This window comes from Zalophus californianus, chromosome 9, assembly GCF_009762305.2.
Source record: "Zalophus californianus isolate mZalCal1 chromosome 9, mZalCal1.pri.v2, whole genome shotgun sequence".
NCBI classification, from domain to species: Eukaryota; Metazoa; Chordata; class Mammalia; order Carnivora; family Otariidae; genus Zalophus; species Zalophus californianus.
In genome coordinates, this window is record NC_045603.1 from 70,709,429 (window position 1) to 70,853,607 (window position 144,179).

Genomic DNA, 144,179 nt, shown 5'->3' on the forward strand with positions numbered 1-144,179 from the left:
CGCTGATAGTTACTGAAGGAGAAGCAAAATGGCTCAGCAGGCTAATCAGAAGGTTCTGGACAAGTGAGTCTGAAAGCTGTGCTATCAATTGCGTATAGTGACCCAGTGCGTCGTCTGCGTCGTAGGAGTACCATGGACTTGAACAGGTCAGTGGACCCCTCTGCCTCAGTTTCTTAGTTGGTGAAGCTGGAAAACACATGCAGTTCAGACCTACATAGCCTTCTGCTCATCTCAACAACCCAGTGGCACCAAATTCCACTTTGATCATGTAGAAGCAAAAAGGGACACTTTGCCCTGCTTCCAGGATGATTAAGCACTTCATATGGGACAGTCAGATAAGAACTGTAACTCTGACATAAACCCAAAATAACAAGGTCACCCTGACTGGGCTTGATCCCCACACACAAAAACCTTGACTGTTTCCTGTAAACCATTTTATACCTGATATTTTCTAGGCTGGTATCTCAAGATACATCATGACCATTGGAATATAAATAATCACGCAAGAAAGCAACTGTTTTTCCCTCATGAATAGACTAATGTAAACTTGATTATCTGGGTAATTTTGCAGTTTTAAATTTAATACTTTGGCCAGCCAGTTCTTCTGAAGACTGACTCTCTTCCCTTTTGGAAAACAAATGCTTCTTTCTCTGTCTTCCCTTGACGATCACCTCAAAAGCCTTTGTACAAGATGGCTAATCTAATCATCTCTTGTTATTTATCCAGTCAAATGCAAATGCCTTTGGCTGATATGTCACAGCTTCTGAAATCCAACCTTGAACTCTCTCTCCCCGTTTATGTCACATCGTTCCCTCACATGAATCCTATGGCAGCCCGGTAGACCATGATGCCTGGATTTTCTCCTCTGCACCCTTGTTCATGCCACACTTTCCAACTGCCAGCTCCTCCACACATCCCGTTATCCATGCCAATTATATCCATCCCTCCAGGCACAGCCTAGGCCCTGTGTTATCCCTGACACCTCCCTTTTCCTTCTCTCAACTCATTGTGCCACGCAGCACTTCATCTTTTGTCGCTAGGTGAAGTGTTTGCATTAACAGTTTGTGCCTGTGTACCCCATCTCTTTAGCTAGATGGTAAACTTCAATCCTTAAGTAAAATAGGCTTTTCTAATGCGAGTCTGATACTCCAGCTGGGGCTTGAAAGCAGTACTGTACTGTTTGCTTCTCACATAATTGCGATTGCATTATTGAGATGTGGTACAAATTGGGCGTATGTATAAACTGCTTTTAATAATTCTATGCCAAACCCCACTTTCCAACTTTCTACCAACACCTGGGGCAGATCCCATAACTTTCTAGTCACTTTCTGTTATTAAAACAGTCTATTCCATAAGTTATAGGCTTCGAATGCAGATCTGATTCAAAACCCTCTCCCAGGACCAAGCACACTTGTTATCCGCTGTCTTCTATCTAGAGGATGGGGAAAGGGTTCCGGGGAAGGACACTTCTCTTCCCTGAGTGATTGCAATCTTCTCCTTCTTGCTTTTCTGGGATGCTGATGGCAGATGATGCCCTCCTAGCAGAGTGTAAGTGCTGGCTTTCTGGTGGGACGCCCCACTGCTGAGTTCCCTGGTGGGATCTCTGGTCTCAAATCAGCCTCTCCCCTTGACCTCCTTTTGCTACTGGAGATGGCCCCTTGGGTGCTGTCTGGTCTGATGACTCCAGACCAGATACTTCCTGTGCTTCCACCGGAGCAGAAAAGTCCTGCTCTTCACACCGGGCAGGACGAGTGCTGACCCCATTCTCGCCCGTCTGTCAGCCCTGCTTCTTTTCTCATTTGGTCACCTTCCCCTGCTTAGGCCACTGGGGAGCAGATATGCAGGACTATTTTCTAAGCAGCTGTTAAGGGGGAATGAAATGGCAGTGGCCCTTATTTATACACACCTGCATTTTTAAAAATCTTGGGATGCCCTCCCCCCCACCCTTGGCTTATATACGTATAGTGAACAACTAGATATCAATTTTGTGAAGCTAAGAGAGGCTCTTTGTAAAAGTTATGCTTGATCAAAATTGTAAAACGAATAGCTGTTTCATTTCCAAATAAGGCAATTCTAATGAAAATCCGAGATCTTCTCAGGCATCTTATTATATTATAAAAAGTACAGGATTCTTCATTGTACTGAAGGAGAGACTAATCCAACAGTTTATTTTCTGTCCTAAACCTTTCTAAAATATATGATGTATGCATTTCATTGTATTAGAGACAGTTTGGGACACCTTCCTAAACTCCAGACATCCTTCAGACAATCCCATTATATTTTATAGTCACCCATTCCACCATAATTTTTTCAGTTTAGTTTTTATTTTCAATTAATTTTTTGTATGAGTGTTCTCCATCATCAGTGTAATTTTTCCCAGATTTTTACTTTTGGGTCTCTATATGCTTCTTTTGTGCACTCTAATTTTCTATTCTCTGTTATTTCTAATTGCTGTACTCTTGGAGGGTCTAATTTCTTGTTTTTGCTGACTTTTGCTCATGGTGGTTTGTTTTCTGGTGTGTTTTGTAATTTTGGATTGTGAGGTCATGTTTGCCTGAACTTTGCATGTTAATTTATTGTTTTGTTGCTTCCCAAACCAACCAGAGACTGAATTTGCATCCCAAATGCACGAGGGTAAACCAGTAGTCATAAATTTCAGGGGAGATTTTTATTTTTAAAAACACCCTGAATCTACGCCAAGGCAGACAAGTCTCCTTGGGTTTTCTCTTTGCTGGTGGACAGCCAGCCTTCTTTCTCACTGAGAGTGAATACTTTATGTGGGGCTTCAGGTCTAACACCCTATCTTTTTGCAAGCCCAAGGCCTTGTCTCCCAACCCCAGGTAGCCATTAAAACCCAAGCCTGTAGGTAATGGGAACTAGCAATCACCTTGAGGCTTTCGGTGTCTGTCTAGGTCACAGCTTGTTTTGTAGTCTTGGTCCTGGGGAATTTCCCTTAGTTTCCTCCCCACCCTCCCCTGCAACATGAAGCTTGAACTCACAGTCCTAAGATCAAGAGTCCTATAGTCTGCTGACTGAGTCAGCCAGGTGCCCACCTTACTTTTTTTTTTAATGGACTCAGTTTTGCATTAGAAAAAATGACTGTTATATTTGACCCAGTTTTTCTAAGTATCTTATAGGAGAATTTTTGAGGATTGCTAGCCTATTCTTTTAAATTTCAAATCCTACTTACTTGTATTACAGAATTTCCTTCATATCTTGTGCTGAAGCAGTATAAGAATAAAACCTACTATTTATTGATTGCCGTTTATGTGCCAAGTGCTTTATATCTGTGATCGCCATTTTGTAGTCATCTTTACTATATCATGGACTACTCTATATAAATAGAAACCTGTTACTCTCTGTCTACCTCTTGTGTGTATTCTGTATAGGAATGTGATATTGTGATTTATAACAAGAAATATATATTTAGTCTCTATCCTGTTGAGCTCCTAAAACCCTTGGAATTTCCTAAATAATGAGAACATTAAAGGTGTCTCTTATTATGTTATTGAGGTGACTTTTGGACTCCACCTAAGGATGAGTGCAAGCTGATTGCCAGGAGAACAAACCATATAATTAGAGGGTGGAAATTCTTTTCCTAACTCCCTTACCTCCTGGAAGGGGAGAAGAACCAGAGGTTCAATCAATCAATAATGGCCAGTGATTTAGTCAGTCATGCCTATGAAATGAAGCCACTAGAAAAACCCTAGAGGGCTCCTGGCTTGGTGAACACATGGAGATTTAGGAAGAGCTGCATGCCTGGAGTGAGCACAGGAGCTCTGCCCCCTACCCCATACCTTTCCCTATGCATTTCTTCTAACTGGCTATTCCTGAGTTATATTCATTTATAATAAACCAATAATCTAGTAAATGAAAAGTTTCTTTGAGTTCTGTGAGCCACTTTAGGAAGTTAATCAAGTTTAAGGAGGGGGTCTTTGGAACCCCCATAGCCGGTGACAGCACAGGTGACAACCTGGACTTGTGATTGGTGTTAGATGGGGGGTGGTGAGTCTTGTAGGACTGAAGTCTTGTTGGAACCTTTAACCTATGGAATCTGACGCTATCTCTGGGTAAATCATGCCAGAATTGAGTTGAATGATGGGACGCCCAGCAGGTGTTGGAATCCCCCCCCATCCATTGGAATTGGGTGCGGAATCTTAACTGGTGATCAGAAGTGGGATTAGAGTCAGAATATTAGAAGTGGTCATCATGATATGTAACTACTGTACTTGTCTCCTGTCTTAGTTTCCTGTTTCACTATAATATAAATTGCATAAGGATAGGGGACCATGCCTATCTTGTTCTTAGTTGAATTTCTAGTATCTATGTGACTAGCTCCTAGTGAGAACTTGATAAATATTTGCCATATAGATGAACATAATCTATGCTGTAGGTGCTATTGTGCTTATTTTCAGATGAGGGCCCGGGCCCACCGAAGTGAAGTGACTTGTCCAAGGTTATAGAGGTAGTAAGTGATGTGTGATAAAAGATCAGATGCTAAAGTCCATTTCCCCCTGCCATGTGGGAAGCTATTTCTTTCATTCGTTTCTGGGAAGCCAAGGTGAAGAGCTAAATTATGAAAGTGGTTTGATTAAATGATAACTGAAATATATTCTTCACATCATTAATTTCAAATTACACTTAATTTTAATACTGTTCAGTGATTTATATTGTATAGAATTAAGGCAATTTCATAGAGTCAGCATGTCAGAGTAAAATTTCCAAGCCCCATTGATTGTACTTGGTGCCTATTTTTGTTGTATTTCTGAAAAGTAGATAGCATTTATTTGGGAAAGTATGTTTTGGGTTCTCATCCCATTCAAGAGAAATATTAATAATTGTTGTGCTTTCTTTCTTCCCTCCTCAATTTTTTAAAATGTCTTGATATAAATGAGAAGTTTGGCACATTATTGTTTTTACTGAATCCATCATAAAAATCAGTTTATTATTATTTAAAAGAACCCACAAAAATCAGCAAGTTCAAAATGTCCTAATCTTAAAAGTCCTAAAGATTCTGAAATAGGCCAAGATTGCTTTGTGTTGACTAATCTACAACAGTTTTCATTAAGACTATATTTTGGCTGGAGAATATTTCCTGCAACAGAGGCTAAATTATTAAATTTGTGATCAAAGTCAATTGGGTATCACAAATAATATCCATAACTTAGAGAAAGTGTGTGTCAAAGATGAGATTCTCACAACAGAAGAGTAGATATTGTTTGCTGAGTAGAAAGGCCATTCTGGGGGTGCCTGGGTGGTGCAGTCAGTTAAGCATCTAACTCATTTTGGCTCAGGTGGTGATCTCAGGGTTGTGAGATTGAGCCCGACCTACTGCAGTGTGGAGTCCCCTTGGGACTCTCTGTCCCTCCCCCTGCACGTGCATGCACATGTGTGCGCTCTCCTTCTCTAAATAAATAAATAAATCTTAGAAAGAGAGAGAGAGAGAGAGAAAAGCCATTCTAGATCTTTTCAGGATAAATCTGTCTGTAACAAAATGTAGGTCACCACTACTGTGGTTCATTCGCAGCAGTGAATGTCTGAGTATAAAGACTTTGACCTATAGTGCCTTTTTCAGTTTAGTGCTATGAAAAAAGCAACTCCCATTGTCTAGAAAATGTTCTTATATTTTGGATAGTAAATTTTAAAATGTTTGTCTACAGGAGTTTATATTGTACAACTGGAAGCATGGAGGCTTGATTACTAGATGGGTTCCCATGGTGGCATGCACAGAGAACAGCTTTCCACTGGTTAGAGTAAGTGTATGGGTTTGCTTATGTTAGATTGTAAATCAGTGCTATTTTTTTTTAAAGATTTTATTTATTTATTTATTTGAGAGAGAGAATAAGAGAGAGAGAGAGCATGAAAGGGGGGAGTGTCAGAGGGAGAAGCAGACTCCCCGCTGAGCAGGAAGCCCTATGTGGGACTCGATCCCGGGACTCCAGGATCATGACCTGAGCCGAAGGCAGTCGCTTTAACCAACTGAGCCACCCAGGCACCTCAGTGCTATTTTTTTTATCTGAAAAATGGGAATAAAAGTATTTTGGAGATATAGTTTTTTTTTATATACAATGAATTGTAAAAGCTAGTATTTAGGAGAAATAACCTTTAAAAAATAGGACAGTTTGGAATGAAAGTATAATTTGAGTAAGCCTGTTAATTTCTACACACCTATGAATATAGACCATGATATTATTCTGAGTGCCTAGAAGGCAGGGACATCTCTTACTCATTTTTATCTTCTTCCTCCTACCACACCTAGTCAACAATGGACGGTCTTTGGAGACAACCACCCAAATGATAATGGACAAGCCTCTGCTTGAACATGTTTCAACACAGTAAATCCCCACCACGACAGTCAGACCATTTGAGTTTGGAGGGTTTAGGCAGAAACTTGTCCTTCTCTTGAGTGAACATGAACTTCCTCTAACCTCCCCCTGCTGGGTCTGCCCTCTGAGGCCTCACAGAACAAGTCTGATCCTTCTTCCCTGTCAAAAGCCCTTTAGACCTCCGAAGGCAAATACAATGACACAAGATTTAAATTGTGGTGTAGCAAGCACCACACCATAAAGTCAGATACTGACTTCTCCCTTTGAGGACCTAGATTTTGAAAACGTTTGTTTTATGGGTTACCCCTTTACTCAGTTGAATCAAATTAACCTTGTAGTCAGTAAAATCCCTATGTCTTTTTCACCTGCTCTTAAACATCTCCACCATGTCAAGTAGTTAGATTTTGAAATTTGCATTTATTCCTGTTAAATATCTTGTTTTATGTAGTCTGCCATTTTGGCTTACCAGAATCTTCCTGGATTCTTATTATGTTATCTAATATCACTGCTGATCCTCCAAAGCTCTTTTATGTCACTTCCAGACTCATTTCTCATTGCTCCCACTGTTATATACCCCTCATATATACAATCGGAATTTTAATTCTTGGAACAGACCATGCTTTATCTCAATTTGAGTCATTGAACTTACTGTTTTGTAATACTTTCCCTCTTTTTCCATCAGCTAACTTATTCTTCAAGGCTCAACCAAGATGTCACATTTTCTAGAACTTCTCCTATTACTGGGTAAGATGGTTCACCTCTGAGTTCCCTTAGTACTCAGTGGTTATGGTTAAATCCTAGCACTCACCAAGCTATATTATGATAGTCTATGTTCTCTTTCTTTTTTAAAGTTTTTATTTATTTGAGAGAGAGAGAGAGAGAGAGAGAGAGCACGAGCAGTGGGGAAAGAGGCAGAGGGAGAAGCAGACTTCCTGCGGAGCAGGGAGCCCGATTCGGGGCCCGATCCCAGGACCCTAAGATCATGACCTGAGCCGAAGGCAGACACTTAACCGACTGAGATACCCAGGCTCCCTGATAGTCTATAGTCTTGATTTCTATGAGATTCCTGAATTCAGGAACATATTTTTTTTCAACAGTTTGTCTCCAGTACCTAACACAATGCATGGCATGTAGTAGGTTTTTAGTATATATTTCTTGAAAAAATAATTAAATAAGTCAAGTGGCCTCACCAAAGTAGTAATAAGCAATTGTATAGAACCAAGGAAGTTACCCTATGATGTGCCTCATTAAACTGTGCTCCCTCAATCCATAATCTGTTTTTCAGGCTATGGTCATCACCACAGTGAGTGATTTTCAGCACATATCTCTTACCTCTTCATGTCTGCAAGGTCATCATAAAATATCATGAAACCCTGTCAAACGCCATCCTGAAATTCAGAAATATTATGCATGTGGCCTTCACCTGCCCTACCAGGCCCAGAAATGGAACATTTGTGTTGATCTTGAACTATATTGGTATTTAATTATTGTATCCAGATTTTCACTTATCTTTCCCTGCATTGCTTATAGAATGTTTTAATCTGATCTCAGTTTTCTATAGATTTTATATGTATTTTCAAAATATTTTTAGTAAATGTAGAATACTTGATTTTTTTTTACAAATATTAATTACATAATAGTATTTGAGGATCACTGATCCTTGTTTTTGACTCCACCTTACAACCCCATTTGTTAAAGTAAAACTAAAGTTTTATTTATAGCTTAAGGGAGTCTAGAGAAAGGGAATGAAACAATTAAGTTCACATTCGTTAGCACTTCCCTGCATTATTGCTTATTTTTCACAACACTGAAAAGTAGATGTTATTAATCCTGCCTTCTTTGAGGAAAGGAAGTCAGGAAGCAAGGAAGGGCCAGGATTGGGAATGGAATTCAGTTAGGCTTGGTTCTAAAGCAGAGAACCCTTGTGCGAATCTGATTAAAGCCACAGCCCCTATCCTAGCAGATGGACGCAGGCCACCCATCAGTTGGAGTTCTTGTTATAAGCTATAGCAGTGAATCTGATTTTGAAATAGGAAGGCTTCATGTTTTTAAGATATTGGTAGCTCACAGAATCACTGGGACAGCTGTAGAACCAGAAATGAGGTTTAGACAGCCAGGAAGAAATGCCCAAATCCACCCTATAGGAGAGTCTGCAGAGGAATCCACTGTTAGCACCACTTCTACTAAAGGCTAGAAACTACAGTTTGCACTATTTCTGGAATTCAGTGCTGTTGGAACCACTGTTGCCACCACATTTTTTTTTTTTTTCCTTTTTGGACTGGGTAAAGTGTGTTTATTTTCTTCTGTGTGTGTGTGTGTTTAAGGAAAAGGAGACAAATCGCGCTCCCTTCCAGCGTCCAACACCCGCGGGGCTTGGAGGGGGCGGAGCCAGGGCCCCCGCCTAAGAGAAAGTGTAGCAGTAGAAGGTAAAGGCATTGGCTGGGTAGTCCGTGCGGAGGAGGCGCCCCAGGTGCCCGCGGTGCCCTGCTCCTAGGCTGGCCCTGCCCAGGGCGGATAGGTGCTGTCCCTTCATTGAAGTGAAGCTACGGAAGGAGTTCAGAGCCTGGCTCTTCCAGTGCCGGTCATCGCCGAAAGGAAACCGTCCTTCTACAGCTCCCAGCTCTTGCACCCGGAGCTCGCAGGCAGGTCTGGGAGGCCAGTGTCTCCTGGGAACAACACCAGGTCAGTCTCAAGCAACAGGCGTCTGTCCAGCATCTCCCGGCCTTCTAGAAGGTATAGCTGGAGAGCGGAACTCCCTCCTGAGCACCTTCTGCGATTTTACAGCAAACCCCAGCAACCTGCATTTATCAAATACAGGTGGGTGAGGATCCTTAGTCCGTCGGGCACTGGGAAATAGTTGAACATGGCCTGTTTGATGTAGGTATTGTCATGAGGAGTTGCCTATAGGTTGTCAATGGAGTCAAACACAAGTGCCCCACCAACTTGGTTCTGTAGCAACAAGCATCCATACCTGTTGACATCACAGACACGGACCCATGTGGGTCAGCGCCATGTGAACATGGCAACAAGGCCTGACTCAGAGGCGCTTAACCTTACTACTTTTAGAGTTGATATCTAGTCCCTGGAGTGCCAGGGAGAGCACATGGATGGAGTAGAGGAGATCCTGTGATACTAGTAATTAAAAGGATATGCTTATTCATGTAAATGCAACTTTTTAATTGTCTAGGAGTTGAATTGTACTTCTGTCATTGACAATTGAAACCTGTGACTGAAATTCAAAAATAGCAATGTCCTATCTAAAAGTTTTGTGGGATATTTAAAAATATGGCATTTGAATTTATACATGAACTGAAAAACGGAAGCAAGTCCTGTCATAATTTGACAGGCATAATCACTCATCCTGTAATGCAAATAGTAACCTAATAGCGAGATGCTAATAGTGCCTTGGTGCAGGTGTTGCTAATTAGCTATTGGATTAGGCTGAATCGTATTCTCTTACCTATGTATGATGTTTGTGCAAAATGCAAATGTGAGCTGTAAGCTGAAATGTTTAAGTGTCAACGATAGCTCATGGATTGACCTTGAAACAATGAGAATTTTGAATTGGGCAATGATCAAAGCTTAATTGTAGCTTAGAACTCAGTCAGGTTCCTGGTTTATCTCCTGAAGGTCAAGGTTTGCCCTCAAACAGGAAGTTAAGTTAATCTGGGCTCTGGCCAGGTAACTAGGTGAGAAGACAGAAGTCATTTCTTACTTCCTCTTCCTATCCATTTCTAGCAGTTGGACTGCTCTGGGAGAAGTGGTAGCAATTACTAGTATAATTAGGGATCATTCGTTTGTTTATTCAGCAAATATTTATTGAATGCCTTCCATGTACCTGCACTCAGCAAGTGGTAGGAATAATATAAATATTTATTGGATGAAAAATAATCATTTGAAAGTTTGAAAAGCCGTCCATAAATGATTTGCAAACTTTGGTTTTATTCGTAGTGAGGAAATTATTTCTGTTTGTGTGATTGAAGTATGGAAGAGATAGTTTGTTTTTACTCTCCTATGTTTTTCAGCCTCTTTTCAGTCGGGAGGGAGAAAAAGCTAGTTCTGGCTAGTGAGCTCTGAGTTTACTTCCAGGCTGACGTCGTGGAAAGCCCAGAGATGGAGGATGGAGGCTGTATGTTCTGGATGATGCAGAGGATGGAGAACTGTGTGGAGCAGAAGCTTTTGCTGACTCCTGCAGGACATGTCACGTGAATCAGAAAGACTCTCTTGTGCTAAGAGAATTGGAGAGCTTTTTCTTACTTTAGTAAAGGGTTTGGGGCTTGTATTTTTTTTCCCCAAGATTTTATTTATTTATTTGACAGAGAGAGACACAGCGAGAGAGGGAACACAAGCAGGGGAAGTGGGAAGAAGTGGGGAGAAGCAGGCTCCCCACAGAAAGGGGAGCCCAATGTGGGGCTCGATCCCAGGATCCTGGGATCATGACCTGAGCCGAAGGCAGACGCTTAATGACTGAGCCACCCAGGCGCCCTCGGGGGTTGTATTTTAACACCATATTGCCTAGTCCGTCCCAACTAATGTAAGCACTGTTGTGTACTTTCTATTCTAGAGGATTTTGTTGTTGTGGCCTGTCTATTGTAACCACGGACTGTAGATAATTAACTGATCATTGCTAACAGATAGCTCGGATAAATTTTACTATCTCATATCACAGAATGTCAAGCAGCCTTTTAAAAGAATGTGCTAATATGGAATTAACTCTAAGATGTTGTTGTGAGAAGAAAGGAAGGTACAGAAGAGTGTTCACAGCTTCCAATTAGTATAAAAAAGAGAGGATCTATCTCTCTCTATTCATATATCTGCACACAGAAATGAACACATGTGGTCTTTTTATATACATAAAATTTAACCATTTTAAGTGTGCACTTTGGTGGTATTACGTATATTCACATTATTGTGCAACCATCACCACCATCCATCTCCAGGACTTTTTCATCTTCTCACATGGAAACCCATCGAACAATAACTCCCCATTTTCCCATTGTCCCAGCTCCTGGCAGCTGCCGTTTCACTTTCTGTCTCTGTGAGTTTGACTCCTCTACATACCTCATACATGTGGAGTCACATAGTATTTGTTTTTTTGCAATTGGCTTATTTCACTTGGCATAATGTCTTCAAGGTTCATCCGTGTTGTAGCAGGTGTCAGAATTTCCTTCCTTTTTAAGGCTGAATAAAACTTTCATTGTACATACATGTGACATTTTGTTTATCCATTCCTCTATTGATGAATACTTAGGTTGCTTCCAGCTTTTGGCTATTGTGAATAATGCTGCTCTGAACACGGGAGTACAAATATCTGTGCTTCCCTGCTTTAGTTTTTTGAGGTATATACTCACAAGTGCACTTGAGATTCTCTCAAATGGATTACCACTGGATTACAGGGTAGTTCTATGTTTAATTTCTTAAGCAACCTCCATGCTATTTTCTATAGCAGCTGCACCATTTTACGTTCCCAGCAGGGCACAAGGGTTCCAGTTTTTCCACATCATCATCACCAACACTTGTTCTTTCTGTTTCTTTGATGATAGCCATCCTAATGGGTGTAATGTAGCATCTCATCATGGCTTTGGTTTGCGTTTCTCTAGATTATAAGTTTAGAAGATTTAAAAGTTATAAATGATGATAGGAAATCTTCCCTGAGTATTTTATTAAGCTCTAGGATAACTTAATTTTTGTTATTGTCTAAGCTATTTTTCTGAAGATAAACCGAACCAAGTACTCAGAGTTTAAAAACGTACCTTTCCTTTTTCACCTTCTCCAGATGCAGAATAAATGGCTAGTATTTGAATAATATTCATTTGCAGTTTTGACCAACTAGCTTTTCACATTTTCCATAGCATTTTAGTGGTACTATCATGTAGTAGTTAAAAGTATAATTTCTAGAACCAGGCTGTTTGAGTTCAGAGCCTGAATCTGCCACTTATTAGCTGTGCGATTTTCGACAAGTTACTTAACCTTTCCATGCTTCAGTTTCTGTTTCTATAATATTGGTACCTAACTCAGAGGGGTGTCGTGAATACTAAACAAACAAATAAATGTAAATCATTTGGAACAATTCCTGGGACATAATAAATACTAAATGTACTGGTTATTATTATAGTTAAAATACCAGGAATCATTTGGTAATAGTACGGCATATGTTTGTATGTATTTGGAAAATACATTGACAGTTATTTAGATCGCAAGCAAGGGATTCATTATGGCTTCTGGAGGAGAGTCTATGGCTTTGAATACAAGGGTTTATCTGGTCTGTGTTAGTCAATAAAAAGTAGTTGAAAGTCACCTTTAGTACTTCTCTTAAAAGTAACTAATCTTTTGACACCATGGGGCCTTGAATCAATGGTTGCAGATCAATATTTTCTATATACAGTTATTGTTTCCTTTCACCTTACACACTGTGGGCTGAAAATCAACACACTATAGGCTGAGAAAATCAATGGGGTACATTTGTGGTTTAGGGAACACTGGATAGGAGACATATGTCCTTTTGGAAAACACATACAAAGGAAATTATGTAAGCACTTTCTCAGAGGACTCCTAAAGTAATTACTGGATGAATTTGTGATCCAACAGGTTTCTCCTCAATTACTGAGAGAGCACACCAATTCATTTACCTTGCAGTAAACAGGCTATCCCAATCGTCCAAATAAAGACACCAAGATTGTCCCTGTTAAAGTAATTGGCTCTGGTGGGCCCAAACTCAGAATTTACAAACTGCCTCTCATTTCTGGCCCATTTGGCCTTGATTCGCAGAGATGATCGACTGCTTTGAAATAAATCTTATTTTCAGCCGTCTCAAGGAAACGTGTCTGAATGGTTTGGAGGTTTCTGTGTTTCAGTGGAACCAGATGAGTTACTATCAAAAGCTAATTCACACTGTGAATTACATCTTTTTAACAACATGCACTCCCTCTCAGGGAATTAAGAAAGAATTTCCTTGGTTTTAAAGTCAGGACCTCAAGAGTGTTGGTTGGCTTTTGTATTGGGAGTTAGCTCTGCAATAGCAGCTTTCAAGAAATAAACACTCTTGTGTGGTTTGGATGGGGAGTGGAATTTAATGCTGTACCTTCTGAATCCCCAAATGCTGTTTACTGGATGGAGTCTGTGACAAGATAGGTACGCTGTGAGATTTTCTCAAATGGATTACCACTTCTTTCAAATAGGAGAAAGTCAAAGAAGAAGAATTTGTATTTGTATTTTTTGGAAAGTACTAGAATCTTCAAGATGGGCTGCTTATATTGTTACTTGCAAATTAGATTCACACAATTAGATAGAAACTCATCCCCCACTTCATTGTGCAGTTATTTCAAGCTTTGTCACATTCTAGCTAAGACATTGGGCAACTCATTCATTCAATCATTTATTCATTGTGCAAATACACTGTGTGCTGACAGGCAACTAGGTGCTGGAGATACAGAAGTGAAAAAAACAAAATCTGATCCCCTGTGGGTCTTATAATTTAGTTGGGGAAAGTGGAGTGTTCTAATCTACTCAGGCTGCCATTGCAAAATACCACAGACTGGGTGGCTTAAAAAAAAAAAACAAACAGATTTAGTTTTTGGAGCAAGATGGCGGAGGAGTAGGAGACCTGAATTTCGTCTGGTCTCAGGAATTCAACTGAATAGGGATCAAACCATACTGAACACCTACGAACTCAACAGGAGATCGAAGAAGAGGGTAGCAACAACTCTGAACAGAGAAGCGACCACTTACTGGAAGGTAGGACGTGCGGAGAAGTGAATCCGAGGCGATAGTCGGGAGGATAGACGGCGGGGGAGGGGGCCTCCGTCGGCCGCTTCTGGCAAGTGATAGAGCCGCGGAGCACAAAATCGGAACTTTTAGAAGCCGGCTCCACTGAGGGATGTCGCTCCAGTGGCTAAGCGGGGGGTGGAACCCTCGCGGGACAGTGTGGTCTCAGGACCCCTGGGGTCACAGAAAGACCGGGGGTGCCTGAGTGCAACAGAGCTCCCAGGTATCGGAGCGGGGAAGCCGGCTGCAGAGACGGAGCCGAGGCGCGGGCTCTCAGCTTGGGGTTGCCATAAACTGTGATCCGCGGCCCAGTCGGGCCACTGCTCCTCCAGCGGGGACCCAACAAGCGGCAGAGCTGGGGAGACTCCCCTTCCTCCCCCCCGGAGGAGTGGCGCCGGAGCGCACCGCAGGAATCTGCTGGGTTTGGAGACTCCACACGGGGTCGGGTGCCAGAGATAGAAGCTGCTCGGTCACAGGCCGGGTGAGCACGGAGTGCGGCCAGAGATCGGGGAGACGGGAGTGACTGCTTTTCTCTGGGGGCACACTGAGGAGCGGGGTCCCGAGTTCTCAGCTCCTCCAGGCGGAGATCGGGAGGCCACCATTTTCACCCTGGTCCTCCAAAGCTGTACCGAGAGCTTGCAGGGAACAAAAGCTCCCGAGAGCAAAGCCGAGCAGCTTGCTTAGCTCGGACTGACAAGGGCAGGGCAATTCTGCCTCCGGCAAAGACATTTGGGAACCACGGCAACAGGCCCCTCCCCCAGAAGATCAGCACAAACAGCCAGCAAGCCAAGACCAAGTTTACCGATCAAGGAGAATGGGAGAAATCCAGCACTAGGGGAATACTGCACATAGAATTCATGGCTTTTTTACCATGATTCATTAGTTTTTCAAAGTTATTTTTTAACTGTTTTTTTTTAATTTTTCTTTTTCCCTTTTTCAACATCTTATCAATCTCTTTTTTAAAAAAACATTTTTTTTTTCATTTTTAGAGTCATATTTTATCCCTTCATAGTAGTTACCCTTATTTTTGGCATATACATATATATGAGTTGTTCTCTCTTTAAAATTGTGAGATACAGTTTCTTCTAACAGATCAAAATATACCCTAAATCGTTAGTGTATGCCTTTGTTCTAGTCTCCTGCCTGATCACATTATCTCCCTTTTTTTTCTTCTTTTTTTTAATCTTCTTTCTTTTTTCAAACAACTTCGTATCTTTTCAATTCCTTTTATAAAATCTTTTATAATTTTCATCTTTACAGTCATCTTCCATCCCTTCATTGTATCAACCCTTATTTTGTACATATATAAGTCTTTCTTTCTTTAAAATTTTAGGAGGCACTTTTTTCTAACAGACCAAAATACGCCCCAAATCTAGTGTGTGGCACTGATCTATGCACTAGCCTGATCATATTTGATCATATTCTGTTTTTTTTGTATTGTTCTGTTTTTGTTTTTATCTTTTTCTTTTTCTTTTTTTTTTCTTTCGTTTTTCTTTCTTTCCCTTTCTTTTCCCCTGGTTTCAGGTCTTTTCTGATTTGTATAGAGTATATTTGCTGGGGACGTTGTTAACCTGTTAGGATTTTGTTCTCTCATTCATCTATTCTCCTCTGGACAAAATGACAAGATGAAAAAAAATCACCTCACTAAAAAGAACAAGAGGTAGTACCGTCAGCCAGGGACCTACTCAATACGGACATTAGTACGATGTCGGACCTAGAATTCAGAATCATGACTTTAAAGATACTAGCTGGGCTTGAAAAAAGCATGGAAGTTATTAGAGACACCCTTTCAGGAGAAATAAAAGAACTAAAATCTAACCAAGTCGAAATCAAAAAGGCTACTAATGAGGTGCAATAAAAAATGGGGGCACTAACTGCTAGGATAAATGAGGCAGAAGAGAGAATTAGCGATATAGAAGACCAAATGATGGAAAATAAAGAGGCTGAGAAAAAGAGAGAGAAACAACTACAGGATCACGAGGGCAGAATTCGAGAGATAAGCGTTACGATAAGATGAAACAACATTAGAATAATTGGGATCCCAGAAGAAGAAGAAAGAGAGAGAGGGGCAGAAGGTATATTGGAGCAAATAAGCGCAGAGAACTTCCCTAATGTGAGAAAGGAAACAGGCATCAAAATCCAGGAGGCACAGAGATCCCCTCTCAAAATCAATAAAAATAGGTCAACACCCCGACATCTAATAGTAAAACTTACGAGTCTCAGAGACAAAGAGAAAATCCTGAAAGCAGCTTGGGAGAAGAGATATGTAACCTACAATGGTAGAAAGATTAGATTGGCAACAGACCTATCCACAGAGACCTGGCAGGCCAGAAAGGACTGGCATGATAAATTCAGAGCACTAAACGAGAAAAATATGCGGCCAAGAATACTATATCCAGCTAGGCTGTCATTGAAAATAGAAGGAGAGATAAAAAGCTTCCAGGACAAACAAAAACTAAAGGAATTTGCAAACACGAAACCAGCCCTCCAAGAAATATTGAAAGGGGTCCTCTAAGCAAAGAGAGAGCCTAAAAGCAGCATAGACCAGAAAGGAACACAGACAATATACAGTAACAGTCACCTTACAGGCAATACAATTGCACTAAATTCATACCTTTCAATAGTTACCCTGAATGTAAATGGGCTCAATGCCCCAATCAAAAGACACAGGCTATCAGATTGGATTAAAAACAAGACCCATCGATATGCTGTCTGCAAGAGACTCATTTTAGATCCAAAGACACCCCCACATTGAAAGTGAGGGGGTGGAAAACCATTTACCATGCTAATGGACACCAAAAGAAAGCTGGGGTGGCAAACCTTATATCAGACAAATTAGATTTTAAAACAAAGACTGTAATAAGAGATGAAGGACACTATATCCTACTTAAAGGGTCTATCCAACAAGAACATCTAAAATTGTAAATATCTATGGTCCTAACATGGGAGCAGCCAATTATATAAGGCAATTAGTAACAAAAGCGAAGAAACACATTGACAACAATACAATAATAGTGGGGGACTTGACTGAAATGGACAGATCATCTAAGCAAAAGTTCAACAATAAAGACTTTATATAAAATAAATAAAGACTTTAAATGACACCCTGGACCAAATGGACTTCACAGACATATTCAGAACATTCCATCCCAAAGCAACGGAATACACATTCTTCTCTAGTGCCCATGGAACATTCTCCAGAATAGATCACATCCTACGTCACAAATCAGGTCTCAACCAGTACCAAAAGATTGGGATCATTCCCTGCCTATTTTCAGACCGCAATGCTTTGAAACTAGAACTCAATCACAAGAGGAAAGTCGGAAAGAACTCAAATACATGGAGGCTAAAGAGCATCCTACTAAAGAATGAATGGGTCAACCAGGAAATTAAAGAAGAATTAAAAAAAATTCATGGAAACCAATGAAAATGAAAACACAAGTGTTCAAAATCTTTGGGATATGGGGTGCCTGGGTGGCTCAGTTGGTTAAGCCACTGCCTTTGGCTCAGGTCATGATCCTGGAGTCCCGGGATTGAGTCCCGCATCGGGCTCCCTGCTCAGCAGGGAGTCTGCTTCTCCCTCTGACCCTCTTCCCTCTCGTGCTCTCTATCTCTCATTCTCTCTCTCTCAAAATAAACAAAATCTTTGGGATACAGCAAAGGCAGTCCTGAGAAGAAAGTATATAGCAATACAAGCCTTTCTCAAGAAACAAGAAAGGTCTCAAATACACAACCTAACCCTACACCTAAAGGAGCTGGAGAAAGAACAGCAAACAAAGCCTAAACCCAGCAGGAGAAGAGAAATCATAAAGATCAGAGCAGAAATCAATGAAATAGAAACCAAAAGAACAGTAGAACAGATCAACGAAACTAGGAGCTGGTTCTTTGAAAGAATTAACAAGATTGATAAACCCCTGGCCAGACTTATCAAAAAGAAAAGAGAAATGACCCAAATCAACAAAATCATGAATGAAAGAGGAGAGATCACAACCAACACCAAATAATACAAACATTTATAAGAACATATTATGAGCAACTCTATGCCAGCAAATTAGATAACCTGGAAGAAATGAATGCATTCCTAGAGATGTATCAACCACCAAAATTGAGCCAGGAAGAAATAGAAAACCTGAACAGACCTAGAACCACTAAGGAAATTGAAGCAGTCATTAAAAACCTCCCAACAAACAAAAGCCCAGGGCCAGATGGCTTCCCAGGGGAATGTCTGATAGATCAGACATTTAAAGAAGAATTAATACCTATTCTCCTGAAACTATTCCAAAAAATAGAAATGAAAGGAAAACTTCCAAACTCATTTTATGAGGCCAGCATTACCTTGATCCCAAAACCAGACAAAGACCCCATCAAAAAGGAGAATTACAGACCAATATCCCTGATGAATATGGATGCAAAAATTCTCACCAAAATACTAGCCAATAGGATCCAACAGTACATTAAAAGGATTATTCACCATGACCAAGTGGGATTTATCCCTGGGCTGCAAGGTTGGTTCAACATCCGCAAATCAATCAACGTAATACAATACATTAAGAAAAGAAAGAACAAGAATCATATGATCCTCTCAATAGATGCAGAGAAAGCATTTGACAAAGTACAGCATCCTTTCTTGATCAAAACTCTTCAGAGTATAGGGATAGAGGGTACATACCTCAATATCATAAAAGCCATCTATGAAAACCCTACAGCAAATATCATTCTCAATGGGGAAAAGCTGAGAGCTTTTCCCCTAAGGTCAGGAACGCGGCAGGGATGTCCACTCTCACCACTGCTATTCAACATACTATTAGAAGTCCTAGCCACAGCAATCAGACAACAAAAAGAAATCAAAGGCATCCAAATCGGCAAGGAGGAAGTCAAACTCTCACTCTTTGCAGATGATATGATACTTTATGTGGAAAACCCAAAAGACTCTACCCCAAAACTGCTAGAACTCATACAGGAATTCAGTAAAGTGGCAGGATATAAAACAATGCACAGAAATCAGTGGCATTCCTATACACCAACAACAAGACAGAAGAGAGACAAATTAAGGAGTTGATCCCATTTATAATTGCACCCAAAACCATAAGATACCTAGGAATAAATCTAACCAAAGAGGCAAAGGATTTGTACTCAGAAAACTATAAAATACTCATGAAAGAAATTGAAGAAGACACAAAGAAATGGAAAAACGTTCCATGCTCATGGATTGGAAGAACAAACATTGTGAAGATGTCAATGCTACCTAGAGCAATCTACACATTCAATGCAATCCCCATCAAAATACCATCCACTTTTTTCAAAGAAATGGAACAAATAATCCTAAAATTTGTATGGAACCAGAAGAGACCCCGAATAGCCAGAGGAATTTTGAAAAAGAAAAGCAAAGCTGGCGGCATCACAATTCCGGACTTCCAGCTCTATGACAAAGCTGTCATCATCAAGACAGTATGGTACTGGCACAAAAACAAACACATAGATCAATGGAACAGAATAGAGAGCCCAGAAATGGACCCTCAACTTTATGGTCAACTAATCTTTGACAAAGCAGGAAAGAATGTCCAATGGAAAAAAGACAGTCTCTTCCACAAATGGTGTTGGGAAAATTGGACAGCCACATGCGGAAGAATGAAACTGGACCATTTCCTTACACCACACACAAAAATAGACTCCAAATGGTTGAAAGACCTAAACGTGAGACAGGAGTCCATCAAAATCCTAAAGGAGAACACAGGTAGCAACCTCTTCGACCTCAGCCGCAGCAACTTCTTCCTAGAAGCATCGCCAAAGGCAAGGGAAGCAAGGGCAAAAATGAACTAATGGGATTTCATCAAGATAAAAAGCTTTTGCACAGCAAAAGAAACAGTCCACAAAACCAAAAGACAACCGACAGAATGGGAGAAAATATTTGCAAATGACCTATCAGATAAAGGGCTAGTATCCAAAATCTATAAAGAACTTATCAAACTCAACACCCAAAGAACAAATAATCCAATCAAGAAATGGGCAGAAGACATGAACAGACACTTTTCCAAAGAAGACATCCAAATGGCCAACAGACACATGAAAAAGTGCTCAGCATCGCTCGGCATCAGGGAAATCCAAATCAAAATCTCAGTGAGATACCACCTCACACCAGTCAGAATGGCTAAAATTAACATGTCAGGAAACGACAGATGTTGGTGGGGATGCGGAGAAAGGGGAACCCTCCTACACTGTTGGTGGGAATGCAAGCTGGTGCAGCCACTCTGGAAAACAGTACAGAGGTTCCTCAAACAGTCGAAAATAGAGCTACCATACAATCCAGCAATTGCAGTACAGGGTATCTACCACAAAGAAACAAATGTCGGGATCCGAAGGGGTATGTGCTCCCCAATGTTTATAGCAGCAATGTCCACCATAGCCAAACTGTGGAAAGAGCCAAGATATCCATTGGCAGATGAATGGATAAAGAAGAAGTGGTATATATACACATGGAATATTATGCAGCCATCAAAAGGAATGAGATCTTGCCGTTTGCAATGACGTGGATGGAACTGGAGGGTGTTATGCTGAGTGAAATAAGTCAGTCAGAGAAAGACATGTATCATATGACCTCACTGATATGAGGAATTCTTAATCTCGGGAAACAAACTGAGGGTTGCTGGAGTGGTGGGGGGCGGGAGGGATGGGGTGGCTGGGTGATAGACATTGGGTAGGGTATGTGCTATGGTTAGTCCTGTGAATTGTACAAGACTGTTGAATCACAGATCTGTACTTCTGAAACAAATAATGCAACATATGTTAAGAAAAAAGAAAAAGAAGAAGATAGCAGGAGGGGAAGAATGAAGGGGAGTAAGTCAGAGGGGGAGGCAAAGCATGAGAGACGATGGACTCTGAAAAACAAACTGAGGGTTCTAGAGAGGAGGAGAGTGGGGGGATGGGTTAGCCTGGAGATGGGTATTAAAGAGGGCACATTCTGCGTGGAGCACTGGGTGTTATGCACAAACAATGAATCATGGAAAACTACATCAAAAACTAATGATGTAATGTATGGTGATTAACATAACAATAAAAAATAAAATAAACAGATTTATTTTCTCACTGTTCTGGTTGCTGGGAAATTCAAGATCCAAGTATGGGCAGCTTTGGTTTCTGGTGAGGGTCCTCATTCTGGCTTGCTGATGGCCACTTTTCAGCAGTGTCCTCACATGGTGGAGAGAGAAAGACAGGAAGCAAGCTCTCTGGTATCTCTTCTTATAAAAGCATTAATCCCATCATGAGGTCCCACTGTCATAGTCTCATCTAACCCTGATTACCTCCCAAAGACCCTGTCTCCACGTATCTTCGTATAGGATTAGGGCTTCAACATATGAACCTTGGAGAGACATAAGTTATGTCCATGGTAGGGATATAGAATACTAAATAAATTCATGCTAGGTTGGATGGTGATACAAAGGGGTGTCCTGATGGGGTTGCTGTTTCATATGAGGAGGTTAGGGCAGTCTTCGCCATAACATTGTAAACTCTTGACTTCACTCTGAGCAAAATGGAGTCATTGTAGAATTCTGAGCAGAGGAGAGCTGTGATCTAATGTATATTTTAGATGGATCTCTCTGCCTCTGTTGTATTGGGAATAGACTCTGGGTGGGTTAGGAGACCACTGCAGACATCCAGCTGGGAGCTTGCACAGAATTACACAGGTAGAGATGATAACATGTAGACAGATTCTTGATCTACTTTGAGCATAGAGCTGGTAGGATTTGTTGATGCCCTGGATTTGCAATGAGAGGAACAGAAAAATCAAGGATGACTTTGTTGATATCAGCAACTGAAAACATAGAGTTGTTATTGAGATGGGGAAGCTGAGAGAAAAATTTTCTTGGGGGAATCAAGAGTTTGCTTTGGGTGATTAGATATGAAAGCAGAGACGTCAAGAGGACACTTGATTATATAAGTCAAGGGTTCAGGGGCAGGCTCTGAGCTGGGATCTATATTTGGGAATCATCAATAGAGATGTTATTTAAAGTCATGAGACAAGGATCAACAAGTAGGTCTCAGGACTGATCTCTGGGAGATGAAGATGAAGCATCATTTAACTGAGACTGAGAAGGAAAAAATAGGTAAAAGGTGATCGAAGGGAAAGTGTTATTTCAAAATCTAAGGGAAGAAAGTATTTTGAAAAGAAGAAAGTAGCCAACTGTGTCAAATGCTAAAGGTTTTAGTGGAGGAGAAATAGGGAAATTCTGTGTACTTGTCTGTTGCCAAGCTGGCACCATGCAAAGCTGGAACTACTTTTCTCAGAATCTTCTTCCCTGTACGGTGAGAGTTGGGCAAGAGAGAAACTTGCATGGAGATTTGGAAGGTGGGAGCAAAAGCCATCATTCAGAGGAGTCTTGGTGGCCACAAATGGTGGCTTTGCAGGTTTCTCTAGAGCGCCCCCTGCCAGTTTTGATGGCCAGCTGCAACAGTTTCTTAGGCTTCTCTGTGAGCTCCAGCTGCTTGTTTCTCCTCCACTGCTTTAGTTTAAGCCGAGGTTGTTGGTGACTGTTTTCCTTCTCTGCAGACTTTGATCCCTATGTTAAACTCCTGATTTTTTTTCTTTTTTTTTAAAGTTTGTTTGTTTATTTATTTATTTTTAATCTCTATACCCAACGTGGGGCTCGAATTCACAACCCCAAGATCAAGAGTCGCAGGCCCTTCCGACTGAGCCAACAGGTGCCCCTAAACTCCTGATTTCTTTCTTTCTTCATTTTTTAAAAAAAGATTTTATTTTTTTGACAGACAGAGCGCGCACAAGCAGGGGGAGCAGCAGAGGGAGAGGGAGAAGCAGGCTCCCTGCTGAGCAGGGAACCCGACGACGCTGGGCTCCATCCTAGGACCCTGGGATCATGACCTGAGCTGAAGGCAGATGCTTAACTGACTGAGCCAGCTGGGTGCCCCTAAACTCCTGATTTCTTAATACTTGCAGTGACTCTGTTCTCTGACCAAATCCAGACTGGTATGTCCTGCTTGGATCTTTATGGAGTCACTTCAAATATCTTAGATACGTCTTAGGACTAATTAAAAAGGCAGTGAAGCCCCTGAAGTCTTTTTGTAAATTCCTCTTTTATGTTGCTCCCCAAATTCTGAAATGGGTCAAGGAAGAACATTAATTAGGTAAGCCTGAGGGCTTCATATACAACAAATTCTGGTAAAGGCAGCGGTCTCTCTACCCTGGAGAATTCACTCATTTCCCTTTTCTCTAGTGCACTGGACATATATGTCAGTAATACAGTATGCCCCAGATTTGACTGTGAACGTCCCCTCACTGCTAAGTAAACCCACTGATTTCACAGAAGTTTCTCTTCTCGTTAACATTGCATTTTTCCCTATCAAAAAATTAAAGCACAGCCAACTTACGAAATCTTCCTTCTGTTGTGCCGACAAAGTGCAAAATATGGATTTCTTCCTTCCTTTTGTCTCCATAACAAAATTAAAGTCCCACAATATCTCCTTTATTTCACATTATTTTGTTCAGTCATAGAGAATTTTACTCAAAGACCTGGGAGGAGGTTGGTTACCTCTAGGTACTACGGGGTTCTCAGTCTTACATTAGATTTCTACTTGGTAACTCCAAAAAGGAAGTTTTTCATATGCTACAGTTTTCTAAAGACTCAAAGGTCATGGACACACAGGAACTTTGCATCATCCCCACATCCACAGAATTGAAAAAATACAAAAAAATCTGTAGACTAAACAAACTCAAGGTAACAGCTTATAATTTAAACACCTAGTTTCTTATTGGATCCCAAACAAAAGAAATGATCCAAGGATCTAATCATATTATATTCTAGACTCACATTCATCTTGTCAACCACAGACCATGATAGAAACTTAATATTTTGTGGGGAAGGAGGAAAACAGAGGAAATGGTAAAGAAACAATGAGGAAAGTATTTTGGCCTCAACATGGCCATGGCACCTGTTAAACTGTGTTAACTGGCCAGGATACAGAGCCTGTGAACTTAAAATTCAACTGGAAGAGAGATCCACACAAATGGTCACCTGCTGTACATGGTATTCTGTATCTTGCTTCTTTAAAACTGTAACTTCTTTAAAACTATAACATGGGTGGCTCAGTTGATTAAGCATCTACCTTCCGCTCAGGTCATGATCCCAGGGTTCTGGGATCAAGTCCCACATTGGGCTCCTTGCTCAGCTGGGAGTCTACTTCTCCCTCTCCCTCTGCCGCTCCCCTTGCTTGTGCTCTCTTGTTCTCTCTCTCTTTTTCTCTCAAATAAATAAAATCTTAAAAAATAAAACTATAACTTAGGGATTATTTGTTATAGAGATGCATTATTCTTTTGACAGCTGTATAGTATTCCATTTAAAAAAAATTTTATCTTATTATGTTATGTTAATCACCATACATTACATCATTAGTTTTTGATGTAGTGTTCCATGATTCATTGTTTGCATATAACACCCAGTGGTCCATGTAGTACGTGCCCTCTTTAATACCCATCACCAGGCTAACCCATCCCCCCACCCCCTCCCCTCTGGAACCCTCAGTTTGTTTCTCAGAGTCCATCGTCTCTCATGGTTTTTCTCCCCCTCCGATTCCCCCCCTTCATTTTTCCCTTCCTGCTATCTTCTTCTTTTTTTATTAACATATAATGTATTATTTGTTTCAGAGGTACAGTTCTGTGATTCAACAGTCTTGCACAATTCACAGCGCTCACCATAGCACATACCCTACCCAATGTCTATCACCCAGCCACCCCATCCCTCCCACCCCCCACCACTCTAGCAACCCTCAGTTTGTTTCCTGAGATTAAGAATTCCTCATATCAGTGGGGTCATATGATACATGTTTTTCTCTGATTGACTTATTTTGGTCAGCATAACACCCTCTAGTTCCATCTACACTGTTGCAAATAGCAAGATTTCGTTTTTTGATGGCTGCATAATATTCCATTGTATATATTAGTATTCCATTATATATATGTGCCATCATTTTTTTATTTTTTATTTTTATTTATTTTATTTTTTCAAGATTTTATTTATTTGACAGAGAGAGAGACAGCAAGAGAGGTAACACAAGCAGGGGGAATGGGAGAGGGAGAAGCAGGCCTTCTGCAGAGCAGGGAGCCCAATGCGGGGCTCGATCCCAGGACCCTGAGATCATGACCTGAGCCAAAGGCAGACGTTTAACGACTGAGCCACCTGGGCGCCTGTGCCATCATTTTTTTAACCAGTCCCTTACCAAGTGACATTTAGATTATTTTAAAATCTTTTTCTATGAAATACCGTGCACGACCTGTGTATCATTTAAGGTTCATTTAAAAAAAAACCCCAAATTTTTTGTGTATTTCAAAGGGAATTCAATATAGGAATCTGGTTGGAAAGGTCTTAGAAGGGTTGGAAGAGCAAAAAGAAGACGACTGAGAGGGGCCTGGAGAAAAGAGGAAGATGGCATGATCATCTGAGATAAGAAGCTGTAGTCCCTGGAGCAGGAATCTGCAGGGGCTGCTGCACCATTGGAGATACTGTTGCCGCTAATTGGTTCTGGACCTGCCGCAGCTGGGCACCTAGACCAGCCCCGAGAGAGCTGAAAAGGTGCTGTCTACGGTACTGACCTCAGAATTCTGCAGCCACCACCCTGCCAGAGCCAGCAGCAGAATGTTGGTCTTTTTACCCCAACCTTCCAATCACGCCCCAGAATCTCCTACTGGCAGAACCATATGGGAAGCCAGCTAGCAAGGGAGGCTGGAGAATGTAGTTTGCATAGTCCCAGTCTCAGTACAGAGCATAGCAGAGGTCGTGGGGGGGGGGGGTGCGGTGTGGAGGAGAGGATGACTAGCAGAGTGTACGCCTTGGAGTACTCACTACCCATAGAGGTTCTTCCAGCCGTATTTTGCCTTTTATGAGGGTATTGATAGGACAAGTGTGTCAAGTGGAATTGCCCAGCCAGTGGATACCCGTCTTTGAAAATCTGAAACATATAATCAAATTGCTGTCTCTAGAGTAATATTTGAGAGTGCCTATTTTTCCATACTCTTACCAAGTCTTGTATCTGCCCATTGGTAGAACTAGTCCATCTCTAAATCCGTATCGGTTATGCTCCAAAGCCTTTGTTCACAGCAAACAGTGTGCTTATCACCCCTAAAAAATCATTCTTTAAAAAAAATTATTTATGAGAGAGAGCGAGTGAGTGTGTTCATGTGTGAGTGAGCAGGGGGAGAGGCGGGGGGGGGGAAGATAGTACTTGAGCAGACAGACTCCCCACTGAGTGTGGAGCCTGACATGGGGCTCCATTCCAGGACCCTGAGATCGTGACCTGAGCTGAAATCACTGGCCGAAATCAAGAGTTGGCCACTCAACTGACTGAGCCACCTGGGTGCTCCCCTAAAAAAATCATTCTTAAAGATACTTGAAGTCTGCTTAATTAGAGACTCGTGGTTATGATATTAAATATACACCTGGAAGGGTTAAGGTTGTCTATCATTCATCCACACAGCCCTATAAATTCGTTCAGCAGCTTGCTGTCATAGAGGGAGGCAGGAAGATTTCCAAGGTATTCATAAACATTGTTGAAAGGTTCTGGGATAGGTTTCTGATGTGCGAGTGTGGGAGGCAGCAGTTCTCACAACAATAAGCAATTTTCCGACACTGCTGAGTGTCCTACAATTCTGCTCAGTTCTGACACTATCTCCTCGCTCCCAACTCTCTCAGAGCTGGATAGGAGGCTGGATGTCATCTAATCAAAACCCTTTATTATGTTGATGAAGAAAGAGGTCTGGAGAGGTGGTCAGAGACAGCAGAAGTGGGAGCAGAATCACAGAGCTGTACCTCTGAAACAAATAATACATTATATGTTAAAAAAAAGAAGATAATAGGAAAGGAAAAATGAAGGGGGGAAATCGGAGGGGGAGACGAACCATGAGAGACGATGGACTCTGAAAAACAAACTGAGGGTTCTAGAGGGGAGGGGGTGGGGGGATGGGTTAGCCTGGTGATGGGTATTAAGGAGGGCACGTTCTGCGTGGAGCACTGGGTGTTACACGCAAACAATGAATCATGGAACACTACATCAAAAACTAATGATGTAATGTATGGTGATTAACATAGCATAATGAAAAAAAAGAAAAAAAAAGAAGTGGGAGCAGAACAGGCTGGAGAGGACTGGACTCCCTGTAGATAGATAGAGCATGTGCCGTGCTTCGGGAACCAACATCATATGTTGGGGGGGGGATGAAATATGTAACAAAAGATATTTATGACTCATTATGGGAAAAATAAGGACTCTGTTGGATTTAGGTTATGACTTAGTATTGTTTTAATTTTTAATTACATACTGGTAAGGGGGTACCATTCGTTATTTCTGGCCTCTGTAGGTCCTGTTTCAGCCTGAAATATAGGTCTCTTGAGTCCTAGTTTTTTCTCCTCCTTCTCAACATGCTCTCTCTGTTTGAGTACTGCCAGACATTACACATACCAGAAACAGTGATGTTTCCTGTACTTCGGTGTTTATTTTGATTATAAATGAAATGAAACTGAAATACATGTATCATCTAGAATTTATTTAAAAGAAGATATCAGAATTCTTTAAAAAAAATCAGCAGGACTAAACACTTCATACAAGTCAAATATAAAAATTATAAACCTAGAAAACCTCAAGTAAAATATAAAATTATGAAATAAATAGGCATACATTATAAACTATTATTAACCAGAGAAATACATAAAATAATGCTTTACTGAAATGGTCTTTTTACAAGACCAAAACATTTAAATTAGTTATAACATGTAAGATCAAAAAGCTGATATAATTTAAGAAGTATCAACTTGGGGGCGCTTGGGTAGCTCAGTCAGTTAAGGGTCTGACTTTGATTTCGGCTCAGGTCATGATCTCAGGGTCTTGGGATCAAGCTCCGTGTTGGGCTACATGCTCAACGGGGAGTCTGCTTGAGATTCTCTGTCTCCCTCTCCCTCTCCCTTTGCCCCTTCCCCTGCTTGTGCTCTCTCTCTCAAATAAATAATCCTTTAAGAAAAAGAACCAACTTAAAAAAAATAAGGTCAATGGTAACACCATTCAGCTGCAAGCACATTTTTGTACAACTTTTTCCAGCTACGGACAAAAGTCTGACTCTATACATGTCAAGAAGTGCAGAAGCAAGCTAAATGCCAACTCCAGACGTTGACTTTTGACCCATTTATCTTCAAATAACCTCATCCCTTTAAGGAGTAATTTTTGAAAATTTTTGTACTTTTTTTTTTACAGTAACAATTTCCTTATTATGGTAGGCTGTACTATTTGTTTTGAAGAAAGCATTTCGGGTGTGTTGTTGACTTAGTTTCATCATGTAGAGAGTGATAGTGAGGAATCTTTGCCAATTTCAGTACGACATATTCATATTTCACTTGTTCAGAAAGTCTTTGAATTTCAATTAAGACTTATCCTCTCAGTGAACGCTTTGCCTTTGCTTATTGTGTCATTTATGAGCATGGCTTTGCCTAGACATAAAAGAAGGAACACAGATTTGTTTTGTGGTATACATTAAACAATGCAGGCATTGATTTTTGAATACATATAAGGAATTCAGAGTTCATATTTTTTCAAATACTAAAACAACAGTATCATCCAGAACTAAATATGTATCTCAGTACTTAAAAGAAACGTAGTATCCCAGAATACTGGAAATGGGGTCAGAAACACTAAGTATCAATGCCATTTTTAAAATTATTTTTTATTTTATTATTTATTATTTATTGGACAGAGAGAGACACAGAGAGAGGGAACACAAGCAGGGGGAGTGGGAGAGGGAGAAGCAGGCTTCCCACCGAGCAGGGAGCCCGATGCGGGGCTCGATCCCAGGACCCTGGGATCATGACCCGAGCGGAAGGCAGACGCTTAACGACTGAGCCACCCAGGCGCCCCTCAATGCCATTTTTTGATCCTTTCCTTTCTCCTTTTTGCCCTTCTGCTTCCTAGCCTTGCAATTCAGTTTGTAAAATAACACCGTGGTGTACCTGGCATTGTGAGTTACACAAACTCTCATGAGCTGGCTTGGGAACTTAACCACTTTTTATTTCTTTGAGGAAATACTTCCTTACTTTCAAACAAGTGTCTTAAAAATGGACTTTTGCAATGGAGCCTGTTTGTTAGTTGATGTGAGACGATGCTAATTTTATACATAGTTCTTATCTGTGTTACAACAAGAAAAATTTGACAGAGACTTAATTAGTAAACAAGGGTGAGACACTAAGTCTTCACACCTAAATTGATAGCCCTATTGGAAGCTTATTTGAATGGATGCATTCTGTGAAGTGATGGTGCTATTTTATAAAACTCATATAGCAAGCTAAAACATTTGTCCAACTTAATGTTGCATAAACATGACCTCAGTCATAAATAAACTTCTGTGCAGTTAAAAATTGCACTTACAAGGGATGTTATTCCCTAGTCACATCCCTGTTGGTCTATCTTTCCTGAAGTTTCTTAAGCGTTAAGGTGGATTGTATGAAATTATTTTAGGTGGAAATAGTCAAGTAGCAGCAATTTCTTATAGCTCAATCTATTATTTGTTTCATGAATATTGCTATTTCTAACATTCTTATTTTCTCCCAATATTTTGGAGAATATTTGTAATGAAAAACAAGCGTATTTTATTTATTGATATCACTCCTACCTCAAGTTATAGGAATAAAAGCTTCTAATTAATAATAATCAACTGTAGTCAGATGTTGGGAGGAGGGGCCAGAGGGAGCTGCCTCTGGGCATCTCTGTCTAGGTCTCTACAATGGTACCAATCCAGAATTTCAGGGATGGCTGTATGATAGGTAAGGGTTCGGACACTTTTGGGGCTGCCTTTGACATCCTGTTTACCATTTTCTTTCTGGTCATGACACACAAGCCCCAAATCATCCAAGTGAGAAAGCCAATATCTAGTCCTGAATGGGCTTATTCATTCATAGTTCAAAGCACCCCAGTGCCCCACTGTCAGCTCTGAAAATAGGCTTTATTAAAATAGAATGACCTGGGTGGCTCAGTCGTTGAGCGTCTGCCTTCGGCTCAGGTCATGGTCCCGGGGTCCTGGGATCGAGCCCCGCATTGGGCTCCCTGCTCCGCGGGAAGCCTGCTTCTCCCTCTCCCACTCCCCCTGCTTGTGTTCCTTCTCTCACTGTGTCTCTCTCTGTCAAATAAATAAATAAAATCTTTAAAAAAATATAGAATGACATAGGGAGACCAGTTCGGAAAGATCTGTAAATTTGGTGCAAAGTTTAAACGTTTTTAGGGAAGCAAGACTACTTTTGAATCAATTTCCTTAAATTCTAATATGTTGCTTTAAAGATATTTATTTTCACCACTCAAAAAGTATTGTTTGTTTTATAACATTGTTTGAATATGTTTTCCTCTTTAATAGTTTCCTTTATATTTGTGTAAGTATCAGCTGTGTGTATGGCATTCATCGGATGGCACTTAAAATGAATACAAAGGAAAGTATTGTAATTAAGGTTGGATGCTTTATTAAAAACTGCATGTCCTATGAAGTGCATGGAAATTAAAATTTTATATTAAATTAAATTATAATTTATATAAACATAAAATATTATAAACTAGATTTTAAACTTCAACTTTCATTTTTGTCTGAGACTCACACCTAGAATACCAGACAAAAATAAAAAATAAGAAAATTCATACTACAACAGACACATTTCTTGTCTTCCTTTATATGAGAGAAAATTGCATTAAAAAATGTAGTTACAGCCCCTTTGGAAGGAGCCCCTTTAGGACACAGTCGCAATTCCTCCGCAGCTCCGACTCTGCCCCGGAAGGACAGCAGATGGCGCTGCGCTTCCCCTTTTGTCTGCCTCCAGTGGTGGGACGGGAATCCAACTTTGGCAGAACTGAGCCGAAGATCGTAAACAGTGTATTCACAATGGGGTGAGCAATTGAAGCTACGCATTCAGCATCATAATTTACCTCACTTCATACCGATCTGTGCTCTGGAGGTCATAGTTTTTGTTGTTCGCTATCGGGGGGGGCCTCGTGTACCGGATTAACGGGGCTCCTTACCGCTAAGGGAAGGCGCTGCCTGTCGGGGAAAGGACGCGATTGCTGCTGCGGCAGAACTCACTCATTTTCAGCAGCATCCAACAAACACCAAGAAAAGGACGTTCTCTTCTTCCTCATAACCCCTTTTGAACTTATTAAGGGTCCCTTGGGGCTCAGTGGGGGACTGCAACGAAAATCTGTGACTTGGAACTTTGGGAGATTTGTGATGAAGAAGGTGAACTGCAGATATTCAGCCAAAACGACTTTCTGCCCATCCATACTATACAACCACAGTTGCATTCTGCGCTCACCAGCAATCTCTCTTTGGTCTTTGGGTTTCTGTTTTCTTCTTCCCGGTCTGTTACTTTAGCTGAATTTGCACTTGCTGACCTTGGCAAACAGATCTATTTAGCTTTATTGCCTTAAATAATTTAATAACATGCTTTTTGTGGGAAAGTGATGACAGTTCAGTATATTAATCATGTAATTTTCGGCTAGCTGAGCTCTTAGAGTTTATTTAACCCACTGGTTAAATAACAGTGATAAAGTGACACCTGGAAGTGTGCAGTGACTCGCCCAAGTACACAGAGATGCAGAGTAAGAGTTCTGACCCAGGTTTCATGACGAGTCGTCTCCTAACCCACTTTATGTTATGCTCTCTTGCATTTTAAAGCAGATTCAGATGAGAAATGTCGAGCTTAATTTATGTCACTGACCTGCGGATCATGGATGGATTTTGGCTGGTCTCATTCATCATACACAACCACACGTGCAAAGCCTCCCCCCGCGTTCCTGCCAGAATCAATGGCCTGGTACTCCTCGCTCCTTTTCCCTTCTGTTCATGCCTATGCCGGGCACTTGGCCCATTGTACTGGAGTTTGTCTGTAGTCTTCTCTAGACAATGAGGAGGTTGGGAACGGGCATTTCATCTCACTCATGTTTGTATCCCCTGTGCCTTGCATAGTGACCGACATCTCAGAAGGGTTCAGAAATGTCAGCTGAATGCATAAATGAAATTTTGTGGAGATTACCTTGAACATGGCAAACTGAGGTGCCATGGGAAGCTCTCCTTGGGCTCTGAACATATAGACATGATGGATTAAGTGTAAGAGAAACCTTTAGATGGATAGCTGAGCTTGAAAGCAAGAAAAGAAATCCTCAGGTGCCAAAAAGCCAGCAAAAACCCAAATTTAGAGTGCTGCCAAATGGGAACAGAACAGGACATGTTGGGGTGGCTGGAAAAGAGACATTTTCGACTAGATGAATATCAAGTGAGTTTATACCCAGGGACTCTTCCATGATAAGGAAACATTCACAGAGCTACCTTTTATATTCTAATGAAAAGCCCTGGCACCAGGGTGCAAAAACTTGCTTAATGATTATGTGTCCTGGGAACGCCTTTGGTGTGTCTCCAAGGAGCCACACAAGCTGCGTTGGCGTCACATGCGTAGGATGGTAAATGGTGTTAGAGACAATCAGGTCAGTCGGTATTGGATGAGAGCACTCCCAAGTCACTTTAAACAATTGAGGTCCATATAGGAAACAAAAGGAGAGCCACAAATTAGCCTACAGTCTGCCTAATAAACCAAATGTCTTATTCCAAACAAGGGTTGGTCTTATACCTCAAATATGTGTTTTAATGGAGGTTAAATGTTTAATGGATGTTTAATGGATGTCTGGTGTCTTAGTTTTTCCTCATTCATGTAGTGGGCAGAAATGTGCAGTCACAAAATAAGGTTTGCAAGAAATTTCATATTTCTTCATTTAAAAAAAAGTTAACACAAAATTTGGAAGCAACCAAGATGTCCTTCGATGAGTGAATGGATCAGTCTACTGTGGTACAGCCAGACAATGGAATATTATCCAGAACTAAAAAGAAATGGGCTATCAAGCCATGAAAAGACACGGAGGAAACTTAGATGCATATACTAAGTGAGAGAAGACAACCTGAGAAGGCTACATCTTGTATGATCCCAAATATATGGCATTCTGGAAAAAGGCAAAACTATGGTGGCAGTAAAAAGACCCGTGGTTGCCAGGGGGAGGGGGAGGCAGGTATGAGTAGGTGGTGAAGCACAGGGGATTTTTAGGGCAGTGAAAATTCATGTTATTATACATTTGTCCAAACCCAAGAATGTACAACACCAAGAATGAACCCTAACGTAAACTATGGACTGGGGTGATGATGGTGTGTCAATGTAGAGATTCGTCAGTTGTGACAAATGTAGCACTCTGGTGTGGGATGTTGATAATGGAGGAGACTGTGGGTATGTAGGGGCAGGGGATATATGAGAAATCTCTGTATCCTTTTCATAATTCTGTGAACCTTAAGCTGCTCCAAAAATTGTCTTAGTAAAAAAAAAAAAAAAAGCAACAACAACAACAACAGAAAGTTAACATACGTGTGACTGAGTGTTCATCTCCCAGGGAGAGCAAGAAACTTATTTACAGTCTTCACTGGGGCTCCTTCCAACTCCCTTGGGTTGTACAAGAGCTAGGGAGCTCAGTCATGCCTTGTTTTAGGGGGAGGACAATCCAGCCTTAGTCCAGCATGGTTACAGCTGACACCCACGCCACCTAAGCCTTTTGCCTTGGAGGTAGGCAGCTCTGTGGCTTCTGGACCAAGTTTGGTCACAAAAACCTTGCCCAGCTCTGAAAGCCCCACTCTCGGGGGACTGATCTTCATGAGTCTGCTTCTATCCCCTCCTTCCCTATAGCATAAATGCAGAGAGAAAAAACATAATGTAGTATTCAAAATATTATCTTGCCCCATCTGTAGGATGAGGACCACCACACCTCTCCTATCTCCCCCTTTCTCAGGGATGTTGACAGGATTGGGCAAGGTGTGGTCTGTGAAAGCATTTTCTCAACTACATGATGCTGGACAGTGGAGGTGCCACAGCTCTGAGGAAGGTAGTATGTGGGAGCCTGACATTGTCCCTCACTTGGATTTTTCTTCCAACATCTAATATATGGTTGTTTCCTTGGGTTGAGTACCAAATGAGCTAGTTGTGTTCATGTGTGTTTAGGGGTGGTGTTGTCCCAAAATGCACGCATTTATTTATTTGTTTGTTTGTTTAGAGAGGGAAGAGGGGGAGAGAGAGAATCTTAAGCAGGCTCCATGCCCAGTGCGGAGCCTGATGCGGGGCTCGATCTCATAACCCTGAGATCATGACCTGAACTGAAATCAAGATTCAGATGCTTAACAGTCTGAGCCACGCAGATGCCCCCAAAAATGCAAGCCTTTAAATCTCAGACTCACATTCAGTGAGTGAGATGCCCTCATTATGAAAGTATCTGAAAAGGGAGTCAAACTGAGTGAATAGTGTGGCCCTGTTTGAAATCATTTGCTCATTGCATGGTATGCTTGCCTTAAAAGTTTGGGTCAGGGATGTTGCCTACACTACTCAAGGGGTTCCCCCCTGACTTTTCCTTCTCTCTGTACTTTTCTCTTTTCTTCTGGATAATTGAATTCAAATTTCATGTGACTGTGCTGTGACTGATGGTAAGGAGAGAATCACACGATTTGAAATCAAAAGCCTTGGATCCAGGTTCTAGGTCTGCCCCTTACCTGGCATGTGATCTTGGCAAATCACTGAACTTTCAGCAGTGTCTTTTTTCTCCCTGGTAAGCTTTGGGCTAACATTGCTGATCTCATGGGGCTGCTGAAACACAGAAGTGGGGTCATACGTCTGGAGGCACACTGCGGATATGAACTGCTTGTCAGGAATGGTTGTTATGGCTGATTGTGTTTTTTGTGATTTTTTTTTTTTTTTTTGACTTGTATCCTTGATATCCTGTGACCACGGTACAACCACCAGTTTGTTAGATGTTCTTGTCCCTTACCCAAGAATGTTATGATCATCAAAACCATATTAGCTTTCAAGTCCATGAAAAAAGGCTTTTTCGAAAGTGAAAGTTCACATTTTTAGTTTCCTGCACTGGTTGGAGACCTTGTGAGGAGCAGGGTTTAGAGACCTATTTAAAGAGGCCTGGGCTCCCCCACCTGAGGAGGAGAGGTTTCCATGGAGGTCCGGGGAAGAGACTTCCCGGGGGCACACCTGGGCTGCGAGGCTCAAGGGCAGGGTTTTCTAGACGGAGCAGGACAGCGGTGTCTCTGGAGGTTCTCCTACTCCCTCATTGATTCTTTTCCCTGTTCGCCCATGAGACTGGTGTCATAGGACAGTCTTGAGCTGCTTCTAACTAGGTGCAAGTGATTTGGAGGAACCCTGCTCCCCAAAGCCTGGAGTGTGGATAACCGCAGAATGTATCATCCACACCTGGGTGTGCATGAGAGAGGGTGTCTTATTAATGATTATGCCAGGATTTGCACCCAGCAAAATGAGGCTGGGGGTCACCCTCCCTGGGGGTGTGGTTTAGGGAAGGTGCTCTCTTCTTTGATATCCTTTGTACTTCTTCTTTCCGAGGGATGGAGAAACTTGAAGAACTAAGATTGGGGGAAGAGGCCACGGAAGTCTCTCAGCCTGGGTTTTTGGGTCAGGGGTAGCAGGGTTAGGTGGCTTCATATAAGGCTTGCGGCAAGTACATAGATCAATCAATTAATCAATTAATGAAGCAATGAACATTTGACTGGCCTTGATTTCTGTCTTTCTCAGGGGCCCAGCTGGAGGCTGGCTGTGATAGAATGGGTATTAGAGGTACTCGTCTCCATTTCATTTATCACAAGTTGTCCTGGGGACCCAAAATGAGTAATAATTTCCATGCGCTAACATTTATCGAGCACTTAACAGCCACGTTTGCTAAGCGTTTTACATGGGTTATCTCAATTCAGATGGGTACCTCTCCAGAGAAGTTACTGTTGTGTCCATTTTGCAGTTGAGGAAGCTGAAGTTTAGACAGTAAGTTGCCAATCTCACATGGCCAGTAAGTGGCAGGTCTGGATTTGCATTTGGGGTCCGCCTACCCACAATACTGCTGATCTTACACGCCACCCTGAAGGAGTTTACTGCCCCAGAGAGAAGGTGAGCCATTCAGAACACTCTGCTGGAAAAAGCTGTGTGATAGAGACATATGTTGGAACAGGAGCATGGAACAGGGAGTAAGCGCCCTTGCTCAGAGGAGCTGAGAGACCGGCAGAGACATGACATTTGTAACCTCCTTCCCCTCTCTTTATTGACTTCTCCCCAGCTTCCCAAGAAACTGGCTTTCTCCCGTTTTCTACTTCAGCCTGACATTGTAATTAGGCTTCTCTGTGACTCCGTTCACCTCTCCTGAAAGGTGGGAACTGCTCCCGACTTGGTGTGTCTTCTGCTGCTTCTAGGTGCCTGGAAAGACGCAGAGCCTGATGGAATTAAAAAGCCAAGTGAAGGGAGACGTTTATTAAGACTGTTGGGTTCTGTGTGAAAATACCTTTACACCCTTGACTAGGAGTGCCTCCCCAGCTAATTTCCACTTCAACTCAGGACTGGAAATATGTTTTAAATGCTTCACCATTCTCCTAGTCTTAAATAAAAAAAAAAAAAAAAAGACACTTGCTACAGAAATGGGTCAACTTACAAAAATTTTCTGATAGCAAACATTTACATTGTTTTTTTAAAAATTTTTTTCAAGTAAGAGATGGGTCAGATTGATAAGGACAAATCTGTGTCCTAAGATGGCCCACCGAGCCAGTAAGGGAGGCCCAGCCTCTGCCCTGGGGCTCTTCCGGGTCCTTCTCCCTGCCCCGCTATGCGCACATGCCAAGAGTGCCCAGTATGCGGAAGGAGAAGTGTATAAATTACTCCCTTAGTACTCGAGGCTCAGACCTTTGGAGACCACTCTCTTCTGAGCCTGTCAGTGTCAAATAAACCTCCTATCCTCCAAGATCTCCAGGTACCGCTTGGTTCTTCAGTCGGACGATCCAGTCCAGGTTCCATAACAAGATCAGTGGAGGACAACTGCTACTTCCCATAGAAGCACATCGCCTAGGGTACTTGTTAAAAATGTAGGTACCTGCACACAATCCAGGAGCTATTAAATAAGAATGGTGTGTGTGTGTGTGTGTGTGTGTGTGTGTGTGTGTGTGTGTGTGTGTGTGAGACTCCAGGAATCCATATTTTAAAAAGATTTCAGGTGATTAAAAAAATGCCAACTAACGTTTGAGAGTCACTGTTTTAAATTAATTAGTCCAGCGATTCGATATTTAGGAAACCCATGATCTGCTATTCACTGCATGGCTTATAAGGACGTGGCCCCTCTGTTTTAAGGACTTCTATTTCCTCTAGAGCCATGTAGGGAGGGTGCATGGAGGAGGCAAGCTAGCTGTCCAACCATTCTGGAGTTCTGGAATCCCATGGCTGACCCTGGAGGTAGGAGGCTCTATAAGGAGGACCTAGGAAATAAGCTCCCTGGAAGAAATGCCGGAGAGGGGTGGCTGTGCCTGTCGGCTTGCGGAACGTTGGGAGGATACCTTCAGAGCAGCCGCAAAAGTGAATGTTGAGTGAATGAGCTGGGGAGCCAGGGAATTCGACGAGGGAGCCCAGATGGCTCTCCCGGGCCCTGGGCTGCAGTTGGCCAGATTGGTATTTGGTGCTGCCTAGCAAGTGTCTCCCAGTTCAGTGCCAGATGCCAGGGGGACCTCAAAATACCCGAGAGAGCCAGGGTCCCCCTCCTGTGGAGATTGGGGCTGCGCAAGACCCTTGCCTCGCTGTGGCGAGAGAGAAGCAGCTACCACAGTGGCACTGGGAAGCCATGGAGGGCCTGTGATTTGCATGTGTCCACAGGCATCGGTTCAGTTCAATGAGCTGATAAAATTGATTTTCTCACTGCATTGACTGGTTGTCATCCTGAATTGCTGAGGTGACTGCTGGTTCAGCGTCGTGCGGATATAGCCACAAACTCCAATGACTCGATCATATTAAAAAAAAAAGAAGAATTTTAGAAATGCTGTGTTTTCCCTTTGCCAGTTTCAGCCAATTTAAGAAAGTGATGAGTTTGCTAGGGAATAGATTGGGACGCCTGGCTGGCTCAGTTGGGAGAGCATGTGACTCTCGATCTCAGGGTCGTGAGTTCAAGCCCCACGCTGGGCAGGGAGCCTCCTTAAAAAATAAAATAAAATAAGACGACATTAAAGAACAAGAAATAGGTAAAGATCTCTTATTCAGGGGCACTGGTGAGCAGTCAATATTGGGTAATAGATAACTCAGCTGAACTTTACCCCAGTTTGACTTTGAGAATAGGATGCGCAAAAACTAAAGAAATTAGGTATGTTCTACTTTGCATTTGGTAGGTTAGCAGATTGCCATCTTTTCTATCTGCTGTAACTACCTTCAAATGTTGGGAGTCATCAGGCTATTAATTGAAGGTTGTCACCAAATTGTGAAGAGCCCTCAATGCTAATCAAGAGGATAGCTTTTCCACAAAGCATCATTTTTTGCCTGAATTTCTAGACACCATTTGCGGTTTTCAAAGTCTGTGTAGAAAACAAATATACTCTGCTTTCAAGTAGGATATGCATGGTGAGAACTCTCAAATGATATTAGTACCACTCGTATAGCATTAGTGAAATCCCCGTCATTAGGAAATGTTATTTTATATAAAAAAGTTGATAATAGGATACAAAGATGCTAATATGATTAGGTGATGAGCTGATAATGGGGATTTTTTCATATCAGTGATTTTCATTCGTCACCAGCAAAGCTGATCTCCCTAATATGATATGATATTATAATAAAACCCAGGCAGAGAGTCAGCAGTGAAATTTATGATGCAAAAGAAAAGTCAATAGCATTATAAATCTTAGAAACTGATTATATTTCAGCTGTCAATGTTCTTGGCTGGAAAATCTCCTTTAATTCCTGTGTCTTAGTCCTATTTACTTTGGTGATACCAAGCAGGGAAATGAAATAGATTTAAATCTTTATCTTAAGGATAACTTTAATGAGTGACAGTCAATTCCACATGGCCTGGTGGCCGCCGATCTGCCACCTTTGCCTGACTAACCTCCTATCCAATTAAGCATACATTTAAATGCAAGTAGTTGGCAGGGTGTTGTCAGCGGAATTTAATTCTATGAGAGATAAACCTAGTTTTCTCTGGTATCATGGTTTTAGGTAACAAATGGCTGCCTCAAGGTGGGGGACAATCATCTCAATATCATCAAAGGATTTCTGGCAGGCTTGTATCACCAATTACAGAAGGTAGGCCCCCTTCTATTCAATGAACATAGAGTCTGGCCAATGAGAATTTTTGGAAAAGGGCAAAAAGCCCTGAGATTCATTTGAGCCACCCAATCATCCAACTACAATCTCTTGAGTTTAAACAAAAATATATAAGCAATTCACATCAAAGTTGAGATTAGATGGCTGCCGAGGCTTTTGGGGTACTGGGGAGATTCTCTGAGGGACTCGGCAGTCCTAGAAAGTGGTTTCTTGTTGGGTGGCACTAACTAGAATGTGAAATGCACCACCAGGGATGTTGGATGATGGCGGTCCCTTCTAGCTTATAAATTAAGAAAGGGTAAGCATATAAAAGTTGCTTTCAACAGTACCACAAACACTGCAATATGTTGTGAAAATCTTGGTGGGAGTCTAAGTGGTCCTAATATATAACAACATCTAATACAGTGTGGAATGCAGAAGTAGGAAGATCTTTCTATCAGCCTTTTGTAAAAGTGTTATATTGGGGACACCAGGAGAGCTTTGTTAGAACCTTATTCTGCCCATCACATGCCAGGGCTGTGCCACCTAGAGAGAGGTCCTGCCCATTGAACTTTCAGAAATATCTTTGCCCTCAGAGTCTCCTAAATGCTTTATAGAGCAGATTCCATGGCTCACCTCATGTACCTAACTCTTGTTGGGTTCTGGTTCTGGGAGAGAAACCTCATGCATTATGCTTGCTGGACTGGTTCACTTCTTCATGAGATAGTCACTGGCATAGTTTAGAGCTAGAGAGCTCCCTTTCTTTCTTCCCATAAAATATTTAAGCGTAGCAAAATTTCCACTTTAAAATCTGTGTTGAGCTCTCAGTTTACCATGAAATTGCTGGGCTGTGCTTGGATTTGATCGGACTAAGCTTGGGTCAGAAGCTGTACTGTGCGGTTTTTCTACCCCAGGTGAGAAACAGTGGCTTAGAACAGGCAGTAAGGAAGACAGCCCCAAGGAACCTGGCACAATTCTTTTCGTGAACTTCCAATACTTCTGGGATTTGACCTTTGGCTTCTACTCAGTTTGTTTCCTGCCTTCCATTTATGTAATCTGCCTTTGTTAAAATAATTGCACAGGCTGGTTTCAGAAGTTCTTTTGGTTTCCAGTTATCTGCTCAGTGTTGGCCTGTGGCCTCTCCTGCTCCTGCTTTCCTTGGCTTGGGAATGCATCTCCCACTATGCACGCGGATACTGCTTTTAGCTCATTACGCGATAGAGCCCGCTTCTGACTTTTGGTCAGTTTTGTTCCAAGAAATGTGGCAAGTGAACCAGAACCAACCTCCCATGTAAGATTCATATGCAGGAGTTGGCTCTTGGCTTGTCAGGGGGTGGGCTTTTGAGAATTAAACAATTTTGATTGTAACAAGAGTACTTTTTCATTTTATCCTTTTTTTATCCTTTTCTTCTAGCAGCATCTTTCCCCTTAAGTTATATTTGACATTAATGCATCTTTTGCATAAACCAGTATTAAAATATGTCTTTCCAGGGAGTTTCTAGCTGTAGACACTTCCAGCTACAGCACAGGTATCAGGCATTGGCGCAATCACCCATTCAAATATAACATACGATGAAATGAGGGAAGGGCTGGGGGCCAGGGGAAGGGGCAAGAGAAGGAGACAGAGTTAGCTAGAGCAGTGCTTCCTGGCATTGCAGTAATGACAGAGCGAACTGTTTCTGAGTGTGAAACATCTGCTCTGCATTTTCCTGTGCAATCCTTGGAGCTACACGGTGAAGTCCTCCTCTATCACCCGTTTAGAGGTAGAGAAATTGAGGCCTCATGATTTTCTCAAGGCTCTGCAACCAGTAGGTAGAGGGATTTAAATTCAACCCTGTCTTACTGCAGAGCTTGAATTCTTAATCATCTTGATAGAGTCTACATTTTTATGAATTTATTGAAAAGATAATTAATGGCTACAATTTACCAATAATTCAATACGCCTTCAATTAATTTGTATTTTATCAATTACACATTGAAAGACACTGGAAAAATGGCAGTATTCCCTTCAAGAAGTAAAGTCTAATTGCCTTGCTCTTAAATTATGCTAGCCCTGTGAGTGGTTGGGCCAAGAGAATGAGGTGGAAATGACACTGGGTGGTTTCCAAGGCAAAGCCATTAGAATCTTGCTGCTTCCATCCAGTTTTTTGTCGTGCTCCCATTTTTGGGTGCTACCTTTTGCAGCCCGACCACCAAACCCTAAGAAACTCAGTCTCCATGTGGAGTCCACATGTGGGTGTTTTCATTGGTAGCCTCAGCTGAGCTCCTGGCCAAGACCCATTAAGAGGCAGTCATGTAAGTGAGCCCTCTGGGATGCTCCAGCCCAGTCAAGTCCCCAGATGACTGCAGCCATCCAGCACTCCAGCTGACACCATGCAGAGCAATGGAACCACCAGTCAACCCACAGAGTTACGGGAGAGAATACATTTGGTTTTAAGCTCCTACCTTTTGAGGTGGCAGAAACACACGTTCTTTGTGATGATGTGCTTTCTGGATTCTGCACATGGTGACTGATGGTGCTCATACTGGTTCAGGGATCCCTGGTATCAACTCTGTAGCTCTGTGAGGTCTTAGGCCCACTATTTGGGACCATAGAAGAGCTTTGTGGTAAGATTCCTACAGTGACATATCCCAAGCATGTTGGCTACCTCCATAACCATCCTAGTCCCAGACAGTATTCTTAACCGTCTCATAAGGGAAGAAAAATACCCATCAGGTGTCACGGAAAGTTGAGTGAAAATGCACCCACACATGTGTGCATGCACATACACAAACACACTATTTAGATGATCGCAAATGAACACTATATATCTGGGTAATATTTGAAAGAAATAGCCATTTGGGTTTCTCTCTTCGAAAGACAAGCTGCAGGCTAAATGATGCATCAGTAAAAGCCTTCTGCAGGCATTCTTAATAGCTCTGGTTTATATGCCTGTAATTCTCACATGGGATTTCAGAATGCAATAAACAAAGAACAAAGGAAAACCATTTTATGGTATTATTAAAATAGTGCATATAATTGCTGTCTGGTAATCAATATATTTTAAAAGATACTTGATTATAATGAGTGTTATATCTTAAATGTTTCTCTTCTGTCAACATTGGTTCACTTATAAAGAAAGTTTTAAAATTATTCTTTTAAAAGACATGACCTCAACCTTTAGGCTTGGTTATAGTCTTATGGTTATAATGATAGCCGTTTGTTGAACACCAGTGTGCCCTATGTCATGGTGAATCCTTATTCAACCTTGTGAGGTAATTATTACCTCCCCTTTATAGATGGGAAGACTGAGGTTTAGAGTGTGTAAATCACTTGCCCGAGATTGCTGAGTTAATGTATGCAGAGCTGGGATTTGAACCACATCTGTCTGATTCCAAAGCCGTCTACTCGTGCTGCCTTATGATGACTGCATCTTCTACTGCCCTGTTAAAAAGCTAATGATTCAAAAGGCAATTTGTAATAAGGAGCCAGACTGGAATGGAGGTTTTAAAAGCACTGCCTGCCCTTTCAGGTATAAAACATTTTGTTAGAAGCAATAACAGCATAATTACAGTAAATGTCTCCACCTTCCCTGTCGCCACTGCACATGGGTCTAGGTTACAAGTTTGAAATTTCACTGATTATTGGCGTATAATTGGCTTCATGTAGATGATAAATTTATTACTGATTGATTTTCATGACTTGGTCATATTTGAAATGTCAAAGTAGAAAATTGAATTGTCATATTATCGCATGTTCTCATTCAAGCACCAGATAAATATTACAAATGATGATTTTCCACTGAGTCCTATATAAAGAATTTATGGAATATTAATAATACTCTTACCCACAACCTTCATGCTTGGTGGATGACCCCAAACTGAAATCATGTTTGACTTTTGAGAAATAAACCTTAAGGATGATATGCTTTACCCACTTCTCTGCTGCCTACAGTTTTATAGTGTAACTATTCCTAAGGACAATGCTTGCCTCCCTTAGAGAGAATTGGACATTTATGACCTGCTTGACAATGCTTTTTTTTTTTTTTTTCCTTCATCCTTTGGCTACCCACCATGCTGTATGGCAGTCAGGATATCCTCTGAGGTGAAATCAGATCTTCAGAGAGAATGAAAGAGCTGTTCTGGGACAATCTAGGCTCAGTCCCCAATTCTCAACACTGAAGACCCTGACAGCTTTCAAAACTGCTGCTGTAAACTATCTGCAGAAGCCAGAGTTTGCTGGAAGCCTTCCCATTTCCTAACAGGCGTGACCTCCCTGCCTTTCACTGGGGCACTAGGGACCTCCTTTCAAAGAGCAGTTAAGGCAAGGAGTCTAGGAGGAAATCCTTTGAGATAATAGGCCAGGGTAACAGATCTCAGCCTATGGGACTCAAACATCTCTTGGCCCTTGAGATCCCCTTATTATGGGGATCTTCAAATTTCCCAGTGCACCAAGCATTGTCTGTAGCCTGAATAAACCATTGATTTTTAACTCCTTTTAGGTATATGAATGTAGATACTGCTGTGCTTAATAAAATAGAAGGTAATGTTAAGATAATACTGAATTTATGGTACCTTTCAACAATATGCACTTTTTTTTTTTTTAATTTAACTTATTTATTTGACAGAGAGAGACACAGCGAGAGTGGGAACACAAGCAGGGGGAGTGGGGGAGGGAGAAGCAGGCTTCCTGCCAAGCAGGGAGCCCGATGCGGGACTCGATCCCAGGACCCTGGGATCATGCCCTGAGCCGAAGGCAGATGCTTAACCGACTGAGCCACCCAGGCGCCCCAACAATATGCACTTTCTTAACAGATACTAAAAAATAATGTAATAGAGGATGCATGGATTTTTTTTTTCCCCTCAAATTATCTGGAGTTGTTGACTGGGCCAAGGAATCATTTTTTCAACCATAGTTGCTCTGGAGAGAGAGAGGGGTGGCTAAGAGAAGGCCGTTGCTGCTCACTGAATCCTGCTCGTTGATGAGGCAGTTAGGAAAACTTGTGTTCTAGTTTCTTTTGTTTTTATTTATTTAATATTTTTATGATCCCTTTGGCCAGACTGAATGTAGAAGCTTCCTAAATGCTCCAGGTCCACTCAGGACTCAGCTTAATCATTCTTTCAGATACCGAAATTTGTAGGTCTCCATGGCATAGGGCTTCAGTATTTTTCAAATCTTTATTTTGCTTTACATAGTAGGTGCTCAATAAATGTTCATTAATATTGATGAAGAAGTTGCTTCACTCTCAATACTCCGAATCATCATTGTTAATCAGTTTCGTATTCAGGGTGGTATCTCTGAAGTGAATAGAGTATGTCTAGGTTAGGAAGAAAGGGAAATCAATGCTTCATAAATGTTATTGAAAATGTCTTTTTTGGGTTCCTCCTTCCTAATCAGGAAAGAAACAAAATGTATTCTAATTTGAATTAGCCACCTGGCTCTTAGAAGTGGCTTCTTACAGACCTTGATTTAAATCTCTGGTACCCATTTTCCTTTCTGATACATCTGTGTGTCTGGAGTGGGAATGCCAAAAGGGCATGGATACTCTTTGACTCATAAATATGCAGCAAACATGAAACCCAGGAAATAAGTGTTTTGCAAACCACCTTTGTGTTCTGTACTTAATGTTTCTTCAGTTATTAGTACCATAGCTCAACTCGTTCCACAGTTGAGCCACATTATGGATAATTCAGCTTTGGTTAGCGAACTTAAGAGCCAATAAACGTTTATGTCTTGCTTTATGAGAAATGTCAGATACCTGGGCTGGTAACCAAATCTCCTTGGAGCTGGTACAACTCTTGCCTGACTCCAAAAGCCCTCTGGGTCAACCGGTAATTAGTACACAAATTTCATGCAGGATAGTGCAAGGCAATGTCCTCAAACATTAGTGAGCTTCAGAATCTGCCAGTGCAGAGTTAAACCCCACTTTCCTCAATTATGATTTGTTCCATTAGGGGTGGGGCCCAGGAGCCTACACACTAACCAACCGCCCTGGGTGATTGTGATGCCTGTATTCTGGTGTGAAGAGCTGCAGGTGAGGCAGAGAACTTGGGAACTGATGCTTGGGACCATGATTAGGATTTGGAGAGAAGGTAAGGCATCCGAGAGTGGGGTGATAGTGTGAGTAGAAGTAAGGAGAAGAGCAGTCCTTTAGACTTGCCTGAGTTACTTCATCTGTCTCATCCTCAGTCTCCTCATCTCTCATGGGATCTATCGCTAAGGGTTGGTGTGACGATGAAGTGAGAAAATGCAGTTAATGTGCTTGACATAGATTAGGGCCTTAATTGATATTAGCTTTTATTATGCATACATAAAAATGTTGTATTTAAATTTTCTTTCTCTGTAGTCACAGAATTTATATTTCGAGAATTTCTTTTTGTTTTGTCAGTTACCAAGTCTGAGAGGTTTTTTTTGTTCATGATAGTCACATGAGGAAGTAGGGAGGTACCCAGAGTCTGGTGAAAGTCAAAAGAATTCTTTGGGAAGGCCGTAAAGTATGTATTCTCCTGAAAAAAATAAGATAAAACTCCTGAAAATTTTCAGTTTTAACATATTTTGGAAAGAGCCAGGGCTGAGCTGGAGAAGGACCTGGGGCCACCATCAGAAAAGACTGACTCCAAGTTCTGGCTTTGCTACTTGCCTGCCATATATATATATATGTATGTATATGTGTGTGTATATATATATATGTATATGTGTATATATATATATATATATATAATATAAGTAACTTAGGACCCCTCTCTGTGCCTCAGTGTCCTCATTAATAGGTTGAGAGGATGCTAAGAGCTTGTTCATGTGGAGCACTGGACATGCTTTTGAGTGGAGTGTGGATATGCATGCAGGATGTGTATGGGTACGCATGTGTGTATGGTGTAGTGGCTCTGGGGCAGAATTGTCTGTGCTCGAAGCCCCCTCCCCTGCCCCCCCCCCCCCCCCCCGCCGTGTTACCACCTGCAACTGTGGGCTACTTATGCCACTTTTTCCGACCTCAGTTTCTTCCTCTATAAAGTAGGGATAATTAATATCAGGCCTACCTCAGTGGATATTATGCATGTATAAACAATACTTGTGAACTGTTTAAAAAAGCACCTGGCACCCCTGAGTGCTAGGCATATGTTGGCTATTATTATGCTGATATATTGCCAGTTTGGAAGCAAAACATTCCTTTTAGGGAAAAATCTTTCTTATTGGGAGGATTTTGGTTAGTTTCCAGTCCTCACTGAAGACATCCCTTATCATTCATTATTTCTCTGCCTGAATCTTTTTTTTTTCTCCCTGAGTGAGACTCTCCTCACTGTCCCCCCATATTCCTATTACGCTTACTGAGCGATTAATTCGTGCCAGCAAATAGCTCCTCTAGCACTGTCACAGTGAACCTTCATCACAACCACACAAAGTGTGCATTAACAGCTCTTCTTTAAGATAACTTGCTGAAGGTCACATATCTGGGAAGTGGCAATGACTGCTGCAGAGCACATACCCCTCACTTCTGTGTGTTACTGTCTCATACACCTTCACTCTCTGTACTGTTGTTCCTCCCTCTCCCACCCCACCCAACCTCAAGGCCTCCCCTTCTTTTCAAAAACTCGATTCTTTCTGTGATCCATGCTGACCTGTCGGCTTTGATTCGCTCTGGGTAGCTCTTATTTCCTCTGTTAGATTCCTATTTTTCTCTAATTGTCTCATCCAGGTGTGTGTCTAAGACTCTAAGTTCCTTGGCGAAAGGGTCTCTGACATCCCCAGCAGTATAGTTTTACGTCAGACAGAGGTAATTATTTGTTAAGTTGAATGTAGTGTACATGTGTATTAGTTTTAGTTTGCTACAGCTTCCACAACAGAATACTACAGACTGGGTGGCTTAAACAGCACACATTCGTTTTGTCAGAGTTTGGAGACTAGAAGTCCAAGATCAAGGTATAGACTAGTTTGGTTTCTTCTGAGGCTCTCTCCTGGGCTTGCAGCTGCCACCTTCTTGCTGTGTCCTCACATGGTCTTTCCTCTATGTATATGCATCCCTGATATTTCTCTGTATGTCCAAATTTTTCTCTTCTTATAATGAACTCCAGTTATATTGGATGCCCTAAAGGCTTCATTTTAACTCAATCACCTCTTTAGAAGGTTCTATGTCCAAATACAGTCACATTCAGGGGTCCTGGGTGTCAGTGCTTGAACATTTGAGTTTTGGGAGAACACAACTCAGCCCATAATAGCATATATCTTTTAAAATAACATACTGAATGTGAAATGCTGATAAAAATTTAGAATTTGTATAAATATGTCATATATGATATCTCATATCATATGAGATACATGTCTCTATGTATGAGAGATACATTGAGGATATCTCGTATGACACATTGAGATATCCTCAATGTAGCTCTTAGGTACGGAGATTTAATGAAAATTAATTTCAGAATTTACTAGGCTGATTACAAAAATTTCTAGGTGTCCAACAGATAAGCTGATGATAGCAATGTGGCCTGCCTCATCACAGCCCACTGGAGATTCTTAAATAACATTTATTTTATGCAATTAGCACACCTATTGTAGACCAATAAGGCCTAACCACCCACCCACATTGACTCCCTTCCTCCAGGTGTCACATCAGCAGGTGTGAATCAGATTAGTAATTTGTGATGGAAATGGATGTAATCAATTATGCAATTTTGAGCTGTCCAAATTTAATTCCATTAAGTTATATCATGAAACTGGTCCATCATAAAGTAGTGAAAATAAGATGGAAAGAAGCATGAATCAGGGCCTTTCACTGGGAAAGGCCCTGAGAGAGGTTATAAGAATATGGTCTTTTGTTTTCTTCAGACCTGAATATGAGTCCTAGGTCTGTCATGTAGTAGCTGTCGACTGTGGGCAAGTTTGTTAGCTTGATGAAGGCTCAGTTCCCTCACCTGTGAAGTGGGGCTAATAATGATCACTGCATGACTGTGTTGTGAGAATTAAATGAAATGATCAAAGGAGCAGCGTGAGAGCAAGGAAGGACCTTGTCTCTTTTCTTCATTGTTGTATCCCTTTGGTGTTTAGAACAAGGCTGGAAAATGGAGCATTATATTTTAATAAATAAATATTTAAACCAACATATGCAAATACATCAATATTTAAATAAATAAATAAACATCTATTTATTGAATTGATGAATGAAGAAATGAATTAATAAGAAAAAAACAAAGAACCCCCGCAGAGCAATAGTGATAATTTCCACAGACAAGGGCAGTGGTTCTAAGTCTGACTGCACATTAGAAGTACTTGAGCTTTTAGAAAACACTGGCGCAGGGGCCCATGCCCACGGAAGCCAATTTATTGGTTTGCATTCAGCCTCTAGCCCTGGGATTCTTTTTGCATTGCATGTGTCATCTTCTCATATTCTATTATGCAGTCTATGGCATTTATAATATGCTAAATATAATAATATGATCAGTTTTGCACTTGTTATTTATAGACTATCTCCTCCCTTGCTAGAGGGAGGAGCTTTGTGAGTACAGAGATTTTCTAAATTTTTTTTAATTTTATCTAAAAATTTTTTTAAAAAGATTTTTAAAATTTATTTTAGAGAGAGAGAGAGAGAGAGAGAGAGTGCGAGTGAGTGGAGGAGAAAGGATAGGGAGAGAATTCCAAGCAGACTCTGTACCTGGCACAGAGCCTGACACGGGGCTGGATCCCATGATTCTGAGGTCATGACATGAACTGAAAACAAAAGTTGGACCATCAACTGACTGAGCCACCAGGTGCTCCTGTAGAGATTTTTTTTTTAATGTTTTGTTCCTTGATGTATCCTAAGTGCTAAGGACATATTTGATAGAATAGTAGATATTCAATGATAAACTAATAAATGAATAAATGAATGACCAATGTATATTATCCAAATTATTTGGAGTTGCAGAAATTTATTATTATTATTTTTAAATTTTATTTATTTAATTGACAGAGAGAGACAGCGAGAGAGAGAACACAAGCGGGGGAGTGGGAGAGGGAGAAGCAGGCTTCCCGCGAGCAGGGAGCCCGATGTGGGGCTCGATCCCAGGACCTTGGGATCATGACCTGAGCTGAAGGCAGTCGCTTAACTAACTGAGCCACCCAGGTGCCCCTATTATTTTTTTTTAAGATTTTATTTATTTATTTTAGAGAAAGAGAGCTCAAGCTGGGGGAGGGGCAGAGGGAGAGAATTCCAAGCAGACTGTGTGCCCAGTGCAGAGCCTGACACAGGGCTTGATCTCATGACCCTGAAATCATAACCTGAGCCAAAATCAAGAGTCAGACACTCAAACAACTGAGCCACCCAGGCGCTGCTGAAGTTTATTTTTAAAAAGATATATCGTAACCACTTTTACTGCTCAGAAAGAGACATAACTCAATCAGTTGGTGGTAGGAGGTCAACTGGAAGGGTATATAATCAGAGCTGGTGGGTGCTGGAGAAAGGATCTCATACCTCCTGGGATGAGTTCTTGGCAGAGATTAGACAGTGGAAAACCCAGATAAGTTTGGGGGGAATTCCAGAGCAGGGGCACTTGTGCTTTGCTTTTGGGTGAAGCCTGAGAAAACGGAAAGCCTCTTAGACTCAGGACTCTGTACCAATTGAGTCCCAGTAGATTAAAAATGGTAGAGTGGTTTACTTAAATAGTGAAATGTTCACAGCCCACAATCATCAAGTTTCCTCATCTCTGAAGTAGTGTGGAAGAATAGAGAAATTTTTCTGTGTCCTTAGGAGGGATGCAGAGGTGGTTGAGAGTGGCCAGTAGACCTGAGAGGCCTGGTATCTAAGGAAGAAGGATGCAGGTGAAGCAGAATGGCCCTGATATTCAGAGAGCAGGATGGAGCCTGCATGGTTCATAGCAGCTGCAGTGTGGTTAGGGCCCTGAAGAGTAAAAACATCTGGCCAGATATATTAGTAGTAGACGCGTATGGCCAAGGAAGATGGAGATGGGGACAAGATGCTGTCTACCAATGGTACACGGTGGCTACTCAAGTCCCCATGATTGAAATAATCTCTGGGTAACAAAAATTAAAAGGAGAGGGTGAGAACTCTGAATTGATGGAGTTTTCCTGGAAGTGACTAGACAAAGTTTTCTGCTCCAGGTGAAATGGAGGTTTGAGAGCTGTAAGTTAAGTTGAATTATAGGGAAATAATTTTTAAAAAATTCTGGTTTTATACATCTGAGTTTTTTACTACAAAATTCATGCTCAACAGTAGCTATCTTTTTACCTTTTATCATTATTGTATACTTGACTCATGTCTGTGTTGTGTTCAGTGACTACATCAAGCAGTCTCCACAGCCTCGTTATCACCAATAGAACACTCACATACTCACATGGCTGACATGCATGGGTGGCTGATGATGTGGCCTAAATGAAAATTCCTGCCAGTATCTGGCCATGTGAGCTTCTTGGGTCTTAGGCAGATCTTACCCTTGTACGTAGTAGCCTCCAGATAACAGCTTGTTGGGTGGTCTTTGTGCTGTGTCTCAATTTCTCAATTTATGGAGTCTGTTTGATTTCTGTGGCCAACCCTTCCTCAAACTCCAGGATGGATTTGGAGGCTTTGGAGGCTTTAGGGAACCGAACTAGAGCCCAGATATAATTTCAGAAGGATAGTGAGCTGGTCTCTCATGCAAACACAGATCTGACCTGAAAATCTTTTGGTTGTTACAAGGTTCAACTCCTTAGACTGACATTTAGAGATCTACACATGCTCCTTTCTAAACATTCCCTCAAATGCACATGAAATTCTATTATTTTCTGTAAGTACCAGACTCTTCCAGCTGCCTCAGCTGTCTTTCATACCTGCTCCTTTGAGACCCTTCTATTCACTATTCAAGCCCCAGGTCCACCTCCTTTTTGAAAACTTTCCTAACTTCCCTGAGCCGTTAGTTAATTGCTTACTCTTTTGGGCTCCAGGAGTATTTGGTACACACTTTCTCTACAGCACTTTTCACATTGTTCTTTATTTTTGTATCTATTCCTCTACTAGTCTGTGAGTTATTCAAGGGGAAGGATTGACCATGTGTCTCATTTATTTTGAATTATTTCTTTTTTTTTGTTTTGTTTTTTTGAATTATTTCCAGTGTGCCCTGCATCCTCCTATGCAAGTGTGTGTGTGGTGTGTGTGTGTGTGTGTGTGCGTGTGTGTGTGTGTGTGTATAGATCTCCTGGGAATCACATAGCCCTAGAGTCTTTCTATGGAATATGATGTTATCAGGTCTGGTATTTTGAATTATCCTGAGCACAACCTCATTCCCTCCTGAGTCTCATCAAGGAAGCCTTGGTTCCTGAGAACCAAGTTTTTTCCAAAGTGTGGTTTCTAGTTCAACTACATCAACATCACCTGAGAATGTGTTAGAAATGCAGATTCTAACCAATCTGGTATAGAAGAAATGTAACTCAACATAATAAAGGCCATATATGACAAACTCACAGCTAACATCATACTCAGTGGTGAAATACTGAAAGCTTTTCCACTAAGATTAGGAATAAGACAAGGGTGCTTACTCTCACTACTCCTATCCGTCATAGTACTGGAAGTCCTAGCCAGAGCAATCAGGCAAGAAAAGAAATAAAAGGCATCCAAATGACAGGAAAAAGTAAAATTGTTTCTTCAGATGACATGCACAGAAAACCCTAAAGACTCCACCAGAAAACTGTTCAAACTAATAAATAAATTCAGTGAAGTTGCAGAATACAAAATCAATATAAAAAATCAGTTGAGTTTCTGTAACTAACAGCAAACTATCTGAAAAACAAATAAAGAGGAGGACCTGGTTGTTTCAGTCAGTAGAGCATGAGACTCTTGATCTGAGGGTTGTGAGTTCAAGCCCCACGTTGGGTGTGGAGACTACTTAAAAAAAATAAAAAAAAAAATCCTGTTCACAGCAGCATCCCAAACAATAAAATATGTAGGAATATATTTAATCAAGGAGACTGGAAGATCTGTACCCTGAAAACTATAAGGCACTGATGAAAATTACTGAAGACACAAATAAATGCTTTCTGTGTTCATGCTTTCATGTTCTAGATTGGAAGCATTCATATTGTTAAAATGTCCATAATGTCTAAAGCCATCTATAGATTCGGTGCAACCCCTATCAAAACTCCAATGACAGTTTTACAGAAATAAAAACAAATATATTAAAATTGGTATGGATTCACAAAAGACCCCAAATAGCCAATGCAATCTATTTTCCTTTTTATAACAGCCAGTGCTCCATGCAGTATGTGCCCTCTTTAATACCCATCACCAGGCTAACCCATCCCCCACCCCCCTCCCCTCTAGAACCCTCCGTTTGTTTCTCAGAGTCCATCGTCTCTCATGGTTCTTCTCCCCCTTTGATATCCCCCCCTTCATTTTTCCCTTCCTGCTATCTTCTTTTTTTTTTTTTTTAACATATAATGTATTATTTGTTTCAGAGGTACAGGTCTGTGATTCAACAGTCTCACACAATTCACAGCGCTCACCATAGCACATACCCTCCCCAATGTCTATCACCCAGCCACCCCATCCCTTCCACCCCCAACCACTCCAGCAAACCTCAGTTTCTTTCCTGATATTAAGAATTCCTCATATCAGTGAGGTCTTATGATACATGTCTCTCTCCGATTGACTTATTTTGCTCAGCATGGAACCCTCCAGTTCCATCCATGTCGTTGCAAACAGCAAAATTTCATTCCTTTTGATGGCTGCATAGTATTCCATTGTGTGTATGTGTGTATGTGTGTGTGTGTGTGTGTGTGTGTATACCACATCTTCTTTATCCATTCATCTGTCGATGGACATCTTGGCTCTTTCCATAGTTTGGCTATTGTGGACATTGTTGCTATAAACATCGGGGTGCACATACCCCTTTGGATCCCGACATTTGTATCTTTGTGGTAAATACCCAGTAGTGCAATTGCTGGGTCATAGGGTAGCTCTATTTTCAACTTTTTGAGGAACCTCCATACTCTTTTCCAGAGTGGCTGCACCAGCTTGCATTCCCACCAACAGTGTAGGAGGGTTCCCCTTTCTCCACATCCCCACCAACATCTGTCATTTCCTGACTTGTAATTTTAGCCATTCTGACTGGTGTGACGTGGTATCTCATTGAGGTTTTGATTTGGATTTCCCTGATGCTGAGTGATGTTGAGCATTTTCTCATGTGTCTGTTGGCCATTTGGATGTCTTCTTTGCAGAAATGTCTGTTCGTGTCTTCTGCCCATTTCTTGATTGGATCGTTTGTTCTTTGGGTGTTGAGTTCAGTAAGTTCTTTATAGATTTTGGATACTAGCCCTTTATCTGATAGGTCATTTGCAAATATCTTCTCCCATTCTGTCGGTTGTCTTTTGGTTTTGTTAACTGTTTCTTTTGCTGTGCAAAAGCTTTTTATCTTGATGAAATCCCAATAGTTCATTTTTGCTCTTGCTTCCCTTGCCTTTGGCGATGCTTCTAGGAAGAAGTTACTGTGGCTGAGGTCAGAGAGGTTCCTGCCTATGTTCTCCTTTAGGATTTTGATGGACTCCTGTCTCACATTTAGGTCTTTCAAGCATTTGGAGTCTATTTTTGTGTGTGGTGTAAGGAAATGGTCCAGTTTCATTCTTCTGCATGTGGCTGTCCAATTTTCCCAACACCATTTGTGGAAGAGACTGTCTTTTTTCCATTGGACATTCTTTCCTGCTTTGTCAAAGATTAGTTGACCATAGAGTTGAGGGTCCATTTTGGGTTCTCTATTCTGTTCCATTTATCTATGTGTCTGTTTTTGTGCCAGTACCATACTGTCTTGATGATGACAGCTTTGTCATAGAGCTGGAAGTCCGGAATTGTGATGCCGCCAGCTTTGCTTTTCTTTTTCAACATTCCTCTAGCTCTTCGGGGTCTTTTCTGGTTCCATACAAATTTTAGGATTATTTGTTCCATTTCTGTGAAAAAGTTGATGGTATTCTGATAGGGATTGCATTGAATGTGTAGATTGTTCTAGGTAGCATTAACATCTTCACAATTATTTGTTCTTCCAATCCATGAGCATGGAACGTATTGCCATTTCTTTGTGTCTTCCTCAGTTTCTTTCATGAGTATTTTATAGTTTTCTGAGTACAAATCCTTTGCCTCTTTGGTTAGATTTATTCCTAGGTATCTTATGGTTTTGGGTGCAATTGTAAATGGGATTGACTCCTTAATTTCTCTTTCTTCTGTCTTGTTCTTGTTGTATAGGAATGCCACTGATTTCTGTGCACTGATTTTATATCCTGCCACTTTATTGAATTCCTGTATGAGTTCTAGCAGTTTTGGGGTGGAGTCTTTTGGGTTTTCCACATAAATTATCATATCATCTGCAAAGGGTGAGAGTTTAACTTCTTCTTTGCCAATTTGGATGCCTTTGATTTCTTTTTGTTGTCTGATTGCTGTGGCTAGGACTTCTAATACTATGTTGAATAGCAGTGGTGATAGTGGACATCCCTGCTGCGTTCCTGACCTTAGGGGGAAAGCTCTCAGTTTTTCATAGATGGCTTTTATGATATTGAGGTATGTACGCTCTATCCCTATACTCTGAAGAGTTTTGATCAAGAAAGGATGCTGTACTTTGTCAAATGCTTTTTCTGCATCTATTGAGAGGATCATGTGGTTCTTGTTCTTTCTTTTATAAATGTATTGTATCACACTGATTGATTTGCAGATGTTGAACCAACCTTGCAGCCCAGGGATAAATCCCACTTGGTCATGGTGAATAATCCTTTTAATGTACTGTTGGATCCTATTGGCTAGTATTTTGGTGAGAATTTTTCCTTCCATGTTAATCAAGGATATTGGTCTCTAATTCTCCTTTTTGATGGGGTCTTTGTCTGGTTTGGGGATCAAGGTAATGGTGGCCTCATAAAATGAAGGAAGTTTTCCTTCCATTTCTATTTTTTGGAACAGTTTCAGATGAATAGGTATTAATTCTTCTTTAAACGTTTGGTAGAATTCCCCTGGGAAGCCATCTGGCCCTGGGCTTTTGTTTGTTGGGAGATTTTTGATGACTGCTTCAATTTCCTTAGTGGTTCTAGGTCTGTTCAGGTTTTCTATTTCTTCCTGGTTCAATTTTGGTAGTTGATACATCTCTAGGAATGCATCCATTTCTTCCAGGTTATCTAATTTGCTGGCATAGAGTTGCTCATAATATGTTCTTATAAATGTTTGTATTTCTTTGGTGTTGGTTGTGATCTCTCCTCTTTCATGATTTTATTTATTTGGGTCATATCTCTTTTCTTTTTGAGAAGTCTGTCCAGGGGTTTATCAATCTTGTTAATTCTTTCAAAGAACCAGCTCCTAGTTTCGTTGATCTGTTCTACTCTTCTTTTGGTTTCTATTTCATTGATTTCTGCTCTGATCTTTATTATTTCTCTTCTCCTGCTGGGTTTAGGCTTTATTTGCTGTTTTTTCTCTAGCTCCCTTAGGTGTAGGTTTAGGTTGTGCATTTGAGACCTTTCTTGTTTCTTGAGAAAGGCTTGTATTGCTATATACTTTCCTCTCAGGACTGCCTTTGCTGCATCCCAAAGATTTTGAACAGTTGTGTTTTCATTTTCATTGGTTTCCATGAATTTTTTTAATTCTTCTTTAATTTCCTGGTTGACCCATTCATTCTTTAGTAGGATGCTCTTTAGCCTCTATGTATTTGAGTTCTTTCCGATTTTCCTCTTGTGATTGAGTTCTAGTTTCAAAGCATTGTGGTCTGAAAATATGCAGGGAATAATCCCAATCTTTTGGTCCCGGTTGAGACCTGATTTGTGACGTAGGATGTAATCTATTCTGGAGAATGTTCCATGGGCACTAGAGAAGAATGTGTATTCCATTGCTTTGGGATGGAATGTTCTGAATATGTCTGTGAAGTCCATTTGGTCCAGGGTGTCATTTAAAGTCTTTATTTCCTTGTTGATCTTTTGCTTAGATGATCTGTCCATTTCAGTGAGGGCGTTGTTAAAGTCCCCCACTATTATTGTATTGTTGTCAATGTGTTTCTTTGCTTTTGTTATTAATTGCCCTATAAAATTGGCTGCTCCCATGTTAGGGGCATAGATTTTTACAATTGTTAGATCTTCTTGTTGGATAGACCCTTTAAGTAGGATATGGTGTCCTTCCTCATCTTTTATTACAGTCTTTGTTTTAAAATCTAATTTGTCTGTTATAAGGAGTGCCACCCCAGCTTTCTTTTGGTGTCCATTAGCATGGTAAATGGTTTTCCACCCCCTCACTTTTAATGTGGGGGTGTTTTTGGGTCTAAAATGAGTTTCTTGCAGACAGCATATTGATGGGTCTTGTTTTTTAATCCAATCTGATAGCCTGTGTCTTTTGCCTGGGGCATTAAGCCCATTTACATTCAGGGTAACTATTGAAAGATATGAATGTAGTGCCATTGTATTGCCTGTAAGGTGACTGTTACTGTATATTGTCTGTGTTCCTTTCTGTTCTATGCTGCTTTTAAGCTCTGTCTTTGCTTAGAGGACTCCTTTCAATATTTCTTGGAGGGCTGGTTTCGTGTTTGTAATTTCCTTTAGTTTTTGTTTGTCCTGGAACCTTTTTATCTCTCCTTCTATTTTCAGTGACAGCCTAGCTGGATATAGTATTCTTGGTTGCATATTTTTCTCGTTCAGTGCTCTGAATATATCATGCCAGTCCTTTCTGACCTGCCAGGTCTCTGTGGATAGGTGTGTTTCCAATCTAATGTTTCTACCATTATAGGTTACATATCTCTTCTCCCGAGCTGCTTTTAGGATTTTCTCTTTGTCTCTGAGACTCGTAAGTTTTACTATTAGATGTCGGGGTGTTGACCTATTTTTATTGATTTTGAGAGGGGTTCTCTGTGCCTCCTGGATTTTGATGCCTGTTTCCTTCCCCGCATTAGGGAAGTTCTCTGCGCTTATTTGCTCCAATATACCTTCTGCCCCTCTCTGTCTTTTTTCTTCTTCTGCGATCCCAATTATTCTATTGTTGTTTCGTCTTATCGTATCACTTATCTCTCGAATTCTGCCCTCATGATCCAGTAGTTGTTTATCTCTCTTTTTCTCAGCCTCTTTATTTTCCATCATTTGGTCTTCTATATCGCTGATTCTCTCTTCTGCCTCATTTATCCTAGCAGTTAGTGCCCCCATTTTTTATTGCCCCTCATTAATAGCCTTTTTTATTTCGACTTGGTTAGATTTTAGTTCTTTTATTTCTCCAGAAAGGGTTTCTCTAATAACTGCTGCTTGTTGGGTCCCTGTTGGAGGAGCAGTGGCCCGACTGTCACCGATAACCGTTTATGGCAACCCCGAGCTGAGAGCTTGCTCCTCGGCTCCGTCTCTGCACCCGGCTTCCCTGCTCCGATACCTGGGAGCTCTGCTGCACTCAGGCACCCCCGGTGTTTCTGTGACCCCGAGGATCGTGAGACCACACTGTCCCGTGAGGGTTCCAGCCCCCACTTAGCCACTGGAGTGACGTCCCTCAGTGGAGCCGACTTCTAAAATTTCTGATTTTGTGCTCCACGGCTCTAGCACTTGCCAGAAGCGGCCGACGTAGGCCCCCTCCCCCGCTGTCTATCTTCCCGAATATCACCTTAGATTCACTTCTCTGCATGTCCTACCTTCCAGAAAGTGGTCGCTTTTCTGTTCAGAGAGTTGTTGCTATTCTTTTCTTCAAGCTCCTGTTGAGTTTGTAGGTGTTCAGAATGGTTTGATACCTATCCAGCTGAATTCCTGAGACCAGATGAAATCCAGGTCTCCTACTCCTCCGCCATCTTGCTATGCCCACCCTTGACTTTGGTCTTTTAAATGATTTTTTGGATATCATGCCAAGAGTACCGGCAACAAAAGCAAAAATAAACAATGGGAGTATATCAAACCAAAAAGCTTCTGCACAGCAAAAGAAACAATCAACTAAATGTAAAGGCAACCTAGAATGGGAGGAAATATTTACAAATCATATTTCTGTTAAGAGATTAATATCCAAATTATATAAGGAACTCCTACAACTCAGTAACAAAAAAACAAGTAATTTGATTAAAAATTCTGTAAAGGACCCGAATGGACATTTCCAAAGAAGACATAGAAATGGCCAACAGGTACATGAAAAGATGTTCAACATCCCTCATCATCAGGGAAACGCAAATCAAAACTGCAGTGAGATGTCCCCTCACACCTGTTAGAATGGCTATCCTCAAAGTGACAAGAGGTAATAAATGCTCTCTAAGATGTGAAGAAAAAGGTACCCTGTGCTCTGTTGGGGGAAATGTAAATTGGTGCAGCCATTATAGAAAACAGTGTGGAGGTTCCTCAAGAAACTAAAAACAGAACTGACATAGTATCCAGTAATTCTACCTCTAGGTATGTATCTGAAGGAAACAAAATCACTCTCTCAAAAAGATAATGCCTTGAGGGCATTATGCTAAGTGAAACAAGTCAGACAGAGAAAGACAAATACTATATGATCTCACTTATATGTGGAATCTAAAGAAATGGAACTCATAGGAACAGAGAGCAGATTGTTAGTTGTCAGGGGTGGGGAATGTGGGAGGTTGGGAGAGGTAGGTGAAGGTGGTCATAGTGTAAACTTCCATTTAGAAGATTAATAAGTTCTGAAGATGTAACGTACAGCATGGTGACTATAGTTAACAATACTATATCGTATATTTGAAAGTTGCCAAGAGTGTGGATCTTAAAAGTTCTCATCACGCACACACACAAATGGGCAGCTATGTGAGATAATGCACGTGTTAACTAACCTTATTGTGGTAATTCCTTCGCAATATATATGTACCTCAAATCCTCACAACTAACACAATGGTGTGTGTCAATTATATAAGAAAGCTGGGGGAAAAGAAAATACAGATTCTCAGGTCCTACCACAGACCTCCTGAATAAGGAGCACCAGAGCAGGCCCTAGCAATCTGTGTTTTCAGGGGATTCAGTGCAGGTCAACCACTGCTTTCTACCCACTCTAGGGATCTCTGTAGTTACCAAGACAGGGAATTGGGGATTGGCGGCCAATGGAGTGGGGGGAAAGCTGAGTTGAGAGGATTGAACTTCACCCCACAGTGCCTTTCACTAAGATTGGACCTGGAGCAAAATCCCTATGGGATAATGTGAGTCACTCCTCTGTCCCCCACCTGTTGCTGTCCTGACAGATTTTCACATCTGAGCCTTTTGCTAAAATCAGAGCCCTCAGAGGAGGAAATCAAGAGCTATCGCATCTTGCCATGGATAAAATCATCCTGCTGCTTTGATGGATAAAGTGAGCTCCACATTCCATGAGAACTGGCAGGCTTCTGGGTGTTCTCCGTTGTCAAGGTAGTGCCCGCGGAAGACTCGGTGGGGGAGGCAGAGCAACTTGCTGCCCCAAGGGTATATGCTGTGGCACTCTTGACAGGCAGAAAGACAGGGAAGTGAATGTTTTAGTATTTTATAAATCATTTGGAGGAAATTATGTTTTATTTATGTTCATTTTTGAATGTATTTGAATTTTTATTACAGATATTTTTCAAAGATGCAAGCATTGAAGGCAATCCTGGGGGAACAGGCACCTCCAAAGGATATGGCAGGGGCCAACCTGATTGGCTGAGGGGGCGAGAATTATTCATATTTTAAAGAGCAGTCTGAAGTTGGCTTTCAAAGGGACCAAATCTGAATGAAACTCAAAAGTTTTAAATCGTGACTCCGAAGTACTTGGTTTGAAAAGGAAGATTTAGTGTGAGTGAATCACAGTGCCACCTAAGTGGTATTCAGATGGAGAAAACAGAAGGAAAAATTAAGATGAGTCTCAGTTAAATGGGCCGCAGTGTGGACCACATGGCCGGCTCCTTTTTCAGAATTCTTCTCTGTAAGAACTGAGCCTGCAGATGTATTCACTGAGCGTCCCTGGAACTCAGCTCAGTGGCACTGACTCTTTCAACTGCCTTCATTAGCAGTGCTGATCATCAGGGCTACTTCTGCAGTGGATTGACTGTGTGGCTATTGGCACCAACCAATGAAATGGGCCAATGTGACGGTATTGCACGTGTTATAAGGAAGACCACGTTTCACGTGGAGGTGTGATGGGGGTTCCCCTCCTCCTTGACCAGCAAAGGACTTGACGCTCTTGGAACTGAAATGAAAATGGGCATTCTAATTTTAAAATTTTCAGCTTGTGATTTTTGTCTTTATAAACAGAGGTATACACTCAGCTTTTGCAAGTGTTTAACTTAGGAACATAGTTTTTCTTTTCTATGATGGTATCAAGTTAGTCATGGGGAAAAATATATTCTCAATAATGAAGGTGACATTTTTGAGAGCCGGTTGTGACCAGCAGGAGTACGCTCTGAGGGGTTCGTTGTTTCTCGGCACCATCTCTGCTTTGGGGCTTCTCTGTTTCTTGAAAAGTCCCGTCAAGTTTCCCAGTTTGAAAACAAATATGTGATCCTCTGCAGGCTCTTCACTTAATAGACTCCTACCCACCATGTAGCATGTGTGCCTTGTAATTTCACTAAAGAGGTTTGTTAGATATAGTCTGGTAATAGGAGTGGCAGAGAGCGAGGAGAGAGATGAGCCTGCTGCCGAAGGCTCCATGGGTCCTCTCAGGGGACAGCAAGTTATCGCTTTGTTTTCAAATAATGCAGTTTGTAATAAGTTTTTGGATGTGTGTGAGCGGTAAATCGTTCTGAAAATTGAACTCAAGATACAATATCGTAAATCTCTTCCTTGGTGGTGGAATATTTATGGGGAGAGCAATATCATCAGTTATGTGGCTATGCTGTGTCTGACACCTGACGGAGTGGGACGCTATACTGACGATCCGTCACCCTATTAGACAAATCCTCTAGGTGAGCACGTGGGTGTGTGAGTTGGAGGGCTATTTTCAATGGAGATCGTCAGATGATCCCTTCATAAAATCAATGTGGAATGCATTTGTGGAACAGGTTAGGAGGTTTGGGGTGGTGCAGTGCTGGGAAGGGCAAGGAGACGCAGGCTGTCCGGTCCCTTCCTGGGGCAGCCTCCTCTCCCGGGTGCTTCGTAATTTGGTTCCCTAAATCAATGCTTGTTTGTTCTAGGAACTCACAATCCTATGAAAATGCACATTTCGTTAGGTTTGTTTTGGAAACTCATTATCGTCACTATAAATACCTCTGTGTGGAAAGTAATGAAATAAAGCCAAAAGAAATGGTGAAATCACAGCAGGCTGTGAGAGGTGAAGAATTGAAGCAACAGTAGGCAACATTGCCATGATTTTTCTTTCGAATAATTATCACAGTTATTCGAAAGAAAAAAAAATCTTAGAACCACTAATGGTTTTCAGACTTTTTTTTTTTCTGGTTAGTAGTGAAACATGTTTTTTTTTTCTTTTTTTAATTATATTTCATTATGTTATGTTAATCACCATACATTACATCATTAGTTTTTGATGTGTGTTCCATGATTCATTATTTGCGTATAACACCCAGTGCTCCATGCAGAACGTGCCCTCTTTAATACCCATCACCAGGCTAACCCACCCCCCACCCCCTCCCCTCTAGAACCCTCAGTTTGTTTTTCAGAGTCCATAGTCTCTCATGGTTCATCTCCCCCTCCGATTTCCCCCCTTTCATTCTTCTCTTCCTGCTGTCTTCTTTTTATTAACATGTAATGTATTATTCGTTTCAGAGGTACAGGTCTGTGATTCACCAGTCTTGCACAATTCACAGTGCTCACCATAGCACGTACCCTCCCCAATGTCTATCACCCAGCCACCCCATCCCTCCCACCCCCCACCACTCCAGCAACCTTCAGTTTCCTGAGAATAAGAATTCCTCATATCAGTGAGATCATATGGTACTTGTCTTTCTCTGTTTGACTTATTTCACTCAGCATAATACCCTTTAGTTCCATCCACGTTTTTGTAAATGGAAAGATTTCATTTTTTTGATGGCTGCATAATATTCCATTGTGTATATATACCACATCCTCTTTATCCATTCATCTGTCGATGGACATCTTGGCTCTTTCCGTAGTTTGGCTATTGTGGACATTGCTACTGTAAATATTGGGGTGCACGTACCCCTCTGGATCACTACATTTGTATCTTTGTGGCAAATACCTAGTAGTGCAACTGCTGGGTCATATGGTAGCTCCATTTTCAACTTTTTGAGGAACCTCCATACTCTTTTCCAGAGTGGCTGCACCAGCTTGCATTCCCACCAACAGTGTAGGAGGGTTCCCCTTTCTCCGCATCCCCGCCAATATCTGTCGTTTCCTGACTTGTTCATTTTAGCCATTCTGACTGGTGTGAGGTGGCATCTCATTGAGGTTTTGATTTGGATTTCCCTGATGCTGAGTGATGTTGAGCACTTTTTCATGTGTCTGTTGGCCATTTGGATGTCTTCTTTGGAAAAGTGTCTGTTCATGTCTTTTGCCCATTTCTTGATTGGATTATTTGGTCTTTGGGTGTTGAGTTTGGTAAGTTCTTTATAGATTTTGAAAACTAGCCCTTTATCTGATATGTCATTTGCAAATATCTTCTCCCATTCTGTTGTATGTCTTTTGGTTTTGTTGACTGTTTCCTTTGCTGTGCAAAAGCTTTTTATCTCGATGAAGTCCCAATAGTTCATTTTTGCCCTTGCTTCCCTTGGCTTTGGTGATGTTTCTAGGAAGAAGTTGCTGCAGCTGAGGTCGAAGAGGTTCCTGCCTGTGTTCTCCTCTAGGATTCTGAAGGATTCCTGTCTCACATTTAGGTCTGAAACATGTTTTCAAACAAAATCGATTTGCAGCCCCACTGTCTAACACAGATCAGAAGTTGAATTTGGGGAAATGATTCAAATCCCTGCTAGGCGCCCAAGGTACCTCCATCGCCCTAGGGTGGTGCTGTCCCAGCTCTTTAACTGTTGACCTGGTCGAATGGAGAGTGACTAGTCCAACGCTCTACATTCACAGATGAGGAAACCGAGCCCAGAAAAAGTCAACTGGCACAGAGAAGACAGGGACTCCATTCTTCTGTTACTGCACCAAACGACGTGACCTGGGCTCTCTGTACTCCTTACAGTGTTTTCTATATTCTTTCATAGTACTTATCCCCTACCTACCTGTGATATCATTTGTATTATTTCTTTGTGTTTATTGTCTGACTCTGCTGCTGCTCCCACCCACCCACCCAACCACTCTCTACTAGAATCTCAACTTCATGAGGGCAGGGATTTTTTTTTTTTTTTTGGTCTGTTTTGTTTATTGATGTATTCCCAACATCTAAAACAGTGCCTGATAGGCCGTAGGTACTCATATTTGCTGAGTGAATACATTTTATGAAGACTGATTACAGATTGAGATGGTCTCTATAAGCCATCCATGACCATCTCACTCACGACTGTATAAGTAGGTTTTACTGGGGAAAAGAACAGGCTCAACGCATCTGATTCCCTCAGCTGTGCTCTCCCCTCAAGTGAAAGGTAAGGGCCCTCTGAATCAACACTCTTCTATGGAAGCTGTGTAAGTTTTGCTTTCAGTAACATCTGCCTACTAAGGAGATGAAAACAGGCAGGAAAGGACCAGGTACAGGGTGCTTCATTCAGGTGTCCATGAACTTGGATGGGGAAAAGACTACATACTTATTTTAATTAACCTCTAGCTGAAATGTAGCATTTTCTTCAACTATCTATATAGATGACAAATCCCAAGAGACTTTGTCAGCAATGGAAATCACAGATGTTTTTCTTATCACATTATTGTGGTTGCAGATATAGCAAAATAATATTTTCACATATTACCATTTTAAAATTATGGTAGTTATCGCACCTATCTCTAGATTTTATTGTTTCATGCATTAATAAAGAATTACATAGATTACAATGTCACAAATTTATTAAAAATATTGGGCAACTATTATTTCAATATACTTTGCTCTCTTTGTAATACCATGTATTTTACTTTATGTCCTCAAAAACACTCTTAAAAGGAGTTCAGACTTCACCAGATTGCTAAGGATGTCTGGGGCATTGTCTGTGTCAAGAAAGAGAACCGTGGGGAGGCTGCTGGGTGTATCCAAAGAACGGGTCAAGACCAGACTCAAAACAAAAGGAGCCAGAATCTTGCTCCCCTCTGGGGAGTGTTCTGTAGGTACCAAGTCTGGTCTCTGCAAACTCAGTCCCACAAGGACGTGGGCAAACCCAGTACATTCTTTTAGTAATTAGGCTTTCCAGCCCATGAGAGATGGATCTTGAACCTCTCAATTGAGTGAAGCCCTCCTTGACTACTCTATCTGAAATTTCAACAACTCTCCTTCCATACATACTTCCTAGCCCTGTGTCCTGTTTAATTTTTACAGCTCTTTATCATATTTGATCCCCCCCCCCCACTACAAGGTAAGCTCCACGAGGATGGGGAATTTTGTGTTTTATTCATGCTGTGTCTTCTGTGGCTTGGTACGCAGATAGTAAGTAGACATAGATTGAGTCAATGGATGCATCTTGCCACTCTTATCTTGGAATATGTTGTATATATCTGTGGGGGACTCTAGCTACCTCCTGGCCTTCTAACTGGTCTTTCTTCTTAATATCATCCTGCTGTATCTCACACATTGAATGATTAGGTGAGTGCTTTTTGTTTTTTCAGCAACCTCAATTTCCTTCACTGGACTGGACACTGGGCCTAAATCACAGGCCACTGGGCTGGAGCCTTAATTCTTAATTTCACTAGTCAAGACTGACAAATAGAGGACATCTGGACCACCCCTTCTGCACTCATGGCAGACATGACCAATTTACTAAACACTGTTTTTTGCTGGTCTCAGACTTGGTGTCACAGTTGTTCCTCACCTACTGGTCAGAGAGCTATCATTCTTTTGAAGTTGTATACAGGCTTCACACTTTGGTTGAGTCCTGAACCAAATCCTACTTCTTGTACCTTCCAGCTGCTCTCTGGGATCCTGTTCCAATTTAAACTCACTCCTACAATCTTGATGCCTCCAGGAACCACTTGCCATAGTCTCTGTCTCCCTCATCAGGTCCAATTCATTCATTCCACAGACTCTGTTCTAGGTAATTCAGATCAGTGAACATTATGACAAACTTTCCTGCCCTTGTGGTGTTTATATTCGTGTGTGAGAGAGGAGCATTATATAACAAACATGACATAATTAAATTAGTAGTATTTTTGGGCATGAGAAAGGCTATGGAAAAAAACCTAGAGCAGGATTTAGAATGAGCTTTAGGATTTTCATTCCCCTGAAGGGGGGCAGTTTTGTTCTGTTGGCCCTGGTCCTGCTTGATCCTGCCTTCCTCTCCTTGTCTTATTTGCCTTGTTCTTCATCTTAGCCTGGTGCAGGGACAGGTTGGGGGGCACTATGACACTCACTGTAGATATTCCAAGGAGAGGCAGGGCAAAGCAGGTCAGGTCTGTGGGAAGCTCAGAAAGTAGCTTATGATATATATGGGGAAAGAAGTAGAAACAAAGCTGAAAATGTGTTAAAGACAAACTTTATTCTTGCCACAGTCTCTCCTACGGCTGGTTCTAGCAAAATCTGGTTAAAAATGGAAAATCTAACAAACCTTCATTCTTTTCCATCTTCTCTACTGAAGTGAGCTTCCTACTTTGAGGCTGTTGAAATTAGAATTAATTAAAATTAAATAATATTAAAAGTTCATTTCCTCAGTCTCACTAGCCACATTTCAAGTGCTCAATAGCCCTATGTGCTAGTGGTTACCACATTGGACAGTGCAGATAAAGACAATGTGCATCATCACAGAAAGTTCTACCGGACAGCCTTGCTCTGGACTGTGAGTGTGAGTGGGTCCAGAGCTGAGTAACAACACAAGTAGCTCAAAGCCTGAGGTTAACGAGAGTTGGGCTTAGAACCAGGATTGAGCTACAGGATGATATGGAGGCAGGAGCCTAGAAATGAGTCAGGTACTAAAAACCCAAGAAACCAAATGAGGTCAACCAGGAGGGCAGTAGGAGTAACAAGGATGAGCACAACTAGAAATGAGCTGGAGTAGAATCCATCTGGCTGGAATCCAGGGCTGTCTGTACACGGTCTGTGGGGAGGACATGAGTGGACAGACACTTAGTGACTTCCTTTTTAGTACTCTTCTGCCCCCAGGAACTAAGGCTTCTCACATCTCTACCCTCACCTTCCTCCTAGGCATCCAGCCATCCAGGCCAGACATCTTGGAATGATCTTCGCCTCTTTCTGAGCTCTTGGTCCTGCGCCTGACTTCCCACCTAATCCCTGTGCTTCCTTAGCAAGCACTCCTGTTGCTTTCACCTGAGTTCATTATTTTTCTCTCTCTGGACTAGTATATAAGCCACTTGGATCATCTCACTAGCAGTGGTCTCTTTCCAGCCTTTCTGATGCACTACTAAAAAATCAGATGTCTTAAACCACAGCTTTGATCCTTATCTGCTGCAGCCTTAACTTCAGTGGCCCCTCCTGCCTCCAAAATCAAGTCTCCAGCCTTTCTCCTGTCGTTTGAGACACTCTGTGACATGCCCCAATCTATCTTTCCAATGTTATCTCTCCTTACTCGCAAACTTGTGTCCTCTTTTACAGCCAAATGGGATGAATGATATCTCCTAAGCTTGTCTTGCCATTCCCTATCTTGATCTACTCGTGCTGTTCTTTCCACCTGGGATGTCTTCCTCTCCCCTTTTACCTTCACCTTGTGTATAAGCCAACTTTGCTTAAAGGGTCGTGTTACATTCCACCCCCACCCAATTTTTTCCTCATTTTCCCCTATGTTAAATGTTCTCCATTTACTTTTCCATCCTTCTCCGCTCTGCTCTGTGCCTTATGTCATTTGCCCTCTGGCTTCCTATGGGGTTTGGCCAATTGGACAAAATCCGAAGGCAAGAGAGAGAAGCCAGGGTATTTATTCCCCTGGCTCCCTTCCTGCATGACTGCAGTGGGCAGACACTGTGCTTCTTACTGAAGGCTGTGGCTCCAATCAGAGGCCCCTCTCTACAGCTTCCACCCTTTCAGGTCCTTTCAGGTCTGGGCGTGGTAGTGATGCTCTGCTATTGTTAACCTTGTGGAGCTCCACCATTTTGTTTGTCTCTCTTAATTTACCCCATACCTTTGTGAGTCGCTATTTCATGAAATGCTCCTTAATTATTCCTTTTGAATGTTCCATCTGTTTCCTACCAATGTCCTGACTGGTATGCCCCAAATTAGACACAACGACTCCTTCCTTTAAATCCCTTCTTTGCTAGGCACTTTCTGTAGTTTTGGATTTTCCCATTAAGACGAGAAGCACCGATTGAGCACTTACTGTCTATCAGTCACGATTCTGGATGCTGGGAATACAGTGATGGGCAATATATATAAAGCCCTTGCCACCCTGAACTAAAATAATAAAACTAGCATTTAATAAGTGTTGACTAAGTGGCAGATGCTTTTTAAAATTCTTTACATGCAGTAAGTCATTTAACCCACACAGCAACCTTATGATATATTTTACAAATGAGGAAATAGAACCTGAGAGAGATTAAGTAATTTGCTTGAGGTCACACAACCAGGAAGTTGCAGAGCTGGGATTCTAATCCAGGTGGTCTGACTCCAAAGATCATACTCTTTTTTCTTTTTTTAAAGATTTTATTTATTTATTTGAGTGCGCGCGAGAGAGACTGAACATGAGCAGGGGTGGGGTGGGGGAAGAGAGGGAGAAGCAGACTCAACCCCAGGACCCTGAGATCATCACCTCAGCCAAAGGCAGACACTTAAGAAACCAAGCCACCCAGGCACTCCTAAAGCTCACACTCTTAACCACATCACTGTACAATCTGTTACTAGCTTCGTGTCTTTTGCAATAACTGGTGCACAGCCAACACTCCACACATATTTATTGGGCTGATTTGAGTAGACAATCCCTGTAGGAAAGGAAGACACCCACGGGATTATGCTTTCTGTAGGCTCAACAAAATTTTGATTTCAATAGCTTTCAAGAATAATTTGGTTTTGTTTTATTTTGTATTATTTTCAAGTATTTATCTGCAGTAGCAGCTGGTAACAAATAGAGTCTCTTCCCCATTTAACTGGGCTTAATATCTGGTTGCATGGCTGGATCTTCATCACAAACAGAACTGTGTACTCTAACCCTGGGCGGGAGACAGCCTCTCTTGTGACACAGCAGTGCTCAATGGATATTATGTGCAGCAAATGTTTAGTTACAACAGAATAGCACCCAACTTGTAATCATTAATAGAAACCTATGTAAGAGTTCACCACAGCTGTGACTTCTTCTACTGGTGAATCATTCTGTTTGAAATATAATGTACTCAAAAAGCAGCAAAAACTGTAGTTAGAAATCACTGTAATGGCTTTCATGAAAGCTATCGCTAATTTAGGGCCCAATTAAAACTAGAAATCCAATTATTGCTGAATAACATAATTGCAAGAAAGTAACTTGAATTGCACGTATGTCAGTAATTAAGGAGGAAGCTTTAATAACAGAATATGTCTGAGCCATTACAAGGAGGGGCCAAAGAGTTTTAAGATCTGCTTCCTTTCTCCTTCAGGGTGGGTCAGAGCAAGAAATGTCCCAGCCCTTGGGTGCTGGCAGTCAGCTCTGAAACTTATAAACATGGTGTGCTTTTTATAGCCTAGCTCAGGAGGTCCCAGTGAGATAAATGCAGAATCTATGAGCAGGGTAATGTTGATATCTGAGTCCATGTCCTATGAACATCAAATACATTGTTAGTCCTGAAAAATTAAATAGTAGGAGGTACTGTTTGTTAAATACTACACTATAGAAAGCAGTTGGTGGTGTAAATATCAAATGCTATACCTTTACAGTTCAAGCTCAGATTTTGACCTTGTAATTCATTTTATAGAATTAATTCTGTTGCTTGCTATGGAGTGGCCAGGCTGCGGGTGGGGGGTGTGTGGCCTTGGAGAGCCACAGACTGGACACATCCAGCGTGTCAGCTATTAAGAGTGCTGCCCTGGGTAAGGAAGGGCATAGCTCTGGGGAATTCTCTCCATAGCCGTGGTTTGTAGAGGGTGCTAGCAACATCTTTGACAGGAGCCCAGGCAGCGATTTCATTTTATTGCAGAGGCTATTAGGTGGTATGAACTTTCATTGAAATATATTGGGCCACAGTTCTCAAGTTGTGTGCATCCGAATTACCTAAAGGGTTTGTTAAAATACAGATACTGGGCTCCACCCAAGTTTTGGAGTCAGTAGGTCTGGGGTGGGGCTTGAGAATCTGCATTTCTAATAGGTTCCCAGCGGATGCTGATGTTGGTCTGGGGACCATACTTTGAGAACAACTGCCAGTAGGGAAGGGAGGGTGCTAGGACCTGGCAGGACCAGGGTGAGGAGGACTGAGCAAAAAAGGAATAGCCTCCATCCCCAGTCATATGTTTTCAACCCTGCCTGAACAGTAGAACAATACAGGTGCCCAGGCCCCTGGGGTTCTGACTTCATTCAAAGTGACAGTGAAGTTGTGTCACTGTACTAGCTTCATAGGTCAAATTGGGTGGGGTCTGGTGACAATGGTGGAGCAGCTGGGTAATAATTAACATCATGTAGGACGGCTAATTTGGGAGAGCAGCATGGCTGGCAAGAACCAGGAAGGGGCACAGAGGCCATCAGTTTGGGGTTCAGGGTAGGCTCCAGGCCCACTGGGCATCAGGCAGACAAACAAGACAGAGTGTAAGAGTCATAGCAATAATAGCCATCATTTCTTGAGGTCCTACTCTACGCCAGGTGCTTTACTTGCTTTCTTTAATTCTTGAAGTAGCTCTATGCGCAAGGTGAGGAAGATGGTATCATCTCATTTCACTGAGAAAGAAATGAGAACTCTGAGAATTTACATACGTGATCCAAGGTGAAAGATGGTGAAGCTACAATTTGAACTCTGTCTGATCTGGAAGCCTGAACCTTCCCTGTGGATGAGCACCGATGGGCTCGCTTCTCCCCTTGGGTTTTGAGGCAGGTATCAGCCCAAGCGTTGGCAGGTCCTAGTGGGTGTTCACTGTTCATGGAGGCACAGGGGCAGGGTTCATGGGCATCTGTGGAACCTGCACAGCATGTATTCTTACTTTATAACTTATCACTACGTGGCTTTCGCCTCTAGTCGGTTCCTTAGCATCATTTCCTATGCCTCTGTCTCCTTCACCCCTAATCAGCAGCTATCTGTTAATGATTTTTATTCTTTGCTCTGTCTCTTTTATCTATCACCTCCTCCCCCTTTCTGCCTTTATTCTGCTTTGGTCTGGCACCATCTTTTGCAAAAAGCACTTCAGCTGCTGCACCTCTAGTCCCTCCATTGGCTGGTTCACCCCTCACACAGCCACCAGAATTATCTTCCTACACACAAGTTTGAGAATGTCATCTGCTTGTACAGAAAACTTTAGTGGATTTTTTCCCCTTCTAGAATAAAGAATTTTAAAAAATTTCAGGATGCAAATAACACGTAGTTATGGCTAATGGTAGCTATATTCACTAACTGGAAAAAAAAAAAGAAAACACAGCATTCAAACTTTTCTATTTTGTTTGGCTCTGCAGTGTCTGAAGCTACATGTATTAGAGGCTCTCCATCTGAGATGAAGGAAAGTTGTTGTCTACCTCCCACACAGGGTAGCCAAGGCCAATTATGAGAGTTTGCTTTTGTTAGTTTATGTCCTCCAAATCTGGCTGGTGGAGATTTCTATGAAACATTTCATTTTTGGGGGGAAAAGAAGAGTGTTAATGAAACATTTGCTGTATGCATTATTATTATCACTATTATCACTCTTGACAATGAGAGTGTATAAGAAACTGTTGCTCCTTTATCTTCAATATAGAGGGAATGGCTCATCCCTTTGACTCTTTTTTTTTTTTAAAGATTTTATTTATTTATTTGAGAGAGGGAGGGAGAAAGAGAGCTTGAGCACCTGAGCAGGGGGAGGGACAGAGAGGGAGGGAGAGGGATAAGCAGACTCCGCACTGAGTGTGAAGCCCTACACAGGTCTCAATCTCATGACCTTGAGATCATGATGCTGAGATCATGACCTGAGCCGAAATCATGAGTCGGTCACTCAACTGACTGAGCCACCCAGGCGCCTTCCCACCCTTGACTTTGATATACACATTTAAACTTACTTTTCCATAAGACTGAGTTTGAGCTAGAATATACCTCTAATAAATGATGAAAGTCATTTGTTAAAGACCATGTTCAGGAAGTTTCATTGGCCTGGTCCTTTCTAGAACTTCCCAGGAGAGAAGCACCAAGTCAGTCAGAGCTCTTCTAGCTCAGACATTCCTGGGGGCAGGAACGCCCATGTGGATTTCAGTGGGCTTTCATGCTGGGTAAGAGCCTCTCCAGCAGGGAGAGAAAACAGTTGCTGTTAATATCAAAAAAAAATGAAATCTCAGCTGATATTACCAAGCAGATATCAACAATGCAAGCCATTTTGACTGTTCAACCTACAAAAAACCTACTTGGAAGGCTTGTCCCTCAGATGTGGTCGGTTCTAGGTCATAGGTGGGAGTGCTTGGGAGGAAGAAAGACCTTTGGATAGGGATGAGAAAGCAGGAAGACAAATTCCTGAGTTTCTTTGCATTCAAAAGCAATAGCTGCTAAAGGAGCAGAATTTTCTGATGTTTCATAGTCTGTTCTAGGTTTTCCCCAGACTTTCCAATACCAGGGAGTTTTATTTTATTTTTTTTTAGAAATTGGCACCTCCTTCATGTACCTAATTTTTAAAATATTTTGTCTAAAAATGATTTTATTCAGTAATGACTAATATATGTATATTTTATTAATCAAACAACACATGGTTGTGAATCAGAATGTCTGATGAACTCGAGAGTTGATACAAACTTTCTGTTGTTGGCTTGTACAGATGTATTACTTAACTTTCACCAGACCTTCAGAAACATAAAAATATGTAAGGACCCCCATTTGTACCTTCCCAAATTGTAAGGAATCTAGGAAACCCTAGAATTGTTACTAGGTTATTTTGTAATCTTTCAAGATAGGAAGGAACCATCCCAAGGCATTAAAAAAGGTTAAGTGTACAATTTTGGGTATTACAAAGTTATGCCATGGACTTCTGCTGAATGCTGGTCAGAGACACACCAAAGATAACTGAATTATGAGCACTTAAAACTAATCTGTGCTGATCCGTCAGGAGAAATTTATGATTTCGTTTCTAGAAATAGGATAAAGAAATGAAATAAAGCCTAATTCTAGTGTGTAAATTAGGGAAATCAACCTCTTCCCAGTGTGGTCCTCAATAAACTGCCTTCTATTTGACATGCTCAAGAGCATGGTCTTCCCTTTAATTCACATTGTGAAATAATTGCCCTGGTGGAAATCAGAAACATGCAATGTAATGTATTAGTTTTACTCAGTGATTCTTGAGAGGTGATACCTCAATTAACCAATCCTTAGGGAAAGAGGCGGCATTGAAAAAAAAATGCTCCAATCTCATCTTCCTAAAGCCAGCCAGGCAGGACCGCCTGCCAGTGCAAGAAAAAAACACCTCTGGGCAGAGTGGCTCTCAGTCTTGCTTGGATGGAGACAAACAGGGCCACTCTTAGGCAAATTTATAAAATATTTCCAAGTTCTCTGTTTCTTCACGTTCCATTTTCCGTTACCTCTTAACAGATTGCCCCCTCCTGACTTACGGAATCCCATCTCCTCTTTTTTTTCCTTCTCCTCCATCAGAAACTGGTTTTGTAGCATTTATGTTTATCATTTAATACATGGAATGTTAATTTAATGCAGATGAATTTTAATGAATGTGGCAAATCAACCAGGCCTTTGAATTCAAGCCTTTTACTAGCCTTGAGAATCCCGGGATTCAGAACTTCTCACCGTGGTACCCCCAGCATCGAGCTCCGTACCTGGCAGGCAGATAACAATCTGCTGTTGAATGAATAATGAAAGACTTGGTTCTCTCTCACTTGAAGGGATTCAGGCTGACAGGGTAAGAGAGGGGAAGGCTTGAGAGGGCTGGGCAAGTTAGGAGGCTTACGGGAGTAGGTCCACTCTGAGAATGAACGGTCAGCTTTGCCACAGTGTCTGACAGGTATGTCAGGAAAAAGTGGCTTTCTTCTCCTTCCTTCACACTCCAGTCTTTTGTCTCTGGGGAAAACACGGGGGACTGTGGCTCCTGGGGGCTATACTTCCTTTTGTCATTATTTTGCTCCAGGTACTTCCTTTTATCATTATTTTGCTCCATAATTTGCTGAGCCCAAGGTAAAATGAAAATTAGGGACATTTTGTCCAAATTTTATTAGGAATTTCATGCAAATCAGAGCAATAATGAAATACCACTTAACAACCACTAGGATGGCTATAATAAAAAAGATGGACAATAAGAGTTGGCAAGGATGTGGAGAGATTGGAACCCTTGTACATTTCTGGTGGGAATGTAAAATGATGCTAACACTTTGCAAAACAATCTGGCATCTCCTCAAAAGGTTAAAGATAGAGTTACCATATGATCCAGCAATTCTACTCCTAGGTATATACTGGAGAGAATTGGAAGCATATGCCCACATAAAAACTTGTACATGAATGCTCATAGCAGTATTATTTATAATAGTCAAACAGTATCAACAACCCAAATGTCCATCAACTGATAAATGGTTAGACAAAATGTGATATATCCATATGATGGATATATTATATTTATTCAATGGGATATTATTCAGCAATAAAAAGTAAGGATGTCCTGATATATGCTACAACACAGATGAAACTTGAAGGCAAACTAAGTGAAAAAAGCCAGACACAGAGGCCATATACTGTAGGATTCCATTTGTATGAAATGTCCAGAATAGGCAAATTCATAGAGGAGGCAAGAAGTAGATCGGTGATGGTCAGGATCAAAAGGAAGGGAGAATGAGGACTGACTGCTAATGGGTATAAGGTTTCTATTTGGGGTGATGAAAATGTTCTGAAAGTAGATCATGCTGATGATTACACAACCTTGTGAATATACTAAAAGCACTGAATTGTACACTTTAAAAGGTAAAAAAGATTATTAAGAATTTCAAGGCTGTAAGAGCAGAACATGAAACCAAGCGAGGAGCCCTGCTGAGTGCAGGGCCTGGGCAGCTGTACAGGTTCATGCCCAGGAAGCTGACCACCCCCTCCCCTTCAGTCTCGTAAGCACTCTCACCCTTTACTTCATCTCCTCCTCCTCCTCTTCTTCTTCTTTAAAAGATTTTATTTATTTATTTGAGAGAGAGAGAGAGAGAGAGAGAGCGTGTGCAGGTGAGTATGAGTGGGGGAGAGGGGCAGTGGGAGAGGGAGAAGAAGGCTCCCCCGTAGAGCGGGAGCACGAAGCAGGACTCAGTCCCAGGACCTTGAGATCATGACCTGAGCCGAAGACAGACGCTTAACCCACTGAGCCACCCAGATGCCCCTGTCTCCTCTCTTAACCCATACGGCATATTTTCTCCCATGTGTAATGCTGTGTTAGGTGTGGCAAATAAACCAGTTGAGGACAAGAGGGGACAACCATCCCATTTGCTGGGCACTGAGGGGCTTCCCCAGGTTGTGGAACTTACAGTGCTAAAACAGGGCAAGTCCTGGACAAATTGAGACGGGCTGGTTACCTTAGTGGCCAGTAAACAGTATCACGCCGTCATTTCTCCTCATTGAAATTCTGCAGCATATCTTCAGGCCTCTTTTCTGCCAGTGATGATGGCATTGTGGTATGGAGCATTGGTTTTGCGCCCCATAATCAGCTGGGTGGTTAGTGGAAATGCAGAATCGCAGGCCCCTGCCAGGCCTACCCAAGGAGAACCTGAGTGGAAACAAGATCCCCAGGTGACTTCCGTGCACGTTGAAGACGTGGGAGGCAGAAGATGGCTGAGCGGATGGAAGATGTGGACCCCGGTTCGGAATTTGCCACTAGCTGGCTGCATAACCTTGGATAAGCTGCTTAACCTCTCTGGGCCTCTGTGTCTTCACTTGTGAAATGTGGGAATTGGAGTCCTACAGCTAGTGGTCAACGGACATACACATACTGGTGAAATCTGCAGCATCTGGATTTGAACAAACAACATCTATAGGAATCTAAAAACAGACAACTCTGCTTTGGCGATCTACTAGCTTGTGAACTTTGGTAATGCGTCTTTCAATTTTCTCATGGGGGGCTGTTGCGTAGAGCACGTGAGATAAACAGCATTTACAAGGTGCAGGGTAGAGCCTCATTAAATGGTAGCTGTTATTTTTTGAGTCTGCCATGAGAATACATCCTCATTAATAGAGTTAGATCTGGGTGTCTTCTAGTAATTGCAAGAATCCTTGTGTCTGGCATTGAAGAACATGTAGAATCTTTGTGTCAGGTGGGGGGATGTATTTGAGCCCAGATTTTTTTATTTAGACAGTTACAGCTTGGAGGGTCCTTAAAAATCCAGTCTACATTTCCTCATGCATAGCTCTTGTGTCTTAGGATAGAGTCATCAGTTCCAGAGATTAAAAAAATCAGGAAAAGTGTCTGCAAGCAGGATGCATCGATATGGTTTCCATGGTTAAGCCACCTAAGCTTTGATCTTGGAGAAAGAATGGTGACAGAAGTTCAGAGACTGAGCTTTGCCACGCAGGCTGGATTTTACCAGTTGACAGCGCTGAGTTTCCAAGGTCTTTGTTGGGTATTTTTTGTTGTTCTTTGGTCCCAGCACTCCATCAGATTTACATGTTGGAGATATAATTAGCCATAGACTGATTGCAAAGAATCAGCCATAATTTAAAAATATGAATTAACATAAAATGGCAAGCATTAAAAGTTAATGTTAACTTGATGCTCATTTATTTTTGCATCCAAATGAGCCTTATTAAGTTACTTAGTCCATCTAAATATGAGGGTTTTTTCTCATATGTTAAGTTGTGATAACAATTTCTTCTGTGCTAAACTCTGATAACGATTTTGAAAGAAAGCAGGCTCCGTCTGCTGCTAATATTCAATTTTCGGTTTCTCCTGTGACCAGGTTTAAACCGGCACTGCTATTCGGCCTGGCATATTGAAGTTCAGAATCTCAATGTGGACTTTATATTTTCTAAAGGGCTTTCTAATGGAAATTATATTTTGACTGTCAGTGCCCTGTGGTTTCCTCCACTGTCAGCACAATCAATAACTTTGGGCAGGTGGATGGAGTGCAGATGGGGATGGAATGTATGGAAATGTAGCAAGCCTGTGAGATGTGGGCTTAAATAAGCAAATCAAGCCAATTGGCTTAGAATTATGATGGTTGGCTTTCTAATGCATATTCAGAGAGGGCTGAAAAAAATGTATGAAATTTAATTGTACCATAAAGCTGTCACAAGAAAATATATACTGAATATCAAGTAGGGTAACACTTCTTCTGGAGAGTTAATCTGTGAAAGTTAAAAAAAATTTAAAGAATATTATAGTTGAATAAATAACAGGAAGAAATAGATGGTGCTAGGAAACTGGAGAAGGAATTGCACAAACTCAAATGTAATATGTAAAACATATTTGATATTTCATAGGTATTAGCAATTCCTCCATTGAATATGTAAAACACATTTGGGAAAGAGTTTAAAAAGTGAGATTATGTTAACTTTTCCTAGCTCACAGGTTTAAGAGAAATGTATCAACAATATTTAGAGAACCATTAATATTGTGATGTTATGTGCTAATGCAATGAATGTTTTACTCCTTTGTGTTGAAAACCAAGTCTTTCTGTAAGCCAGATTGAAAATGTACCTGATACTTGGTCTAACAGAGTTTGCTCCTCAAAGTTTAATGGATGGAGTCATCACTGGGATGGAGAGGAGTCTTCTTAAAATGCAGATTTTTATATTTCATTTTCTTTTGAGGTAAAATTTACACAACAGAAAATTAGCCCTTAACTATTTTAAAGTGTACAATTCAGTGGCATTTATTTTTTAAAATTTTTCAAAATTTAAAAATTATTTACTTTAAAAATATTTTATTTATTTATTTATTTTAGAGAAAGAGCACAAACGGGAGGGGCAGAGGGAGATGGGAAGAGAGAATCTCAAGCAGACTGCGCACTGAGTGTGGCGCCTGACTCGAGCTTGATCCCAGGGCCCTGAGACCGTGACCTGAGTCGAAACCAAGAGTTGATGCTCAACCGAGTATGCCACCCAGGTGCCCCTATTTTTTAAAATTTTTATTAAAAATTTTTTAAGGGTTTATTTGTTAGAGAGAGAGAGAGCACACACACGAGCTGGTGAGTGGAGCAGGGGCAGAGGCAGAGGGAGAGAATCTTTAAGCAGACTCCCTGCCAAATGCAGAGTGCATCGGGGGACTGGATCTCATGACCCATGAGATCATGACCTCAGCCAAACCAAGATTTGGACGCTTAACTGACTGAGCCACCCAGGCACCCCCAATTCAGTGGCATTCAGAACATTGACAATATGGTGCAACCATCACCTCTGTCTAGGTCCAAGACATTTTCATCAAGGAATCCCCATACTCACCAAGCAGTCACTTCCCATATCTCCCTCTCCCCTAGATCCTGGCAACTAATTACGAATCTCCTCTCTGGAGATTACCTGGATTCTTTACATTTCAAATAAATGGAGTCACACAACACGTGACTTTTGTGTTTGACTTCTTTCACTAAAATCTTGATTCAGAAGGTTTGGGAGCAGAGCCTGAGATTCTGCATTTCTAACATGCTTCCAGATGATGCCGAAGCTGATGGTGTAAAGATGGTGCTTGGATGGGGCTGGGCTCCTAGGTGGAAGGGGCTTCAGCCCAGTGAGGAGCAGGGCAGGTCAGAGCACTGACTGGTTGGCTTAAGCAGGATAACCAGCCTATTGAACCACCAATGGAATCAAATGTACGTGTTGGCTTATTTATGCTCAGAGATATTGAGGATCTCTGGTAGATCTCTTCCACAGAGTGTGTAAGACTTCAGAACTTGTACACTGCCATTTATGCTTTATTTTGTTAAATCACTTTTGCCATCTCCATCAGAGACTGGTAAACTATGGCTGGGGGGCCAGATCCAGGCCACTGCCTGTTTTGTGTAGACTGCAAGCTAAGAATGACTTTAATTTTTTTAAACAGTTGAAGAATAATGTTTTGTGGCATGTCAATGTTAAATGAAATGTAAATTTCAGTGTCCATAAATAAAGTTTTATTGAAACGCAGTCACACTCAGTTGTTTATGTATTGTCTGGGCCTGCGATCACAGACGCCCTATGGTCCACAAAGCCAAACATATTGACTGTCTGGCCCTTTACAGACAAAGTTTGCCAACCCCTGATCTATATGATCACTTCAGGCTGCAGGTACAAAATACAGACATCAAGATAACTTATAAAGTCCTTTTGAAGAACAAGGCATATGATATTAGGCATACAAACCAGCAGTTAAACATTAGGAAAAATCAGGTATAGACATGAGTTTTACAAAGTGCAGCTTTTAAAGAACTTCTAATTTTCTAGTCAACTCAAAGAGCTAAAAATCAGACTTCTGCTCCTGACCAAGCATTAGAGTCTTTCTTTCTTTCTTCTTTTTTTTTTAAAGCCATTCTTGGCCATTGCTTTTGAGCCTCCTCACATTTCCACAGCTGTAAAGCTGTATGTGAAAATGTCAAGTGCTTTTTAAGAATGGATTTTACACTTGCCATTTTCAAGTGCAGTGGATTTATACTTCAAAAAGTCAGATGTGACTTCATAATTGAATTGTACCTGATCTTTTCAAGTGCTGGGCACTGGAACCTGGAGTCAAGGACAAGCTCAGAACCAGACTGAGTTTTTAGAGGTTGAATCTATCCTGAACTCAAGTCCTCAAAACCAGTAACAAATGACCTATGCACCTGAAGTGTAGGCAAAGAGGAAATACTTTTGAGTTCTAGCCCAAGTTGTTGATAGGAGTTCACAATGTTAATTTTCCTGGTTTATTTTCCAATATTTAAAAAATAATGGGCTGATGACCTATGATGTATGATATACCCACATTTGACTGATGGGGTTACTAGGACAATCTCTAAGGAAGTGATAGACTAAGCTTTAGGGATTTTTTCAAGCTTTCACACCTTGAAGATAAATGGAGTAAGAAGCTTCCATTACCAAAGGCCCAAGCTTGCCCCTAAGAAATGTTCAGTCCAATTTGTTGACTACCTAGGTATTCAACCACTCAGAAATAGGACATCCATATATCTAAACTTTCACAAAGACATCATCTTTGTGGCTCTTTAAAAAAAAAAAAAGAATGTATCTAGGGGGCGCCTGGGGGCTCAGTTGGTTAAGCATCTGCCTTGTGCTCAGGTCATGAACCCAGGGTCCTGGGATCAAGAATCAAGCCCCACATCTCCCTGCTCAGAGGGGAGCCTCCCTCTCCCTCTGCCTGCCACTCTATCTGTGCTCTCTATCTCTCTGTCAAATAAATAAAATCTTTAAAAAAAGTGGAATGTATCTAAACCCTGGTGTTCTGGAAAGCATTGTTTTTAAATGGAATTAATCAGAAAACTAAATGAAATGTTTTTTCTGTGGCTCACTAGAAAGTAGTCAGGCAAATATTTTAGCAAAATTTGTGCTCTTTGCATCAAGGAAATGCACTGGTTTGAGTCTTTGACTCCTTATGTGCTTCTGATATATTAAAGGAGAAAAAGATTGTGTTTAAATCTTTCTAAGACAAAGTTACAAGTAAAGTATGAAAATAATATTTATAAATGTGCCCTAAAGACATACCTTTTATCAGGACAGTTACACATCTTTGTAAACTCTGAATGTACTGTGTAGTTATTCCTTCTGTTAAATCTGGTGAATGATGTTTGAGATTTGGAAGAAGTAGAGGGAGAAAGAGGCCCAGAGCCTCTTTGGTGTTTTCTCACCACAAGGGGAGAGTTGAGGTTCCAGTAACACATTGTCTTCTCTTCTTCTTCCTTTAAATGCTCCTTACATGGAGTTGGCCAAACTGCAAGATCTGAGGGCACTGTCCTGCATAGGACAAAGCTCACTTCACCAATTGCAAGTTTGGGGGTTCTCAAAATCACTAATTCCATAATTCACTAGAAAGACAAGAATTCGCTGAAACCAACTATACTCACAGTTATGGTTATTACAGGGAAAGGATACAGGAAATGGGCCAGAGGAAGAGATGCACAGGGCCGAGTCTGGGAGCCATCCAAACATGAAGCTTCTGTTGTACTCAGGACACATTGCCCTCCTGGCATCAATGCATGACAATATATGGAGACTGCCAGTAAGGGAAGTTCACCAGACTTTTGCTGTCCAAAGTTTTTACTGGGGCTGCATTCATAAGAATGATTGATTACTCATGCAGCTGAACTCAGTTACCAGGTTAACTGATACCACGAGACCCCAAGCTCCCATCCCAAATCACATGGTTGGTCTTTCTGGTTTGGGTAGCCCCCAGCCTGGGACTGTCAGGTGTGGCCAGCCCCCATCCTAATCAAAGATACTCCCATCTTTGACATCTTTGACAGAGATGGCCTCCCAGAAGCTAAGGCCAAAGGCCAGACCTCTTTTACTATACACTTTCCTTTCAAAAGAAAAATAAAATGATTTTTTTTTTCAGTCATCTGAAAACATTGCCAGTCTTTGGGTTATTGCTCTCATATACTTCCTTAAGCACTTTGTTTTACACTTGAGATTAGTGAGTGAATGGAGAAGAATTAAGATTCTCCTGTCTGTCGCTAAGTCCCTCATCCATATCCCAAAGACAAGGGTTTTTATTTGTTTGTTTATTTATTTACAGAACAGTAAGACCTTTTTTTCTAGGTAGACAGCTTCAAAGACAAAACAAATCACTTTAAAAAAATGTACAGATCTTCCACTGTTCTAAATCCGTTAGGATTTTGTGCTCAGTAGAAAATACGAATTAAACTTTTATCCTTTTCATTACTTACAACTTTTGGCAACTAGCTTTATTGTTCTGGAAATGCTAAAACATGCTTATTGTACAAACTTCAAATAACAGAAGAAAGTAAACAAGAATAAAGGAACACTCATTAGACATTTCACTACCTGAAGATAATGTTAATCATTGTTCTTTGCTTCTTATCAGTTTTAACAAACTGTAGCTGCTCTTTTCACTTGCTTTCTTATCTGTCTTCTCCACAGACCATGAGCTTTATGAAGGCAGGGACCAAGTCTCTTTTGTTTACCATCAAATCACTAGCTAATAACAGCCTGGCCTCTGGCACAATCCCCTAAGATTTGCTTAATGAATGATTGGCAGATATCCCTCTAACCATGTTATTCATAAACAGATAGCTACAGAATGTAAGACCTATGGACTCAGAGCTTTTTGCATGTTTTACTTCACTTATATATTCCAGTTGTCCAAAACTCACAGCCAGGAGCCAAAAACCATCCGGCAGCCTAGTTTTTGTAAATAAAGTTTTATTGGAACACAGCCACCCCCATTTGTTTTACCTATAGCCTGTGGCTGCTTTCATTCACAATGGCAGACTTGAGCAGGGACAGCAGGGACCACATGACCTGCAAATCCTAAAATATTTACTATGTGAACTTTTACACAAAGAGTTTGCCAAGCTCTGCTATAGAATGAGCCTGTTACTTAGTAGGTGTTTGACAAATATTTATTGCATGAATAAACTGTGCATGAATTCTATGTACTGTACAAGATGTTTCTTATTAAACAGTATTTCAAATATCCTATTTTGAACAGCAGTGTTAAGTTTTATTTGCACGCCATAATATATTTGACTAGTTATGTTTTATTGGACATTCAGGATCTTCCTTCCTTCCTTCCTTCCTTCCTTCCTTCCTTCCTTCCTTCCTTCCTTCCTTCCTTCCTTCCTTCCTTCCTTCCTTTCTTTCTTTCTCTCTCTCTCTCTCTCTTTCTTTCTTTCTTTCTTTCTTTCTTTCTTGTGTAAACAGCAATACAGAGAACATGCATCCTCTATGTGGGCAACTATATCAGGGTAAATTTATCGATAGGGAATTTCTGCATCAAAGGAGAGTCACACTTTCACATTTTGGATATATTTTGGCAGATTGCTTCCAGAAAGGTGGTAGCAATTTACTCTTAACAGTAGTGCATTTTCCCATAACTATACCAACACTTGATATAAGGATGAGAATTTTTATTCAGGCAAGACATAAACATGAAAAAAAAAAAGGTCAAATGGCAATCAGATTACCTCCAAGCTTCTTTTGGTAATGAAACTGACTTGTCCTGCCACAACGATGGGAAATATAAATGGTTTTTACTTGCCAAATTAAAAGCATGGTGGTGCCCTTGATTACATTTACATTTACCACTAATTCCCTTAGCTCCTGAACACAGGAGGAAAAATCATTATGATAATGAAGGCAGCTATTTTTAAACAAATGTATGCATGTACATTTTAGAAATAGAAATGTTCTTCTTTAAAGAGGGAAAAATGCTTACATATCATTCATTTGTTCAAGGCAAAACTTAATATCTACAATAAAATAAAATAAATTTTTTCTTTTTTAAAATAAAGTCTCCTTTCACCTTTAGAAAAGAAGATTGAGATAACAGCCCGATTTTGGGGCTCTTTGATGACAGACTCTGGGTGTTTACTGACAGTGATGTATTTGGAAATCACTTTGATTCAAGGGTTCACAAAGACAGGAACGGGGATGCCCAGTGCTGTCCTGCCTTTCACCACTGAGAGCTTGCTCCTAGACGGGGTTTGGAGTTGCATAAACTGCCTAGCTCCAGGGGAGGTAGGGGTGGGAGGGGGAGGGGAGCAGAGCCATTCTGTCCTCATCAGTTTTTTTAAAAAGCCAGCTGGAAACTGAAATGGAGCTCCATTAGCAGAGCACCGTGAGGGCACTGCAGGTTAAGTTCCTAGACCTGAATGCTAAGCTTCTTATGTTCTAAATCTTCTGTCAAGAAGATTACTGACCTTCCCTTTGATGCAATGCAACAGTTAGCAGGTTGAGTAGTAAAATTTCAGACCTCTTAGTCACAGATGAAACTAGTTATTTAGAAGGAAGAAAAGCCTGTCCATGTGCTGAGCTGGGGAAATGGATAACTTCATTGTGCAGCAAAGGTGCTCTTTCCCTCCTGTTTAATGACTAGAGCTGTGGATGCAAATAGCGAAATGGCGTGTAATGGAATTTAGGTAGCTGTGAAGCAGGTGGGCTACTGTGAAGAAGTCAAAGAAAATGGAAGCATAATCCTCACTGCGTAGCCTCAGGACATGCTCTGGGGCGCCATGCTATTCCGTCCTCCACTGGATTGATTTAGCACAAAATGAAATGGAGGGTTGGAAATTAGCTGTTGAATAAGGCGATGAAGAAATACAAATAAGGCTCTACAGAGCCAGACATCTTTTTGGGTCATTACCACAGTGCAAAAGCCCCTCAGATGCCAGTGCTCTAGCTTTTGTGAGGTAAATGCCTGAAATATTTTGTAAGAGACTTTATGTCTCCCTGGCAAACTACAAATAATGCACAGGAAGGACCATCTTCCTTGTTTGGGCTTTCCAGCCGACTTTTCTTCGTCTCACTATACAACTCATTTATTAAGGGAAGATCAAATAATGGTTTAAAAAAATAAAACTGGCTATACCTCTATTGATGACCTTCTGAACTCAGGAGACAATTGTCATTACCTCTGCACAGTATGCTTTGCAGATTGGGCATCACAGAATGTCTTCATTTTGGTTTTACTTGTGGCTGTCTGTACAATAGAACATGAGGAAGAATGTCAGCAATCATCTGGAAATTTTGTCAATGGAAATAGAAAATATTCTCAAACATAGTTGACATGTGTGTGGCCATAAACAAACCCCAAATTAGCTGGATAATTGCCATCTTTGTTTCCAGCTTCCTCCCAGTTTCTTTTACAAATTACAATTGACAACTAGAACTTAACCGGAAAAGAAAATCCATATGATTGCTGATTAGATCACTCAGGAATAGGGAATATTTATTTGTTAAGTGACTTCCAAAGGTTATTTGTGGAAAGACAGCTGCTAGACTGGAACTCCTAAATCAGGACTATTGACTATAACTCTAGGGTTCAGTTCATTAAAAACAAGTTAGCAAGGAAACTAGTGGATGATTATTTTAGTTGTTGAATAGATTTTGGATATATGGAATATCTCATTTTAATGAAATATAGGTCCTGGGAAATCATTTAATTACTTTGTTGTTAATTCCTCCAATAGTTGATCATGGCAAGTATACCTGAAATTGACAGAGTCAAGTTAATTATTCTATAGGTATTTTATTGTGATTGATTTTTTGGGTAACATCTGCCTTTTTCAGTTTCTGGTTCTTCCAGGCTAAAATTGTGGTGACCCAGTTGTTAGAGTAGAATATTTTTACCCCAGTGCATGCATTTATGTAGTAGAGAAGATTTAAAACTACCTTCAAAGGAGAATTTTGTTCCTGCCCCTAAATGTTCCCTTAGCTTACCACCAAGTGGAAGTGAAATTACCTTTGTGTGCTTGTCAGGCTTTTCAGTTTTCACCTAAGAATGTTAACCCTGTCCCTGGCTCAGCTGTCTGCTCAAGTATAAGGATCTGTACTGAGCTGACAGCATAAAATAGAGGCACTTTGGCTATTTTTTGAGTGTAACATTGAAATCACTGCCGTATGCCTCATCTCTCCAGAGCTCAGCAGCGATCAACAATATTCACCAATGATTGTGTGAAGGCTATGTACTAGAAACATTCTTCCAAATGACCTAAATATACTGCTGGATTGAGTCAGGCCAGCCTAAACCTGTGTTCCTGGACTGGTTCATATTGCTCCTTGCAGATTTGCTTTTACTGACTTGATGTTGGAGTTGTATTATCACCAGGGTGACCAACTGTCCCAGTGTGGCCCAGACCTTCCTGGTTTTAAAACTGAAAGTCCCACACACCGGGAAACTTTGTAGTCCCAGACAAACCTGGACAGTTGGGTCACCCTACCAGCCAATCAAACACATCTCCATGAAATTCACCTATGCATCAAATGTAAGGTTGTGAAGATCTTTATATGAATGCTCAGGAGGTATTTCTCTTTGGTTTTGGTTTTTCCTGAGCAACTATGTAGTTTTTTTGACCAAACATCTGTATATTTAACCAGACATCTTAAGCCTACTGTAAATTATGAATTGATGAGTTTACTTTCTTTTGCATTGGCAAAAAATGAGCCAAATTCATGCCTCAGCTAAGGGATTCATTTTTCTTTTAGCCACATGCCTGGCTCCGTTTTATGTTCTTTCCCTTGGGTTCTGTATTCTTACTTACTTTCTTTTTTTAATAGAAACTCAAACTTTTTTATTTTGAGATTTAAAAAAAATTAAAATCAGTTTAATTAACATATATGTATTATTAGTTTCAGAAGTAGAATTTAGTGATTCATCAGTTGCATATTACACCCAGTGCTCATTACATCAAGTGCCCCCCTTAATGCCCATTACCCAGTTACCCCATCTCCACCCCACCCCCAGCCACCCTCAGTTTGTTTCCTATAGTTAAGAGTCTCTTATGGTTTGTTTCCCTCTCTGATTTCATCTTATTTTATTTTTCCTTCCCTTCCTCTATGTCCATCTGTTTTGTTTCTTAAATTCCACATATGAGTGAAGTCAGGATATTTGTCTTTCTCTGATTGACTTATTTCACTTAGCATAATACCCTCTAGTTCCGTTCACATTATTGCAAATGGCAAGATTTCATTCCTTTTGATGTTTGAGTATTCCACTATATATATATATACATAGTATTCTTTCTGTATTTTGGCTATCGTGGACCTTGCTGCTATAAACATTGGGGTGCAGGTGCCCCTTTGATCACTATGTTTGTATCCTTTGGATAAATACCCAGAGTGCAATTGCTGGGTCATAGGGTAGTTCTATTTTTAACTTTTTGAGGAACCTCCATACTGTTTTCCAGAGTGGCTGCACCAGCTTGCATTCCCACCAACAGTGTAGGCGGGTTCCCCTTTCTCCTCATCCTCACCAACATCTGCAGTTTCCTGTCTTGTTAATTTTAGCCGTTCTGACTGGTGTGAGGTGGTATCATTGCAGTTTTGGTTTGGATTTCCCTGATGCCAAGTGATGTGGAGCATTTTTTCATGTGTCCATTGGCCATTTGTATGCCTTCTTTGGAGAAATGTCTGTTCATGTCTTTTGCCCATTTCTTGTCGGGGTATTTGTTTTCTGGGTGTTGAGTTTGATAAGTTTTTATAGATCTTGAATACTAGCCCTTTATCTGTTAAGACAATTGCAAATATCTTCTCCCATTCTGTAAGTTGTCTTTTAGTTTTGTTGACTGTTTCCTTTGCTGTGCAAAAGTATTTTTTATTTCTTTTTCTTTTCTCTGCCACCTCTAATATGTTAACTTATATTTACATATTCATGAAACTGCCTTTGATACTTTTTTGTTAATGGGGAGGCATAAATAAAAATTGCTGTGTTTCATCACAAAACTCTAATGTTGTAGGTCAGGTGTTCCAAGAAGCAGACCCTGATAAGGAAATTTGTACCACAGGTAGTTTATTAGGGAGTGTTCTCAGGATCCCTATATTTCAGGGAAGGGAAGGAAGCAAGACAGACAGAGAAGTTGGGGTGTCTTGCTGCTCCCAAGGGAGCTCTGGAATTGGGATGGCTCTTCAGAGTGGTCCTGGGTTTGGGCAAGAAGGCTGGTCCTTACACTCCCACCCCCTTAGAGGAGTTGTGGAATGTGGGCTGCCCTGGAAAGAGGTATGACCTTGGGTGGGGGGTTCTCTTCAGCTGAGAAAAAATCTCAGAGAAGTCCCAAGGTGAGGCCTGTCAGGCAGCAGCAACCCCAGCAACTAAGTGAGTCCTCCAGCATCACTGTCCTCAACTAGTAGCTTTTCTAGCTCTCCATGGCGACCCCCTACCTTGACTGTGTGGAGTAGCAGAAGGAGCAGGGAAGTCTCAGCTCTTTATCTGTAAAATAAGGATAATAGCACTTTCCTTGCAGAATTTTTGTGAAGTTTGATCAGATCACATGTCTATATAAAGAACATATCACAGAGTATGCCATGCAGTAGATACTCAATGAATGGTAATCACTGTCATTTCTCGCTGTTCCACATGGGGCTAATAAATCAGTGTGTGCCAATGGATCATTTTACTTGATAATTTGACTGTGCATGAAGGTAATTTTAGCAAAAGTTTAGGTTAAGAAAAACAAAATAAAACAAAACAAAAACAGTTTGGAACATGACCAGCCTAATACTAGTAGCTGTTATAATGTAACAGGCTTTCTCTAACAAGTTAAGAGCAAAAGAAAAAATGGCTTACAATATTCTAGGTAGATTATTTGAAAGTCTGTACTGTGGAATTATGTGTGAGTCTCTTGATCTTCAGAATAAGGAATTAGGAGAAGCCAGAGGAACAGGTACAAAGGTGGCTAGGCAGCTCTGAGACTTTCCTGGTTGTAACTGGATTCCTTTCATTTTGAGAATTCCTAGGACCCACTTTTGTGTCAGACACTGTGAAAGCAAGAGATTAAAAATAGAAAAGCAGGGGCACTTGGCTGGCTCAGTCAGTAGTCAGTAGAGCATGTGAGTTTTGATCTTGGGGTTGTGAGTTTGAGCCCCATGTTGGGTGTAGAACCTCCTTAAAAGAAATAAAATTAAAAAAAAATAAAAATAGGGGTGCCTGGGTGGCTCAGTCGTTAAGCGTCTGCCTTCAGCTCAGGTCATGATCCCAGGGTCCTGGGACCGAGCCCCGCATCAGGCTCCCTGCTCAGTGGGAGGCCTGCTTCTCCCTCTCCCACTCCCCCTGCTTGTGTTCCCTCTCTTGCTGTGTCTGTCAGATAAATAAATAAAGTATTTAAAAAAATAAAAATAGAAAAACAGAAGGTGAGAACAGTGATGGTAAACAAAATGAAAGAACTTAAAAAAGGTGAGATAGCCTTAAAGGTAAAAAATTTAAAAATAAGATAAGGTAACTGTCCGGATGCCTGGGTGGCTCCATCGGTTAAGCGTCTGCCTTCAGCTCAGGTCATGATCCCAGGGTCCTGGGATCGAGTCCCACATCGGGCTCCCTGCTCAGTGGGGTGTCTGCTTCTCCCTCTGCCTGCCGCTCCCCCTGCTTGTGCTCTTTCTCTCTCTCTGACAAATAAATGAATAAAATCTTAAAAAAAAAAGATAAGGTAACTATTGCTAGTGATACATCTTTAAATAAAATACCCTTAAAGAACCAGGTGTAAAAAGCTTAAAGCGCAATTAAATCTATGAGTTTAAAAAGCAATAAAACAATGCTCAGTTAAAAATAAATAAAAAAATTTAAAACAAGAAAAGTTAAAAATAGAGCACAGAAATATTTGACATTCATTTTAACAATAACTACAGAGGTAACATTGCATAAAAATGTGATCAGAAGAATTATTTTATAAATCTCAGGCCAAAGATATATAAATTAATACCAAAAATAATCCATTTAAATCTATCATCATAAAGAAGCAATTTAAATATATTTACCTTTTTAAGTAATTTCAAATTGAATGTCCGGTCCTTTAAGGAGTCATTTGGTACCTGGAATGTGAATTTACCTAGAAAATATGAATAAAGTCACTGAATATCGGCAGAATAACCTTATGTTCAATTCCCTTAAAAGATGTTTGGGAACTGACAGGACAGTTAGAAAATATAACTCATTTCTACCACTGTCTCCCTCCCCCCCCAACCCCGCCCACAGATTCAGCAAAGCAGAAGTTTTTGGTCCTAAAGAAGTGTTTAAATATTATGTACAGATTATTCATTAGTCATTTGGGGTGCTTGTTAAAGGTACTTATTCTTGGAGATTCTTCTTCAATCTACTGAATCGGAATTGTGAAAGCTTAAGCCTGGGAATATGCATTTTAATAGATGTGACAGATAATGCTGATGTCCACCAAGGTTTGAGAACCACTGTTCCAAGTGACAGGACTAATAATCGTAGACTGGGGAGGTTAGAACTCTTGGTGACACACTGTGTCACATGGAGCAGTGGAGAGGCAGTGAATAGGTCTTTAACACTTACGTTTGAGAAATCAGATGTCTCCAAGCTGAAATTGACAGAGAAAAGAAAAAAATCATATAAGGGATGCTTATTAAATCTGTAGACAACTCAACAGAAAGAAGGGTTAACATGATAGATGATAGCATTAAAACTCAAAAGGGTCTTGACAGGCTGTGAAATAGGATTGAAATTAAGACGTTGAAATGTAACAGGGATAAATGTAAAATCCTATATTTGGGTTGACAAAAAAAAAGTCTTCACTGCACAAGGTCGAGATGGGAGAAAGCAACTTGGTAGAATTCATAAATGAGGAGCCAGGAGATTTTGTTGACTATCACCATGAGGGCAGTGAGCAGAGCAAAGAGGCTGCTGACAAAGCTAAGACATCATGAGGCTGGAGAGGTAGACAGAGGCCGGGTGGGGAGAAACAGCCTTGACTTTCTCCGTGCTGGTCAGTGTGTGTGCCTTCCCAGATGAAACAATTCAAGGGGAACATTGATAAGCTGGAGCTCAACCAGAGGAAGCAGCTAGGGTGAGAGCATTTCACAGTTATGCTAAATGAGGGGTGACTGAGATTTAACTCAGGAAAGGCAGGTGTTTCAAATGTTCAAAGGTATCGATCATTTATAATAGGGAAAAATCAAAGAACAGATGAGGCAATGGTGAGATAATCCTCAGGAAGCTAATGGCTGGGGTGTGGAAGGGTTGGGAAGAATCAAATAGAGCAGAGAGTTCTAGGAGAATGAAGATCGAAAGAGGAAGATTTGCTTTAGCATGGGGAGAGTTCTGTTGAATGGTAGATGCAGAAGATCAAGTGACTGGAGATCAGAGAGAAGGTGGATGGTGACTACATGGAGGCCACGTTTGTAGACAACAAGTTCTAGAACTTTGGCAGGGAAGGGAGGGGGGAGAAATCGGATGAGTTGTTAGAAAAGGCATCAGTCCGAATTGTAGTTTTGTTTTACAGATAAGGAAGTCCTGTGGCTATTTGATGGGGTGACCGGATGTAAGTTTGCAGATTTATGTCTGTTGTCCCAGCGTAGTGTTTATATACAGTCGGCTTTCACTCTCGAAAATATCCTGGTGTGGACAAGAAATATCAGGGTTTCGCAGTATTTGAAGGCTGAGGAGGGTGAGTAGACAGAGCATGAGATTGAAAGATTTGGTAGTGAACATGCATAATGAGGGAGCAAAACCTGCCAGGTCCTGGCTGGGCAGCAACAGGCCTGGGTTGGCCAGGGAGCTGGGCTGGGAATACAGTTGGATAGGGAAGCTCTGGCAGGTGCCGTGGATCCAATGACTACATGCCAAATCTGGAACTCGGCTGGAACCAGCAGGGCTCTGGCATTCTGTCTGGCAATGATGAAGACTTCTGCATTTTAATAGAGGATTCTCTAGAAGAGAAGGCTTCAGGACTCCAATGGATGTTGAGTGAAGGAGATATTCTGGAACTTCTCTAACCAGACCATTCAAAGACCGGCTTCATAGTCCATTAGTTTTCAAAGGCATTTGGCCAGACACTCTCATTTGCTGGACTGTCTCTTTCCTGAGTGGAGTGGGAAACATCTTGCTTCATTGGCAATAGGCAAAATGTAGAAGTCCATTAAATCAGAGTGAACTGTGTAAGTCTAAACTTTGAAACCATCATCAATATACCATCAATGAGGGCCACAAACGTTGGACTTTTTTGGTGAATGCACATTTAATGACCCGTGGATCTGTATGTCCTGCAGAATCCCCACTTCAGCAAGCAGACAGTGCCCTGGGCTTTTCAAATGCAAGGGAACCCTGAACGACTAGCCGTCCCTTTAACTATTCTTTTATTAGCCTCTTGGGTCTGTATTTTTTTCCTCCAAAATGAAGGATAGATGCAGATATTATAGTCTTGTCTGTGGTTAAGAGCATAGTCAGAGATGCCAGATCGGGAGCTCTACCATTTGTTTCTTGCTTGCCTTTGGGCAAATGACTTTACATATCTGAGCCTTAGTTTTCTTATCTGTGGGATGGGGTTTATGACAGTACTTCCTCAATTTGTTGTGGGGATTAAATGAGGTAATGAATGTAAAGTGATTGGCATGTTTTGCCTGTTACATAGTTAGTATTAACAAATAGTGCTTGTTGTTATTTTTATTGTTCTTCTCATGCTGCCTCAGGGGGAGATGTTTGAGGGCAGCTCAAGGACAGTTAGGGAGTTGCTTCATTTTGGGTCTATTCATCATTTACGGAGCACTTCATCTGTATGCAAAGGACTTAGCTGCTCCAGAAAGTTGCTTATCAATAAAGAGCTTTGCCTTGTGTTAGTCTAGTGCGCACTGTCTGTGCATTTTGGTGAACTACAGTTGTTTCCCTCCTGATGCGGATGTGGATTTTTTGAATAATATGTAATAATGATGGTAACAGCAACAACAACAACAATGATAAAACATTGTTTATCATACCACCTTAAAGCTGTCAGAGTCCCAGGCCAGGCCACTAGCAACCTCTCTGAGTGTTACAACTCACAAAGACCAGTGCTCTTTGATTAACCAGTGCCTTCAAACAAAAGTGTGTGTGTGTGTGTGTGTGTGTGTGTGTGTGTGTGTGTGTGTGTAAAGGTCATTTTCTCATCATAGTAGCCGCATGGCTGTGGGCAGGACAGATATTGTTCCTCCTATAATTTTGGTTGAACTCATTAGGTTTGTGTAACTGCTTTATGAGAATAGGCGAGATTATACCATGCTTTGTAATCCTTAGTGATTGTTTTGGAGAGAGTATGAATTCATATTTGGTAGCAAATTTAATCTATGCTGCATGTAAGGACTGCAGATAAATTAAAAATGATTAAGCCCTTCAATATTGGAATTAGCAAATTCCCACCATTTCTTTTTACTCTTCTTAGGGTTAGAAGAGATGCATTAGAAAAGATTGTCTTTTCCTTCCCTCCCTCCCTCTTCTCATCCCTCCCTCCCTCCCCACATCTATATCTCCCTCCCTCCCTCCCTCCCTCCCTCCCTCCCTCCCTCCCTCCCTCCCTCCCTTCCTTCCTCCCTTCCTTCCTTCCTTCCTTCCTTCCTTCCTTCCTTCCTTCCTTCCTTCCTTCCTTCTTTCCTTCCTTCCTTCCTTTCCTTTCCTTCCTTCCTTCCTTCTTTCCTTCCTTCCTTTCCTCCCCACGCATTTATTTGATGTTTATTGTGTGCAGCTTAGGGTTGGAATATACTGATCAGGGTGCTTTTTAAATATACTTTAAATTTAAAATGTTTCTGCAAAGAACCATGTGCCTTTCCAGCAAGCCTGATTTCTTTTTCTCCATGGGCTTAGTTTGTGGGTCTGAAGCCAATTTGCATAACTGATTAAAACAAACCTAGATAGTTTGTGACCCGTTTTTGTTAGAAGTTTTTCTCTCTCTCAACTACCACCATGGCAATTAAGATAGTTTACACTAGCCTGGCTAATGATTTTCAGATTTGAATCTCAAGGAACTCTAGGCATGAGGTTTTCAGAAATGCTTAGAATCACTGTCTGAGTTCTCTCATCTACAAAATGATGGTATTAACATTTTACTGAAATATGTGAATTTTAATTCTTGCTTGATGGCTTTTTAAGGCCAAAACTTTAGCCTATGTCATTCTTAAAAGCAAAGTATGACTAAGTTGATAACAGAGAGTTCTAGGCCATCACAGGCATTCCCTTATTTATAGCCGTGCTGGTAGTGATGCCAGGAGAAATAGAGGAAAAAAGACTCATAACTATAACAGCGTAGTAATTAACATGTCACTAGTGGTCCTTTGGCATTACAGTTTGAGATAATAATGAAAATGTCATTTCAAATTATTCTATCATTTATTAAGAAGTAAATGAAGTTCTCAAAATACAGGCTACGATCAGTAGGTATTCTCTGAGCCATTTGCTGCAAGGGTCATCTTAACTTTAGTTTGGTACAGAAGGCACCTTGTCACTGTCTCCCCCTTTCCTGCCCCATACTGTTACGTATGCACGTTGTGCATTTTGCGTGATAGTAGGGCCTAGTACACTGAGCAGGGCTGTCGCCATCAGTCACACCAGGGGTCGAATCTAGGGTGGTTTACTTGTAAATTGTGTGACATATTTAACTGTTACGAATCTGCCTTCTAAAATGTAAAAATGAAGGTCATGGTACCTTTCTCAGGGTGGTTGTGAGGCTCACATGCGATAATGCACAGAAGTGCCTGGCACAAAGCATGGGTAGCATTTATCCGGTGACTACTTTATGCTGTTTATATATAGTCTTTTTATTCCTCACTGAATTCTGTGAGATAGACGCTCTATTTCCATTCTGTAGAGGAGGAATCAGAGAGGTTCAGTGACTTGTGACTGTTATAGAGTCAGTGAACAGCCGAGGTGGGCTTCAGATCTAGGTCTGTAACCTCTGCAAGCATGGCTGCTATCACGTTGCCTCCTATGGGGCAAGTCTTCAACTAACCATAGCTCCTCTTCTTCTTCCATGAAGGTTTTGACTGAGGCTCAGGCAATATTTTTTCTTATCAAGTTTGTATATATATCTTTCTTTTTTTTAAACAGATTTATTTATTTATTTTTAAATATTTTATTTATTTATTTGACAGAGAGAGACACAGCTAGAGATCGGGAACACAAGCAGGGGGAGTGGGAGGGGGAGAAGCAGGCTTCCCGCGGAGCAGGGATCCCGATGCAGGGCTCGATCCCAGGACCCTGGGATCATGACCTGAGCCGAAGGCAGATGCTTAATGACTGAGCCACCAGGTGCCCCATCAAGTTTGTATATATCTTTCAGTTAAAATAAAAATATACGACCTTCTGCATTGACACCTCTGTGAATCCTAGTGAGGGGTTATGGATGTTATCAGTTACACAACCCTCATGGCAGAGCTCAGAATTGAAGGTCTGGCTATAGCCTTAGATTTTCTTTTCCTTTTTAAAAAAACTTAAATTTTGATATAATTCAAGCAAATTTATATAGAATAGTACGAAGAAATTTCATATACCCTTTATCTGGACTCACCAAATCTGTATGTATTTTGTTTCATTTGCTTTCTGATTTTGCGTATAGAAGTATATGTGTGAAATATATATACAGCTTATTTTTCTGAACAACTTCAGAATAAGTTGAAGACATCAGATACATTGTTCTCCTTTACTACTATATATTGTAATGTATGTTCCCAATGATTAAGGACACTTCTTACATAAATGTAGTGTAATGTTCAAACTCAAGAACTGTAATATGGTTACAATGTGATCACTTAATACACAATCCATATTCAAATATCGTCAGTTTTCCAAGACCAGGCCAGAATCCCTCACTGTTTTTGGGTGTCACATCTCTTTACTCTCCTTTAATCTGAAACAGTTCTTCCACGTTTATTTTGTGTTTCTTGGCTTTGAAATTTTGAATAGTACAGGCCAGTTATTTTGTAGAATATTCCTCCGTTTGGCTTGTCTGATATTTCTTCATGATTAGATTTGGACTGTACATTTTTGGCAGGAAAACCACAGAAATGGTATGTCTTACTAAGTTCATTGTATCTGGTGCATTACTTTTATTATTTATTTTGATGCTTAAATTGTCCCACATTTGGTCACTAGAAACATCTTAAACTGGCTCCTGTATCCTTTTGGCATGTCCCCATCATTCTTTGAGCACTTCCTTGCTTTCTGGCACAAGATGCTCCAGGCTCATCTTGTACTTCCCCTGCTGCAAACCTGGAATCAGTCTTCTCCCTAGAGCTTTGGTACTTTTTGGTGGACAATGCTGTATAGAGATCAAGATCTAGCACTCATTGATGCCCGATGTTATTTACCTTTAGTGTCAACAGCTCTCAGTGTACAGAGCTAGGAAACACACACACACGTTCCCATCTACACTCATTTCTCTTGTATCTATCCATCTATATATTAAAAATCATGAGTAACTTCTGATATCTCCAATTCCAACTCAGCATCACAGAGTTTTTATAATAGCCTTCCCCTTTCCATATTTATAATTCCCTTCTCCAACAGTGAAGACTCTGGCTCCCATGAACCCAAAATATTTACTTATTTACTCAGACTATACAGAAATTAGTTCTAGAGTTGTTAACCCACACTACTGCCAGAGGCAAATATAGGCACTAGAATTCAATACTTATATACAGTTTTTTTTGAGGATAAAAACTATATACAATGAGAAAAGGAGTCCAATTTGCTGGGCTTAGCAAATGCATACACCCGTGTAATCTATATTCCTATGAAGATATAGATGTTTTCCATTATTCCAGAAAGTTCCCCTGTGTCCCTTTCTAATCAGTCTTCCCAAGAATAAACCAATTTTCAGATTTGTCTTGTTTATAGTTTATCTTATAAATGGAACAATCAAACATGTATTTTTTGCATTCTCTTTTAAATTTCTCTAGATTTTAAAATTATTTTAGCATTTTTATAGTGTAGATCTACATGATTATTTCCAAATCCTAATGCTCACCTTCATATCTAAATGAAACTTTACTCCTATCGAGCAGGATTGATAAAGCAATTATAGTGAGACAGAGATTGTGGCTATAAAAGAGTGGAATCTTACTGAACTTAAAAACTCTTGAATGGCTTGAAATTAATTGTTGAGACCCAGAATAAAAGTGATTGTGTAAATGAGCTTAAATGGTCCCATTGTTCTATTGATCATCATTCAGTTTCCTCAAAATCCACATCAATTAATCAGCCATACATTCACTTAGTCTGACATTCATTTACTCATTTAGAAATATTTTTTGAGCACATCTCAGACACTTTCCCAACCCTTGGAGATCTAGCAGTGAATAAAATAGGTGATGTTCTTATTCTATCAGAGCTTCATATATTCCATTGACAGGGCTCTTTATTTGTGTGTATGTGTGTGTGTAGATTCAAGTTTCAGTCTGATATTGTTATAAACTGAATGTCTGTGTCTCCCTACAATTCATATGTTGAAATTTTAATCCTCAGTGTTGGGATTTGGAGATGAGGTCCTCATGATCTGATTATCTCTCATATGATCTCTCATATGAGAGATAATCAGATCATGAAGGGAGGACCCTGGTTTGATGAGATTAGTGCCTTTATAAAAAGAGATGCTAAAGAGCTTGCTCTCCATCTTTCTGCCATGTGAGGACACATCAAGAAGGTGGTCATTCGGAAAGGAAAAGGACTCTCTCCAGAACCTGACCATACTGGCACTCAGACATGAACTTCTATCCTCCAAAACTATGAGAAAATAAATCCGTTGTTTAAGCCACCCAGTCTATGATATTTCGTTATGGCAGCTCAAGACTGATAGATATCGTATTCCTTCTGCTTGAAGAGCTTCATTTAACATTTTTTACAGAGTAAATATGCAGGCAATGGCATCTCTCAGTTTTCATTTATATGAGAGAGTCTTTATTATCCTTCATTTTTGGAAAGATACTTCTGCTGGGTATAGAATTCTCATTGGCAGTTTTTGTTTTCCAGCACTCTAGACAAGTCACTCCCTTGTCTTTTGGTCTGCATAGGTTCTGATGAGAAGTCTACTATAATTTTATCTTTTCCCTTTTATATGTAATATGTTTCTTTTCTCTAGCTACCTTCAAGATTTATTTCTTCTTTTTTTTTTTTAAAGATTTTATTTATTTATTTGTCAGAGAGAGAGAGAGAGAGCACAAGCAGGGGGAATAGCAGACAGGGGGAGAAGCAGGCTTCCCGCTGAGCAAGGAGCCTGATGCGGGACTTGATCCCAGGAGCCTGGGATCACGACCTGAGCCAAAGGCAGCTGCTTAACTGACTGAACCACCCAGGCGTCCCTCTTCTTTTCTTTTCGGCAGTTTGAATATGATATCCCTATGAGTTGTGCATAAGGGAAATAGAAGCCTTATCTTCTTTATTTATGGCAAGAGTGTTCCACTAAGAAGTTCCCCTGCTGTTTGACACATGTTGGTTCTTTGCCTACGGTGCTTTTCCCAACCTTCAGTTGTCATCAAATCCTATTCAGATATTAAGAACTAGTGCAAGTAAATATCTCCATGAAGCCTTCATGGCAGATAGGTAACATGACCTCCAAGCTCTTTCTCCTTTGGTCTAGGCACATTTTAGATGAAACCCATTGTTTCCCTATGAAATGATTTCAAAATGCTTGACCATTCACAACCTTCCTTTAAACACATTTTCTTCTGAATAGCACCCTATTATTTAAGCAGGCTGTTTTATTGTTGTTGTTGTTTTGTGCATTGTCAAGAAAATCTCTTCAAGCTTTTCCTGTTAGTATGATTACTTTCTTCAACTCACATGATTAATTCAATTAGGTTGCTTTCCTTTTTTAATGGGTGACTCTAAAAATAAAGGAAGAAAGGCAGGTAAGAGGCACACTCAGAAGAAACCCATGCTTGATTTTGTGCTCCCCTGTTGATAATCTGGATTTTTTTTTTAAGATTTTATTTATTTATTTTGACAGAGAGAGAGAGAGCACAAGCAATGGGAGTCGGAGAGGGAGAAGCAGCCTCCCCACTGAGCAGGGAGCCCAATGTGGGGCTTGATCCCAGAACCCTGGGATCATGACCTGACCTGAAGGCAGATGCTTAACCTACTGAGACACCCAGGTGCCCCACAATCTGGAATCCTTAATAATACTTGAACAAATGGCCCCACACTTTAGTTTTATATTGGGTGGCCCTGAAAATTATGTAGCTGTGTCCTGGGTTTGGGATTAACATCTCAGTTGGGAATTTTAATAGCCAGAAGGTGGTATAAAGATACTAGGTGTCTTAAGCAGACAGGAAAGGGAATACAAGGAGGTAAAGCCATCCCTGAGGCGGCATTCCAAAATATTGTAATTCAGGGCATTTCATGTATGGGTTATGTGTGAAAAGGCATTAGTTGTCAAATTTCAGAAATGTGCTAAGGAAAGTTAAGTAAGTTTCCTTAGGATTAGTACTTCTCAGTCTTTAATTTGCAGCATTGTGACTAACCCAAATGAGATGTCATCTGCAGCATTTCTGAAACTCATTTAACTGTGGCTCCTTGCCTGGGGGAACAAGAGGTCTCTGGGTTACAGTTTTGGGACACAGCTTGATAAATGGGGAAAATAGTTCCAGGCTCCCAGGGCAAGGAGGCCTGCTACTACCGGTGGCTGTGGGCATGAGGCTTGTGGATTGGTTAGTAAGAGGAATGGAGTCATTGTTCTTTATGGGTAGACCAAAGTCATTGGTCTGCAGTTGGTTTTATCCCCATTCCTACCACCAAATACATCCTGAGTCATGTCTTTTTTTCCTTTCCACTTTATGATTGCCCTTCAACTTACATTTTAGTCAATTTTTACTTTGATGAAATATGACTGTTAAATCATATATATGGATCTGTGCTGTGCATGACTCCATTGGAAACTATGGAGTGATATTCTCTAAGGGACATTAAAAAAAAAAAAGGGAGGAGACTTGGCCTCTGTGATATAGATGCACAAAAATATTTATTGCTAAATGAATAAGAGTTGTGATCAGAGTCTGGGTCCTTTCCTCTTAGGGGATCCCTATGCACAGCATGTTCTGCATATTGCATTATACCAGCCCTGGCTGGGAGCCATAGAAATAGCACCATAAGTGACCCTATATTACCCTCTAATGTAATCATCAGCCTTACTCTAGAAATCAGCTGGAAAGTAAGCCTGCACTTAAGGAGGTTGTGTCTAGTACACAAGAGACCACTAAGAAGTGCGTTAGTGAAGGAGGGGAGAAAGGGGGTACACATACTAGGTGCTGTTTGGAAGTCAGTACAAGTTAGTGGGTAGATTGCCAGTGAGTCTTTATTATGTGCCTATTGCTTGCAGAGCAAATTTAATATCCAGTAATAGCATGGTTTTGAGCCATAGGGCTCAACTCTGGCTCAATCATATATGAAAATTAAAAAAAAATAATTAGAAAAAATTACCCTACCTTTCTGAGATTCTGATTCACGTGGTATGAGTTGGGCCCAAGGATCTGAATTTTCAGCGTTTTCCAGTGATTCTGATCCAGGAGGTCAAGAACTGCAAACTGTTGGAAAATACTGATGTGGGCTGTAAACTAAGCAAAAAGCATTAAAAACACACTTCAAAGTCATAGTGTCCGACCTGAGAAACAGCAAATGTTAATATAATCTCTGGAACATCTTTGTAGTCTGATTTTCCTTACAGATCTTCTCCTTTTTAAGGAATATTTTTGGTAATAAAATAAGCTATCACACTCCTTCTGGGATTAAGATCTTGTGCTAACATTCTTTTAATTATATTTTTATTCCATGATCCCTGTAACTTTAAAAACCTATTTTTATGTGATTTTGGAGAAAAACAGTTATATAATAGACAATACTATAAATGCTCTAAAAAGCTCCAATTATAATTTAAAAGATTGTATGTATGTCTGTGATTTTAAAAAAATTGTGCTCTTCCTAGAAAGTCTTAAGCAATTAATGTGAAATTTTTCCCACCAGTGAGTTCTAAAATTCAGTTTTTCATTATCCCAAACAAATTTTCCAGTATTTTCTTATGAAAACAACTAATTTTTTAAGAGATTTTATTTATTTATTTGAGAGAGAGAGAGAGAGCACACATGAGAGGGAGAGGGTCAGAGGAAGAAGCAGACTCCCTGCTGAGCAGGGAGCCCGATGTGGGACTCGATCCCGGGACTCCAGGATCATGACCTGAGCCGAAGGCGGTCGCTTAACCAACTGAGTCACCCAGGCGCCCCTGAAAACAACTAATTTTAATAAAACACCCATAAACCCACTGCCTATACTCTACCATTAACATTTTACTCTATTTGTTTTCACACATATCTATTTAATTATTTGTTCTCTTCTCATCCTTTAGTCCATTTTAATTTTTGACACATTCCAAATTAAACTGTAGACATTGGTACACAGTCTGCAATGTTTGTTTATAGTTACTTTTCTTTTGCTGTAAACTTTACATACAAAGAAATTCACAAATCTTCGGTGTATATTTATTGAATTTTGACAAATGCAAATCTCTATATAATTCAAATCCATATCAAGACAGAGAACATTATCACCATCTCAGACTGTTCCCTTGTGCCCTATCTCAGGCAATCCTCACCTTTTGCTTATTCCAGGTTTCACATAAATAGACTTCTACAGTATATAGTGCTCTTATTTCAATCAGAATAATGTTTTGAGACTCATCCACACTGCTACCTATATTAGTAATTGGTTCCTATTTATTGCTGAGTTGTATTCCACTGTATGAATATACTTCAGTTTGTTTAATCCCTTCTTATGGATGGATATCTGGGCCATTTCCAGTTTTTGGTCATTATGAATAAAAGTACTATGTACATTCTTGTTCAAGTTTCCTGTAAACATATGCTTTGTTCCTCTTGGGTGAAAATGTTGGAGTGGAATTGCTGGCTCATAGAGTATGAAAGTTATGTTTGTTCCATACCCTGGGCAACATTTAATGTCAGTTTTTAAATTTTAACAGTTTGGGTGGGTGTATAGATTATCATTTTAATTTGCATTTTTCTGACGACTAATGATGCACACTTTTCCATGCATTTATTAACAATTCACATATCTTCTCTTTTGAAGGGTTTGTCCAAGTATATTGCCCATTTTTTATTGGGTCCCCTTTTTATTATTGAGCTTTAAGAGTTATTTACATATCTGACATATCAATACTTTGTCAAATATACATTATGCAAACATTTTCTCCCAGTCTGTGGCTTATCTTTTTCATGCAATTCTTTTTTTAAAAATTTTTTATTGTTATGTTAATCACCATACATTACGTCATTTGTTCTTGATGTAGTGTTCCATGATTCATCGTTTGTGCATAACAACCAGTGCTCCACGCAGAATGTGCCCTCTTTAATACCCATCACCAGGCTAACCGATCCCACAACCCTCCTCCCCTCAGTTTGTTTCTCAGAGTCATCGTCTCTCATGGTATGTCTCCCCCTCCGACTTACTCCCCTTCATTCTTCCCCTCCTGCTATCTTCTTCTTTTTTTTTTTTTTAACATGTTGCATTATTTGTTTCAGAGGTACAGATCTGTGATTCAACAGTCTTGCACAATTCACAGCACTCACCATAGCACATACCCTACCCAATGTCTATCACCCAGCCACCCCATTCCTCCCACCCCCCACCACTCCAGCAAAACTCAGTTTGTTTCCTGAGATGAAGAATTCCTCATATCAGTGAGGTCATATGATACATGTCTTTCTCTGATTGACTTATTTCACTCAGCATAACACCCTCCAGTTCCATCCACGTCGTTGCAAATGGCAAGATCTCATTCCTTTTGTTGGCTACATAATATTCCATTGTGTATATATACCACCTCTTCTTTATCCATTCATCTGTCGATGGACATCTTGGCTCTTTCCATAGTTTGGCTATTGTGGACATTGCTGCTATAAACGTTGGGGTGCACGTACCCCTTCGGATCCCTACATTTGCATCTTTGTGGTAAATACCCACTAGTGCAATTGCTGGATCGTATGGTAGCTCTATTTTCAACCGTTTGAGGAACCTCCATACTGTTTTCCAGAGTGGTTGCACCAGCTTGCATTCCCACCAACAGTGTAGGAGGGTTCCCCTTTCTCCGCATCCCTGCCAACATCTGTCATTTCCTGACTTGTTAATTTTAGCCATTCTGACTGGTGTGAGGTGGTATCTCACTGAGATTTTGATTTGGATTTCCCTGATGCCGAGCGATGCTGAGCACTTTTTCATGTGTCTGTTGGTCATTTGGATGTCTTCTTTGGAAAAGTGTCTGTTCATGTCTTCTGCCCATTTCTTGATTGGATTATTTGTTCTTTGGGTGTTGAGTTTGATAAGTTCTTTATAGATTTTGGATACTAGCCCTTTATCTGATAGGTCATTTGCAAATATTTTCTCCCATTCTGTTGGTTGTCTTTTGGTTTTGTGGACTGTTTCTTTTGCTGTGCAAAAGCTTTTTATCTCGATGAAATCCCATTAGTTCATTTTTGCCCTTGCTTCCCTTGCCTTTGGCGATGGTTCTAGGAAGAAGTTACTGCGGCTGAGGTCGAAGAGGTTGCTACCTGTGTTCTCCTTTAGGATTTTGATGGACTCCTGTCTCACGTTTAGGTCTTTCAACCATTTGGAGTCTATTTTTGTGTGTGGTGTAAGGAAATGGTCCAGTTTCATTCTTCTGCGTGTGGCTGTCAATCCCAACACCATTTGTTGAAGAGACTGTCTTTTTTCCATTGGACATTCTTTCCTGCTTTGTCAAAGATGAGCTGACCATAGAGTTGAGGGTCCATTTCTGGGCTCTCTATTCTGTTCCATTGATCTACGTGTCTGTTTTTGTGCCAGTACCATACTGTCTTGATGATGACAGCTTTGTCATAGAGCTGGAAGTCCGGAATTGTGATGCCGCCAGCTTTGCTTTTCTTTTTCAAGATTCCTCTGGCTATTCAGGGTCTCTTCTGGTTCCATACAAATTTTAGGATTATTTGTTCCATTTCTTTGAAAAAAGTGGATGGTATTTTGATGGGGATTGCATTGAATGTGTAGATTGCTCTAGGTAGCATTGACATCTTCACAATGTTTGTTCTTTCAGTCCATGAGCATGGAATATTTTTCCATTTTTTGTGTCTTCTTCAATTTCTTTCATGAGTATTTTATAGTTTTCTGAGTACAAATCCTTTGCCTCTTTGGTTAGATTTATTCCTAGGTATCTTACAGTTTTGGGTGCAATTGTAAATGGGATTGACTCTTTGATTTGTCTCTCTTCTGTCTTGTTGTTGGTGTATAGGAATACCACTGATTTCTGTGCATTGATTTTATATCCTGCTACTTTACTGAATTCCTGTATGAGTTCTAGCAGTTTTGGGGTGGAGTCTTTTGGGTTTTCCACATAAAGTATCATATCAAGAGTTTGACTTCCTCCTTGGCAATTTGGATGCCTTTGATTTCTTTTTGTTGTCTGATTGCTGTGGCTAGGACTTCTAATACTATGTTGAATAGCGGTGGTGATAGTGGACATCCCTGCCGCGTTCTTGACCTTAGGGGGAAAGCTCTCAGTTTTTCCCCATTGAGAATGATATTCGCTGTAGGTTTTTCATAGATGGCTTTTATGATATTGAGGTATGTACCCTCTATCCCTATACTCTGAAGAGTTTTGATCAAGTAAGGATGCTGTACTTTGTCAAATGCTTTTTCTGCATCTATTGAGAGGACCATATGATTCTTGTTCTTTCTTTTGTTAATGTACTGTATCACGCTGATTGATTTGCGGATGTTGAACCAACCTTGCAGCCCAGGGATAAATCCCACTTGGGCATGGTGAGTGATCCTTTTAATGTACTGTTGGATCCTATTGGCTAGTATTTTGGTGAGAATTTTTGCATCCATGTTCATCAAGGATATCGGTCTGTAATTCTCCTTTTTGATGGGGTCTTTGTCTGGTTTGGGGATCAAGGTAATGCTGGCCTTATAAAATGAGTTTGGAAGTTTTCCTTCCATTTCTATTTTTTGGAACAGTTTCAGGAGAATAGGTATTAATTCTTTAAATGTCTGATAGAATTCCTCTGGGAAGACATCTGGCCCAGGGCTTTTGTTTGTTGGGAGGTTTTTGATGACTGCTTCAATTTCCTTAGTGGTTCTAGGTCTGTTCAGGTTTTCTATTTCTTCCTGGTTCAATTTTGGTGGTTGATACATCTCTAGGAATGCACCCATTTCTTCCAGGTTATCTAATTTGCTGGCATAGCGTTGCTCATAATATGTTCTTGTAATTGTTTGTATTTCTTTGGGGTTGGTTGTGATCTCTCCTCTTTCATTCATGATTTGTTGATTTGGGTCATATCTCTTTTCTTTTTGAGAAGTCTGGCCAGGGGTTTATCAATCTTGTTAATTCTTTCAAAGAACCAGCTCCTAGTTTCGTTGATCTGTTCTACTCTTCTTTTGGTTTCTATTTCATTGATTTCTGCTCTGATCTTTATGATTTCTCTTCTCCTCCTGCGTTTAGGCTTTATTTGCTGTTCTTTCTCCAGCTCCTTTAGGTGTAGGGTTAGGTTGTGTATTTGAGACCTTTCTTGTTTCTTGAGAAAGGCTTGTATTGCTATATACTTTCCTCTCAGGACTGCCTTTGCTGTATCCCAAAGATTTTGAACAGTTGTGTTTTCATTTTCATTGGTTTCCATGAATTTTTTTAATTCTTCTTTAATTTCCTGGTTGACCCATTCATTCTTTAGTAGTATGCTCTTTAGCCTCCATGTATTTGAGTTCTTTCCGACTTTCCTCTTGTGATTGAGTTCTAGTTTCAAAGCATTGCGGTCTGAAAATATGCAGGGAATGATCCCAATCTTTGGTACCGGTTGATACCTGATTTGTGACCTAGGATGTGATCAATTCTGGAGAACGTTCCATGGGCACTAGAGAAGAATGTGTATTCCGTTGCTTTGGGATGGAATGTTCTGAATATGTCTGTGAAGTCCATTTGGTCCAGGGTGTCATTTAAAGTCTTTATTTCCTTGTTGATCTTTTGCTTAGATGATCTGTCCATTTCAGTGAAGGGGGTGTTAAAGTCCCCCACTATTATTGTATTGTTGTCAATGTGTTTCTTTGCTTTTGTTATTAATTGCCTTATATAATTAGCTGCTCCCATGTTAGGGGCATAGATATTTACAATTGTTAGATGTTCTTTTTGGATTGACCCTTTAAGTAGGATATAGTGTCCTTCTTCATCTCTTATTACAGTCTTTGTTTTAAAATCTAATTTGTCTGATATAAGGATTGCCACTCCAGGTTTCTTTTGGTGTCCATTAGCATGGTAAATGGTTTTCCACCCCCTCACTTTCAATGTGGGGGTGTTTTTGGGTCTAAAATGAGTCTCTTGCAGACAGCATATTGATGGGTCTTGTTTTTTAATCCAGTCTGATAGCCTGTGTCTTTTGATTGGGGCATTGAGCCCATTTACATTCAGAGTAACTATTGAAAGGTATGAAATACTGCCATTGTATTGCCTGTAAGGTGACTGTTACTGTATATTGTCTGTGTTCCTTTCTGGTCTATGCTGCTTTTAGGCTCTCTCTTTGCTTAGAGGACCCCTTTCAATATTTCTTGGAGGGCTGGTTTCGTGTTGCAAATTCCTTAATTTTTGTTTGTCCAGGAAGCTTTTTATCTCTCCTTCTATTTTCAATGCCAGCCTAGCTGGTTATAGTATTCTTGGCTACATATTTTTCTCATTTAGTGCTCTGAAGATATCATGCCAGTCTTTTGTGGCCTGCCAGGTCTCTGTGGATAGGTGTGTTTCCAATCTAATCTTTCTACCATTGTAGGTTACATATCTCTTCTCCCGAGCTGCTCTCAGGATTTTCTCTTTGTCTCTGAGACTTGTAAGTTTTACTATTAGATGTTGAGGTGTTGACCTATTTTTATTGATTTTGAGAGGGGTTCTCTGTGCCTCCTGGATTTTGATGCCTGTTTCCTTCCTCACATTAGGGAAGTTCTCTGCTATTAGGTGCTCCAATGTACCTTCTGCCCCTCTCTCTCTTCTTCTTCTGGGATCCCAATTATTCTAATGTTGTTTTGTCTTATCGTATCACTTATCTCTCGAATTCTGCCCTTGTGATCCTGCAGTTGTTTTTCTCTTTTTTTCTCAGCCTCTTTATTTTCCATCATTTGCTCTTCTATATCGCTGATTCTCTCTTCTGCCTCATTTATCCTAGCAGTTAGTGCCCCCATTTTTGATTGCACCTCATTAATAGCCTTTTTGATTTCGATTTGGTTAGATTTTAGGTTTTTATTTCTCCAGAAAGGGTTTCTCTAATAACTTCCACGCTTTTTTCAAGCCCAGGTAGTATCTTTAAAGTCATGATTCTGAACTCTAGGTCTGATATCATACTAATGTCCGTATTGAGTAGGTCCCTGTCTGACGGTACTACCTCTTGTTCTTTTTGCTGAGGTGACTTTTTCGTCTTGTCATTTTGTCCAGAGGAGAATAGATGAATGAGAGGATAAAATGCTAACAGGTGAACAACGTCCCCAGCAAATATACTCTATGCAAATCAGAAAAGACCTGAAACCAGGGGAAAAGAAAGGGAAAGAAAGAAAAAAGAAAGAGAAAAAAACAAAAAGCAAAATAAAAAGATAAAAACAAAAACAGAACAATACAAAAAAAGCAGAATATGATCAAATATGATCAGGCTAGTGCATAGATCAGTGCCACACACTAGATTTTGGGCGTATTTTGGTCTGTTAGAAAAAAGTGCCTCCTAAAATTTTAAAGGAAGAAAGACTTATATATGTACAAAATAAGGTCCCTTCATTGGAAGGGATGGAAGATTACTGTGAAGATGAAAATTATAAAAGATTTTATAGAAGGAATTGATAAGATAAGAAGTTGTTTGAAAAAAGAAAGAGGATTTAAAAAAAAAAAACAAAAAAAGGGAGAGAATGTGATCAGGCAGGAGACTAGAACAAAGCCATACACTAGTGATTTAGGGTATATTTTGATCCGTTAGAAGAAACTGTATCTCAAAATTTTAAAGAGAGAACAACTTATATATATATATGCCAAAAATAAGGGTAACTACTATGAAGGGATAAAATATGACTCTGAAAATGAAAAATAAAAAATGTTTTTTTAAAAAAAAGGGATTGATAAGATGTTGGTTGAAAAGGGGAAAAAGAAAAATTAAAAAAAAATCTAAGAAAATTAACTGAAAAACTAATGAATCATGGTAAAAAAAAGCCATGAATTCTATGTGCAGTATTCCCCTAGCGCTGGAGTTCTCCCGTTCTCCTTGATTGGTAAACTTGGTCTTGGCTTGCTGGCTGTTCGTGTTGATCTTCTGGGGGAGGGGCCCATTGCCGTGGTTCCCAAATGTCTTTGCTGGAGGCGGAATTGCCCCGCCCTTGTCAGTCCGGGCTAAGCAATCTGCTCGGGTTTGCTCTCAGGAGCTTTTGTTCCCTGCAAGCTCTCCGTACAGCTTTGGAGGACCAGGGTGAAAATGGTGGCCTCCCAATCTCCACCTGGAGGAGCTGAGAACTCGGGGCCCTGCTCCTCAGTGCGCCCCCAGAGAAAAGCAGTCACTCCCGTCTCCCCGGTCTCCGACCGCACTCCGTGCTCACCCGGGCTGTGACTGAGCATTGCTATCTCTGGCACCCGACCCCGTGTGGAGTCTCCAAGCCCAGCAGATCCCTGCGGTGCATTCCCGTGCCGCTCCTCCCCGGGAAGGAAGGGGAGTCTCCCCAGCTCTGCTGCTTGTTGGGTCCCTGCTGGAGGAGCAGTGGCCCAACTGGGCTGCGGATCACAGTTTATGGCAACCCCGAGCTGAGAGCCCGCGCCTCCGCTCCGTCTCTGCAGCCGGCTTCCCTGCTCCAATACCTGGGAGCTCTGCTGCACTCAGGCACCCCCGGTTTTTCTGTGACCCCGAGGGTCCTGAGACCACACTGTCCCACGAGTGTTCCACCCCCCGCTTAGCCACTGGAGCGATGTCCCTCAGCGGACCCGGCTTCTAAAAGTTCCGATTTTGTGCTCCGCGGCTCTATCACTTGCCAGAAGCGGCCAACGGCATCCCCCTCACCCGCCATCTATCCTCCCGAATATCGCCTCGGATTCACTTCTCCACACGTCCTACCTTCCAGAAAGCGGTCGCTTCTCTGTTCAGAGAGTTTTGCTACTCTCTTCTTCGATCTCCTGTTGAGTTCGTAGGTGTTCAGAATGGTTTGATCCCTGTTCAGCTGAATTCCTGAGACCAGACGAAATCCAGGTCTCCTACTCCTCCGCCATCTTGCTCCGCCCCCCTCATGCAATTCTTAAAACTCACATCTTAAATAAGAAAGCGAAAAAAGAGAGATAAGGTCAGATTCAATAAGAAGGTAAAAACATGATGATTGGTGGCTGGTGAGACATGAGGTCAACATTTGTAGGAAGAAGTAGTCACTGAAGCAGGTAGTAGGGAAGATGGTAGCTGGAAAATGGTACTAAAATTTTAAAGGGCTTCCTATGTATCACATGACATACATATCTGATTTAAATTTCTCAGGATCTCTAAGATGTAGATCATGTTCCTCAAATCAAAGTTCTGGAGAATTTTAGTAAGTTGTCCAATCTATTCAGGTTCAAGATAAGTACTCTGACCCTCAAGAGGGCCTGTCTGATTTTTCTGTTCCTCTACCAATTTTTCCTCTAGTGAAGAAAACACAGATTTTTACATAATTTAATGATTGCTTATGTTCTGTAGTAAGATTTATTTTAATAAAAAATTTGCACTATTATTTTACCACCAGATGAAAAAAATGAGTATAATTAAGAAATTAATGTGTCTAAAACAAAGTACAGAGAAAAACATGTATATAATATATCAAGCTTTGTTTTGCATGGAATCTTTCCTCCAGATACTTAATATAAAGATAATATTTTATAGCTTTTAAATCCATCATAGGAATTCTAAACTGTGGACTTAAAAGTAGACCTATGTATATTTAAATCAGTATCAATCAGAAAAATAATACAGATCTAATGACAAAGACCTCTCTTATGATGTTAATATAAAGATAACTAACAATTTTGCTCGAGTTAAATTTCTTTTCCTTTCTCCAAATCTTCCAGTAAAGTGGGCACTCCAGGAAGAAACCCCATGGTCATTTGCACCATGACTGTGGGCCCCGGAGGTACATATACCCTTGCAGGAAAAGCACAAGATGGAAAAGGATTCAGGATTGTGTTCATTATATTGAATTTTTTACTCAACAAATTCACTGTACTTTTACTAGCAAATCACTACACTATGCACTAATGATATAAATCATCAATGTTTTATTGTGTCGACTACTTTTTATTCCTGATCCTAAACACTTTTTACATGTATCAACTCACTTTATCCTTCTGCAAACGTTTTATATCATTTTTACTTCCCCTTTATGGGCCAGAGGAAGTGAAATAGCCTGTCACAAAGTTTGCAGGTGGAGGATAGAGGATTCCAACCCAGGCAGTGTGACTCTATGCCTTCACTCTGCATTGCGATTAGGCAGATGACCAATCATCTCATCTCATTATAACAAACATCATGGTGATACTTGTTGATTTAGGAGGAGTGAAAGCCAGGAGTGAAAGTAAGTAACCTGAGTTTGGACAAAGGAAATATCATTTTATAATTTCCAGTGCAGACTTTTCCCTCCAAACCCCAAATTTTTCCTCCTTCATTCTGCATCATAAGACTAGTACAGGGTCAGACCAGCCTGTGTCTTCCTGGCTGTCCTGTGAGTTAGAGGGCTGAGCAGCCCAGTGTGTAAGGGTAACGGATTTCCGTGGTATCTATGTCACAGCTCACCATTGAGAAGAGCAGCCAAGAGCACAGATTCTAGGATTTATGACTTGAAGAGGGTGGTAAAGACCTCCAAAAAAGAGTTGCTTGTTTTATTGCAAGGTATTTCTTCCATTTAGATCTAACTGAGGAGGCTCCTGTCAGAAATATTTTTAACTTGGTAGTCGATATTTATTTGTTTAAATAATTTACAGCCATGTTTTAAAAGGCATTGCCAAGTAGAGACGGATATCTACTTTGGTTAACATCAAGATTTGTTCTTCTGAGAAGTTTCAGATATATTGATTAGAATGAAGCTATGATCCTTGATTTATCTTAATACTTTAAAAACTTCTGCTTACAAACTTGCAACAATTCCCTTTTGAATACTGCATTAGATTGATGCATTCCATTTCACTTTCTAGAATTCTGGTGCTACCCTAGCTTTCCAGCCCCCTGCTTCCCCCACCATTACACGCCCAAATCAACTTTCTTGGAACCATCTCCTCACTCTCCTGTAATACATCCATTCTTTCCTGTCTCTTTGCTCATGTGGGTTCCCTAACGCATTCTCTCAGATTATTCAGAATAAGCCATTCAAGCTCTAGTCTCACCTACTCTTTGAACAGTTTCTTGGCACTATATTGGTTAAGAAGGCAAATTCTGGTTTTAGATACACTTGTGTTCAAACCTGGCTTAGCTCTTGACTGGCGATTTATTTTATCTTTCTCAGTTTGTTTTTCACCTGTAAATTAATGATAATAATAGTGTAGTAGTTAGTCTTTTAAGGTGGCTCCCATCATTCCTGCTGTTGGAGTTTACACCTGTGTGTAATTCCCTCCCTCTGAGTATGGGTGGGGTCTGTGATGTACTCCTAACCAATAGAATATGATAAAGTTTGCAGAATTTACAGGATTACATATACATGATGATGTTACATATGATTGGAACATCTGTCTTGTTAGGAATCTCTCTTCCTTGCTGGCTTTGAAGAAGCACGCTGCCATGTTTTGAGTTGCCATCTGGAGAAGGCCATGTGGTAAAGAATGGAGAGAAGGCTGACCGCCAAGGAGAAACTGAAGCCTTCAGTCTGACAGCCTTCAAGGACCGAATGTTGCCAACAATCACATGATCTTGAAAGGCAATTCTTCCCCTGTCAGCCTCAGATGAGAATCCAGTTGTGGCTCACACCTTGATTGTAGAGGACCTAGTTAAGCCATGCCAGGACTCCTGACCCATAAAACTATGAGATAATACACATGTGTTGTTTTAGGCTGCTAAGTTTGTGGTAATACTGTTATACGGCAATAGATAACTAATACAAATTAGTATCTACCTGTGACATAATAAGAAACATATCTGGTCTCTGTCCCTGTTTCCCACATATAGCTCCTAAAACTCGTAGAATCTCCAAAGTGAAGGGTGTCTTTTTGCATGCTATCAAGATGCCTGGTGACTGAGGGCTCCTGGATAGCCTTGGGATGGTTGTCAGAGGAATGAACTATTTGATGAGAAGGATGGAGGTTGAGTCCATCAGCAGTGGCCAATGATTTTAGTCAGTCATGCCTAAGTATAAAGCCTCATAAAAATCCTAAACAATAGGAGTGGAATGTCTATCCTCATGGAGACTCAGTTTTTTAACAGAGAAGAAAGAATGGTGATATGTTCTTGTAGGTATGAGTAATTCTATCAGGGACTCCTTTAGGGTAAGATGAGCCTTTGAGTGTCTATTTCCACACAGTCTTCAAGTCCTGTAACAGGAGTATCTAATGGATGAAGGGACTCTTTCTCTTTTCAACTGAGCGTGCTAACTAGGAACAAGGGCAGAAACCTCCCCCCACCCCCCAATGCCTCTGAGGGTTGGAATTCCTTTTCTTGCCATTACTGTTGGCTTTCTAATTCTCTGATTGGCAGATGCCTCTGGTGCCCAGTGTCACTGTTCCATGAGAATGTTTTGCACTTTTTATTGCTAAGCAACAATTAGTGTGAATCCTGCCTTCTGTGATTTCAATTTGGGCTTCACAAATGGAATTTGCTTCATTTTTGCAACACAGCAACAGTGTACAGTGTTCAGCTAGAGCTGCTTTTAGGAGAATGTCAGAAAAAAGACTGAGGTGCAAACAGCAGGTATTTGGCCATGCAGTAGTACAGTTTTGAAATGTTAGTTATGAAAAAAAAAACCCTTCTCTAATTAGATACCCAGTAATTTGAAAGTAATACTATAGGTCAGAGATAAACTCAAAGCAATTCAATGCAGTTTTATATAAAAACCATGCGGTGGCCTTAAGGGGGAACTGATAACAGTAGCATAATTATGGGAATCCTGGAAGAGAGCAAACCAAAGGTCCACAGGAAAAAAAAATCTTTTGTCAAAAAAATTTCTCACGATAATAATGAAAGGAAATGCTTTCCTTCTAACTTCAATACCTTGCAAGATTCTTTTCAGTGAGTTAATGGAATATTATGAAAATTTAATGGGAACAATAGATCTAAGAGAAGTAAGTAAAAGAGTAGAGCAAACCGGGGGGAAGGCTGATTCAATTACATATAAACTGGTTCTTCTTTACCCATAAGAGAAGAAAAATGACCATGTTTTGCTTTTATGACAATGCAGTTTCTTGTGAAATACTCATGTTAGAAGAATAAAATCACCAAGAGTTAAGAATATGTAAGTAGAAAAACACGCTTATTTTTCTACATATATTAGAATAATGGCTAAAAAATTCTACTGGGTAACTGATCATTGTCTTCCACAGAAGAAGAGAGGAAACTGTGTTTTAATCAGTTAAGGAAAATAGGATCTAGACGTTTTACTCTGTTCACATTGAGAGGTCTAACTTCTAATCTCTTCTAGAATCTTGAAGAAAGACCCAGGAGGGATCAAAACAGAGAAGGTGTATAACTGAAGGAGAGAATATTATGGTTTTGATTTTCTCTTATAGCTCTCTGAAAATCACAAAAAATGTTTTAAGTGGAACAAGTGTTTATAGGGGATTAAAATTTTGGGGTTAAGAGGTATTGGTCATGGAGAGCCAAATTCCCTCACAATGTAAGAAACTCTTTGACTAAAAACTGACTTTAAAGATGACTAATTCATAAGCATTTGGTTCTACTTAAATCTTTGAGTTTGGTTTTGTCGAACAAAATCTGCCTCTCTTTAACTTCACTTCCATTCAGTTTGACAAACATTTATTGAACTTACTATGTAGTCTCCATGCATTTATCCAATACTTAAAAGCCTTCTTGTCCTCAAAGAACAGTATCTAAGACAGATATGTAAATAGAGTCATGTATCATGTATAAGTCAAGGATAGAGAATGGCTCTGGTGCAGTGATGGTAGAGGAGAAGCTTCCTTAGCTTATGTTGAGGGCAGAGAAGCTCAAGGAAGGATTCCTGGAGGTCATGACATTTGAACTGCTTGGTCTATATAGAAAACTGAAAATAATCTGTGGATAGACACTAGGAGCTGTTAACAGGGATTACTTTGGGGAGGGGAGTTGGAGGGAGAGAAGAGGGATGAGCAGGGACTACCATGGTTTATTCTATGTCCTCCTATCTTTTTAGAATATGTTACAGTAAGAATAGATCCATGCATAATAAAAAGTACACAAAGAGATTTTAAAAAGAGAGAGAATTTTCTGTCCCTTGGAAAGACCCTTCAAATGTTGGAAGATGATGGTATCTTCTGCTCCAGGCTCAACCCTAGCTCCCAGAATTGAATGGTATAATATAAGTGAAATGCTCTGCAAAGTGCTATGGATGGATGGATGGATGGATGGATGAATGAATGAATGAATGAATAAAATGTTTGCTTTGACCCTCTTTTGTTTCCTTCTGCCAACAGAAAAGGACCATCTTTGTCTTTCCCTTTGGGTCATCTTCTTGTTTTTTAGGGCTCTGTGGCACCCAGAAATGAACCTGTTTCTTCAGGATATCAATGGAACAGATTGGATCTGTGATATAATCTGTTGAACACAGCTAAATGTGAGACTGCTAGTGATGCCTATTGTTTGGTTTGGGTAGGCTAAAGTTGTAGAAACAGAAAGAACCCTTAAATCAGTAAGTTCTCTGTCATGTAACAGTCAGAGGTGAACGTTCTAGGTTGGTAATCATCTTCTTGGTTGAAACTGGTCAACAGCCATGTATGGATTCTAGTTAGAGAGATAGGAAAGGATAGCAAGGGGAAGGCAGTTCCACTGTGGGATCAAAAGTGGCACGTATCACTTTTGGTTCAGTTCCTTTGGCAAGAAAGTCACATGACTACACCCATTACAAGAGCTGCATGGCTACTCCTGTTAGCCATGTCACTTGCTACAATTCACTTACAATGGAAGAAAGGAAGAATGGATTTTATTAGACAGCTAACAGTTTCTGCCTGTTAGCAGAATCTCAAAATTGTGTTAGGCTTCCTTAAAAAAAAAAAAAAAAAACCCTCACATTTCATTTATTAGCTCACATTGAGTTTATAATAATTATATTATCATTAAAAATATATTTTTTTGGTCTTACATTTCTCTGTTATGGTCTATTCCCTCAAAAGTTATTATGTACTTAATTTTACATAAAAATACTACATCAATTTATATCATTTTTATGTATCTTTCTTTCTCCCTTAATGTTATCTCATGTACACATTTTCTGCTAATTTTACAGCCCATAAGGTTGTCCTTTTTTTTTTAAAGATTTTTTATTTATTTATTTGAGAGAGAGAATGAGATGGAGAGAGAGAGCATGAGAGGGGGGAGGGTCCGAGGGAGAAGCAGACTCCCTGCTGAGCAGGGAGCCCGATGCGGGACTCGATCCCAGGACCCTGGGACCATGACCTGAGCTGAAGGCAGATGCTTAACCAACTGAGCCACTCAGGCGTCCCCATAAGGTGTCCTTAATGCCATATAATATCACTCCATTATCTCTTGGGCTGCATATTGTCATCTACTAGTTTGTTCTGTTCTGTTTTGTTTTGTTTTCCCAGGTTCTTTCTTCCAATTCAAGCAAATAGCCTGCACTCCCCTTATCATCTTAGGAGAGATGTATGTCAAGGTGGAAAGTAGAAGCAGACTTCTGAATGCAAAATGTAGACTTTTAGAATGTAGAATGTAGACTTCTGGACTTTTCAAAAGCCTAAGCTCATAGTGAAACTTAGAATGTTTATTGAGGTGATGTAAGGGCCAAGGGGATTTGTTCAGGAAAAAAAAAAAAAAAGAAAGTATCTCTTGGGGTAGCATTTCCTGAGACCAAAAAGGCCAGAGGACAGGAGAGAGTAGGAGAAAGAAGTCTGTGGGTTCCTGAGTAGTGATGATGCAGTCCTACTTCTTGGCAGCAGAGCCAGGAAAGTAGAGAGCTGGGAGAGCTTAGACACAGGGTTCTCAGTCTTCACAAAGATCCTAATGGCCCAAGTGTGCCATGCAGCGCAGGACCCCTGGGTCCATATAGGCTGTGCAGATGGATGACGAGAGGCAGGAGAGGCAACCCAACTCCCCATGCCTTGACATTGTAAAAATTTCCCGGACCTTCCTGGGGCAGTGAAGAATCTTCAAGAATGACTGAGATTAAATTTTCTGCCTGCTTGGCAGATTTAGGTCCCTAAATCGTAAGTTAAACAGAGGAATAGAAAGTAAATAGATATTTCCTGCACATCTGTGTTTGGTGTCTGGGCATTCCATATCTGCTGCGTAAGTGTGGTTGGCTTCATTATTCTTTGGCTGTGTACAGGCCTTTTTTTTTTCTTTTTTATAAGCTATTGAAAAAATGGGGTCCCCATTCAAATTTATATTATTCAGTTTTAGAACTTAAATTTAGACTTTAGATTAAATCCTACTAAGTTTAATCTTCCATCTATTGGAATAATTTCAAAGATTGGTTTTGTCATCTGAAATATTATCTGTCTCTCCCGGTTTAGTGCTGTCTTCAGAAATGATGAACATGTTTTCTGTTTTCATTGAAATGGTTATTAGGAATGTTGAACAGGCTAGAAGCAGGGACCGAGCTATGTGGCACAGTGCTATGGTTCTCTCTCCAGTTTTAACATTTATTAATTATCTCTTTCTGGGTTTTATTACTTATTCAGTTTTGATTCTCTGTATCTGTACTCTTATCCAGCCCTAGAGTTCTTTTTCTTGATTTTAGATATTGTGAATGATAGTTGTTTATTGCTTAGGTGATAAACATCTGCTTATCCATCATCTGTTCATATTGAGCAAAACATGAGCACTTGTGGTGGTAGGAGAGGCAATGGGAGTAAACAGTGTACCAACACAGTGTACCAACACAACGCCCCAAGGGGAAAGGTTCTTACTCTTGTGAAGTCTCAAAAATTCATGGAATCAGCCATACGCCTGATGTACCGCATGACACCGCCCCAGTGAAATTTTGCTTTCTAAGGGGCAGTTAGAAAACTGCCGAGAGATGTTTTCTCTGGGAGGGGTGGTGGTAGGATTATGGACAATTTTTACATTATAGAGTGTGTATTTCTGAAATTCTTGAATTACATGTATTTATTCATCCATTCATTTATTCATTAAAAAATATAGTGGAAAGATTGTATGTGCTAGGCGCTAGGATACAATGCTAAGCTAAGTCAGGATACAGGCCCATGGAACTTATACCAGTCCCATATACCCTAGTGGTTAAGAGTAAGAGTTCTGGAATCAGAATGCTTGGATTCAAATTTTGGTCTGCCACTTACTAGCTGTGTATCTTGGTCAAGTTCCTTGACCACTTTATGCCTCAATTTCTTCATTTATAAAATGGCATAATGATTGTTCTTCCAGACCTTTATGCTTACGGTAAGGATTAAATGAAAAAAAAGGGGGGGGGACAATTGACATAGTGTATGGAGCATGGTAATTTATTGTGTATTAATCAGTGAGGGAGGCAGACATTACTTACGTGTTCATACAACAAACGTAAAATGGTGATTGTGATAGGTATTCATGCAGAGGTACGTGGTACCATTAGAAGGTATGGTTCCTCTTATGGGAATAAAGTGGGGGATCTTATCTGATCAAGGAGGTGTTCCTGAAGAAGTGTGAGTTAGCTGAGAAAAAATGTTAGGAAAAATAATATTAAGATTCCTTCTAAAAGAATAGGTAGGGAGCAAGCCTGGAAATAGCAAAGCCTGCCTCTTTGCTAGTATCTGCTGCTTGTCTGAGCTTTTATGCACAGTGGTCTTTGGTGAATACTATGAGGGATGGAGAAGGAGAACATAGCACAAGAGAAAAAGTCAGAAGGAATAAAGTGAGAGGAGCAGGACCCCAGTCTGTTGGCTACAGTAGGGTGGATTCATTTCCATGTGAGCAGGTTGATACCCATCATGAGGTGATCTAGAGGCTGCAGCCTGATGTTCTCAAGGGCCCTCAGTGTACTAATTATAGCCTCAGGATATTAGATAAAGGCACAGGAGCAGCAAATTATTTCTGCCATAAGTGTGACTGGGAGGAAACTAATGTAACTCTTGCCAAAGCAGACTCCAAGATCACTAATTTATTGGATTTAACAGGATTTTAAAGAAAGTTTTTATAAAACATGGTAAATTTTATTTTATTATTTTTTTTTAATTTTTTTATTGTTATGTTAATCACCATATATTACATCATTAGTTTTTGACGCAGTGTTCCATGATTCATTGTTTGTTCATAACACCCAGTGCTCCATGCAGAACATGCCCTCCTCAATACCCATCACCAGGCTAACCCATCCCCCTACCCCCCTCCCCTCTAGAACCCTCAGTTTGTTTTTCAGAGTCCATCATCTCTCATGGTTCGTCTCCCCCTCTGACATACTCCCCTTTTCTTCCTTTCCTGTTATCTTCTTCTTTTTCTTTTTTCTTAAAATATGTTGCGTTATTTGTTTCAGAAGTACAGATCTGTGATTCAACAGTCTTGCACAATTCACAGCGCTCACCGTAGCACATACCCTCCCCAATGTCTATCACCCAACCACCCCATCCCTCCCACCCCCAACCATTCCAGTAACACTCAGTTTGTTTCCTGAGATTAAGAATTCCTCATATCAGTGAGGTCATGTGATACATGTCTTTCTCTGATTGACTTATTTCACTCAGCATAACACCCTCCAGTTCCATCCACATCGTTGCAAATGGCAAGATCTCATTCCTTTTGATGGCTGCATAATATTCCATTGTGTATATATACCACCTCTTCTTTATCCATTCATCTGTCGATGGGCATCTTGGCTCTTTCCACAGTTTGGCTATTGTGGACATTGCTGCTATAAACATTGGGGTACACGTACCCCTTCGGGTCCCTACATTTGTATCTTTGTGGTAAATACCCAGTAGTGCAATTGCTGGATCGAACGGTAGCTCTAATTTCAACTGTTTGAGGAATCTCCATACTGTTTTCCAGAGTGGTTGCACCAGCTTGCATTCCCACCAACAGTGTAGGAGGGTTCCCCTTTCTCCACATCCCCGCCAACATCTGTCGTTCCCTGACTTGTTAATTTTAGCCATTCTGACGGGTGTGAGGTGGTATCTCATTGAGGTTTTGATTTGGATTTCCCTGATGCCGAGCGACGTTGAGCACTTTTTCATGTGCCTGTTGGCCATTTGGATGTCTTCTTTGGAAAAGTGTCTGTTCATGTCTTCTGCCCATTTCTTGATTGGATTATTTGTTCTTTGGGTGTTGAGTTTGATAAGTTCTTTATAGATTTTGGGTACTAGCCCTTTATCTGATAGGTCATTTGCAAATATTTTCTCCCATTCTGTCGGTTGTCTTTTGGTTTTGTGGACTGTTTCTTTTGCTGTGCAAAAGCTTTTTATCTTGATGAAATCCCAATAGTTCATTTTTGCCCTGGCTTCCCGTGCCTTTGGCGATGTTTCTAGGAAGAAGTTGCTGCGGCTAAGGTCGAAAAGGTTGCTACCTGTGTTCTCCTTTAGGATTTGGATGGACTCCTGTCTCACGTTTAGGTCTTTCAACCATTTGGAGTCTATTTTTGTGTGTGGTGTAAGGAAATGGTCCAGTTTCATTCTTCTGCATGTGGCTGTCCAATTTTCCCAGCACCATTTGTTGAAGAGACTGTCTTTTTTCCATTGGACATTCTTTCCTGCTTTGTCAAAAATAAGTTGACCATAGAGTTGAGGGTCCATTTCTGGGCTCTCAATTCTGTTCCATTGATCTATGTGTCTGTTTTTGTGCCAGTACCATACAGTCTTTATGATGACAGCTTTGTAATAGAGCTGGAAGTCCGGAATTGTGATGCCGCCAGCTTTGCTTTTCTTTTCAGTATTCCTCTGGCTATTCTGGGTCTCTTCTGGTTCCATACAAATTTTAGGATTATTTGTTCCATTTCTTTGAAAAAAGTGGATGGTATTTTGATGGGGATTGCATTGAATGTGTAGATTGCTCTAGGTAGCATTGACATCTTCACAATGTTGATTCTCCCAATCCATGAGCATGGAACGTTTTTCCATTTCTTTGTGTCTTCTTCAATTTCTTTCATGAGTATTTTATAGTTTTCTGAGTACAGATCCTTTGCCTCTTTGGTTAGATTTATTCCTAGGTATCTAATGGTTTTGGGTGCAATTGTAAATGGGATTGACTCCTTGATTTGTCTCTCTTCTGTCTTGTTGTTGGTGTATAGGAATGCCACTGATTTCTGTGCATTGATTTTATATCCTGCTACTTTACTGAATTCCTGTATGAGTTCTAGCAGTTTTGGGGTGGAGTCTTTTGGGTTTTCCACATACAGTATCATATCATCTGCAAGAGTGAGAGTTTGACTTCCTCTTTGCCGATTTGGATGCCTTTGATTTCTTTTTGTTGTCTGATTGCTGTGGCTAGGACTTCTAATACTATGTTGAATAGCAGTGGTGAGAGTGGACATCCCTGCCACGTTCCTGACCTTAGGGGAGAGGCTCTCAGCCTTTCCCCATTGAGAATGATATTCGCTGTAGGTTTTTCATAGATGGCTTTTATGATATTGAGGTATGTACCTTCTATCCCTATACTCTGAAGAGTTTTGGTCAAGAAAGGATGTTGTACTTTGTCAAATGCTTTCTCTGCATCTATGGAGAGGATCATATGATTCTTGTTCTTTCTTTTGTTAATGTATTGTATCACGTTGATTGATTTGTGGATGTTGAACCAGCCTTGCAGCCCAGGAATAAATCCCACTTGGTCGTGGTGAATAATCCTTTTAATGTACTGTTGGATCCTATTGGCTAGTATTTTGGTGAAAAGCATGGTAAATTTTAAACAAGTTTCTTTATTGTAGGCATTTTAAAAACTTCTAATATGTGAATAGCCATTATCAATCTTCTAAAGGGAGGTTCTCAAATTTTAAATCAAGTTCTCTTGGTCATAGGAAGTCATGGATATCTTTCAGGGCTAATTACAAGAAGCATATATATACGTGGGGGAATACCCTAATATGATGGCAGGGCTGGCTCTCCGTGGCCTGTGGTCAAATAGATCTTCTGGAAGGACCTGAAAAAGGTGTGGGTTGGGGCCCACTAGACTACTGGCGAGGCTGGAAAAGACCAGTAGAGGGAGACTGCAGAATGCTGTGAAGACAGAGGAGTAGGCATCTGGGAATAAAGGTAGCTCCAGAAAAAACAGTGAACTTAGGCCTTAACTCCCAGATGCCATCAGCTGTAAGTAGACTGTGCTGGGACTCAAAGACCACAGTGCTGGGGTCTGTGGGGGCTCTGCACCTTGTCGCTACCAGGTTTGGGTAATGGTCATGAGCAGGATGAAGCTCACATGGAGGGGAATGGTAGGCAGACTAAAGCAAAGCCTACTCCTTTCCTATCACTTTTCCAGGTTTTAAAACCATCAAGTCAAGAGTTTCTCTGAGATACTGTGCCCAAGGGTTTAAGATTCCCATAATTTTGAAAACCAGAGCTTTTTGGCCTCTTACTTAATGTTTATGGGTTCCCAGGTCTTGTTGATACTGATCCCCTCACTGCAAGTCCTGGGGCTGGGATCCTGGCCTTGTTTAATACTGGCTTGAAGCTGCTTTATCACAGCCTCGAGTGTCTTGGGCTCCTATTTTTGTGTTTGTTTTTACTTTTCTATTTTTATTTTCTGATGATAAACGTAAAAAAATGTTCATTGTTTGAAGGTTTATAAAAATATAACATAGAAAAAAGACCCCATAATCTTACCAATCACAGACAACCATCTGGTATTTTTTTCTCTGATTTTATTTTTTCATAAATCAAGATTATTTGTGATTCAATTTTGTATCTTGCTTCCCCCCCCACTTAATCTTATGCCATGTTTTTTTCCATGCCATTAAGAACTCTTCATAAACATAATTTTTAGTGGCTGCCTAATATGCGAAAGATGGAAGTACTGTAATTTACTTAGCTGTTCAATTTCCTGTTAACCATATTTGTTCTTTTCCTAATCTGAATGTCTTTCTTTTTGCTGAACACAAAGGCTGTCGGGTTCTCTTCTTTCTCAGTCTTTTATTACTACTGTGCAGTCTTTCTCAAGATGTGGGCTTATTCCTTCTTTTCATTGATTCATCGAACCTGGTTAACCTTTGTGTTGTCTTAGCATTTTCCCCTAAGCTTCAGCTTACTGTGCTATTTAACTTTCCCGTCCTAATCTTACAGATGCTACTCGCTTGCCCTTTTTTCTGTCTTTGGTACATGCCCTTTCAAAACAACAATCTGTCAGAAGTTTCCCTGTACAAATGCTTTGGGTGGTTCTAGTTGGTGCTGAGAAACATACTACCTTGTACAGTCCTGCCTAAAAAACTTTCAGCCATTTGCCATGGAACATACTCTTTCCTCCATGCAAAGAATGGACTTTTAGGCAAATCATCAGGAGGAAAACTTGCATTTGTAGGGATTGGGTTGTTTTGTCCCCTCAAGAAAATGTACATAAATCTCAACAGAAGGAGGTGTATTGGTCTGCTTGTTCTGCTGTAACAGAGTATCACAGACCGGGTGGCTTTAACAGCAGAAATTTATTTTTCACAGTTCAGGGGGCTAGAGGTCCAAGATCAAGGTGCCAAAAAATTTGGTATCTGGTAAGACTTCTCTTCCTGGCATGAGGAGAGCCATTTTCTCTGTGTCTTCACCTGGCCTTTCCTCTATGTGTGCACAGAAAGAGAGTGAGCTCTGATGTCCTTTCCTCTTCTTAAAAGGAACCCATTCCTTTAGGATGGGGGCCCCCCCGTCCTTAAGACCTTCACTTACCTTTAATTACCTCCTTAAAGGTCCTATCTCCAAATACAGTCTCACTGAGGGAACCTCAGCATAGGAATTTGGGAAAGGAGAGCACAGTTCAGTCCACAAGAGATGACACAATATCGTGATGTTCTGTAGTTTCTGTATTTACTCTATGTCATGAGAATTTTTGTTTGCTTGCTACTTGGAATGTATGTATTTTATCTCTCATTGCCCCCAAATAAAAGGATGATGTTGTCACTGGATGTGAGCACTGCCAATCATTTGAAGAATAAAAGATCCAAACTTAACCATAATCCTGACAAGTCTAGACAGCCTGACCATGGACAAACCTTTTTCTTCACTCTGTCTGAGAATAGGGGTAGGGATTTTAAATGCTTGAATATATGAAACCTTTCAAGGAAAAACATCGCTTGTAGAGGATGAAGAAACCAATGTGGGTTATCTTGAGTATTTAACCAACCCATTTTTTGAAGTCCTACAATGTGACAGAGAGGCACTGTTCCAGGCCCTCAGCAGACAGAGGTGAACAAACAAAATCCTGGGCTTCGGTGGGCCAGGCTTCAAGTGAGGAAACAGACAACGTGCAAGAACAGGGTCCAGAACATGGCTCTTTATGCTGATGTTAGTGGAAAACAATTTCCTGTCACCCGGGGCCAGGATGTGGGGCGTTATCAGGTATCCTGGAGCCTAGACCACAAGAGCGCCCACGCAGGTACCTACGAGGTCAGATTCTTTGATGAGGAGTCCTACAGCCTCCTGAGGAAGGCTCAGAGAAATAATGAGGACATTTCCGTCATCCCGCCCCTATTCACAGTCAGTGTGGACCATCGGGGCACCTGGAACGGGCCCTGGGTCTTTACTGAGGTGTTCGCTGCAGCCATCGGCCTAGTTAGTGATCTACTATCTGGCCTTCAGCGCCGAGTCACATCCAGGCCTGAAGGTGGCACCCCTGGGCTATTGCTACTTTCAATAAACAGTTGCTGGCTATAAAAAAAAAAAAAAAATAATAAAAAAAATAAATTTAATCTTGCTTTCAAATATCACTTTTTTTCTGATCATCTTTTCTTTCTTTTTTCCTTCTTTCCTTCTTTTTTCTTTCTTTTTCTTTCTTTCTTCCTTCCTTTTTCTTCTCTCTTCCTTTTTTCCTCTTTCTTTCTCTTTCTTTTCTTTCTTTCTCTTTTTCTCTCTTCTTTCTTTCTTTCTTCTTTCTTCTTTCTTTCTTTCTCTTTCTCTTTCTTTTCTTCTTTTTTCTTTCTTCTTTTTTCTTTCTTTCTTTCTTTCTTTCTCTTTTTTCTTCTTTCTTTCTTCTTTCTTTCTTTCTTTTCTTTTCTTTCTTTCTTTCTTTCTTTTCTTTCTTTCTTTTTTTTCTTTCTTTCTTTCTTTCTTTCTTTCTTTCTTTCTCTTTCTTTCTCTTTCTTTTCTTTCTTTTCTTTCTTTCTCTTTCTTTCTTTTCTTTCTTTCTTTTTCTTTCTTCTTCTTTTCTTTCTTTCTTTTTCTTTCTTCTTTTTCTTTCTTTTCTTTCTTTCTTTCTTTCTTTCTTCTTTCTTTCTTTCTTTCTTTCTTTCTTTTCTTTCTCTTTCTTTTCTTTCTTTCTCAGGTCTTTGACCTAAATGTTCAGAAATTCAGATTCTAAAGAGCATTTATGCTTAAAAAAAACTTTTTCAAAATGGATCTTTTTATAAGAGCTGGGAACACATCCATCTGTGAGCAAAAAGATCTGAAAAATAATGGCTCAAACCCGGATGCCTGTAACAGAATCCTAGAAGTGGGTGGTCTAGGACTTGGGGACCACTGTGTTAGAGACCTAGCCTCTTTCTCTTCTGCTCTGCCATGCATTGTTTCCATTCTTAGAAAAGTGTGCTTTGGGACACCCGGGTGGCTCAGATGGTTAAGCGTCTGCCTTCGTCTCCCAGGGTCTTGGGATCGAGTCCTGCATCAGGCTCCCTGCTCAGAGGGGAGCCTGCTTCTCCCTCTGCCTGCCGCTCCCCCTTCTTGTTCTCTCTCTCTCTGGCAAATGAATAAATAAAATCTTAGAAAAAAAAAAAGAAAAAAGTATGCTCCCTCCTAGGAGTATTATACAGTGTGTCCTCTTGTGTCTTGGTCAGAACTTAGTCACAAGGCCACATCGAAATGAATAAGAGACTGTTTGAGGCCTCTGGGGTTGGCCAGTAATAAACTCACCTCAAATACTGTGGTTCTTTCATCAGGGAGGAAGGGGTGGCTGCATATGGAAGGCAACTCAGGGTCTCTGCCACGATTTCATTTTCCTAATTATGAGAGCAATATACACAAAACATAGAAAAGTAAGAAGAGGTTAAGTACTCCCAGAATTAAGCACACCTAACATGTGATCTAGAACTCACTCTCTCTCTCTCTTTTTTCCTTTTTTTTTTTAAGATTTTATTTATTTATTTGACAGAGAGGGAACACAAGCAGGGGGAGTGGGAGAGGGAGAAGCAGGCTTCCCGCCGAGCAGGGAGCCCGATGCGGGGCTCGATCCCAGGACCCTGGATCACAACCTGAGCTGAAAGCAGAGGCTTAATGACTGAGCAACCCAGGTGCCTGTCCTTCTTTTTTTTTAAGTTAAGCTGTATGCCCAATGTGGGGCTCGAACTCATGACCCTGAGATCAAGAGTTGCATGCTCTAGTGACTGAGCCAGCCAGGCGCCCCAATTCTCTTTTTACCCTGCTTGCATAACTTCAATTTTCATGGGCTTGTGAGAAAAGTTGGATCATATATATAATTAAAAAAAACCATATAACCAAAGTAGGCTACTATCACATAGTTGCTTCCTCGCGATTAAACTTCTGTTATATGTGCTCTAATACATATCTGTCCTTCTTTCTGCCCATCCATCAGTCCATCTTATTTTTGAAACAAAATAAAATTGCAAATATTAGTAACTTAAGCATAAACATTTTAACATGCCTATCATAAACTGGAGTTCAATATATTTTATTGTTGTTGTTCTTACTTAAGGTAAAACTAAATACAGTGAAATGCATAGGCTCTAAATTCAATTAGTTTACATTAACAGTTTTAAACTTCCTTTTTCCAGTAAAGAAATCCTTATTGTGATTAATATGTGAGGTCTTTATGTGTTAATAATGTAGATAAAAATAATTATTTTAATGATTCCCATACATACTTAATCAATTCCTTATTTTGGACATTTGGTTATCTCTAAAGTTCTACTATTTTAAACAACACTGCGTTAAACACTATATATATATATATATATGTATACACACACACAACACTATATATGTGTTAGATTAATATATATTTTACATTATTATATACTATATATATAAAACACTATATATAAAAATAGTATATATTTATTTCCTTGGTCTAAATTCCTAAATGTAGAATTTCTGGTTCAGAAGTATATGAAGATGTGCAGGGCAGTTGATCTATATTGCCAAATTGCATTCCACAATCGTTATGCTATTTTACTCTTCCATCAGCTGAGAGTGTGATTGATTCCCTCTAATTCATTTTATCTAGAGCTTTGAGATTATACAGAGAATTTCATACAAGAGGCAATCTTATTATTATTTTTACCAGCCTTCCTGCTAGTGGTTTCTAAAAAATCTGCCTGTATTGTATATTTTCACGGCTGATATTTATTTATTTATTTATAGCTAGCTAGAAAGTTTATATTCTTTCTTCCCTGTCCATATTTTTGTGAATAAAGACTTAAACCACTGGCAGGTCTGTCTTTACTTACCCTTATCCAAATTGAAAGCCTTACCGTGTACTTATTTTGTTAAATCAAATTGTCAATGGATAATTCAAAGATTGCCATATTTGATTTCTTTCTACTAAGGGGAACTTTATCTTTCAGAACCAGTTACTACAATGAGGCTACATGTCCTAAGAACTTTGTATCAATTTTATTTCCAAATACAATGATGACTTCTACAGATTCCCTTTTTTGTTGCCGCTACATCAGTGGTAATGAAATTGTGACTTTTGTTTAATCTTCAAGCATTTGTTCTGGTGGCATTCAAGCCCTAAATTGTTTTCACATTGAAAAAGAGGTTTCCTTTCTTTCAAAGTAGCCTCTTTCTGGAATTCATCCTACGCTTTCTTTAGTATTGGCACACTGTTGTGCTCTGACATTCCAATAGGGACCAAGGCCATGTGGTCCAACAGCTCATTTTAGAGATGAGAAAACTAAAACCCAGAGAGGTTAGGGATCTTGGTCGCATTTAGTTAGGATAACTTTGTCCAGACATTAAACATGTTTGGGAAGTACTCATAAAGACTAAAATCTGCTCAGGTGACGAGTTGCTGATCCTTACCAAAAAAAAAAAAAAAAAAAGGCACTAAAGTAATGTTTATTTGGTTAATTTTTCAACCTTCCAGAGAAAGGTATGTTTCCCAATATGTGATGTATTCCAACATAGGGCAGAAATTAATCAATAATGTAATTTTTTCTTTACAACATAGAAGAGAGAGGAAAAAGAGGTTTTTGTTTAATAATCATTATAAAAACAAAACATTTGCTCAGCTTTAAGACACGTATTGATGGAATACAGTGGTGAACATGCTCATAGTCTCTGCCCTAATGGAACTTATTTACAAGTGAGGAAATAAATATTATTCAAATAATCACACTAATAAAAGTAATTACAAACTAAGATATGTGCTTGGAGAAAGAGAGAGAAACCCAATTGTGGGAGCTTTTGTTTATTTTATGACAACTTCTCACTCGTGAGCCAGATCTGGGTGTTGGGTGGGAGCATCCTCCCCGGGGGAATAATGGGTGAGCCCAGACAGGGAGCAGCAAGCCCTCAGACGGCATCCGAACTAGTGATATAATCTGTGGGCCCAAAGCAAAGTGAGAATACAGGGCCCTAATTAAAAAGCTATTAAGAATTTCAGTATGTGACAACAGAATATTAAACCAAACTCAGGGCCCTTCTAAGTGTGGGACTCTATACAACTGCAATTCTGGGGCCTATTGGCTGTTAGAGAGTGTGTGGATGGCCCCAAGAGGCGGGTGGGAGGCAGCAAGGTGGGGAAGTGCTCACTGGACTCCTGGGGGCCAAGGAAGAGGATCTTAGGAAGGGAAGGCCCTTTGGATCAAGATAGGTCCCCATCTGAGCTGTCCCTACTTTGATTCTCTTCCCCCAAAGAAGAGCATTTTTAGTTTTTAGACAAATTAATTACAGATTATAACATCTATAATTACAAATATAATTTAAACAAAATAATTAATTAAACAATAAAAGATGTGAAAAGAGGCATCCGCTTCCAAAACCTCTGCACGTGAATTTAAAATTCAATCCCCAATTCTTTCTATATTGTATTTTTGCTTTATAGGCATATAGGGGACATCCCTCCCCCTCTCCCCCCATCATACAGTGTTGAAAATATTCAGGAGCCTTGGCAAGAAATAAAGTCACGCCAGACAAATAACAATAGAGTTCTGCCTGTAAGAACTTGTCCTTCAAAAGCACGAAGATCCTGGGCAAGGTAAAGCGGGACAAATGTAAACAGACTCCGTGGAGTCGCTAGATGTTCAGGAGCATTTTAAATACCAGGAACGGGGCGGGGCGGGCCTGTTCTGGGCAAAGGTGAGGCGCGGGGGACGCCAGGTATGCCTGCTGTCAGCAAGAAGTCCGCTTTGGTTGTAGTCAAATTGGGGAAGTGATGAAGGCTAATTAAAAAGCACTTAGGCTCGGGAAACAGGAAGCAGAACACTGCGGCGGGCGGCTAGCGCGCTGCGGCGTGCGGTGCCAGCGCGGAGGAGGCGGCTGGGCGGTGCCGGGTTCCGGCAGCGGTGCGCACCCGCGGCCCTCCAGCTACTGGGCGGCAGTGGGCTGGGGTGGGGGTGGGGTGGGGTGCTGGGGGAGGGGCCTGGGCTAACGCGCCACCCCCTCCCCCAAGCTGGCAGCGCGTCGCGTTCTTGTCGATTTCCTCCTCATTGCAGATTTCGTTAAAATGCCGCGCTTACTGGGTTGATGAAACTCCACGCCTCTTTGGCGAGAGGTTGGGGCAACGGTGTTTGAATGTTCAGCAGAGCTTTTCCCATTAACCTTAAAAATGGAACAAAAGGTTTTTGATGAGGTAGGATTGGGAGTGATGAAGTGCTAGTGGCGGCGGCTGTGGGGCGGAGGACTCCAGAAATTCTGACACCTCAATTCTGAGACTTTGGTTAGTATGTTAACTTCTCTTTTCAGAGCCTGAGGGGGATAGCCTAAAATTTCCAGATTCTGACATCCTATTTCCAGTTGCCCTTAGGGAGTTGGAGTGCTGAGTTATGAGTTAGTAGCCTAGCGTGATGCTTTCTTCCTCGGTCACCTTGGAAAATCGTCTTCCCATGATTGCGACACAGTGAGGGGACTTGACTACATCTTTCCTATTGGGCTCAATTGAACTGACCATATCCTTATTCTTAGGAATGCATTAGTGAGGTTTTAAAGGTAATATCGTCAAACCAAAAAGTTTTTGAGTACCAACTACATCTCTTTACTAAAAACTCCGAAGTTAAATATAAGCAACTCTTCATTTTCCACCGAGAAAGCACTTTGGATATTTGTCATCTGCATGCATATAGCACTGTGCTGGCCAACGCGATTTAAATCCTGATCTGTCCTCAGAAGACCTATAATACCAAAAATACTGTAAAGACGTCGCAGAGATGTTCACTATAATCATTAAATACACAAATTCAGAAAGTAAACGTGTAATGTTTAATTATGCCGTGAATTGTTAATAAACATATATTCAAATAAGCTACATGAGGGCAGGGTCTTTTTTTTTTGTCCATTGTGTTACCAGCTGTATCCCTAGAGGGTCTGGAACAATGCCTGATACACAGGACTTCAATAAACATTTGTTGACTAATGAATGGAAGATGTACTTGTCCCCAAAGTGGTTACTTAAGATGCATAACACTTATTTCAATAACGCGGTCATTGCTCAAACTATTTTTTTGGAAGGAACTCTTCTTTGGGAATTTCCTTTAAAACTAGTGCCATTCCTTTACAACCATACTTCAAGTTTTGTATCAAATCAATACAGTCTGAATGAGTGAGTTTACTTATGTTATTTATCAGGCATAGATCCAAATAACTTTCTCCGTTCATTCTCAAAGGGTGAATTTACCATCCTTGAGGTTATTAAAAGAATGCCATGGGCCCTGAAAGCAATTCTCCAAGAGGCATGCCAAAATGTTTGCATTAATAAAAGCTTCATTGGAAAAAGTGTCTAACTTCCTGAGATGAATACCTTGAAGGGAATAGAACTCATCTGATTTATTCTTGTATGTTTGATAAAAAATCAATTCCATTACTCATATTTACATTATACTCCTGGAAAGAGCTTAAGTGCTTTTGATTGAGTAAAGAAAGTGGTCTGTAAGAATTGTTTGTTCACCACCATTCTTCCAAAGGTTTTAAGCTGGCTGAGAATAGGAGCTATTTTTCCTTATTGATTAAACTTCCATTCTCTGTCATTTTATCCACTTTTAGTCACTTCCAGAAATTGCAGAATCTTTCATTTTCCTGTTTCATACATATTGTTTTTAATCACAGAATAATACAGGATTATTTTTAAAAAGTTCACATAGTATGGAATTATATGGAGTAAAATCTTATAGTCTATGCAATAGATTCATAGAGCAGATTCAACCCATCACCGCAACCCAAAGTCCACCACAATGAAAACAAAGGGATTCCCTGCCAAGCATTTCTGTTTTGAAATATGCCTCACTTATGAAAATATGCTTAAACAAAATGTAGATATTTAATGAATTGATGTAAATAATGCCATGTAACTATCACCCAAATCAAGAAAGTGAGCATTGCCAGGACCTTAGAAGTCACCCTGGGTGTCCATTCCCTCCCTTTCCTTTCTGACTAAGATAACCAATATCCTTAAAAAAATTTTTTATTGTTATGTTAATTGCCATACATTACATCATTAGTTTTTGATGTAGTGTTCCATGATTCATTGTTTGTGCATAACACCCAGTGCTCCACGCAGAACATGCCCTCTTCAATACCCATCACCAGGCTAACCCCCTCCCCTCTAGAACCCTCAGTTTGTTTTTCAGAGTCCATCGTCTCTCATGGTTTGTCTCCTCTTCTGATTAACTCCCCTTCATTCTTCCCCTCCTGCTATCTTCTTCTTTTTTTTTCTTAACATATATTGCATTATTTGTTTCAGAGGTACAGATCTGTGATTCAACAGTCTTGCACAATTCACAGCGCTCAACATAGCACATACCCTACCCAATGTCTATCACCCAGCCACCCCCCCCCCCCCCCCCCCACCACTCCAGCAACACTCAGTTTATTTCCTGAGATTAAGAATTCCTCATATCAGTGAGGTCATATGATACATGTCTTTCTCTGATTGACTTATTTCACTCAGCATAACACCCTCCAGTTCCATCCACGTCGTTGCAAATGGCAAGATCTCAATCCTTTTGATGGCTGCATAATATTCCATTGTGTATATATACCACCTCTTCTTTATCCATTCATCTGTCGATGGACATCTTGGTTCTTTCCATAGTTTGGCTATTGTGGACATTGCTGCTATAAACATTGGGGTGCACGTACCCCTTCGGGTCCTTACATTTGTATCTTTGGGGTAAATACCCAGTAGTGCAATGGCTGGATCGTATAGTAGCTCTATTTTCAACTTTTTGAGGAACCTCCATACTGTTTTCCAGAGTGGTTGCACCAGCTTGCATTCCCACCAACAGTGTAGGAGGGTTCCCCTTTCTCCGCATCCCTGCCAACATCTGTCATTTCCTTACTTGTTAATTTTAGCCATTCTGACTGGTGTGAGGTGGTATCTCATTGAGGTTTTGATTTGGATTTCCCTGATGCCGAGCGATGTTGAGCACCTTTTCATGTGTCTGTTGGCCATTTGGATGTCTTCTTTGGAAAAATGTCTGTTCATGTCTTCTGCCCATTTCTTGATTGGATTATTTGGCTTTGGGTGTTCAGTTTGATAAGTTCTTTATAGATTTTGGGTACTAGCCCTTTATCTGATAGGTCATTTGCAAATATCTTCTCCCATTCTGTCGGTTGTCTTTTGGTTTTGTGGACTGTTTCTTTTGCTGTGCAAAAGCTTTTTATCTTGATGAAATCCCATTAGTTCATTTTTGCCCTTGCTTCCCTTGCCTTTGGTGATGTTTCTAGGAAGAAGTTGCTGCGACTGAGGTCGAAGAGGTTGCTGCCTGTGTTCTCTAGGATTTTGAGGGACTCCTGTCTCACATTTAGGTCTTTCAACCATTTGGAGTCTATTTTTGTGTGTGGTGTAAGGAAATGGTCCAGTTTCTTTCTTCTGCATGTGGCTGTCCAATTTTCCCAACACCATTTGTGGAAGAGACTGTCTTTTTTCCATTGGACATTCTTTCCTCCTTTGTCGAAGATTAGTTGACCATAGAGTTGAGGGTCCATTTTTGGGCTCTCTGTTCTGTTCCATTGATCTATGTGCCTGTTTTTGTGCCAGTACCATACTGTCTTGATGATGACAGCTTTGTCATAAAGCTGGAAGTCCGGGATTGTGATGCCGCCAGCTTTGCTTTTCCTTTTCAACATTCCTCTGTCTATTCAGGGTCTCTTCTGGTTTCATACAAATTTTAGGATTATTGTTCCATTTCTTTGAAAAAAGTGGATGGCATTTTGATGGGGATTGCATTGAATGTGTAGATTGCTCTAGGTAGCATTGACATCTTCACAATTATTTGTTCTTCCAATCCATGAGCATGGAACGTTTTTCCATTTCTTTTTGTCTTCCTCAATTTCTTTCATGAGTATTTTATAGTTTTCTGAGTACAGATTCTTTGCCTCTTTGGTTACATTTATTCCTAGGTATCTTATGGTTTTGGGTGCAATTGTAAATGGGATCGCCTCCTTAATTTCTCTCTCTTCTGTCTTGTTGTTGGTGTATAGGAATGCCACTGATTTCTGTGCATTGATTTTATATCCTGCCACTTGACTGAATTCCTGTATGAGTTCTGGCAGTTTTGGGGTGGAGTCTTTTGAGTTTTCCACATACAGCATCATATCATCTGCAAAGAGTGAGAGTTTGACTTCCTCCTTGCCGATTTGGATGCCTTTGATTTCTTTTTGTTGTCTGATTGCTGTGGCTAGGACTTCTAATAGTATGGTGAATAGCAGTGGTGATAGTGGACATCCCTGCTGCGTTCCTGACCTTAGGGGGAAAGCTCTCAGTTTTTCCCCATTGAGAATGATATTCGCTGTAGGTTTTTCATAGATGGCTTTTATGATATTGAGGTATGTACCCTCTATCCTTATACTCTGAAGAGTTTTGATCAAGAAAGGATGCTGTACTTTGTCAAATGCTTTCTCTGCATCTATGGAGAGGATCATATGATTCTTGTTCTTTCTTTTGTTAATGTATTGTATCATGTTGATTGATTTGTGAATGTTGAACGAACCTTGCAGCCCAGGGATAAATCCCACTTGGTTATGGTGAATAATCCTTTTAACGTACTGTTGGATCCTATTGGCTAGTATTTTGGTGAGAATTTTTGCATCCATGTTCATCAAGGCTGTAATTCTCCTTTTTGATGGGGTCTTTGTCTGGTTTTGGGATCAAGGTAATGGTGGCCTCATAAAATGAGTTTGGAAGTTTTCCTTCTATTTTTTGGAACAGTTTCAGAAGAATAGGTATTAATTCTTCTTTAAACGTTTGGTAGAATTCCCCTGGGAAGCCATCTGGCCCTGGGCTTTTGTTTGTTGGGAGATTTTTGATGACTGCTTCAATTTCCTTAGTGGTTCTAGGTCTGTTCAGGTTTCCTATTTCTTCCTGGATCAATTTTGGTAGTTCACACATCTATAGGAATGCATCCATTTCTTCCAGGTTATCTGATTTGCTGGCATAGAGTTGATCATAATATGTTCTTGTAATTGTTCGTATTTCTTTGGTGTTGGTTGTGATCTCTCCTCTTTCATTCATGATTTGTGGATTTGGGTCCTTTCTCTTTTCTTTTTGGTAAGTCTGGCCAGGGGTTTATCAATCTTGTTAATTCTTTCAAAGAACCAGCTCCTAGTTTCGTTGATCTGTTCTACTGTTCTTTTGGTTTCTATTTCATTCATTTCTGCTCTGATCTTTATTATTTCTCTTCTCCTGCTGGGTTTAGGCTTTATTTGCTGTTTTGTTGTGTATTTGAGACCTTTCTTGTTTCTTGAGAAAGGCTTGTTTTGCTACAAAGTTTCCTCTTAGGACTGCCTTTGCTGTATCCCAAAGATTTTAAACAGTTGTGTTTTCATTTTCATTGGTTTCCATGAATTCTTAAAATTCTTCTTTAATTTCCTGGTTGACCCATTCATTCTTTAATAGGATGCTCTTTAGCCTCCATATATTTGAGTTCTTTCCAACTTTCCTCTTGTGATTGAGTTCTAGTTTCAAAGCATTGTGGTCTGAAAATAGGCAGGGAATAACCCCATTCTTTTGGTACTGGTTGAGACCTGATTTGTGACCCGGGATTTCTCCAAATTTTGGAGAATGTTCCATGGGCACTAGAGAAGAATGTGTATTCCATTGCTTTGGGATGGAATGTTCTGAATATGTCTGTGAAGTCCATTTGGTCCAGGGTGTCATTTAAAGTCTTTATTTCCTTGTTGATCTTTTGCTTAGATGATCTGTCCGTTTCAGTGAAGGGGGTGTTAAAGTCCCCCACTATTAGTGTATTGTTGTCAATGTGTTTCTTTGCTTTTGTTATTAATTGCCTTATAAAATTGGCTGCTCACATGTTAGGGGCATAGATATTTACAATTTTTAGATGTTCTTATTGGATAGACCCTTTAAGTAGGATATAGTGTCTTCCCTATCTCTTATTATAGTCCTTGTTTTAAAATCTAATTTGTCTGATATAAGGATTGCCACCCCAGGTTTCTTTTGGTGTCCATTAGCATGGTAAATGGTTTTCCACCCCCTCACTTTCAATCTGGGGGTGTCTTTGGGTCTAAAAGGAGTCTCTTGCCGACAGCATATTGTTGGGTCTTGTTTTTTAATCCAATCTGATGGCCTGTGTCTTTTGATCGGGGCATTTAGCCCATTTACATTCAGGATAACTGTTGAAAGATATGAATTTAGTGCCAGTATTGCCTGTAAGGTGACTGTTACTGTATATTGTCTGTGTTCCTTTCTGGTCTATGCTGCTTTTAGGTTCTCTCTTTGCTCAGAGGACCCCTCTCAGTATTTCTTGTAGGGCTGGTTTCGTGTTTGCAAATTCCTTTAGTTTTTGTTTGTCCTGGAAGCTTTTTATCTCTCCTTTATTTTCAATGACAGCCTAGCTGGATATAGTATTCTTGGCTGCATATTTTTCTCATTTAGTGCTCTGAAGATATCATGCCAGTCCTTTCTGGCCTGCCAGGTCTCTGTGGATAGGTCTGTTGCCAATCTAATATTTCTACCATTGTAGGTTACATATCTCTTCTCCCAAGCTGCTTTCAAGAATTTCTCTTTGTCTCTGAGACTTGTAAGTTTTACTATTATATGTCGGGGTGTTGACCTATTTTTATTGATTTTGAGAGGGCTTCTCTGTGTCTCCTGGATTTTGATGTCTGTTTCCTTCCCCACTAGGGAAGTTCTCTGTTATAATTTGCTCCAATATACCTTCTGCTGCTCTCTCTCTTTCTTCTTCTTCTGGGATACCAATTATTCTAATGTTTTTTCGTCTTATGGTATCGCTTATCTCTCGAATTCTGCCCTCGTGATCCAGTAGTTGTTTCTCTCTCTTTTTCTCAGCCTCTTTATTTTCCATCATTTGGTCTTCTATATCACTGATTCTCTCTTCTTCATTTATCCTAGCAGTTAGTGCCCCCATTTTTGATTGCACCTCATTAATAGCCTTTTTGATTTTGACTCGGTTAGATTTTAGTTCTTTTATTTCTCCAGGAAGGGTTTCTCTAATAACTTCCATGCCTTTTTCAAGCCCAGCTAGTGTCTTTAAAATCATAATTCTGAACTCTAGGTCCGACATCGTACTAATGTCCGTATTGAGTAGGTCCCTGGCAGACGGTACTACCTCTTGTTCTTTTTGCTGAGTTGATTTTTTTCGTCTTGTCATTTTGTCCAGAGGTGAATAGATGAATGAGAGAACAAAATGCTAGCAGGTTAACAACGTCCCCAGCAAATATACCCTAAACAAATCAGAAAAGACCTGAAACCAGGGGAGAAGAAAGCGAAAAGAAGAAAAAAGAAAGAGAAAAAAAAGAAAAATAAAAGAAAAACAGAAACAGAACAAAACAAAACAAACAGAATATGATCAAATATGATATGGCTAGTGCATAGATCAGTGCCACACACTAGATTTTGGGTGTATTTTGGTCTGTTAGGAAAAAGTGCCTTCCAAAATTTTAAAGAAAGAAAGACTTACATATGTACAAAATAAGGGTTGATACAATGAAGGGATGGAAGATGACTGTAAAAATGAAAATTATAAAAGATTTTATAAAAGGAATTGATAAGATAAGAAGTTGTTTGAAAAAAGAAAGAAGATTAAAAAAAAAAAGAAAAAAAGGGAGAGAATATGATCAGGCAGGAGACTAGAACAAAGCCATACACTAGAGATTTAGGGTATATTTTGATCTGTTAGAAGAAACTGTATCTCAAAATTTTAAAGAGAGAACAACTTATATATATATACGCCAAAAATAAGGGTAACTACTATGAGGGAGAGAATATGACTCTAAAAATGAAAAATGAAAATGGTTTTTTAAAAAAAGGGATTGATAAGATGTTGGTTGAAAAAGGTAAAAAGAAAAATAAAAAAAAGTTAAAAAAATTAACTTTGAAAAACTAATGAATTATGGTAAAAAAGCCATGAATTCTATGTGCAGTGTTCCCCTAGCCCTGGAGTTCTCCTGTTCTCCTAGATTGGTAAATTTGGTCTTGGCTGGCTGTTCGTGCTCATCTTCTGGTGGGAGGGACCTGTTGCTGTGGTTCCCAAATGTCTTTGCGGGAGGTGGAATTGCCCCGCCCTTGTCGGTCTGGTCTAAGAAATCTGCTTGGGTTTGCTCTTGGGAGATTTTGTTCCCTGCAAGCTCTCGGTACAGGTTTGGAGGACGAGAGTGAAAATGGTGGCCTCCCAATCTCCACCCAGAGGAGCCGAGAACTAGGCGCTCTGCTCCTCAGTGCGACCCCAGAGAAAAGCAGTCAATCACTCCAGTCTCCCTGGTGTCCGGCCGCACTCCATGCTCACCCGGCCTGTGACCGAGCGTTTCTATCTCTGGCACCCGACCCCGTGTGGAGTCTCCAAACCCAGCAGATCCCTGCGGTGCGCTCCCGCGCCACTCCTCCGGGGGTAGGAAGGGGAGTCTCCCTGGCTCTGCCGCTTGTTGGGTCCCTGCTGGAAGACCAGTGGCCCGACTGTGCCACGGATCACAGTTTATGGCAACCCCAAGCTGCAAGCCATGCCTCGGCTCCGTCTCTGCAGCTGGCTTCCCCGCTCCGATACCTGGGAGCTCTGCTGCACTCAGGCACCCCTGGTCTTTCTGTGACCCCAAGGGTCCTGAGATCCCACTGTCCTGCAAGGTTTCCACCCCCAGCTTAGCCACTGGAGCGACGTCCCTCAGCGGAGCCGACTTGTAAAAGTTCCAATTTTGTGCTCCGCAGCTCTTTCACTTGCCAGAAGCGCCCGACGGAGGCCCCCTCCCCTGACTTCTATCCTCCTGAATATCGCCTCCGATTCACAGAAAAGTGGTCGCTTTTCTGTTCAGAGAGTTGTTGCTATTCTTTTCTTCGATCTCCTGTTGAGTCGTAGGTGTTCAGAATGGTTTGATCCCTATTCAGCTGAATTCCTGAGACCAGACGAAATCCAGGTCTCCTACTCCTCCGCCATCTTGCTCCACTGCTCCTTTTGTTTTTTTGTGGTAATCATTTTCTTGTTTTCTCTATGCTTTTCTGTCTACGTAGGCATCTATAATCTCCATTGACTAGTTTTTCATATATTTAAATATTACAGAATTAGTCATAACATATGTATGATCTCTTTCAATTACCGTTATTTCAAGATTTATTCATGTCAGTTATCTTTGTTGCTTAGAAATCCATTGTATGAACCTGCCACGATTCATCTATTCCACTGCCCATCAATATCTGAGTTCACATACCTTTTTAAGGTATATAATACAGTGGTTTTTAGTCTATTCATAAGGATGTTCAATGCTCACCACTGTCTAATCTTGGAACATTATACTCACAGCAAAAAGAAACCCCATACCTAGTAGGAGTCACCAGTTATCTTTTTAAGATATATAAATCATAAAATGTCATATATTACTAATAGAGACATCTTTGTAGTGCTCTTATTTGTATAGAAAGCATTTGAGCACTATTTCTTCCTGTCTGGTATCATTTACCTCTGGCTGAAGCATATCCTTTAGCGTTCCTTGTAATGTGCAGCTGCTAATGGTGCATCATTCAGCTATTTTATGTCTGTAAAAGCCTATCTTGCCTTAATTTTTGTAAGCTATTTTCACTGGGTATAGAATTCTAGCTCAATCCTTTTCTTTTAGGACTTTCAAGACGTTGCTCCGCTGTTTTCTTCTTTGCATGGTTTGAAATGAGAAATCCGCAGTCACCCTTTTCCTTGTCCTCTGTATGTAACAGGTGTTTTGAAATCTGGCTGCTTTTAGGATGTTCTCCATCATGGGTTTCAAGCAATTTGATTATCATGTGCTTTGGCCTAGTTTTCTTCATGTTTCATGTGCTTGTGTTTCCTTGAGCTTGCTGGATCTGTGAGTGTATAATTTTTGTCCAATTTAGAAAACATTTGACCACTATTTCTTCAACTGTTCTCTCTCCCAGAATTTCCTCTCTTTTGTTTTCTTTTTTTTTTTAAATGTTTTATTTATTTATTCATGAGAGTCAGAGAGAGAGAGATAGAGGCAGAGGCAGAGGAAGAAGCAGACTCCCCGCCCAGCAGGGAGCCCGATGCGGGGCTCGATCCCAGGACCCCGGGATCATGACCTGAGCTGAAGGCAGACGCTTAACCATCTGAGCCACCCAGGCGCCCCCTCTCTTTTGTTTTCTCCTGGGACCCCAGTTACATATTTGTTAGGCTGCTTAACCAGCACACGGATGCTCTTTTCTTTATTTCTTTTTGGAATTCTTTTTTCTGTCTGTGTTTCATCTGGGAATGTTTCTGTTAGGATATATTTAAGTTAACTAGTCTTCTATCCCCCCTCATCAAAGTTGCTATTGGTCCCATTTAGTGTATGTTCCTTTGAGACATTGTAGTTTTCATCTCTAAAACTCAGTTTGGGTCTTTTTATTTTTTAAAGATTTATTTATTTGTTTTAGAGATAGAGAGAGAGAGAGCGAGAGCGTGGGGGGACAGAGGGAGAGGGAGAATCTCAAGCAGACTCCCCACTGCGTATGGAGCCCAACCCTGAGATCATGACCTAAGCCGAAATCACGAGTCAGACGCTGAACTGACTGAGCCATCCAGGTGCCCCTCAGGTTGGGTCTCTCAATAAGTTCCCTGTCTGTAGTTAATTTTTTGAGCATGAGAAACAATTATAGGAACAGTTTTAATGTCCTTGCCTGCTATTGTTGTCGTGTGGTAATGCTGCATATATTTTGAACTCTAGAAATCAGTATTATTATTCTTTTACAATAATTGTTTTTGCAATTATCTGTGTTCACTTAGATTTACACATATGTTTACGATTTACCCCAGATTGTTATTTATCCTTAACCCTTTTTGTAGTATTTTTTTTAATTCTAGAAATAGTTAATTTTGTTACTTGGTTGAATCTATCAGGGTTTACTTTAGGCCCCTGGATCTTGCTTGGAAAGGCCTTCCCAAACTAAGGTTATAAAAATATTGTTGGATACTTTTACCTATATTTTTATAAATTTGATTTAAACTCTTTTTTTTTAAAGATTTTATTTATTTATTCATGAGAGACAGAAAGAGAGAGAGAGAGAAGCAGAGGGAGAAGCAGGCTCCCCACTGAGCAGGGAGCCCGATGTGGGACTCGATCCCAGGACTCTGGGATCATGACCTGAGCCGAAGGCAGATGCTTAACCATCTGAGCCACCCAGGTGCTCTGCTTTTTAAACTCTTAATTCATCTGGATTTTTTGTTCTCTATTGTGTGAAGGTAAGGATCTGGCTTAATTCTTTCTGCGTAATTAGGAAATTGACTCACCACTCTTTATTGAATATCTATCCACTTCCTCTGATTTGAAATATAACCTTATTATATAATTTTTCCTTATAAATGTGGGTCTTATATTTTCTTGCACCAGTGGCCCAATTTTTAAATTACTGTGATATGCAGTAATTAATATGGAACTACAGTGTGACAAAAATACCTCCTTGTATTTTATAATGATAGCCATTGAACACAACTTGATAGGAATCTAATGCTTTTGGGTCTATTAATGACAGACACATAGCTTGATACTGATAAGCAGCAGGGCTCTCTGGACAAAACTGTGATACAGATAAAGAGGTGATCTTTTCTCCTTTCTTCTGAACAACCTTTCTGGATCTCTGGGGTTGCAGGGTCTTCATGCAATCCCAGGCTACGCAGGGCTCTCTCCCAGGCCTGCTTTCTTTGGGACATCTGTTTCTCTAAACTTACTTTTGAATCATCTCCTCTGGACTCTACTGTCAACTAGCCTATTGGAAAGACTCTGAGAAAATAGTTTACACTAAGGGATTGATGACTGGTAAAATTTAACGTCATCATGGCACATGCGTGGCTTAATATCAATGTGTGTCTTTGCTACCCAACATACGCTGTCATGGTGTACTTCTTTGCTGATCCTGGGCTTTCCCTGAGAACCTTGTGCAACACAGCACTCCAGGAGTCCCTAACACTTCATCAGCATTGGCATGTGGGTTGGAATTCGTTTCCACCCCTGAAATATGTTTTCTTTTCCCAGGCAAAATACACATTGAGGGAATGGAAGCATGATGGTGGCTGTATTAGTTTCCTAGGTTTGTTGGAACCAAAGACTCCACAGCTTAAAACAGAAAGACTTGAGGGGCACCTGGTGGCACAGTTAGTTAAATGTCCAACTCTTGATTTCAGCTCAGGTCGTGATCTCAGGGTTGAGGGATTGAGCCCCGCATCGGGCTCTGTGCTCAGCATGGACTCTGCTTGAGATTCTCTCTCTCCCTCTCCCTTTGCTCCTTCTGCTCATGCTCTCTCTCTTTAAACTAAATAAAAAAAAAATCTTAAAAAAACCCCCAAAACCCAGAAGAACTTTATTGTCTCACAGTTATGGAGTCCACAAGTTCAAAATTAAGGTGTCAGCAGGGCTGTGCTCTCTCCAGCAGTTCTAGGGGAGAATCCTTCCTTGACTCTTCTAGCTTCTGGGGTTTGCCAGCAATCCTTAGCCTTTCTTGACTTGCAGATACATCTCTCCAGTTACATGGCCATTCTTCTCCCTGTGGGTCTTCACACTGTCTTCCTTCTGTTTGTGTCTATATCTATGTATAGCCAAATATATGGATATACTTATGTATGTTCAAATTTCCCCTTCTTATAAGGACACCAGCCATATTGGAGTTCATCTTGAACTGATTTTAACTCGATGACCTCTGTAAAGACCCTATTTCCAAAAAATTCACATTCCGAGGTACTAGAGATTAGGACTTCAACATATGAATTTGGGGGCTGGGGGGGAGACACAAATCAACTTTTCACAATGGCACTCATTAAAGTTGTGGGTGGAAAACTCTTTAGCTCTGTGTAAAAGCAGCCCCATCAGGGTCAACCAGGGCAACCAGTTCTGCCCTAAAAACGACATTGCCTGATAGTGGAAGAGCACTGAGAGTCATTATTATTTGTGTGGTTAAAGAGATTCTGGGCTGAGAGTCACAATCCAGAATTAAACCCTTCACAATTTCCAGAGGATTTAAGAGGATTATTTTATCTTTGTTCTTATTTAGCTCTATTTTAAAGGGAATTTTGAGGCAGTGTATATCACTCACTAAATTTTTCTCTTGCCTCTTCACTGTAGATGCAGCAAAGCAAACAAGATCTAGGTATGACTGAACATGCTGACATATTTCTAGAACAGGTGTTTGTTCATTTGTTTGTTTTTAATGAACCTGCTGAGTTTTTGAGCTTATGAAGGAAGAATCTAGTTCTGTTGTATTGACTTTTTGGCATCACAAATTATAGGTCAACTGAAATTTACGAGTTCAACACGCTTCATGTGTGATTTGAGTTCATCTGTGGGAAATGAACAGAGGCAGGAAGTAAATTATGAGGTAAGGAGAAGTATTCACTAGGCGTTTGTGAGATTTCTTGGTCAGCAGATTAGTTGATTCATGGTTTAAAAAAAGAACTTATTAGACTGCTTTATGAGGGATTAGCTTTTTATTGCCTATATGAAATAGGTATAATCTAATTTTATTATTAGTGCAGAACAAACGTGCTAAGTCTTCAAAGGTATGCTCATCCAGGAATGGATGAAAACTGTTCTTGAAGCTGGATTCATTTGCTGCTATTTGGGAAAATGTTTCAGGGGATGAGTAGTCAGACACCTGGGTGATGCCACCCAGCAACCTGCAGTTTCTTTATTAGTTAAAAGTAAACTCCAGTGGTTCTTTATTAAGGAAATCATGATGGAAAGCGCAGTCCCTTAACTACACCAAACACCGATGCTGCTTATTTTGCAGGTGATTTGCTATGGACGGATGAATTTAAAAAGTTGTTTGGTGTGCAGCAGGAAGGGTGACTCTATGGCTTTGTAGGATGGGAGTGCATGTATTTTGGAGTTACACAGTCCTCAGTTCACAGCTCAGTGTCCTCTCTGTGCTCTCTCAAGCACAATTCTTAATCTGAGCACCTCAGTTTTCTCACTTTTGAAACATGGGCATTGATACCTTTCTTGTAGTATTGTGAGGACTAAGTCAGATTATCACTGTAAAGTGCCTGGCCCCAAATTAATTTTGTATCGAAATTAGTTTCCTATTTTCTCTCTCAAATCCCATTTTTTTTGGTTACATGATTATGTGATCTTAAACTAAAACATAGCTCCATCATCTTAAACTAAAACTTAGATTCGATTGGAGGAAAAGTTGGTTAGGTAATTCTCCATAGACGAGGGCACTGTCAACATTGTTTAGGTTCAGCATTTTAAATAAAACCACTGGTCTGTACGAGAGACACTAGTATAAAGTATGTTAGGAGAAAGGACATAAATATTCTAAGCATATGATCAGAAACAGAGCTCTTGTTCGGGGGAGCTACTTTAGGAGTTTTGAGTAATTCGGTATGGGAGGAACTCTAATACTAGTTCCCTTTTTTTTTCACTTTAACCTGTGCGTAGTTCCGAAGGGTCATTCATTGGCCTTTTTTGGCAACTCTTGCACTATTAGAGATTAAGTGTGGCCCTGTTTGCCAAACTTGGGACAGCCAGGACGACAGGAAAAAGGAGCCCACCGGTTCTTGCTTTAAATTTATAAAACTTTGTAGTGTTGTTTGGACAATTAAATTGAAAATAGGAAAATTGTTTTTTTTTAAAGCCTTAAATTCCCTGGTGTTCAAAATCTTTACTGAAGCCATCTACTTTGAAAAAAAAAATTATTCTTCTTATAATTAAGAGTGCCAAGCTTGGGTACAGCTTTTTTTTTTTTTTTTAAAGGTTTTATTTATTTGACAGAGAGAGACACAGCGAGAGAGGGAACACAAGCAGGGGGAGTGGGAGAGGGAGAAGCGGGTTTCCCGCGGAGCGGGGAGCCCGATGCGGGGCTCGATCCCAGGACGCTGGGATCAGGACCTGAGCCGAAGGCAGGTGCTTAATGACTGAGCCACCCAGGGGCCCCTTGGGTACAGCTTTTAAAAACAAACTGCATGGATTGCAATTTTTGTTTTAATGGCATCAAAATTAACAGATTGCCTTATATACAGATATCATGTTGTAGTCTGTGATTTTTTTTTTCCCCCTGCAGAGATGTTATGTATTGCTAAATACATGCTCACTAATTTCATTGTTTGACTCATAAATATCTATCTTTGGTTTCAAAATGTGTGTGTGAGCATTGTTGGATGGTGCTAACCATCTGTAATGTTCTTCATTTCTCCGTAAAGAAATGGCGTGGGATGGTCAAAAATTAATTGCTTAGCAACATAGGATGTTTAAACAAACGGCTGCTTTTCAGGATCAGGGGAGAGAAAACCTATCCATGTGCTTGGTCAGTGATTGGGACAGAATTTTGCTACCCATAGCTCTTTTTAACAGCAATGGATGCCAGCAGGTTTATGACTCCATCTGTAGAGTTATTACCCCAAGAAATAATATTTCAATTGTAGCTATCTCTGTGAGATATCTCTATAAAGATTCTCTTTTACTTTGTGCTTTGAAACATATACTGTCAATGGACCAGCCCTTCTTATGCCCAACACTGTTGACGATGTAGATAACAGAGGTGTCTGTATCAGTAAAGATTTTTTAAAAATTGAAGCGTTGAATGAAAACAGTGAAGTCTGCTGGAAACCACAGCAATATCTAATGCTTGAGCGTTTCTAGAATCTGTGTATTGCCCGGAAATAGGAACCGTTTGAGATAATCTAGAGTATCTTTTGGTTTAGTAGAGTGATTTTTCCACCCCCAGTAATACAATGAGAAATCTTCTTGAAGTTGGCCTGATGATCTATGAAAGTCTTAATTTGGACATATTGTACAAACAAGCACTATCTTCTCAAATGTATATTGCTTGAGAAGTGCGTTTTAGGAACAAGTGTGGTGCAAGCTGGCGCAGTAGTATAAAATGTGTGGAAATGATAAATGTAGCAGACAGCTAAAGCTTTCCGCTGTTCAACACTTGAAATATAATTTCCAGTGAAGTTATCTTTAGCAATTACCCTCTGATGTTTCTTAAAAAGGTCTGCTACTCTGAATCTTTTTTTGGGTGCCTTGGAGTTTTGGATGATTGTTTTAGACACTTGGAATTACGCTGTTCTTTTGGGGCTTGTCTGAAGAGGGGCTGGTTTTCCTAATTCCTAATGCAGCAGCAATAAGAACACTATTTAGCACTTAGGAGGCTCCACTTCTCAATTTCAAAGCACTTTGCAAATATCAATTAATTGCTTTGAATGGGGAGTTCTGCAGCTGCTGGAGAAAAAGAACACACAGTGATTGGCTCATTATCATTTACAGCTGTTGAAAAATGTTTTTCAAAGAAATAATTACAGATTTTCATATATATTTGAGGAAAAAAGGAGCAGGGGGAAGGCTACTAAGGATTTTTTTTTTTTTTTAAACAAACGACTCTTGTCTTTTCATTCGGGTTTGAGAGCAGCAGTTTTATTGCAATTACCCTTCCCTAGACAAAAAAGAAGAGGAGCCATCCCCTCGCCAAGAAAATGCAAGACTGTAAATCCTCTTTTGGAGAATAATCTCAATCTCATCACTTTTCAGTTTTGGGCTGTTGAGAATTTTTGTTTATCAGTCATAGGACCGCTGCTGGACTCTCCTCGATGCAGCCTGATTTAATGTCTGATCCAGCGCCGGCTTTGTCCAGCTTTAATTATGCATGAAAGCAGAACAAGTAGACAATAATTGATAGTGCTTCTTGCATTGTTTTCTGCAGAGCTTTATCACCACAGGGGGCCAAAAGAAACTATCCAAACTGTCTCTCTGTCACCAGGCAGCCCGAGCCATGGAAACAGATTTCTTCCTTTCTCTTTTCTTTTTCATTCTTTTTTCTTTCCTTTTCTTCTTTTTCATAATGCGAATCTCCTGGCAGGGCAGATAAGCT

General features: G+C 40.6%; 1 non-coding gene and 1 pseudogene across 1 annotated transcript; one reads left to right on the forward strand and one right to left on the reverse strand.

Annotated features, from left to right (window-relative positions):
* Positions 1-8,687: 8,687 nt before the first annotated feature.
* LOC118357357 lies at positions 8,688-73,326 on the reverse strand (annotated as a pseudogene).
* On the forward strand, positions 38,065-38,137 carry TRNAE-CUC. Its single transcript has one exon. It is a non-coding gene; the product is annotated as a tRNA-Glu (tRNA).
* Positions 73,327-144,179: the final 70,853 nt, after the last annotated feature.